This window comes from Cynocephalus volans, chromosome 11 (assembly GCF_027409185.1).
Source record: "Cynocephalus volans isolate mCynVol1 chromosome 11, mCynVol1.pri, whole genome shotgun sequence".
NCBI classification, from domain to species: domain Eukaryota; kingdom Metazoa; phylum Chordata; class Mammalia; order Dermoptera; family Cynocephalidae; genus Cynocephalus; species Cynocephalus volans.
Genome location: NC_084470.1, coordinates 80,730,334 through 80,867,841, shown reverse-complemented (window position 1 = coordinate 80,867,841; position 137,508 = coordinate 80,730,334). Strand labels below are relative to the sequence as shown.

The 137,508-nt window shown below is 38.0% G+C and overlaps 1 protein-coding gene and 1 pseudogene across 1 annotated transcript; one reads left to right on the top strand and one right to left on the bottom strand.

Moving 5' to 3' along the window:
- The first annotated feature begins 26,466 nt into the window (after positions 1-26,466).
- Positions 26,467-133,403, top strand: SHQ1 (SHQ1, H/ACA ribonucleoprotein assembly factor). Its single transcript, XM_063114575.1, has 11 exons — positions 26,467-26,698; positions 31,091-31,155; positions 32,694-32,816; positions 33,757-33,917; positions 40,199-40,311; positions 47,012-47,139; positions 56,582-56,736; positions 58,523-58,576; positions 60,597-60,720; positions 84,796-84,916; positions 130,811-133,403. The coding sequence occupies exons 1-11, from the start codon at positions 26,556-26,558 to the stop codon at positions 131,355-131,357; spliced, it is 1,734 nt and encodes a 577-aa protein (XP_062970645.1). The 5' UTR covers positions 26,467-26,555; the 3' UTR covers positions 131,358-133,403.
- Positions 106,213-106,364, bottom strand: LOC134391470 (U2 spliceosomal RNA; annotated as a pseudogene).
- Positions 133,404-137,508: the final 4,105 nt, after the last annotated feature.

Sequence of the window (137,508 nt, the reverse complement as noted above, 5' to 3'; positions counted from 1 at the left end):
AAATCTAGCCCACACGAAAGGGGAGGGAATTACACAAGGGTTTAAATACCAGGAGGTAGGGATTATTGAAAGCCATTTTAGAAGGCTGCTTGCCTCGCCTCCCATATCCAGCAAATGAGCAAGTTCTGTCAAATCTGCCTCCAAAACCTAACTGGCATCTGTCTGCTTCTCTTTTTCTGAGTTGCCAGTAGTAATAGTTTGACAAGGCCAAACCTTGCTCACTTCCCCTTATGACCTCATTACCATTGTATTCCATATAAATTGCCCCTTCTGCCCAGTTTATGACACGGCTGTTCTATGGCCTAGAAAGTACTGTGATTACCTTCTAATCAATCTCCTTGTTTCTTCCCATGCCTTCTTTCAATCCCTAAACCGGAATGATTTTTTAAAAGCAAATTAGATCCTATTTCTCTCCTGTTTACAACTCTTCAATGGTTGGTCATAGCTCTTTAAACAAATCTGAACTTCTTACGGCCTCTAAATCCAGCATGATCTGACCCCTGACCACAAATTGTATATCTGCATGTGTATATAGGCACACACACACATACACACACACTCCCCAAGTGTATCCGTCCTGGGCTCACTCCACTCTAGCCCTCTGGCCCCTAACAGTCCTAGTTCTTACTTGCCTCAGAGCCTTTGAACTTGTGGTTCCTTTTGCTGGATTCCAGGCTCTGCAAGATGCTTCAAGCTTTAGGTCTCAGCTTAAAATAACCTCCCTAAAAAGGTCTTTTCTGGTCACCCTCTCTAAGGAGATATTGCTCCTGCCGTTAATCTCTATTATTTACCTCTTTTATTTCCTGCACAACACTTACTACGAATTGTACACACATACACACACACGTCTATATTTTTTAAATTAGAATTACTTATATATAGGAAGGTATACAATTCTTAAGGGTATAGCTTATATACCACGAAGATCAAGAAATAGAACATTTTCAGCACCTCAAAAGACTCACTATTTCCCCTCCCAATGGTTATCTCCAAGGGTAACAATGCCTCTGTTAATAATCTAATAACCATAGATTAATTTTGCCTATTTTTGAAACTTCATATAAATAAAACCATGTAATATGTACTCTCACTCAACATTTTGTCTATGAGGTTCACTTATGTTTTTCCATGTATCAATAGGTTTATTTATTTATTATTTTGCTGGATAGTATTCTTACAGTAAGAATGTACCAAAGTTTATTATTTATTTATCCAATTTATTGTTCAGGATATTTAGATCCTTTCCAACTGTTATGAATATACTGCTATGAACATTCTCGTACAAATCTTTTGATGGATATAAGTACTTATCTCTTTTGAGTACACGTCCAAAAGTGAAATTTCTGGGTCATATGGTCAGCAGATGGTGAGTTTTTAATGACAAAGTTTTTGAAAATGGTTGTACCAATTTATACTCCTGCAGCAGTGTGCATGCACTCCAGTTTACTCCACATCTTTACCAATACTTAATTTTATGTGTTGATTTAATTCTACCCATTCTGGGGGATGTGTAGTGGTATTTTATTATGGTTTTAATTTTCTTTTCCCTGATGTTGAGCCTCTTGTATATATTTATTGACTGTTTGGATATCTCGTTTTATGAAGTGCCTTTTCATGTCTTTTGCCCATTTTGGGGATGAAGCATCTGTATTTTTCTTATTAATTTGTGGGAATTTCTTATATATCATGAATATAAGTATTTTGTCAGATATGTTTTGTAAATAGCTTCTCTCAATCTGCAGCTTATCTTTCCACTCCTTTAACGGTATCTTTTGAGGAACAGAAGTTCTTAATTTAATAAAGTACAACTTCTCAGTCTTTTCATTTCTGGTTAGTGTGTTTGGTGTTTTGACTAAGAAATCTTTCCCTACCTGTTGGTTACAGGAAATTCTTTTATTTTCTTTTAGAATAGAATTAAAAGAAAATAAAAGAACTTTAATGTCTCATAGAACTTTCTGTGATGATGGTAAAATGTTCCGTATCTGCATTGCCCAGTATGGTAGCCACTAATATGTGGCTACTGAGCACTTGAAATGTGGCTACTGTGACTGAGGAAAGAAATTTTAAATTTTATTTAATTTAAATAGTCACATGGGGCTAGTGGCTGATGTATTGGAAAGCACTGTTCTGGATAGATTATTGTTTTAGTTTTCACATATACATCTACAGCCCATCATGGATTATTTTTGCACGTAAAGTATAAAGTAGAGGTCAGGATTTATATTTTTATACATGGATATTTAATTGACTATTTGTTTAAAATTAATTTTAGTGTTATTTGTTACAAATCAGTAACCATCTAGGCTGTTGTGGAATATTATGCAGCATTTAAAAATAATATATTAGGAGGCAGACAAGTAGTTATAAGCTCATGTTCTAGAGTAAAATTTCTTAGGGTAAAATATTAGTTTCGTTATTTCCTAGCTGCACACTTTGGGGCAAGTTACTTTATCTTTCTAAGATTCATTTCCTCATCTATAAAATGAGGATTATAATAGCATTGATGTCATATATTTCTGATGAGGATTAAATGTAATAATTCCGTGGAAAACTAATTGGTTATCATAAAGCATTCAACACATATCAGCTATTAGCTGTTTTCTGTAGATACTGACCTGGACGAATCTGGAGCCCTATCCAGAAAATACAGGGGGATTTCAAAAAGTTTGTGAGAAATAGAATTAAAAGATAAAAATAATAAATATAAACTTTATTTCTCAACATAAGCTTCATTTAGTTTAAGAAACTTTTGTAAGTGATGATACCAGCTATTTAGTCCATCCCTAAATAGTTGAGAGGCCTGGGAAATTATGTTAATGCAGTCTTTTTTCTTTCTTTCTTTTTTTTTTTAAAGATGACCGGTAAGGGGATCTTAACCCTTGGCTTGGTGTTGTCAGCACCACACTCAACCAGTGAGCGACCGGCCATCCCTATATAGGATCCGAACCCGTGGCCTTGGTGTTATTAGCACCACAGTCTCCCGAGTGAGCCACGGGCTGGCCCAATGCAGTCTTTTTTCCTGAAGAAAAATGGGTGCCCTTTAAAGATTTTTTAAGATTAGGAAACAAGGGGGTGTTAGTCTCCAACTATAATAATGGACTTACCTATTTATAAATGCTGATTTCATACCAGCCAGTCACCAAAAACAAAACAAAACAACAAAGAAACTTTAAACTCCTGATTTCTTTGGGGTGTTTCCCCCTTAAAATTTTCATAAAGCATCATCAGTGATTTTATCATTCTTCCACCAAAGCCTCACCATAAATTTGATATTTATTCTTGCTATAATTTTAGCAGAATTCTTGTTGCTCTCATAGGGGCTTTTTAAAACTGATGTCTTGTCCTTCTTAGTGCCATAAACTAGATTCTGTTCAGACATGTTATAGGAAGTTAGTATGAGTTTACATAGGTGCAAAAAACATTTGCAATTCATGCATAATTTTTTCAAAATATGCATTATCCATGAACAGTTGGAGACCCCTCATATTGGTTCAATAAAGCAGCAATTGAGAAGTAATATATACTTATTGATATTTTAAAATATTTACTGTATCTGCATATACACCAAACACATATATTTCTATATTTGAAGATAAATCATAAATACACAAATCATAATAATAATAATAGCTAACATTCATTATGTCTTACTAAATGCTAGTTGGCATTCTAAAAGATTTATATGTGTTGAATCACTTAATCTTTATAATAGCCCTTAGTGGTAGATACTGTTATATCATTCTATTGATAAAGAAATGAAGGCACAAAAATGTTAAGTAATTTGCACAACTAAAAACAAAAAATATTTTGAACTAAGTGAAAATGAAAATACAACATCAAAATTTGTGGGGTGTAGGGCCAGCCCATGGCTCACTTGGGAGAGCGTGGTGCTGATAACACCAAGGCCATGGGTTTGGATCCCTATATAGGGATGGCCAGTTAGCTCACTTGGGAGAGCGTGGTGGTGACACCACCAAGTCAAGGGTTAAGATCCCCTTACCAGTCATCTTTTTAAAAAAATGTTGTGGGGTGTAGCAAAAACAGTGCCTGGAGGCAAATTTATAGCACTTAATGATATACTAGAAAGGAAGAAAGATTTAAAATCAATCATCTGAGCTTTCGCCTTAGGAAACTAGAAAAAAAAGGACCAAATTAAATCCACTGTGATCAGAAGAAAAGACATAATACAAATTAAAGCAGAAATCAATGAAATTGAAATCAGGAAATCAATAGAGAAAAATCAAGAGAAGCAGAAGTTTGTTCTTTCAAAAGATTAGTAAAATCGAAAAACCTCTAGCCAGGCTAAGAAAAAAAGAGACAAAATTACTAATATCAGAAATGAAAAATGAAATACTACAGATTTCATGGACATAAAAAGGATAATAAAGGAATACTGTGTACAATACTATGCCCGCAAATTTGATAACGTAGATGAAATGGACCAATTCCTCGAAAGATGCAATCTGCCAAAACTCACAAAAGAAATAGACAATATGAACAGGTCTATATTTATGAAAGACATTTAATCTATAAATAATAACTTTCCAAAACAAGAAGCACCAGGCTCAGATGGGTTTACTGGTGAATTCTACTCAAAATTTAAGAAAGAATTTATATCATTTCTCTACAATCTCTTTCAGGAGATAGACTCAGAAGGAATATTTTCTAAGTCATTCTTTGAGGCCAGCATTATTCTAAAAACCAAGACCAAACAAAGACATTACAAGAAAAAAACAAAAACAAACAAACAAAAACTACAGACCAATATCTCTCATGAACATAGATCTCGACAAAATATTAGGAAATTGAATCCAACAATGTATATGAAGAATTTTACACCATGACCAAGTGGGATTTATTCCAGTTATGCAAAGATGATTCAACATTTGAAAGTCAGTTAATGTGATTCATGACATCAATAAACTGGAGAAGAAAACTCACATGATCAGATTATTAGATGTAGAAAGAGCTTTTGACAAAATACAGCACCCATTCATGATAAAAACTCCCAGCAAACCAGTAATAGAGAGAACTTCCTCAACTTGATAAAGCACATCTGTAATAAACCTATAGCTAGGGCCGAGCCCGTGGCGCACTTGGTAGGGTGCTGAGCGCGGCGACGCTCCCGCCGCGGGTTCGGATCCTATATAGGACTGACCGGTGCACTCACTGGCTGAGTGCCGGTCACGAAAAAACGACAAAAAAAACAAACAAACAAAAAAAAAAACCTATAGCTAACATAATAATTAATAGAGAGAAATTAGAAGCTTTCTACTAAGATCAGGAACAAAGCAAAGATGTCCCCTCACCACTCCTTTCTCGCATCATACTTGAAGTTTTAACTAATGCAATAAGACAAGGAGAGGAAATAAAAGGTATACGGATTGGGAAAGAAGAAATAAAACTGTCTTTGTTCACAGATGATATGATTGACTGTGTAGAAGATCCAAAAAAATTTACACACACACATGCATTTGCACACATACAAATCCTGAAGCTAATAAGCAATTATAATAAGGCTATAGGGTATGAGGTTAATATTCAAAAGTCAATTGCTTTCCTACTTCCAGCAATGAACAAGTGGAATTTGAAATTAAAGACAATACATTAGCACCTCAAAAAATAAAATATTTAGGTATAATTTTAACAAAAAATGTACAAGATCTATATGAGGAATACTGTAAAACTTGGATGACAGTTTTCAAAGCAGAACTAAATAAGGACAAAGATATTCCATGTTCATAGATAGGATTACTCAATATTGTCAAGATGTCAGTTCTTCCCAACTAGATCTATAGATTTACACAATTCCAATCATAATCCAAGCAAATTATTTCAAGGATATGGACAAGCTGATTCTAAAGTTTATACGGAGAGGCAGAAGATCCAGAATCATCAACAGTATTGAAGGAGAATGAAGTTGGAGGATGACACTACCTGATTTCAAGACTTACTCTAAAGCTACAGTAATCAAGACGGTGTCGGGTACTGGTATAAGACTAGACAAATGGATCGATGGAACAGAGTCCAGAGTCCGGAAATAGACACACATAAATACCGTCAAATGATGTATGACAAAGGAGCAAAGGCAGGAACAAAAATGTCTTTTCAACAAATGGTGCTGAAACAACTGAACATCCACATGCAAGAAAAAAAAGAAAGAAAGAAAATCCAGATACAGATATTACACCTTCGCAAAAATTAACTCAAAATGGGTCATAGACTTAAATGTGAAGCACAAAACTATAAAACTTCTAGAAGATAGCATTGGATAAAATCCAGGTGACATTGGGTGTGGAGATGACTTTTTAGATATAACACCAAAGGCACAATCCATGAAATAAATTAAGTGATTAAGCTGAACTTCATTAAAATTAAAATAAAGAGACAGTGTCAAAAGAATGAAAGGACAAGCCACAGACTGGGGAACATATTTGCAAAAGACACATCCGATAAAAAGAACTCTTAAGACTCAACAACTCAGAAGTGAACAATCTGATTAAAAATAGGCCAAAGATCTGAACAGACACCTCACTAAGGAAGAAATACAGATGGCAAATAAGCATATGGAAAGACGCTCAACATCATATCTCATTAGGAAATTGCATGTTAAAACAACAACGAGATACCCCTACACACCTATTAAATCGGCTAAAATCCATAATACTGACAGCATCAAATATTGGTGAGGATGTGAAGCAACAGAAACTCTGCTGCTGGTGATGATGCAAAATGGTACAGCTATGTTGGAATACAGTTTGGCAGTTTTTTGGAAAGGTTAAATGTAGGCTTACCATATAATCTAGCAATTGCACTCCTAAGTATTTACTCAAATGAGTTGAAAACTTATGTTCACACAAAAACGCACACGCAAACATTTATGGCAGCTCTTCACAATATCCTCAAACTGGAACAGCCAAGATGTCCTCCAGCAGATCAATGGATAAATAAATTTTGACACATGAAGATAATGAAATAATGTTCAGTGATAAAAAGTTAATGAGGGCCGGCCCTGTGGCGCACTCGGGAGAGTGTGGCGCTTTGGAGCGCAGCAGCGCTCCCGCCACGGGTTCGGATCCTATATAGGAATGGCTGGTGCATTCACGGGCTGAGCGCGGTGTGGGCGACACCACGCCAAGTGTTGCGATCCCCTTACCGGTCACAAAAAGACAAAAAAAAAAAAACGTTAATGAGTTATCAGGCCACAAAAAATTATGTAGAAAGCTTAAGTGCATATTGTTAAGTGATAGGAGCCAGTCTGAGAATGCTATGCACTGTATGATTCCAACTATATGACATTCTGGAAAAGGCAAAACAATGGACACCGTAAATAGAACAGTAGTTGCAAGAGGTTAGGAGGAGAGATGGAGGGATGAATAGGCAGAGCACAGAGGATTTTTAGGGTGGTGAAACTATGCTGTATGATACTATAATGATGGATACATGTCATTATATACTTGTCCAAACCTATAGAATGTACAACACCAAAAGTGAACATTAATGTAAACTATGAACTTTGGGTGATAATGACATGTTGATGTAGATCCATCAAATGTAACAAATGTACCAGTCTGGTGCAGAATGTTAATAGTGGGTAATATAGTTTGAATGTCTTCTCCAAAATTCATGTTGGGATTTAATTGCCATTGTAATAGTATTAAGAGGTCATATTACTAAGAGGTAATTAGGCCATGAGGGCTGTGCCCTCATAAATGAATTAAGTACAATACTGCGGGAGTGGGTTAATTACCTTGGGAGTGGCTTCCTATAAAAGGATGAGTTTGACCCCCTTTCTCTCTCATGCACACACACTCTCTTGCCCTTCTGCCTTCTGCCATGAGATGACATAGCAAGAAGGTCCTTACTAGATGCTAGTCCCTTGACATTGGACTTCCCAGCCTTTGGAACTGTGAGAAATAAATTTCTATCCTTTATAAATTACTCGGTCTATAGTATTCTGTTATTCAGCACAAAACAGACTAAGACAGTGGAGAAGAGAGTATATGGGAGTGTACGGGAGAGTATATGTGCATGCATGGGGGGCAGAGAGTATATGGGAACTCTCTGTCCTTTCTACTAAATTTTGCTGTGAACCTAAAACTGCTCCAAAAAAATTAATTCTATTAAACAAATAAAGCAGATATGAAATTTTCATACGGGTACTCTGGCTCTGCTGTCTGTGTTCTTAACCATGCTCCCCAGGGTATGTATGTACAGTCGTGTGTTGCTTAACTCAGGGATAGATTCTGAGAAATTTATCATTAGGCATTTTTGTCATTGTGCAAATGTTGTACTGTACTTACATTAACCTAGATGATATAGCCTACTACACACTTAGGCTATGTAATACAGCCATTATAATCTCATGGGACCACTGTTGTATATGCAGTCCATTGTTGACTGAACTGTTGTTATGTGGCACATAGTGTTTGCTGAGCAAAGAGAAGGCTGTAAACTGACATATACAAGATAGTAGTCAATGAATAATGCAGGGAGTGGGAGGAGAGATTTTGGGTTATGTTTGTATGTTGGAATGTTTACAGCTGCACAGAAGAGAATGCCTGAGTAACTACAGGTTAAACTAGGGCTTTTCTAAATTTAATAGAAAAATTATCTGAGAATCTTATTAAGATGCAGATATTAATGTAATTAGTATATCTGGGCATGGTCTAAGATTACGCATTTCTGACAAGGTGTAAGCTGTTAGATGCTGCTGCTACTACTGGTCCAACACTTTGAGGAGCAAGGGTTTTAATAATAAAGACATTTTTATCTTATACAGTAAGAAGCCCTGAGCAGATGGAGGACAGGTGGAAGGAAATCTTTTCACTGTACACCTGCTGTGAATATCCTTGTATTTGTCTTTTGGTGAAAATATGAATACATTTCTGTCAGGCATATACCTAGGAAGGAAATTGCTGTGTCACAAAGTAGACATATGCTGAGCTTTAGTGCATGCTGCCCAACACCTTCCCAAGTGATTGTATCAATTTACATACCCATTGCAGTATATGAGAGTACTGGTTTCTACATATCCTTTCCAACACTTGGTATTTTTAGTTTTTTTCTTTTTAACCATTCTGGTGGGTATGTAGCAGTAATTCATTGTGAGTTTAACTTGCATTTTCCTGCTAGCTAATAAAGTTAAGCATTTTTTCATGTATTTATTGGCCAATTAGACATTGTATTTTATGATGTATTTGCTCAAGTCTTTTGCCCATTTTTCTATTGGGTTACTTGCCTTTCATTGATTTGTAGGATTATCCAGAACATGTGTTAAGAACCTTTATCAACAAATATTGTTTCATTTTAAAATTTAAATCTTTGATTCACTTAGAGTTTATCCTGGTTGAGATATGGGCCAAACTTTTTTTTCCAGGTGGTTACTTAGTTGTCTCAGCACCAACACTGCACAGTCCATCTTTCCCACATCAATTTGAGATGTCACCCTGGTCATATAATACATTCTCATGTGTATTTTGAAATATTTCTGGGCTTACTATTCCATTCTACTTGTCTGACTCCCATATGCAAATGCATTTTTATCTACTTAGCATTTATAATGTGTTAAATATCCAGTAGGATGAGTCCCATCATTTTAGAGCTTTCCAGGCTATTTTTACTTATTTTTCCATATGAACACAGAACTAGCTTGTCTCATTTCAAAATTTAAGAAAACTTTATTGGTATTGAGGCAAATTTATAAATTAACTTATGAGGAATTAATATCTTCCTGATGTTGAGTTTTTCTATCCAAAATGATTACATGTCTCTTATTTGTTCAAAGTTCATTTGGTGTCATTCAACGGTACATAAATGTCTTTGGTATGCATGACTGAGGTGGTAGAAAAGTGAAGAAAATTTCTGAGGCCAAAAACTTTAAGAAAGTTAGAAACCAGAAAGGTTATTCAGCATTGAAGCCAAACTTTTTTGGGATAGGAAACAGCCTACATCTCAAACAAGTTGTGACATTAGAGTTGGGACACTTAAATAAAACAGGGGCCTCCCAAAGAGTGGCATTTTGACTAGGAATCTAGAAAACAACCCTCCTTACAGAATATGAGAGAGATATTGCATATGTCAACTGCATTCCTCAGAGAAAGGAAGAGGAAAAAAAGGATCTGATGGTTCTTAACAACCACTCTCACATGGGTTTGTCCTCTGTGGGTTTTTAAAAAAAAATCCAAGAAGAAATTTTAGGTTAAAACAGTTTCAAATTGGTAGTTCCTGCAATTTCTAAAAGCAAAAACAAATTTTCATTGGGCAAACATATTTTAATCCTAGGAATAGTGAGTTAAATAATGTCTGCTTAAAATTTGTCTCTACCCAGAACCTCAGAACGTGACCCTGTTTGGAAATAGTATCTTTGCAGATGTAATTAAGGTTTTTAAGATGAAATTATCCTGGTTTCGAGCAGGCCCTAAATCCAATGACTGGTGTCCTTATCCTTTTAAGAAAAGGAGGGGACACAGAGAGGTGCACACATGTGGAAGAAAGTCAGATGAAGAGAGAGGCAGAGATTGGAGTCATACTGCCACAAACCAAAGAATGCCATGAGCCACCAGAAGCTGGAAGAGGCAAGAACGGATTCTCCCCTAGAGCTTTCAGATAAAGCATGCCCTGATGGCATTTTTATTTCAGAATTTTGGCCTCCTGTACCATGAGAAAATAAATTTTTATTGTTTAAGCCACCCAGGTGGTGGTAATTTGCTATGGCAGCCCCAGGAAACTAATACACTAGGTGTCAAGGACTTCATGCAGATAAAATTCCAAGGAACTTGATTTCATAATCCCAAACCATGAAGGACACGAGGAAATAAGCCATGATATGCAAGAGTAATCATGGATAACAAACTGCAGAGAACAACCTTCAAACTGTATAGGTATTAGAATGGCCAGCGTGGAATATGAAATAAGTATGCTCAATAGTTCTAAAGAAACGACAGGGGACTGAATGGTTAGCTCAGTTGGTTAGAGCATGGTGCTAATAATACCAAGGTCCAGGGTTCAATCCCTGTACTGGCCAGCTGCCAAAAAAAAAAAAAAAAAAAAAGAAAGAAAAAGAAAGAAAGAAAACTATGATGTAGATACAACAGACTATCAAAAGGGGCAGAGAAGATTTGGAAAAAAAATACAACTTCTAAATATATAGAATATGTAATGATTAAAACTACAAGCTCAACTTATGGGTTAAATAGTATATAAAATCTAGCTGAGGAGAAAACTAGAAAAACTGAAAGATAGATCTAAGGAAGTTACTGAAAGTGTAGCACTAAGAGATAAAGAAATGTAAAAAAAATAAGAGGTTAAAGACAAAGAGGACAGGATGAGAAGATTTAATATACTTCTAATTAGGGATCTGGAAGGAAAGACTGGGGCTGGGGAGGGCAACGTGAAAAATAAAAATGCTGAAGAGTTCTATGGAACTGAAAAAGACGTAAAACCTTAGACTGATAAAGCATAATGAATTTCAAATAGGATAGATGAAAAGAATTCCATGTCTAGACATATTTCAACAAAAATGCAGAACATAAAGGAAAAGAGAAAATCTTAAATTCACAGAAAGAAAAGCCTGTGTACCTAGAAGGAAATAAAAACCAGATTTCTCACCAGCAATAATATAGATAGAAGACAACGGAGTAACATCTTCAAGGTGCAAGGAAAATAGGCTTGTATTATGTAGAGTTCTGGAGAATAACCTGGAGAATTGTCATTCAGCTTAGAGGGTATACAGTTAATACACACCTGAGAATGTGGACTAGGTTTTGGAATTGGGTAATTGTTGAGGCTGGAAGAATTTTAAGGCATGTGATTGAAAAAGCTTAGATTTTCTTAAATAGAGGGTTGGTAGAAATACAGATTTCTGCCAGCTGGTGAGGGCTCAGAAGGAAGTGAGGAACATGGTAGAGAAAGTGTGTATCATGGTGGGGAATACCTAAATTGTCATAAACAGAATGTTGGTAGAATGTAAAGTAATCACAGAGGTCCTTATAAGAGAGAGGCAAGAAGGTCAAAGGAGGAAGGAGGAAAGATTGAAGTAAGAAGTTAGAGTGATCAAGGTAGAGGCCATAAAACCAAGAATGAAGGCAGCTTCCAGAAGCTAGAAAAGGCCAGGAAACAAATTCTCCCCTAGAGCCACCAAAAGGAACCAGCCCTACCAGCTCCTTGACTTTAACCCACTGAAACTAATTTCAGACTTCTGGCTTCCAGAACAGTAAGAATAAGTTTGCTGTTCTAATCCAATGTCTTTGTGGTAATTCTATTGCTGTTAGAGCAGCAACAGAAAACTAATACAGAGGGTAAAGTATACATTTGAAGATACACAAAGTCCAAAAGTTGTCTGCCAGTAGACTCTCAGTGAATGAATAATAAAGATATACTTTAACAAGCAGGAAATTGAACTCAAGAAGGAGTAGAATATAAGAAGCAGTGGTGAGTCAAGAAATTGGCAAAACATATTGATAAATCTAAAAACAACAAAAATTATTTTGGAGGAGTTTTATAATCAAGGTGTGACTAACATCTATAAACAGAAACATGGAAGATTTGTGGGGGATAGTTCAGAGGGAAATTAAAAGGTTAAGATCACTGTTTTGTTTAGAAGGAGGATGGAAATATTGGTTATATTTTTCCTAACAAAATCTAAAGTTAGAATTCTTTTTGTTTTGTTTTGTTTTGTTTTTTGGCAGCTGGCTGGTACAGGGATCCAAATCCTTGAGCTTGGTGTTATAAGGCTGTCTTCTAACCAACTGAGCTAACTGGCTAGCCCTGATTTTTTTGTTGTTTTGTTTGTTTGTTTTTTAAATAGAATCTAAATCTAAAGTTAAGTGGGAATATAAAAAATTTAAGGGTATAGTTTATACAGTATTCACTGTAACATTTCCTTAAACTGTTCTATATGCTTGAAAAATTTCTCAATAAAATATTTGTGAAATCCATGATGACGTATCTACCAGAATACCTAAAATGAAAAAGACTGATAACATCTAGCATTGACAAGATTGCAAAGTAACCAAAGTTCATTCTCTGCCAATAGGAATGCAAATTGGTCCAACCACTTTGGCAAACTTTTTGGCAGAATCTCTTAAAGCTAAATATGTGCATACTTTACGACCGGAAGTTTTGCTCCTAGGTATAATATATATTTAACAGAAATCATCCTCATGTGTACCAAAATATATGTAAAAGAAAGATCACAGCAGCTTTATTTATAACTAAAAACTAGAAATTATTCAAATGTCCAACAGAAGTAGAATGGATACATAGTAGTATATTCATGTTATGTAATACTATATGTCAACAAGGTTAAATAAACTACAGCTATATGCAGCTGTGAGTCAATCTCATTAACCTAATATTGAGAGAAAGAAGCCAGGCACAAAAGAATACAAATTGTATTATTTTATTTGTATAAAGTTGAAAAACAGGCCAAACTAATCTTTGATATTAGAAATCATGATATCGGTTTCCTCTGGGGAGGTGGGAGAGGTAGTGATTGGAAAGAGGATTAACGAGAGCTTCTGAAAGGTGGGTCATATTCTACTCCTTAATCTGAGTGGTGGGCAAAGGCATGTTCGCTTTGTGATAATTCATCACGCTGTACACTTGATATGCTTTTCTAACTCTAAAAAAGATTATTGTGTCAAAAATTTCAAGATAATTACTGAGTCAGTTAGCCCACGGTAATTTCAGAAGAGACACTAAGATTAACCCTAAGGTGGGATGAAAATCTTCCAGTTATTTGGGGAAACTGAGACCAAAGAACACTTGAATCTGCTTTACTACTGGGGCCCTGGGAGGTGGTGACCTCATAGGTGCTCCCTGGGCTCTGCAGAGCAAGAACAGTAAGTTGAAGTGGATCCCTGGGGAGGGTGTTGAGTTTGCTGAGTGACAGAGTTCCATCAGGCGCATACCTAGTATTCACAGAGTTTGGAGCAAGAGTACAAATGGAGACCACCCACCATGTGTTTAAATATTTAGAAGTTATAAGTCAAACTAACCACTGTCAAATAACATATATTCTATTCCTCTACTTGAAAAATATGTTTTTATATTGACCTTGAAGGCCAAGAAGAACTTAAAAGTTCCACATTTGTACATGGAGATGTGGAGAGCCAGTCCCCAGCCCCTAGCCTGTGGGCCCATCCTCTTCCCCTCCACCCATGGCATGTGCAGGGTCCTGCCTGCCCAAGCTTCATCCATGCCCTTGCAAACACTGCCCTTTGGCCCCCCTTCAGGCCTAAGGGTATGTACACCAAATAGGCAGAGTTTTCCTTCAGGAGGCCCACTTGGTAAAAGGGCTTACACCAACCCTGGAAGTAGGCTGAGGATCATTCGGATAGGGAATTATGGGGTCTTGGCCATCCAGAGTGTGTTCTAGAAGGGGGAGGGTCTTGGACTCTGGACAGGCACTACCTCAGGAGGGCCAGGATGGGAGGCTATAAATCATGGGGTCTAGTAGGGGCACCTCTAGTTAGGGTATAAGGATAGTATTTGTCCTTGTACCAATGAGGGAATGTCTAAGCAGAAATTGGAACAGACTGTATGGCTGTGAGATAAGACTTTGGATACCACAGTAGACGCCAGTATGGACAGATGATTATGCCTGAGGACCTCACAAGACTGGACATTCCTGTGCATGTCTGTGTAAGAGAGCTCTAAGGATCAGATGTCCTCTCAGGCCCACCCTGCTCCACTCAATGCTGTGATTTTTTGAAAATGTCCTAGAAATGACGTGACACATTGGGGAGAATTAAAGAGGAAGAGAAGAATCTGAACCTCTTGAATTTACCCCAAAGAGACTGAGAAAAAACTCTGAAAGTGACTGAGTTGCTCATAAATTGACTGGCAAACTGTAGCTAGAGAAAGAACTTAAGCTTGGATGTGGAAAATGAAACTTAATTTTTTTGCACACCTGGGTTTTGTGCATTAAAGTTCATATTGAATACACATTTTAATGGTTCTGCTTAGGTGCACTATGGTTTTAAGATCCATCTACTTTTTAGAACACCCTGACTCATTTAGTTCAGTTCCATCTTATCACAGGGACAGGGAAAGAAGTTCAACAGTCTTATCTGAATAGAAAGTGGTTGGCAGGTGTGGGACAGAAGAGGACGGAGAAAGAGGACAGGAGACCATGATTATGTGTATTACAAATAGGTCACCCAAGCGCTACTTCAACCAGAAGTTCTCTTGGTAAACTCAGAACATGATTTTGCTATTAAAATATATGAATTCTACTAAAAATATCCAGGACATACATACAGCTAAAGTTAGACATCCTGGGATTTTTTGGGGGAACTGGACAATATGAAACAAGATTGTGCTGAAGAAAGACCGACATTGCCATGTGCTAGTGATGTACTAGTCAGCTATAATAATTAAAACAGGACGCTACTGTCACATTGAAGTAGCTTGATGAAACAGTGTAAAACCTAGGAAAAGATTCTGGCCATTGTTAACCTGCGTGGTGCAGTAAAGGGTGTTTTTCAACTCAGTGTGGAAGGATAATGTTGGGATAAGTAAATGCCAAAGTTTGTTTTCAGGATGGAATAAAAAGTTGAATGTAAACAATAAACCACAAAAGAACTGGAAGAAAATAGAAGTAAATAGTTTCATGATTCTAGTTTGGAGATGGCTTTTGTGTGCATAGCAACAGTCTCAATGTTGTCTTTAGTGGCAAATAAATAAGATATAACTGAATTATCTAATAATTGGAATTGGATAAACAAATCATGGTACATCAATTCAATAAAATGTTACTGACACAGATTTTTCATGACATTCATTTGAAAATAAGCTAACAAGAAGTATGTATGATTTAGTCTTATACAGAAAAAAAGCACAGATGCTTAGAAGAAAAATGTAGAATGTTAACATTGTGGTTATCTCTTTATAGTGAATTTATTTTCTTCTTCATGCTTTTCTGTATTTTCTTATTTTAATAAGCAATACCCTCAGAAAACCCAAAATTTCTATAAGTGACTTTTCTTACTAAGCAATATTTAGCACTTGCAAAACTTAATGGGAGCAGCCTTATTCATAAAAGTGAAAAAGTGGAAATGAGCCAAATGTCCTTCAACTGGTAAATGCGTAAACAAGATATGGTACATCCATGCAAGGGAATACTATTCATTTATAAAAGGGAATGAATTATTGACACATGTTACAACATGGGTGAACCTCAAAAACATGCTATGTGAAAGCAGCCAGACAAAAAAATACCATATATTGTTGTATGGTTGCATTTATGTGGAATGTCCAAAAAAGGCAAATCTATAGAGATAGAAAGTAAAGTAGTAGCCTGTGGCTGAGGGTGGAAACAAGGGTGAACTGTAAATGGGCAGAGAGATTTTATTGGGGTGATGGAAATGTTCTAAAACTGGATTATGTTGATGATTGCACAAGTCAATACTAAAAAAAAAATCACTGAATAGTACATTTAAAACAGACTGAATGTTATGAAATATAAATTACACCTCAATAAAGTTGTTTTAAAAAACTTAATGGAGAATTTGGTGAAAGTTCAGAGACTAAAAGGTTTAGGGAGTTTGGTTTGCTTTGTTTTTAATATGAAGGGAAAAGACGAGGAAAGACTGATAGAGATTTTACATCTACAAAATCAGAGAACCTGCCTTTAGCTACTATAGTGTCTGTACAGATATTCAGGATGCATATAGCAGAGTATTTTTGATGCCAGGGGAGAAAGCCTAAATAGATTTCTACAAAGAACAGTGATCCTGTTTCCCTAACCAACTGTGGGTTACTGGAGGAAAGAAACCACGGCTTAGCCTTGAGTCTTAATGTCTCCCACCAACCAGCTGTGACACTCCCTGAGTCACTTTATTTCTCTCGGTTTCAGTTTCCTTATCTGTAAAAAAAGAAAGAGAAGAAAAGAAGAAAAAAGTGGGTTGTACTAGATGGGTTTTTAGAGTCCTGTTCAGTGGTAGAATTATTTTCCTTGGCATTGACCACCCTCAACAATTTGCCCTGGATTCCTTTCCAATCCTCTTGCTTGTTACTTCAGTTCCTGTATTCTTCACATCAGATTAGGTGACCTGGTTCTACCCCATTTATCTGCACTTTTTTCTCTTCAGAAGCTTTGCTAAGGCCCCAGTCTTTTTTTTTTTTTTTATCAGAAATGAGATTTTTCTAATTGTTCCAACTTCCAGGCATTTCTCTATCCCTGCCTCTCTCTGACATTAATTTGTATACTTTGTTGGTGGTGTTTTTTTTTTTTTTTTTAAACTGTTGTTCCATTTATCAATTGCTGCATTTTATTTTTTTTATTTTTTGGTTTTTGAAAAGAATGTTTAATTATTTAATTAATTAATTTTAAATTGTATTTTATTTTGTCAATATACAATGTGGTTGATTATTCTGGCCCATTACCGAAACCTCCCTCCCTCCTTCCTCTCCCCCTTCCCTCCCAACAACCTCATATCTGTTTGCTTGTCGTATCAACTTCAAGGAATTGTAATTGTTGTGTCTTCTTCCCCCCCCCACCAGTTTATTTGTGTATTTATTTATTTATTTTTAGCTCCCACAAATAAGTGAGAATATGTGATATTTCTTTCTGTGACTTGTTTCACTTAATATAATTCTCTCTAGGTCCATCCATGTTGTTGCAAATGGCAGTATTTCATTCTTTTTTACAGTAGAGTAGTATTCCATTGTGTAGATATACCACATTTTCCGTATCCACTCATCCGATGATGGACATTTGGGCTGATTCCAACTCTTAGCTATTGCAAATAGTGCTGCAATGAACATTGGAGAACAGGTATACCTTCGACTTGATTTCCATTCCTCTGGGTATATTCCCAGCAGTGGGATGCATTTTAAACCTCCTGCAAACCAACTGACTTAAAACAACAACCATTTTATTATGCTCACAATTTTGTGAATTAGAAATTGGGGCAGGCACAGTAGGGATGGCTTGTCTCTCATTTGATATAACTAGGACTTCTGCTGGGGTGGCTCAGATGACTGGAGGTAGCTGGGATGGGGCCATAAGCCTGGTGCCTTGTTTCTGGCTGTCAGCTAGATGCATCTGTTCTTCTCCATGTGGCATCTGCTGGACTTGAATGTCTAAAATGGTTTCTTCACTCACGTGAATGGTGCTTGAGCTGGGAGGCTGATTTAGCAGGAGTGGCCACATAGCCTTTCCACATGGCTAGGTTGGGCTTCCCCATAGCATGGTGGTCTTTGGATAGTCCAGAGTGGAAGTGGCAAGGCCTTTTTTGACCCAGCCTTTGGAAGTCATGTAGTATCACTTCTGCTGCATTCTGTTGGAGACACAGGGCCAATAGAGTTGGCCTATGCAAGGGTGTGATTATTGGGAGTAGTGGCTCATTGTGGGAGGGGGCATCTTTGGAAACTGGCTATCACAGCTGCTAATCCTTGTGTTTTATTTTCATAATTAAAGTCTAAATTATTTGAAGTTAGAAGTCAGTTCTTTCATCTTCTATTATCTTTACTCTCTTATCCTTCCTCTCCCAGAGCATCAAGAACAGAAACACATTTTATAGACAATGGGGTCCCAATCCTGGCTCTGTCACTTACTAGCCATGTGACGTGGGGCAATCACTCAACCTCTCTAAGTTTCCCCATCTATACTATGGTGGTAATATAATAGCACTTTCTTCATAGAATTGATGGGGCATGAAATAATGATATTGCTTGCAAATCACTTGGACAAATGACTAGCATATCAATAAATAAAAACCAATAAATACCAGCTATTCTTGTTGATTTAATTTACACCACCAGTTATCATGATTTGGGGGCAGTATCGCCCAGTTGAAAAGGAAAGACACAAGCATTATTTTCTGAAATGAAATATATATATATATATTCCATAAACTATGGTGATGGAGGCAATTGGCTCTACAATATCCCCTCAGGGTCTGCTCCATTGGCTGGAGACTTCTGAAGCCATGAAGACATAAGTTTAAATTTTCTTGCTTTTTCATGTCTTATCTAAAAAGATAAAATGCCTATTTGACTATGACTTATGATTTGGAAAAAAAATTATAACCAAAAGGATGTTAAATACTGAAATGACCATGAAAAACAAGTGTAAATAAAGAAAACTCATAAGGCAAGAAAAAAAATCATTAAAAAATTGCTGAGAAACAAAGAAAATGTCAATGTGGAAAAAGAAGTATAAATAGAAGGACGAATGAAGACTTGCAGAGAATATGCAAAAACCAGAGCGGAGAAGAGAGCAAAAAGCAAAAGAAGATTGGAAGGAGGATACAAAACTATGCTTTGATTATATACAACTGACAATAATATAATTACTACCTGTGTTTTAAACATTAGGACATCCTGTTGAAAGCCTTTGTCCTCACTTAGAAGAAAAGTTACTAATGTGAACTCTTCTGGGAAAACAATATAAAACAAGCCAGTTATGCTGTTTTTAACTTTACAGAGAAATGCTTGTAATGAGTTTACAATACATGTAATCAACAAAAAGAGTTTCAAATTGCAGGATTTTTCTCCTAGTTAGAGCTCATAGTTTTTTGTTGGTTTTTCTTTCCAAAAGATTGGTTTTCTTTGTGGTGGCTGCAATAATAAAAAGGCATTCTGGAAGATAGAGAGCCTTGGCAATGGGTTTTTTAAATATAGGCAAACTCATGGCTTAAAGACCCCTCGATGAAGAAATGCCAGGAAATGACACAGCAGGAAAATCAAGGAGGAGGCTATAGATTTTGATATTGAGAGGAAGGTCAGCATTCTAATCTATTTGGAAGGACTGACCAGTAGCATAGATGATGTCTTAGACTAGGACTCTGGAAACAGACTCTAAGAAGGCAAGTTGAGTACAGATGGTTTTGGGGGGATGCTCTTGAAGACACATCTATAAGAAGCAGGTAGGACTCAACTGTACAATTGCAACCGAGGCCTCTGCCAACTCTATAGGGAGCTCTGGAGCTGGAACAGCTTTCTTTTTTTCTCTCCAGTATTTAGTGGCCTTTTCAGAGTTGCCTCATATTGAGGCAAGGAGCTAGGCCTTTGTACACACATTAGCCCTGTGAAGGGGGGTAACTTTGAATACAGCAGTTCTCTGCAGCCAAGTGTGATGCCCCGTGAGGGACACAGCTGTGAACCAGCAGCAGCCTATCTTCCCAGCATCCAGAGTCTTCTGATTGTTGCCCAGGAATCCACAGATTCTCTCTCTCTCTTTTTTTTTTTAAAGATGACCAGTAAGGGGATCTTAACCCTTGACTTGGTGGTGTCAGCATCACGCTCTCTCAAGTGAACTAACGGGCCATCCCTATATAGGGATCTGAACCTGTGGCCTTGGTGTTATCAGCAGCACACTCTCCCAAGTGAGCCATGGGCCGGCCCTTACAGAGTCTCTTTTTTATCGAGATATTACACACAGTAAAGTGCACAAATCTTAAATATACAGCTGTATGATTTTTTACATAGCTATGCACCCATGTAATCCCCATCCAAATCAAGATATAGACCAAATTTTCAGCACCCCAGCAGGCTGCCTGATGCCCTCATCCAGTCAATAACCATTCTCACAAAGGTAATCACTATTCCTACATCTATGACCACGCACTGGTTTTGCCTGTTTTTCAATTCCATATAAATAGAAACATCTAGTTTTCACTCTCTTGGGTCTGGCCTTTTTGACTTAACATGCTTTTGTGATACGTGTGTTGTTGTATGTAGTAGTAGTTCATTCTTACTACCGTGTTGCAATATTGAGTAAATGTACCACAATTTCCCCATTCTGCTCTTGAATTTTAATTGTATCCAGTTCAGGCTATTATGAATAATCTAGCCATGAACATTCTTGTACATGTCTCTCGATGGACCATTACCATCTGTGTTAGTCTGTTTCTGCTGCTTATAACAAAATACCTGGAACTGGGTACTTTGTAAGAAAATGAAATTTATTGCTCACAGTTTTAAAGGCTGGGAAGTCCAAAGTCCAGGGAACACATGTGGTAAGGGTCTTGGTAGTGGAGAGAGTGACCCAGAGGTCTCACATGGCATAAATGGTGGAGCACAGAGAGAGATAGCTCCTCATGTACTCTCCTTTTAAAGCCCTCAGAACCACACCCACGACCACCATTAAACCATCAACTTCATCACCTCTCCAAGGCACCACCTTTCAGTTACCATAACAGGATTTCCCACCCTCAGCAGTTACAGTGGGAATTAAACTTCTAATATATGGACTTTGGGGGACACAATTCAATCAATTCACAGCACCACCAGTTTATGTTTTATACCAAGGAGAGGAGTTGTAGTGTGTTAGGGCATATGTTTGTTCAGTTTTAGTAGATACTGCCAAACAATTTTTCAAGGTAGTTGTACCAATTAACAATTCCACCACAGTCTTTGAAGCCAAAAGAGGTGCATTTAAGTCATTTCTACATGACAGACTGAAAACATGTTCTTTCTGAATCAAGGAAAAGATTAGTTAGGTTAAGGATAACTAAACTATAAGAACTTTTAAGAAAATAAGATAAAAACTTGAGTCACATATTCTATGTGGATATGGTAGATAGTTTTCTCCAGTAGTTTTGTAGGAATATAAAGAATGTTAAGGTCTTCCTCAAGATGTGGTCTTAGGTCAGGTTCTCTAAAAGCAGAACCTGAGACAGGATTTTGATGCATGTGATTTATTGAAGGAGGGTTCTCTGGAGAAACCTATTAGATAGGAAGTGAAGGAGGATAGGGAAAGGGGAAGAGAGCCAAACATAGATCTGTGCTCAGAGAAAATCCAGCCTTGATCTGATCCCATAAGGAACTTTGGAGCCACACCTCAGAGTTACCTTACCTTTTGAGGCAGTCTTCTGTACTCCATCAGTCCTCAGGGCTGTAGGCATTGGGTGGGGTGGTGGTGGTGGTGGTAATTACTTCCTGAAGGTTCCCATCAATGTAGAGCAGTTGTTCTCAACCATGGGCAATTTTGTTCCCTAGGGGACATTTGGCAAAGTCTGGAGATATCTGTGGTTGTCCCATGATGGGGATTGGGGAGAGAGATTAGAGGGCAGGGATGTTGCTAAATATCCTAAAATGCGTAGGACAGCCTCCTACAGCAAAGAATTATTCTGTCTAAACTACCGAGGTAGAGAAACCCTGGGCTAGGGCAATTCTTTAGAGAAGGAATCAGCAGCAAGCCATTAACATTCTTTGCTAATGATAGATGGGTGCTTTGGTTCCATAAAGGACATCTGCATAGGGCATCAAAATAGCACCTCTGCAGATGTCTTTTAGAAAGAGGATGTTAAGGGCCGACCCCATGGCTCACTCGGGAGAGTGTGGCGCTGGGAGCATCACCACGTGGGTGGGAGCGCTCCCACCGCGGGTTCGGATCCTATATAGAGGTGGCCGGTGCGCTCACTGGCTGAGCGCGGTGCGTGCGACCCCAAGTCAAGGGTTGCGATCCCCTTACCGGTCACAAAAAAAAAAAAAAAAAGAAAAAAAAAAAAGAAAAAAAAAAAAAAGAAGATGTTAAATAATGAAGGAAGCTGCAAATGCTATTCAGTTAGTATTCCTATATGATCCTGCATTTCATCTAAAGGGATAGGACTGGCATCTTGGAATATATGTTGCTAAGCCCTTCGGTACATTGCACAGAAATGTCAAAAAATGTACTGGTGTCAGCTGTAGGCATTTTGGATTTTCTCCAGAGCTTTATTGAGTTTGTGTAAAATTGGAATTGGACTAAATCTTACCTGAAATAGCATTACTGTGCTACATAGTGCTAACACTGTGCTCCTTAACAAGCTTAGTTCTGACAATTGCAACTGAATGTGCTGAAGGATTGGGGCAAGGAACAAAAATAACTGTGCTTAAATAAAAAGGGGTTTGAAAAACGTTGGAGATATCACCAGTGTCAAACTCATCGTCTGCCTACTCTATATTCTGTTAGGACCATCCCTTAAACCTCTTTTAGAGTCCCTTATTTATCTGTCAGTTAACTAGGAATTCATCCACCCCCTCTTATGAGCAGTTTATAGCTTGGAATTGCAAAACTCAGGGTACCTAGTCCTGTTGTATTTACTACTGTTACATAAAATTTTTTTTTCAAACTTCAAAATGTGTTATTTAATTCATATTCCAAGTTTTAAATTTTTATTCTAGGTTTGTGATCTGTGTTTATGATCCTAGTATTAATTTCATTTTTTTTCTCTCTCGAATCATCACCTTGTTCAGTTCTGTGTTTAGAGTTACAATACTAATACTAATAAGTAAGAAAGGTATGATTACGGTTAAACATATTCTTGACAAAATGTAGTCAAATGGAAATATCGTAATGCTACATTAAGTGAAAAAAGTAAAATATAGAATATGACACCATTTTTGTTTAAAAATCTTCCTAAACTTTTATAAATAGAGTAAGAGTCTAAAAAGATGTATACCAAAACAACAACAGTGGTTAAGGTGAAGTTTGCAAGTTCTGTGTAAGATTCTACCACCTCCCAAACACGGCTCAGAGAATAGAGTTATAAATGGTTCATTGGGGAAGCTATGTTCCAACACTGGTTATAACTGTTCTCTGAGAGGACATGGTTTCAATTGCCTATACACATGCCACCTTCTGGAAACAAGGAGTATTTCACCATTAAAAGACTACAACTTGGTAACAAAGCTGAATTTGGAATTGTTAATAAAAACTATTTTTTAAATTTAACATTTAATTTTAAACCTTATGGATCACAATCATGTTTGTTAGACCAGAAGAGGGGCTAGTTTGATGTAATCAAAGATAAAAGGTTATATACTTGTCCACAATTAGTTGGTCACGGAAAAAACTATTTTTAAAATAGTAAAAAGCCATCCAAAATAAGCCTTAAAGAAATTTAAAAAAAAAATGCCCTTTGAGTGGCTCAAAAAGTGATGAAAAATTTCATTTCTGTTTTTTCTCTCTAAACCAGAGTTAACATGAAATGTTGAAATAACGTATTTATTCTCAAATAATGTCTGTATCCACAAATAGGAACTCAATTGGCTCTATGAATCAATATAGCTATGTCTCAAAAAATACCAAAGTAAAAAAAAAGCATGTGTCAGAATTACACTTATAGTGTGACAATGCACCTACATAAGTGGGTCTAAACATAAAGTAACAGGGTACATAGAAATGTATGCAGAAATATAAAAAGATCGGCAGGGATAGCTTTGGGGTAGCACAAGAGAGAACCAAAGTTGGATAACAGTTAAAGGAAACTTCATGTTTTTTAAAGGAGAATGAATTTATAACTTGTATAATTTACCACTAATCAAAAATGCAAAAATAAAGAGAACTACTGCTTGCAAAACAAAAACAAATACCCCAAACAATGAAACTCTATTATATAGTTGCAACTATCAGTATTTTGTGATACAGCAGATGCAATATATATCTCTTATAAATAACAGCAGTACTGAATCATATTGTCTGTTTTTCTGTGTTATAATCTTGTGTCTGTGTGTTGCCAAACACAAAATACTCCAAAAAGGTGGAATTCTAGTTTGTAAAGTGCTTCCAATCACAGTTTCCTTGTGGATAACATAGCTTGTTTCAGCTAATTCCCTAGCATTAATAATTTTAAAGTAGTGATGCTTGTAACCTACAAAAATGAGGTCCAATGGTAGATGTGAAGGTTTTTTCTAGAGAAGCTAATTTGGAATAATTTAGTCAAAGGTCCATCTCAAGGGACATTTTGAGGTCTTTACTAATTCCAGGTTGGCATCAATTCATTGTCAATATTGAGTGCCTATTATTTGTAAGGCTAAATATGGCTTAAGCGGACAGGCTTGGCCTCAGAATGTGAAGCAAAAAGGGTAGGTGGCAATATGAGAAGGAGTCAACTCTGTAGTAGTTTAGAGCTTGGGCGGGGTAATCAGACTAACCTGGGTTTCAGTTCCCATTGCACCACTCACTAGCTGTGTAATCTTGTGCAAGCCAAGGGAACATATAATGCTTACTTCACAGAGCTGTCAGGAGGGGAAAATGAGATCATTATAAAGGGTTTGCTGCAGTGCAGGCACATAGTAAATATTCGATTAATCTCAGCTCCTGTTAATATTTTTTTCTGAGTCCTGATTAAGTTTCAAGACTCTTTCCTTAGAATCATAAAAAAAATCAGAGATTGAAAAGTTATTTAGGGGCCGGCCTGCGGCTCACTCGAGAGAGTGTGGTGCTGATAACATCAAGACCATGGGTTCGGATCCCATATAAGGATGGCCAGTGAGGTGCTGACAACACCAAGTCAAGGGTTAAGATCCCCTTACCGGTCATCTTTATTAAAAAAAAAAGAAAGAAAAAGAAAGAAAAGAAAAGTTATTTAGTTATCAACACTGTCCGAGGAGATGACTTTCATCCCTTTTCTACTGATATTAACCAGGGAATAAATACCATGATTGAACTATTCTAGTTACTGGTGGAATAACAGGAAATAAAATGAGAAGGAAGGAAGGCCAAAGGAAAAGGGAGACTACTGGGAAAGGCATTGGGAGCCTATGAAGAGCACGGCTAAAGAAAGAAAATACAGGGGAGACAAGTAAGTAAAAAAGAGACAGAAAAGATGGCCTTGGACAAGTGTCAGGAGAAAAGTGAGAAAAAGGAAAGGGAAGAAATACAAAGAGACTGAAATTCGTCAATGCAGGCACTGACACAGTTTAAGAACAAAACATTATGGGTTTTGTTCATTGTAAAATGCATGATTATATGATATATTGCTTAACCTCTCTGATCTCAGTTTTCTTTGGAGTATGTAGTGAAGATTAGATGACATTAGTGGGATGGAACCTCTGTTAATGAGAAAACTGTATTCAAAAAAGAGATTAAGAAGTGGAAAGAAAGCTGCAGAAAAAGACAAGCTGAAAGAGAGAAAAGTAAAAAGGTGGTTGGGGGGGAGAGTGAGAAGGGGAACTGTTGACAAGGTAGGTGAGAACTAAAGAAAACCACAGTAACGATGTCACTGTGGCTACTGCGGTGACTGCTCCAAGGAGTGCTGACAACTTGCCGGGTACGTTGTTAGAGCTCTACGTGCAACATTTCACGTTATCTTCACAGCATCTCTATGGGGCTAGGTTCTAGAATTATCCTCATTTTATAGAGGAAATATTTGAAGCATAAAGAGGTTTTGTAACTTTCCCAAGGTCTCACAGCTGGGGAGGGGCCGAGAATGGATTCAAATGCACGTCTACCTGCAAAGCCAATGATTTTAAGATTATCTCTAAGAACCTCGAAAGAGGCTTGGTGGGTCTAAGGTGGATTCTCGCTCTGGTTCTTCTATGTCATCCCCTCGGTTTAACTCCCGCGGCCAAGCACCTCTCGCTACGCCCTTTCTCTTCCCGGCTGTTTTAACAGCTCCACCTCTCCACTAACAGCGTCTCGTTTCCATGGAGATCGCCGTGGGGCGGGACTTTCTGCCTTACGCGCGAGCACTTCCGCCTCGATCCGGAAGCTCCGTTGCTTTCCGGAAGCTCTGTTAAACGGGTTGTTCTGGTGCGTGGGGACTTGGAGAGTTTGAGTGGCGGGTCCGCGGCGGCCGTGAGATTGACCGGCTCGGGCACCTGCGTCCGGCGCGACGATGCTGACCCCCGCGTTCGACCTTAGCCAGGACCCCGACTTCCTGACCATCGCCATCCGCGTGCCCTACGCCCGGGTCGCCGAGTTCGACGTCTACTTCGAGGGCGTCGACTTCAAGTTCTACGCCAAGCCGTACTTTCTCAGGCGAGTTCGGTGTCTGGCGGTGCACAGAGCGTATTTGGGGGATTCATTCATTAGATAACTGCTTGTTGAGGGAGCAGTGCCTGATTTAACGAGTGCCTTTTTCCGAGATTTCTGGAGCTTTCGGTGTGTTCTGGATGCTGCAGAAGTTCATTCCTTCTTAAATCTTCTTAAATCCCACATTAAAGAGATTTAGGTATCACTTTAAAACGTGGCGTTTGGACCGTGTCACTGTTTCGGTTTCTGTCCTGTCGCCCTCGTTCTCGTCCCTTCCTGACTTGTTCTGTTCTTTCCCTCTGCTCCGCGTTCGCTCTCCCAGCCTCTCCCCTGCCCGGGGTCCGCGCGCGCTGACATCCTCGGTGACTTCCCAGCTGATCGGTCCTTTCGGCTTTTCTCGGTCCTCTTGGTTGATCGCTCTCTACTTCCTGAAATTCTCACTTTCCTTGCCTCCCTTGACACCAGGTTAGCCTAGTTCTACCTCCTCGCCATCTGCTACTTCACTGTATGGTTTGGCCTAGGTTATGGTTGCCTCCTGCAGGTCTCAGCGAGGGGCCGTCGGCCCTTGTCTCTTTAGATTTTTCTTCTCGCAGAGCCATAACAGTAGCCACAGCTAACAGTGATCACCTTCAGCGTGTGGGGACAAGCAGTCTGTGCATTATCTTACTTTGACAGCGATCCTTGGAGATAGGCTCCATTCTCCAGGAGACACTGCCAGATTGTTCTTCCTAAAACATTGCCAATCACTTGTTCTGTTCTTTCGGACTAGGTAAAAATCCAGTCTCCTAGTATTTCTCAAGTGTGACTCCAGCCTACTTTTCCTGCCCAAGTACTTTTATAGTATAAACCTTCCCCTCCAGTCACTCCGGTTCGTTCACTGTGCATGAACCAGTTTTGCTCAAATTTCTATTAGACCCTAATTTAACCTACCTATTTGAGTATACTGTGCTTTCCTGTTTCTTTATTCATTTATTTCTTTAATTTATTTATTGGGCTTCGGTGTTGGGATTATAGTCCTGAAAAGACAAAGTCCTGCCCTCCTGTAGTTTACATGCTAGTGGGGAGAGAAAAACAATGAACTAAAAATTTAACTACACATTGTGGTAAGAGGTATGAAGAGAAAGAAGTGCACCGATAGAAAATAAAAAGGCACCCATATTTATACGAAGGAGGCAGAGACAGCCTTTCTGAAGAAAGAATATTTAAACCAAGACATGAAGAATAGGAAAAAGGTGATGGCGGTAGCAAACATTTATTGAATTTTTACTCGAGGCTAGTGCTTTATGTGGATTATATTTGATTTTAGGATAGTCCTCCAAACTAGGTTTTATTATTTACCCGTTGCTGTGGACTGAATATTTCTGTCCTCCCGAAATTCATATTGAAGCCCTAATTCCAATATGATGGTATTTGGAGATGGGGCCTTTGGGAAGTAATTAAGTTTAGATGGGGTCAAGAGGGCACAACCCTCGTGATGAGATTAGTGCCCTTATAAGAAGAGGAAGAGACCAGAGCCCCCTCTCTCTCTACCAAGTGATGATACAGCAAGAAGTTCTGCAAATCAGGAAGAGGGCACTCACCAGACACTGAATCTGCCAGCACCTTGATCTTGGACTTTCAGCCTGCAGAACTTTGAGAAATAAATGTTTGTTGTTTAAGCCACCCAGTCTGTGGTATTTTTATTATAGCAGCCCAAACTCACTAAGAAGCCCGTGTTACAAATGAGGGATCAGAGGCTCAGAGAGAAGTTCTTAAGAATAGCCTATTGTCTACTTTCCTTCTCACTATAAAATAAAAATGTAAAATGAAATAGGATTGTAAAGTAAAATAAATCCAGTAAAATAAAAGTTTTAAGGTGAAAACCACTTTGCTTAAGTCTGAATTGAAGAAGATAAAATAAGAGGATACTTGTAAAACAATTGAAGTACCGTTCGTAGGGTAGCAGAAGCTTGGGATTGAGCACTCAGCACACTTGCAGTTCTGTGACTTTGGGCGAGATGTCCAGTTTCAGTCATGTAATATGTAGAATGGGACTAATATTAATGAACTTAAAGAATGATGTGAGGATTGAGATAATGCATGCAAAGTGCTTATTACCATGCCTGATAATTATGTGTTCAATAAATGGTAGATGCTATGAGAGTGCTTCACAAAGTTCGTGGAAAAATGAAACTAAAAGGTATACAAATCTTTCCAAGAACTTTTTGAAGACGCCTTATATTATTTGAGGGCCCAAGGTGCCAGTTATCTAGTACTGGATATCCAGTGAAACATAATGGTGTAAAACAACAGTCATTTTATTTTCTGCCCTGGTTTCCGTGGATAAGGAATTCAGTAAGAGCTTGGCTGGGCTGTTCTGGCTTGGTCTTTAATGCCATTGTGGTCAGATGGTGGCTGGTCCTGGAATACAGAATAGTAAGGGCTGAAGCAGCTGGAGGCTGTGGGACATCTTTCTTCATGTAGTCTTAGGGCCTCTGTCCGTGGTCTCTTTACATGGTCTAGTTTGTTTCCTCAGGGGAGTTGGACCACTAATGTAGTGGCTGAAGTTTTCAAAACCAAGTATTCCAGCAAGCAAGTTAGAATCCATATCACCTCCCTCCCCTCTTAATTTCTTTAATATAAATATAAGTGTTTAAAGCCAGAATTATAACTGTGCATCATGGAGTTAATAATGTATATAGTTTTGTGTGTATATGTATATATATGACAACTTAGCATAAAGGCATATCACCTTTTCTGACCTACCTTCAGAAATCACATAGTGTCACTTCTGCTTTATTGTATTGATCAAAACAGCTTCAGGAAGCCTGCTGAATTTTAAGGGGAGGGGGCATAGACCCCATGGTTGGGAGGAGTGATGTGAGATGGGCAGTTTTTGAAAATGCAATTTGCTACAGTATATTAAAGATGAATAAAACCCGGTTCTTCTCCTTGAGGAATTGAGAGTCTAGCCAGGGAGATAGATCTGTAAACAAATATGATTTTACTCCTATGCAGTAAGAGCTTAACTCTACATCTATCAAGAGTTTAGGAGAAGAGAGTTGGTAGTAATCTCCTTTTCTGAATGTTCATCTATACTATGCCGGCCATTAAGCTCTTTGCATCACCATTTCGTTCTCACAGTAACCCTGGGATAGTAGTTATTTCCCTCGTTTTACAGACGAGGTATTATGTAATTCTTGAAGTTAATTAACTTGTCCAAAGAAGTTATATATCTGGTAAATGGCAGAGTTAGGACTTCATTCAGATTCTGACACAAAAGTTAGTGTTTGTAACCTTTATAACAAACTAATTAATCCATAAGCTGACTCCTTATTCTGTGCTTAGAAAGAATCTTGGTTCTGAAAATGCATTGTAGCTGGAGGAAACTTTGAGATCGGAGGCAACAAAATTGTGAAGCTCTGGGCCTTTTTGGGTCTGCCAAGTTTTATTTTATTTTTTTGTTTTTCATTGTATTTAGTAGGAAGCAAGGGGGAGGAGCATAGGAGGAAAGGAGGCTCAAATTTTATGTTTGAAGTGGTAGGAGTGGGTCTGACCAATGAGTTTAAACTATCTAGTAGGTGTCCGGTAGCCATCAAAGCTTTTTCAAATAGAAAAATGACAATCAGATTTCTGTTTTATTTTTTTATTTTTATTTTTTTAAAAGATGACCGGTAAGGGGATCTTAACCCTTGGCTTTGTGTTGTCAGCACCATGCTCAGCCAGTGAGCAAACCGGCCATCCCTATATGGGATCCAAACCTGTGGCCTTGGTGTTATCAGCACCGCACCCTCCCGAGTGAGCCACGGGCGAGCCCCAGATTTCTGTTTTAGAATAAATCTTTTGGGGCCTGATTGAACCAGGGTAAAATTGGAAACAGGGAAATTGTTCATTTTTTTAGTACAAAAGAGGGGGAAATCCCCATTTAGTAATAATGAGATTTGAGAAAAACACTTTTGCTTTCTGCTTTTTTTAAAGGTAATAATTGTCCTGATATTAACAATTGGTTGTTTTTCTTTCCCATTTTCTGGCTTTTTTTTTCTTTTTTTGGAAGCCAATTAGTGTAATTTTATTGAGCACCTGCCTGTGTCAGGCACCAGGTATATAAATAACTCTTATTCATTTAGAATGGGAAAGTACTGTAACGGTAATGATAACTAATATTTATTGTGGCCTTTCTTTTTCAGTATATTTTATTGGTGATGCATTCAAACAGGAAGATGAGTCATCTCTAATTTCTTCTTTCTTAGATGGGGAAGGAATCTAAGTCATTTAGCTTGTAAAATGTGAAAGAAATGCTGAGGAATTTCCTTTTAAAATGGTTAATAGATTTTGATGGATAAATGTACACCATTGTTGATGGCTAATTATGTTAGTTGTAATTTAAGGACTTCATGAGACCTTGTGTTAAATCTGCAGATTAACTCTTCCTGGAAGAATTGTAGAAAATGGAAATGAACAAGGGTCCTATGATGCAGATAAAGGTATTGCTTTTGGAATTTTTGCTAGTTTTTTTCTCTGGGTTCTTCATGTTAGAGTATCTACATAATAATCTTTTAAGATACTGTAGAGACCTTTAAATGTTTTGCACGTGCAATTGGTTCCTGTCACTCTTTCTTTTTTCTTAATGTTCAGTGCCTGTTATTTGTGGATTTTTTGAAAATTACAGTTTCCTCAGTCCTTTAAAGTATTTCACAATATTCTTCAAAGTGAAATTAAGTTAGTTAAATACTCTGGTTCTATTTTCTAGAGGCACATCCCCTATATTTAGTAGGTGTTTAAAAAGTAAAAATTAGCATGTGTGAAGCAATAGATTATAAAAGATGTGGATGATTTATAAGCTTTTGAATGGAATCTTTCTTGTAAAATTCTCAAATTTGAATTTTAATAAAAGTAGGTAGGTAATAGAGAAACTATCCATGGGTGGCATTTAAGGGCTAATTGAATTTTCTTCTCGTGATTGATAAGCCCCTTGTTTCAACTAGCCATGAAACCATTTATTTTCCTTTTATAGAAGCCACTGGTATTCCCTTTATCATTGCATCTGGAATAAGAATACCTTGTGTGCTCTCGTGTAATTTATTCAATGAATATTTATTGATCTCAGTGAACTAGGGTGAGGGAAGGGGGGTGAGATGAAGAGTTAAAGGACAAAGTTTTAACTCATAATGCAATGTAATTAATGTGATAATGAAGTATAATGAAACTGCCTTCCTAGGTAGTAACTCTGCTTTTAATTGCAGATAGGTTGCATATTGAAACAAAGTTATTAAATTTTAAAAGTGCACAGGAGTTTAGGAAGAGTGTGTATGGGGAAGTATTTGGGTTGAGTTGCATTTGATATACAGTTCAGTACACTTGAAAGAGGTAAAATGTTTTAAAATGTAAGAGTGGTAAATACTGTAATAAGTTCATAGGGGAGCCTAGATGAGGTTGATAAACTCAGTCAAGTAAAGAAAAGAAGTACATAGGTAGAATTTGAGTCTGTCCTAGACTTTGGGGATGTACATATCTCTTGCGATATCAAAGAAACCTTATTAAGCCATAATTGCTTTATTTAAGACTTTGCATATTTTTAAAACTGCTGCTATGCTCCACTGGATTAAGTATCCTGATTTTTTTTTTTTTCTAGTTGAGATATAGATAACTATCGGTTGATGCTAAGCTATTACCTTCTCAGGCAATTGAGTTTTAGAAGTTTTGATTTGGATTTTTAGTATTTTCAATAGGTTAAGGTGGTACTGTGTAAGATTAAAGCATTCTGTAGCTTTAACAGATTAATTTCTTATAGAAGTGACAACTTTTGAAAAACCCTGTATGAGCCTTTTTCTGTCTTGATAGTTTCTGAAAAACCTGTTTGAGCCTTTTTCTATCTTGACTTATATTCAATAAATCTATAAAAAGGGCATAATTTTGGAGCTCATATAGAGTTTTACCAAGACAAATATTTCTTAGATATATTTGTGAAGTCTTTGAATATTTTAATCTATCTCTCTAAACATAGAACAAATTTATCTTTAAGGAATTTTTACCATTCGATTGCCCAAAGAAACTCCTGGCCAGCATTTTGAAGGGCTGAACATGTTAACTGCTCTTCTGGCACCAAGAAAATCCAGGACAGCAAAACCACTTGTGGAAGAAATAGGTATGTATATTGCAGTTTGGAGGAAATAAAGGCAAACAGAAATATTGACTTGCTGTGTGTTTCTAGGGGAAATAGGATATAGGGAATAGGATACTGGAGAAAATACTTCAAGATAAGATGATCATGTGAAAACATGTAAAAATAGTTCATTTGGGAGCTGACCCCGTGGCTCACTCGGGAGAGTGCAGCGCCGGGAGCGCAGAGCGCAGTGGCGCTCGCGGCTATAGGGATAGCTGGTGCGCTCACTGGTTGAACGTGGTGCAGACGACACCAAGCCAAGGGTTGCGATCCCCTTACCGGTCTCAAAAAAAAAAAAAGTTCATTTGGTGATATAATTAAAAGACATAAAGAACCTGTAGATTAGTCATATTTTTAGACAATTGAAGCAGCATCTTCTCTTTGGCAAAATATTAGCCTCTTGAGCTAAGATCATAAGTGTACAGTTCAATGAGTTACATAAAGTGAACACCACCTGAGTCAAGAGTTGGAACATTTCCAGTGCCCTGGAATCCCACCCTGTGTCTCTTCCCAGTTATTTTGCCCTGTCTCCTCTTCAAGGTAACACTATCCTCCATTTTGCCTGTTTTTGAATTGCATATGTAATTCATACAGTGTGTGTTCTTTTTTGTCTGGCTTCTTTCACTTAAAAAAAGTTTTTTTGTAAGATTTATCTATATCGTAGCTGAGGTCCATTTACTTTCATTGCTATGTAATATGCCATTGTATGAATATACCACATTTATTTATAGCTCCTACTGCTGATGGACATTTGCATCGGTTCCTTATTGTTTTGGGCCATCATGAATAGTGGAGCTATGAATATTCATGCACATGTCTTTTGGTGCACACATGCAGGCAATTTTTTGTGTACTTTTTCTTCCCTTAATTTTACCTAGGAAATCTAATATCTTTTTAAAAAATTAATAATTAACACATTTAGGCACTTCTGAACTTTCTGAGGAGGTAGTAGAAGAAGACGATGAAGAGTTTGATTGGGAAATTGAACAGATCCCCTATGAAGAGTCATCAGAAAGTGCTTTGAATCCACAGTGCCACTATGGATTTGGAAACTTACGATCAGGAGTGGTTCAGCGGTTACAGGTATGTTGTCTTTCTGAAAGATCTTGGTATATAGGGTTTTCCCTTTTGGATATTTTAATTTCAGTTCTGCTTACACTTGGTGGTTTTTAATAAAGATTATAGAAGGTGATGTATTTAGAGCACATGGCATACCTCCTTGCACATAATCATCACACAGACGTTCATTCCCTTCCATTTTGCTGGCTGCTCTACCCAGTCTTACTGCTCTTACAGATGTCCCATTGTTTTATTTTTTCTCCCCTTCATCAGTATTCTAGACATGAAGTTTCCAGAATACAAAATGGAACCCCCCTCTCCTTGGAAAGTTTATGTTTTATACATACGACAAATGTAGATCATGTACTTATGGCATGATGTATCTTCTGTTTTACGTATAAATGAAACAAAATTTTCCTGGTGAGAATGAGATTGTATGTTTTGATCAGATTGCTTCCTGGTATACAATAGGCACTATTATCTGTTTTTTTCTTGATGGAGGTTAAGTGTAATCTCTCATTAAAACCTGATGATTTGTCAATTAGGCTAAAAAAGCATAATATTACTTTCTCTTCCTCAAACAACATAGGAAATTCTACATTTTAGGTAATGTGGGGAGATTGAAATGAGTGAAATGAGAAGAGAAATTTCAGATTATTTTGTACATAGGATGTTTTGTAGAGAACGTGTCACCTGGAATATTACATGATGTAAGGGTGAAGCACTGACTTGGATTCTTAAACTTTTTTTAGTGAAAGAAACAGGGATTAGCCCTTTCTTTTACTTTATCTGTGATTGAGTAGAGGATGTTAAACCTTTTTAAAATGTGATTTATTATAGTAAGACGTTTGAATTATACCAAGGAAAGGTGAAAGACCTAGGTTCTGGTCCCACTTCAACCTCCGTTTAGATTTGGGACACCAGGCCAATTATTCAACCACAAAATTTTGTCTTCTCTTTGTAAAGTTGAGATGTTTGCTCACCTACTTTATAATGCTATTTTGAAAATTTAAGGAGATATTGCATATGAAAACTCTTTGGAAAGTATAGAATGCTGTAAAAATCCTGCCCTTGAAAAATATAAAATATTCTCAGTATTCCTTAAAAAGAGCAAAACTGGGATTTACTTAGGAACAAATAATGCTGATGAAATATTTCCTTCTGAAAACTTAGATGTTTTTCTGCTGGATTATGGTCTGCCCATTTTCTCTCTGTCTAATCATATTCCCTGGTGATCTCTGAGGTAGTTAGAATAGAGTCAGTTTTGTCTACAGCTGGAATACAGTGAATGGACCTCAGTTGTTTGGCCAAGAGCTAGTTTGTGGTCAGTCTGTTTTGGGCTTGCCAGTCTAAAGCTATATAAGAATGGTGGTAAGTGTCACACAGGCTAAGTACAGATTGTACATTCAGACTAAAAGTGCTTCCTGAGGTCAGGGAACCTGATTCCTTAATTGCTGCTGCTGTTTAAGGAAGATCCTTTTGAGAGATGTGTGACAGGTTGCTGACATGATGCGGGAGTGCTGTAATGTGAGCCTAGGCCAAGTCCCTTTAGGTCAGAAATTCTTGTAATTCAATGAACATTGCTTTTTTAAACAATTTGAATGCATATTCCATCAAGAACAAATAAGCTGAACATGTGAGAAAACTCTAAGGGTTTTGTAATGTAAATAGTACACTACTAATAGTACAGTTTTATAACCCCATGTGTGCAATGCTGGGATCGCAAAAAGATCTAAAAACTAAAAGTTTTTTTAACTTTAATTTGGTGGCAAAATCTGATCTTAACTGATATGTTTTTAATAGTTATTTTTTAAATCCCCCTTAGTGTACACATTCAGAAATTTTGCTGTAGAGACAGTAATGCATTTCAATATGGGGTGCTACCGTATACTTCTTAGAGGGGGGTTAAATAAAATGCAGTGTGTGTACCATATTACCTTTCTAAACTCTGCAAGTGTCTGAATCTTCAAGCTCGGCTTGCTCCAGGGGATTTGAATAGCACTGTGCTGAGACCTTTGTGTGCATCACCTCAACATTACTGTTTCCTCATGGCATCATGACTATTGTATGTGCACGTTTTTCCAGTTGTCAAACAGCCCTGGCTGCTCAAAGTCGGCTTCACAACAAGCTTCTGGCAGCAGCGGTAGCTGCCGGCAGCAGCAATCCTAGAGTCTCTGGGCACCAACCCAACAAGCTCCTGGGACCACTGCTGCCAGCAGCCGCAGGACACCAGGCTTGTTGGCCTTCTCCTTCCCTTGGCTGCACCAGGGGACCTGCAGGAGACTCACTGGCCAGATGTGCACACCATGCTTCATTTTCTCTGTGGGTTGTCTCCGCCTTATCTATGCCTAAACTTATATAAGTCTGATTTAAATCCTACATGACCTTTTCTTGGCCATGCCATCTTTAAATAGCTCTAATAACTAGCAGCCATCATGAGTCTTTAAAAAAAAGAAAATACTTGTCTTCCTGCTGTAGTTTAACAATTCTCATCCTGTTTTCTTCCTTCCCTTTGGTTGATTGATGCCTTAGATTTCTATACCCCAGCTAACTTTGCTTTTTAGTTTGTTTCAGTTTCTCTTTAGGGTCCAGTGTGAACAGGGCCTCTGCGTGTGACTGTGCAAAGAAAAAGCCTGGGTGGGGTGTGTGCTGCTGTGTACATTCATTTTCTGCTGTGTGCATGTTGTGTGACTGTACATGGAGGTCCTCAGTCTGGAGGCCAAGGGGAAGAGGAGGGAGAAAGGAAAGAGGGCTGCTTTCTTGTTTGCCGGTTCTGATTCCCGTGAGAGCAGGAACCTTGTCTCTGTTTGTTACTGGATCTCTACTCTAGCACCCAGAACAGTGCCTATCCCATAGCAGGCCCTCAAGCACAATTTACTGAAGGAATGATTTGATACTGAATGCGAGGCACAGTGCTGGGGATGCAGTGAAGAAGAGGAAAGATGAGCCCTCTGCCCACATGGAACATTCTGGGGCGAAGGTAGTGATCATGTCAACAGCAAATAAACAAGATAATGACAGATAGTGGCAGCTGAAGGAAAAGGATGGGGTGATATGAGAGACTGGGTGATACTACATTGGCCAAGATGCCTGGAGAAGGCCCCTTTGAGGAGGTGATGTTTGCACTGAGTTCTGAATGATTAGAAGGGTACTGTAAATGCAAAGGCTCAGAGTTGGGACTGAATTGGCATGTTCCAGAAATGGAAAGAAGTCTAGTGTGTGGTGGTTTGAGCATATTCAAGCCAGAAGGGGAGGGTATACATGAGGCTGAAGAGCAGGACAGGCTGTTGTGCAGAGCTGTGGTAAGAGTCTGGGTTTATTCTCAGTCCAGTTAGTGTTTTGAAATGCCTGGGGTTATGTCAGTCTTTTTATCCTCCGAAATGTAGAGTTATCTACAAAGACCACAAATTATACTGCATTTATGACCTTATATCTGGTCCAGGCGAAATAATGAAGCAAAACATTTTACTCCTTCCCTTTTTTAAAATTGTGGCTAGCAAGTGAGGACACTGAAGCTGAGGGAGGATATGTACTCTCAGTAGGAGGTTAACCAGTGAGTAACAAGGACTGGCAGTGGAATAGGGAGATAGAGAGAAAGGAAGTCAACATTATTGAATGTGTTAAGCCCTGTGCTTGGCACTCGACTTGTATTATCTCATTTAATTCTCACAGCAGCCTGTGGCACAGAATGATGTTCCCTTCTACCCCTCAAAGATGTCCTCGTGCTTATCCAGAACCTGTGAATGTGTTACATTATATACAAAAGGTACTTTGCAAATGTAAGTTAAAGATCTTGAGATGGGGAAAGTAGCCTGGATTATCCAGGTGGGCCCAATCTAATCACGAGGTCCTTATAAGAGGGGGGGAAGTAAGAGGGTCGAAGTGAAAAAAAAGAAGGCCATGTGATGATAGAAGCTGAGGGAGAACAGCATTGTGATGTGGGGCTACAAGCCAAGGGATGAGGACAACCTCTGAAATGGAAAGGGCAAAGAAACAGATTCTTCCCTAGAACCTCTAGAAAGAAGCGCAGCCCAGCTGTCATTTTGATTTTAGCCCAGTGAGGCTGATTTGGGGCTTCTGACTTACAGAACTGTAAGATAATAAATTTGTGTCGTGTTAAGCCACCACGTTTGTGTTAACTTGTTACAGCAAAGGAACCAAGAGGAAACCCAGGGCTATGACTGAGGTGTCACTAGACTCATGTTACACTGAGGAAGCAGAGGTTCACAGGGGCTGCACAATTAGATCGTAGCTGGGATTTAGATCCTGGTTTGTCAAATTCCAAAGTTATTCATCGCACGGCTTTCAGAAGGTTTTTTGCGGGGTGGAGGGGAGTTGTGGAGTGTGCAGACTAGGGAGGAAAGAAAGGGGGTAACTCCAGGTTTCTGGGGAGAGGGAATTGGGGTCTCTTGTCAGGAAATGGCTCTCATAATATTCACTTAGCTGAGGCAAGTCCCGTGAATACATTACAATATGCCCCCACCCACGCCTGCCTGCATGAGAGTGCTTCCCAGCCCTGTGGCTGGAGGAGCTGATTTCAGGCAGGTGAGAAAGTGGAGGAAGAGAGGAAGGATTGAGGTCGCACTGCTCAGGAAGAGATGTTTCTGGTAGATTCAGTGGAACTCTGAAAGTATTTTCCCATGGAAACATTGCTGCCTGCTTGTTAAGCTCTTTGTATCATGAGTACTCTATTTCAAGTTTATAATGAATTGCTGAACTTGCATGCTGCCGTGAGAATCTACCTACTCTTTATAATAGTATTTTTATAGGAAAATAACATTCTAAGTCTCTAGAAAGTAAATTGCAAAGGAACTTTTGGAATGCAGATTTCTGTAGGTTTGGGGGCAGCCAGTAATTTGTTTTTTGCCCGGAATGTTTGTACTTGGAACTATTAAGATGTCCTGGATGTTCCAGTAACATCCAAAAAGGTCTCTGGACCCTTTCATTGTGCAGAATGTGCTTAGATTAAATATTGTTGATTTTGCTTGAACTAAATGAATTGTGGTAGGGATGAGTTTTGTTTTTTATTATGAGGAAATTTTGATTGTGTGGGGAGGCTGTATTTTAGTCTTTCCCTTACTAATTCAGCATAGCTCACTTTCACTGTAGTGATTTTGCATTACAGCCATTGACTTTTAAACCAGCCTGTTAGGCACTCACCAGTAATCTAGTAATCTATTTACATCTTGACTTAACGGTTTGCCTCTACAGCTCTCTACCAAGTTATTTCCCTTGATTTCTTGTCGGCTAATACTCTATAATCTTCTCTCAGTTTCTGTACTTCTCACTTGGGGTTGGTAGTAGGAGAGGGGAGGCTGAAAGAAAAAAGGCACAGTTTAAAGAATATTTTGTGTTGTATAAGGTTTCTTTACTTTACAATTCTGATGGAAAGGATAAAGACCATATACGGCACTATATGCCATATACTAGGCATATACATATATGCCATATACAAGGCAGTTTTACTAATACTGTACATCTGTTCTGTAGGATTCAGCTTGGGAAACATGCTACATACATATCAACATGTATACATCTAGGTAAATTCAATTACAGTAAAGTTGATTCTTACTTAGAATTAGATTTTAAAATTTTCAAATGGAAAGTCATATCCCTAATTGCCAGTAAAAATTCTTAAATCTCATAAAGTAGAATGTACAGAGTTTTGTGTATATAGTCTTATATGGTAATTCTTCTTTGAGACCTGCTGAGCCAGAATATAGGAAGAAAAGTCGATGTGTGGATGTCTGATATTCAAACCACTCTACTTTTAATAACTTTCAGATCTGTAAGTGCAAATGGATGGAGAATTAAATGTTTTGCTTACTTGCAGGGGTTTATTCCATTTTGGTTTTTTATGTTAAACTTTTATAGCCCTAATGTAAAATTGTAAGTTTGCTTGTTGTAAGGGTTAAATGAAATCATTTATATGAAAGATTTTAACAGGGCCTAGCAAGTAGTATATGCTTAACAAGCATTGCTGGATTCTAATCTAAATGTCACAGGTGCAGGCTGGCCCGTGGCTCACTCAGGAGAGTGCGGTGCTGATAACACCAAGGCCACGGGTTTGGATCCTATATAGGGATGGCCAGTTAGCTCACTGGTTGAGCGTGGTGCTGAAAACACCAAGCTAAGGGTTAAGGTCCCCTTACCGGTCCTCTTTTAAAAAACAAAAAGTCACAGGTGCTATCATAGTTTACGGATCAATTAGCTTCATTCCATGCTTTGGCATTTTGTGCAAAATTTGATTTTTAAATGCTAAAATAGGAGATAGCAATTATTCTTTCTTTTCTGAATGTTCTTAGGATGAATTGAGTGATGTTATTGATATTAAGGATCCAGATTTCACTCCTGCAGCTGAACGAAGGCAGAAACGCCTGGCTGCTGAGCTGGCCAAATTTGATCCTGATCATTATCTGTGAGTACTGAGTTTTTTGAGGATTAAATTATTTACTTGACATTTATTTTTAAAGTGCGTGTCTTTTTAACTGTGCTAGACATGCACATTTTGGATCCTAGAAATTAATGATGGCTCAAAACCTTAACTGACATTTGACTTAACTTGTAGATGTTGTACCTCTGTGACCTTTGAAGGATGTTGCATTTTAGCTGTTCATCCTAGTAACAGAGAACTCTTCCAACATACCTACTTTAATTTTTTCTTGCCAGGCTTAATAATGGAATGGTGAATTCATGAGAATATTTGCACTTCCTTCAAGTAGACTTTTTGTTGTTATTAATGGTATACATAAATAAAGATACGTTTCAGTTTCCTTAAGAATGTGAATCTATACATGCTGTATTTCTTGGCTGATCCAAGGTCTTCCTAACGCTTTCATCTGCTGGTACCTGTAATCAATGATCTGTTTCAAGTGAACGTGTAATTATTCTTTGTGGTAGAGTATAAATAGAATCTAATTTTAAGCTTTGCTGTATTTCCCACCAGCATTAATTGTGTCTTTAGCCATAATGTGTCTCTATCAGGCTTATATTCTTCTTTGCATAAGGAACTTATGTAATTAATGCATAGATAAATGATCACTTGAGGAGAGATTGTGATGGCTCTCGTTGGCTAGATAGCCAAGGATTGTCACCTGGACTCTGTGGATACTTGCCTCTCTTAGGATGGTGGTTATGTGGATGCAGAACTTAATTATTATTCTTCCTATGCTCTGAGACAACAATTTCTAAACTTACATATGCGACTATAATCATATCCACTTACATTTGTATTGTGCTTTCAGCTTACCAAGTGCTCTCATATGATTGTTTAATTCCGTTTTCACAACAAATGAGGAAAGGAGGTTAAGGGACTTGGCGAAGGTCACACTACTACTCAGTGGCTTGGCCAGGACTTGAAAAGTCTCTCCATTTGTCATTTTGTATTTTCTTTTCATGTACATTCTTTCAGTTTAACTGCTGTCGCTCTTGTGATTAACATTCTGTCTCCTGTGACATAGTAGGACACTAATTAGAATGGCAGAAATATATCTTGTAATGTGTAAATGGAATGAGTGATGGGTAATGATAAATGGTCGAACTATTCAACATCCTAAGGGAAACTGGGTAGGAGCAGGGTGTGTTATATTTTGGAGGACATCTGAGAGACTCAACTCCATTTACAATGCCATTTCTAATTTACCTTTATCTTTCCAATTGTGATTTTAAAGGTCCACTGAAGAGTAATTCGAAGAAACCCATTTAAAATCATGCTGAATATTTAAAGTGGAAGTTTCATTGTCAGCAAATTTCTCAGGCAAGCCTGAAAACAGAATGAGCTTTACAAGACTGAAATTTCAAGTGGGAGGGAGCTTAATTAGAACTGTCTGTCTCTTCTAAAACTAGAAGAATAACTCTATGGCCTGAGAGAATTAGGAAATTGGAATTTACAGTTAGCAGTGTAATATTATAAGCAGCCCTTATTTTTCTCCAACTTCTGTGTTTCTTTATCCAGAAGCTCATTTTCTTTGATAATATGCGTGGAATGTTCTTTTCATTTCTCAAGGAATAGTTGTTCTTACAGGAGAGGTTTAAATTTAGTTATGGGCTCAGTCAGGAGAGTGGCAGTCCTGAGGTAAAGGTTCTTTGTGACTTTTCTGATAGCAATAAGACTTTGGCTCATTATAATTTTTGTGTTACTCATTACTTGTTGTTTATATAAGCTGACTGACTCAAAAGTATTCATATTAACTACAACACAAGTAAAGTTGTTTTATTAAATTTTCTATTAAAATTTTTTTAGCACAGTGGTTTTTGTTAGTGGTAATTACATTGGAGAAGAAAGGCTCACTTTAAATTCTTTACTATGCAGATAATACATTGTATAATATTACATACTTACATATGTAAATGTAATATACACAAGTGATTATGTAATTATATAATATATATTACATTAGTGTAATGTATTACCTATTTTTAAGTTGTTTGGTTTGTCCTTTCAAGTAATGATGTTTCCTTATGTTGTCAGGTTTTTATATGGGCTGGAGAAAAGCTAATTTTAATTTCAACCTAAGCAGAACACAGTGAGGTTAATTGATTGTAAAGGAAAATTTATGCATTTCAAAGGCACATATAGGTGACTTTGGGTTATTATTATTATTTTAAAAATCCTTTGTTGTAAAATCTGGATTTCAGTGTGATGTAATTTATTTTGTTTTGGTATGTTTTTAGCCCTCTCAGTGCTGGATATATAATAGGTAATCCATAAACATTTACTGTTTTTGGTTATCCATTTTTTGCCATTTATAATTCCTTCTGGATATTTTTACATTAAAATATGTTGACGACATCTTGAAGCATTCCTTAATAGTCCTTCCTCTTTTGTCGTTATAGCCAAATTTTCATAGTTCTCTTGCTGAGGGTGTTGGTTTCTTTCCTTCCCTAATTGTATTTTAATTGTTGGCATATTTTTTTATCTTAACCAATTCGGAAAAACTCACCTATTTCTTTATTTGAGAGAAAACAGTGGAAGAATTTAGTCAACATTCTAAATTCCTGTGAGATAAGAAAAGGAACAAAAGTGATCTTATACCATTTGGGGTGCCATTTTAAATTGTAATTTTTTGTTTCTCTAAATTTGTTAAAGAAGATGGTATACTGATGAGGCTTTTGGATTTATTGAGTAGATCTCAAGACAGGTAGTAATTGGGAGTCTAGGACATGGATCCTGTGCTTCTAAGGTGGCTCTATATTCAAAACACCAAGCTTAGGAAAAACATTAGAGTAAAACTTTATGTATTTGTTCTTCCACTTATGTATTGTTCAACAAATATTTGTTTGAATAGACTGTGTGCCAGGCAGTGTTGCAGACACCAAGGATACCATGGTGAATACGGTAAGGTCTCTGCACTCATGGGGCTTACATTCTAGGGGGGGAGGTAGACACGTCTGTTGTGATAAATGACATGAAGAAAAAGCAGATTAAAGGTTTAATTAAGGAGTGACTGGGCTTCCCACTGACTCCTCTGTTTCAACATGTCCAAAATTGAACTCATCACTTTACCTGTAAAGTCTTCCTGAATTTTCTAACTTTGCCTGAGTGCTCCATTTTTTACTCCAGCCAGCCAGGTTAGAAACCTGGAATTCATCTTCCACTTCTTCACATTCTACACATTCAGTCAACCCTGAGGTTGTACCATTTATCTCTGTATTATTTCCCTCACTCCATCTACTTCTGGCCCTCATCTGTGTCTGGCTTACTGCAGCACTCACCTAAATGTGTAACTGGCGTTTCTACCGCCATTCTGGACTTCTTCAAATCCGTCAACCATAAAACCACCAGATGATGAAGTACTGAAAATGAAAATCTGCTTGAACCTGTACTTGGTGCTCCTTTGCCTAAAGCATAAGCTCCTAACTCCTTAGCATGTCATTGAAAGTTCTCTGTGACCTGGATCACGCCTACCTCTGTAGCTTCACTGTTGCCACTTCCTGCCATGTTTTACACTACAGCAGTAATGAATGTTTGCTTGTCCCTACCTGTACCTTTTACTCATGGTATCCCTTTGGTGGCTATTTTCTCTCCTGTCTGAATAACTTCATGTATCCTTTCAGACTGGGCTTGGTGGTCACTGCCACGCACCCTCCCTCTTAGACCTGTGTGGGAAGCACTCCTCACTGCTCCCCTATTGTAGCTCTTCTTGTTTTTACCGTTGTTTTATAATGTTTCATGTTTGTGTCCATGATGGCCATTAAATTGTGGAGTCGTTGAGGGCAGGGAGCGAGTCTTATTGATCTTCATCTCCTGATGTTGCACCTAGAGGGAATTCAGTGAATGCTTGTTGAATGCTTGCTAATGGCATTTAAAAACTGGGAAATAATTTATTCTGGGAAGTAGAACATTAGTCAGCCTCATATCTTCTTCATGAAGCTCTTAATTCACGGGCGATGTAAAGAAAAAACCATCATAGTGTAGATTACTGGGACTGTATTAGTGAAATTTTACTCAAAATAATCACTTAAACATTTTGTAGGGTTTTTTTTTTTTTTTTTTTGGTAGGAGGTTTAGAGGCATGGAGGTGGTAGAAATACCATTTTACCGAGCCAGGTTTTTTTTTTTTAATCATGGTCCTCCTGGGGGAAAAACCAACATCTTTTCAGATGGTCTCTTCTTCTATCCTTGACTTAAGTGTCCTCAGTGCTCCAATGTCCGAGGCCCTTTTCTCTCATTGTGCCAGTTCTTCCTGGGTGGTTCTGTCCTCTTCCTTGGTCTAAATGCTTATGACTCCCATTTCTCTTGAGCACGAGACTGGTATGTCCAACCACCTATTGGACAGGTCTCTGTTTGTATGTCCTAAAAGGGCACCTCAAACTCAACCTGTTCCAAAGGGAAGTCATTATCTCTCCCCTCATGTCTGTCAGCTTCTGTGTCTCTGTCTCAGCAAAGGGCTCTGTTGTCCACTGAGTTGTGGAGGCCAGAATTCTGGGCATCACACTTGACTCTTCTAGCTCCTCAACCTCTATATCCTGAGGATTCTTGCTTCTATAGATATAAGTCAGATCCATCCACTTTGCTTCATGTCCACTGTCACTATCCTATCCTAGGCCACCATTATTTATGCTTCTTCAGGTTTAACTCTTTAAGTCATTTTCCAGACTGTGGTATGAGTTTCTAAGACATACTGTTGCTGTTCCCCTACGTAAAGCTCTTAAGTGTTCATTGTTCTTAGGGACAAAAATCTTCCAGATTTTTTAACATGTAGCTTACACGGTTGTTACTGCAACATATTGTTTTCAGTTTCTCTTAACTTTTTTTTCTTAAATGTTCCTCATTTTCTAGCTTTAGCCAACTATTCTTTCTGTCCAGAACACTCTCTCACACCCCACTTAATCTGGTTAACTGTTAATTATCATTCAGCTGTTGGCTTATATATTATTTCTGCCAGTGTCCTTGCTTGTTATCCTAATTGTATTCTGCCATAGAATCTTGTACTTTTATGTCATAGCATTATGTTGTACTGTAATTTCTTAACTCTCCTGTGGGACTGTAAGTTCCATGAAGGCCAGGGTTGTCTGTGTTTTGTCAGCAGTGGAATCCCAGTGCCTAATACGGAACTTGGAACATGGCATAAAGTCAGTATTTTTGTGCATGAATGACTTATTTAGCATTTTAGCCATTTAATCTTATGACATCCTTTTTGAAATTCAGTTCTTAGAAAAAGCTCACATTCTGATTTGTGGATGTGTCTATAGTAGAACCTCAATTCAATTCAAAAGAGGTTTTCTTTAAGGAGAAAGATATGTAGCTAATAAGAAAATAGACTTGGCAGGATTAATTTATAAAGCAACTACTCCATCCTGGTCTCATGTGCCTTGTGCACCTGACAAAAACTGATATGAAGAATTCCCACTTCAAGATATTAGCTATTCAGTTTTGTCCAATATGTTCTTTATTTCTTCATGCATAAAATAGAATATTTGTGTTGGTTAAGAGCTTGGATTCTGGAGTAAGACTTAAGTGGGTTCACATCCTGGCCACACTTCTTACTGGCTCTCTGAGCTTGATGAAGATAGACAACTTTTCCTAGCCTCAGTTTCCACCCATGTGAAATGAGGGTATTAATAGTACCCCCTTGGCCATGGTGATGGTGTGACGATTGAAGGAAGAGATGGATAATCAGCTCTCACTGCAGTGCTGGAACATATGAAGAACTCAGTGAGTTATCTGTGACCTCTCTAATTTTAAAAAGATTTCAGTGTCTCAGTTGAAAGAAAAAAAGTGTTGAAGGTCATAAAACTATCAGCTAAAAAATTCAATTTATCAAAGAAACCAATTGAGTTTCTAGTTAACAGAAATATAAATGAAATTTTCAGCATGAGTTATACTCTGTCATGCTTTCCCCAAGAATACCAGTTTCCAACATTGAATGTGAGATAGCATACTTTCCAAAAAAGTGTCCTCCAGGCAGTGAGAGTTATATTTTGAATGTAGCTGTTATTTTTTTCAGTTAAAACTGAGAAAGTATAGTGTTGGGAAAATTAGTTTTATGTGCCCCACAAGGATTTCTTTTATCTTCTTCAATAGGTTAAAATCAAGAAACTGTTAAGATTAGCACAACTAAATAAAATAGATTACACCTTGGTAGAAAACGAGTGCGCCTGCTAAAAAAAAAAAAAAGATGTTTGTGTATGTATGTGTGTAGTCTCTTTAAGCCTCTTTGTGGAGATGCAGTATTTTGAATTTTCTACTCACCTGTTTTTCTTTGCTGATGGAGTTGAAAGATTCTTTCCTTTATTGTAACCTTACCAAAATCTATGGTATGTGCAAACCTAACACAAGTGCTAGGTTTCAGTCCAGGGTGTGTTCAGATACGCTTCATCCCACAGCACTGAATATGGTATGGGACTTCAGGGTAGGACTGGTCTTCTATGTACCTTCTATTTAAAGCGGTCAGAAATGTGAAATATCCCTTTAATCAGATGCTTACTTTTTGTTTTATGGTGATTAGTAACCACAAAGAAAGTAAATACAGATCAGTCTTTCCTCAAAATGTACTTTGAATTAACAATCTATATTTCTAGTGCAAATATAATGAGTTAAGATAAAATTTTTAAAAAATGAAAGCCAATCTAATCCTAATGTAACAGGCCAATTCATTTCTTTCCCCCTCCCTCAGAGCTGACTTTTTTGAAGATGAGGCAATTGAACAGGTTTTGAAGTATAATCCTTGGTGGATGGATACATATTCAAAAATGATAGCTTCTTTAGGAAAGAGTCAGGAGCAAGAAGATCATGCTGCATTAGGTAAGAAATTCAAAATTAGGCTCATTTGTTTAATTTTAAAATCTCACAGTGTATCAACTTTCCTGCCTTCCCTGTTATTAAGCATATAATTGTAATTACCTCATAATGTGAAAATATGATTTTTGGATTGCTAATTTTGGAAATGAGGTCTTTACCCTTGACTGGAAAATGCCACTAAATAATTAGACTCATTTATGTTAGAAAATTCTTTTGATGTATATTTTCCTTTAAATTGTTGGAGTCCTTTTAAAAATTTGTATTTTTTTTTAGTAAATTTAGGAATATTGACACACACATTTGTAGTTTCTGATCAACCTACTTGGGAGATATGAGCCTTCCTCTGTAGTAAGGTCATTTGAGAATTAGTAATGGTGGGAAAAGTCCCAGTTCTTACTCCCTTTTTCTGCTGAATGATTTTGATATGTCCTCCCCAGTTTTTTTTCCATGTGGTCTTATGAGGAAGCAGGAGTAGTTATCCTCATATCCATACCTTACAGAGAGCAGGTGGGCCAATTTTTACCAATGAAGGCTGAGCTGGGGGGTTTTCTGAGCCACAAGAGGTGGCTGTGCCATACTTAACATTAAGCCAGACGTTATCCACAGAGAGTTCTTTCTTAGACGGATATGTCATTACCGCTTTCTCTACGTACAATGTCAGTATATTAAGTCTGTAAATTAGAATTATAACAGTTTCGGATCAAGAATAGAAAGCCTACGTTTTCTGTCATACTGATTTGGCTTTTATTTAAATTTTAGTGTTTAAATGAAAGGACTACACACACATCTGTACATTCTTTATATTTTTTTATTTTATTTTATTTTATTTTTTTAAAAGATGACCAGTAAGGGCATCTTAACCTTTGACTTGGTGTTGTCAGCACCACGCTCTTCCAGGTGAGCTAAAGAGCCATCCCTGTATAGGGATCCGAACCCATGGCCTTGGTGTTATCAGCACCACACACTCCCAAGTGAGCCACGGGCCGGCCCTTATACATTCTGAAGAATATTAAGTGGAGTATTGACTTCCCACCCTAAGTTGCTCTTCCAAAAAGTAATCACTGTTAAAGGTATTGGGGGTATTTTTAAAATACATTTACTCACATCTGAATATTTGCTTTAAGAAATTTATGCACAAACTTGTGTACGCTCTTCTTACCTGACTTTTTTCAGTTTGTGGCATATGTTGCAGATCCTGCATATCAGCACTTACAGATCTATCTGAAACTTTTGGTGGCTGCCTAATATCCTGTTACATATTTGTATCATGACTGGTGGGCATTTGGGCTGTTCACAGTTTTCTGCTTTGCGAATAACACAGTGGCCTTCTTTGGTCACTCAGTGTGAAATAGCTGCAGGGTCTGTATTGTATCACAGTTTTTTGATTCTCTGCATAGCAATGCGATAGCCTGTTATGTGCTCCTTTTTCAGTGTCTAGTGTAGTGCCTGTTATGTAATAAGTACTCAATAAATATTTATAGAGTAAATATTATAAATATTTTTGTGGTTAGGTTTCTTAGGTGATTTCTACCAGATTGAGAAATTGCTACTGTAATCTTTTAGAAAATAGAGGATCGGCTTTATTGCATAACAGAAACTCATTTATAATGACTCCTGTTATATTTATTGTTTTCAACAAATCCTGGGTTTTATTTTTGTTTTGAGTTAAGCTTTTAGAGTCTTCCCACATGATGTAGACTAATTTTAGGGTATAGAATTGCTAACACAATTTAGCTAGTTAAAACTGTGTGTGCCATGTAGATCTACTCAGAAAGTTTGCTCAGACTTACATCATCAAGGATGTCAACTGGTCTGAATCAGTTTCCCCAGTTTTAGCACAACACTTGAATGAGGTGGTGTAGGAGGAAATTGGTGGCTGTGTAGTTGAGTTTTCTGTCCACCAGGGTGAGCTAGTTGCCCTAAAAATCAAGAGAAGACATTCCCTTTGATTTAAATTCTAACTTGCTCTACTTTGATAAATTGTAGCTTGTTCTCAGTCCAGTTTTCTGTGTCAGCAGAGCTTTGAGTTAGTTCTCTATGTGTAATTTTAACAGGAGATTAAGCCAGTCCATCCTTTTAACCACTGGCCTTCCTGATCCTTCATCTGACCCATGGCTTACAGCCAGGCTGGTGCTTCAGGAACAATCATAGTCTGTTAAGCCATTATGATGATTCATTCTAAAAAATCACCTTTAAAAATAGCAAGGGCATGCGATCTAAGGTAGGAGAACTTGAGCTCTGTGTTGAACAGAAAGTACCTCTTCTGATATGCCATTTATAAGGTTAAGTGTAGGATATAAGCTAAATATGAGGTTTGGGGTTTAACTCCTTGCTTCACCACATGCTAGCAGTGTGATCTTGCAACTTTGGGTTGCTGTGGAAATCCTATACCTACTTCAGAGCAGTCGTGAGGATTGAGTGAGATGATGTATTTAAAATCCTTAGTATATTGTAAATGTTAGAAATATTACTATAGAGGAACATCAGTGTTAGGAGAGCCAGGAATTGAGTGGTTTCTCTGTGAAATTATAATTTTTGCACATTTGCAAAGCTTTAAGGGAAAGTTCGTTGTTAGCAAGATTTTTTTTCTTGTTTAAATATTTGAGACACCCAGAATTGGAAGAATAAATTGAAGTGTTGTTGAACCTGGGTAAGATATGGGATGGAAGAAATAAACCAAAACGTAAACTTTAAAGTTTTCTGTTTACCTGTGGTGCATGGTGCTGCTGTAACTTTCCTCTCCTCTTCCTCTTTGTTCATCTTCGTTTCTCTGGCCCACTTCCTCTTTGTGTCATAGCAGTGGGCTGCAACCTCTAATGCTCCCTTATCAGATGTTGCCAGAAAGATATCAGGGTACTTCAGAAAGTTCGTGGAAAAATAGACTTAAAAGATAATACGAATCTTTCCACGAACTTTTTGAAGTACCCTTGTATAACAGTGCAGGTGAAGGGTACACATGTGATTCATCCTTCATCATAAAATATTAACTGGGATTGTTTTGAATTCCAGATAAGCTGTAGGCAGTGAACTTTGCTCCCTGTCTTTGCCTTCATTGTGATTCTTGTCATTTTCATTGTAGTCCTTAGTTACAACATGGAGACTTTTCTTCAGTTTTGAAATGATCCAGATTTTCCTCCCCAAAGACTTGTAAATGGAAGTGTTAAGTGCTGTGCTTCCCCTGAGCTCTGGTTTCATGAGGATGGACTTACCGCATTTCCCATGTTGTCTTTCAGTGGTTAATCTCAGCCCAAGAGTCTTGGCATATTATTGCTTGTTATGACACCACATAACATTTATAGTCAATGAATTTCCTAGCGGGGACATCCTGTTTGGCACCAATGAGCCCTTCAGTGTTTGTAGAGATAACTGTCAGTGTCAGCTTTGGAAGTTGTAGCACTGCAGGGCTACCCATTGAGGCTGAAGGTTTGAATGCAGCACATTTTCTTCTGGTTTCCTTGATCTGTTTCCAGTAAGTGCACAATGTAATAGGCAGATGTGCATTACTCTGAGGGGAGCCAAATCGTGGATGATATAATTGTTGACCCCGCCAAGACTGGAATGTTTGGGAGGGGGATTTAGAGAGGAAGGGAAGATTTAAAAGTAACAAAATTAGAAGGTGTTTGGGAGAAAAAGTGACCACCTCACTAATATCTGTTCATTTTGATGGGAGTCCCTTTGCAGTCCTCAAACATTTTGGTGGGGTTTTTAATGTTGGGAGGCAGTCCTGGGCCATTTGCTTCAGTGCTGGGGCATCAGTTTCTTCCCCAAACATATTGAGCTTTCAGCTCGCTTTTCTTTCACTGTAGATTATTTTTAGAAGTATAATTAACTGAAATGTTGTGAACTGTATAGCAAAGCTGCTTTGTAGTATAGCTAAGTCATACAAATGCTTGACAAATGTTACTCATGGTGGCAATCATCCAAGTACTGTTGGCACTGGATCTGTAGTTACTTCCAGTACTGCTACTAGGTCAGACCTGATTGTGTGCAAACCTCCACAAGTTCCCCTTTGGGTGATATGATTTACAGCTCTAATAAAAAAGGCCTTAGGGAGCTCACTCTTGTTTCTGTAGTGATTTCCTGTTTGTTGTTGTTATTTATCATCTCTGGTTTCTTTGCTTGGATTTCAGAATTTAAATGTGCTTGTATATTATTAATGAACTAAGCAGGCCAAAATGGAGCTTAAAAATTCTCAGAAAAAGGTGGTGGTGTTTTAAGGAAAAGCTAGGGGTGCCTAGCATCCAAGAATTCGGAAGAGTATATGCAAGTAGGCTTTTCTTATGCATACAGTCATTGAAAGTAATTTTTAATATGTAGCAGGATTTACATGTGTGTAATGTAACATCAGAACCTATAGTGCCCAGGTAAACCTTTACAGATGGTTAAATATATACAGGTATGATTATTTCACAATGAAGCCATAAACATGCAGAAGAGTTGATGTGTTGCTAAATGGTTCTGTGCATGCTTACTTTGTGATTCAAAATTATGTGGAAGCAGAGGTCTTTATTAGTCAAGTAGGATATAAAGGTTTTTTTCTCTAGTGAGATAATAGCATCATGAACCTCTGGCACTTTCCTATTAGCTAAAGTAATGGATGTTTCAAAAACTATACCTAAGGGAATACTGTCAGAAACCTTTTCCCTCAATACAAGGGATATAGAATACCTTGTCAGGTATTTTTTCTTCATGCAGTGATTATGTTCCTTCATGGAGTTTCCTTACATCAAACTGCTTAAAGTAAACTGAGAACTTCTATTTAAATTAAGAGATCAATCAACATACAGTTTATCTGTCTTATTAATTTCATTTTTAAATGTTAGTCACTAAAGAATGTTTCTCCTGACACCTACCTGCATTATTAAGTTTTAAAAAATACACAGTTCTTTACCTTGCTACTTAGCAAATTAAATACATAGTCATAGTTATTTGTTGTTTATATAAGCATTGCTTGTACAAATACGTTTTCTTCTTTTTTTTTAATGTAGGATTGCTAATGTGGTTGGAAAAATAATTATATAAATATATTTCAAAACCTGTTTTTTGTAGTAAGTACATTTTAATGGATGAAAAGAGTATTGCTTCTAGTAATTTAAAATAAGTATGTTTAAGATTTTTTCCCCCAGAGGATAGGCTGCAAAACTGCTGGAAGCCTTAAAATAAAAAGAAGCCATGTTGAACTTAATGCTCGTAAAATAGGACAGAAGTGAGTTTGGAAAATTATATGTGAAAAAGGTTCATCATGTGTGAGTAATCATATTCTCTTCCTTCAGGCTTTTGCCAAGTTGTGATGAGCAGAAAGGCAGTCTTTTGTTGAGCAGAGATGTAAGGGGACTGGGAAGCTAGCTATCAACAGAGTGGTTTGGGAATATCAAAAGGCAGTTTAATAATTTTTGGTGTCTGAAAAAGTGGCAGAGACAGCCAGGTATCTTTTCATAGTTCTTCTCCCCCTTTTTTAGGATGAAGCCTTCCTTCTTGAGTTATAGCTGAGCACATGACCACTCAGCTAGTGACTACTTTTCCTTTCCTTCCTTGAAACTGGGTGGGGTTGTGTGACTGAGTCCTGGAGAGTGGGAAATGAGTAGGAATGATCTTTGCACTTTCTGGATCGAGTCTTTAGAAAGAAAGTACTGGCCATCCTCTCTACTTTCTGCTTTCCCGTTAGTTAGGAAATGGTAAAAACCTGAAGGAGTTGTCTTGGACCCATAGATGGAAGTTATATGATGGGGATGCTGATGCCCAACAAGCCCTGAATCATTTACCCAGGATAGCAGCATGACAGAGAAACTTCTGTCTTATTTAAGCCACTGTCTTTCAGGGTCTCTTTGTTACAGCAGTTTAGCATGTCTTTACCTAAATATAGCGGGCATTTCTAAAACCTGTAGAAAAAGACCTGAAAGTTATTTTGACATTACTTGGATATGAAGCACCAGAAATAGAAGCAGAATGCTCCTCTTTACTGGGATGGAAAACATTTTAAGTGAATTTGAAAGTGATTGTCTGATAGGGGATAGAAGGAAAATTAAGAATTACTTTGTAAGATAAGAGACTGATAACACATTTATTTAGAGGTAACTAAATATCTAGATGCTTAGGTTTCTTTAAAAATTTCTCTAAGACAAGTGGTAGGCCATGTTTTACTTAGAATAGTTAGGAACTGAGCACAACTATATTTTTAGCTGTTACTCTTTCTATGTCTTGTTCTAAGACAAGATATATTTTACTTCATATGTATAGTAATGAGTGTAATAATACTTAGGTTTTGTTAATGTGAGAAGATACATAATTGAATAGAAAAGCATGTTATATGATCTCTTGTCTATAGGAAGACCTGATATTAGGACACTACCGTATGATAGTTTGCCTAAATTGTGGAAGGAAATACAGTCTTATACTCACTTGCCTTTATGTACACATAAAGTATTGTGTTTTATCATTAACATTTATTAAGTATTTCAGTTTGTTGTTTAGGTCTGTGTAGCCAACATTTGGTAAGATGACTGATATGTAAAAAGAAATAGCTTTTCTCTTTTATCAAGAAGTACTTAATAATAGAAATGGAAAGAAAAGTACTGTATTCACACAGACAAAAATAGAAAATACTTTGAAGTAATTTTTAACAAGAAAGTAACAGATCTCTATGACAAAGTTGGTGGTTCAATACGGTGGGCAAAGATGGACTACTGAACAAGCTGTGCTGGCACAATTAACTGTTCCTCTGGAATAAACTGAAATCTTAGAACATAAGAAAAATAACTTACAGATGGATTAAAGACCTGAATGTAAAAAATGAAACAGTAAATCTTAAAGCAACTTCATGTAGAGTTCAGGGGTTGGAGAAACCTTAACCAAGGCTATACATCCATATGTTTTTAAAAAAAAAAAAAAGATGGACATATTTGGCTATATAAATAAATAAATATTTCATTGTCAAGAGTTGCCATAAACAAAGTCAATAGAGATATAGTAGATTTGTAGAGATGATTAGGGTTTATGTCTCTAATATACAAAGAGTTCTTTAGAATTGGACAAGATAAGCCATCCAGTAGAAAAATTTAGGCAAAACACATTCAAATAGGTAATTCACAAGTGGGCAAATCCAGATTGCAAACAAACCTATGAAATAATGCTCCAAGTTTAGCAGTTAGAGAAATACTAAGTGAGGTGACAATGATGTAGCATCGTTTTAGTTTTTTCTTGCCGTATGACAAATTACCACGAGCTTCACACTGCATATATCCGTAATCTTTCAGTTGCCATTACTCAGGAGTCAGGCTTGGCTTAGCTGGGTCTTCTGCTCAGGGTCTTGCAAGGCTGTAAACAAATACGAGGCTACTCCAAAAAGTTCTTGGAAAAATAGAATTGAAAGATAATATGAATCTTTCCGTGAACTTTTTGAAATACTCTCTATTGTCCATCATTTTTTTTTTTTTTGTAAGTGTTGGTGGCTGCGTTCTTTTCTGAAGCTCAGGGTCCTCTTCCAAGCTCACACGATTGCTGACAGAATTTCATTCCTTGCACTGTAGAACTGAGGCCCCTGCTTTGTTGATGGCTGTCAGCTGGGGGCCACTGAGAGATCTTAGAGGCCCCCCAAGCCTTCTCCTCACAGGCTATGTCATCACATGACATCTTTTCTTTTTTTTAAAGATGACTGGTAAGGGTATCCCAACCCTTGACTTGGTGTTGTCAGCACCACGCTCTCCCAAGTGAACTAACTGGCCATCCCTATATAGGGATCCGACCTCGTGGCCTTGGTGTTATCAGCACCACACTCTCCCAAGTGAGCCATGGGCTGACCCCCACATGACATCTTTTCTTTTCAAAACCAGTTGGTGAGTCCCTGGCTCCAGCCTGCTAACAATGGAATGTAATCATCAACACGACTGTCCCATCACCTGTGCCATATTCTGTTGGCCAAAAGCAAGTCAAGAGCTCCATGTGATGTGATTCACTAAGGATTGTCTTAGATTTCTGCCTGCTACAGTCACTTTATATCTATTATACTGGAAACGATTGGAAAAAAGCTATTACATTTATTGCCAGGAGGAGGTGGGGTGTATGTGTAGGAAGGGGAACTTCTATCCATGAAGGATAGTTATTGTAACTAGGAGAGTTATTGTAACTTTTAAAAACAGATATACTTTTTGACCCAGTAAATCTCTTTTATTTATGGAAATAAAGCCTCCAATATCCAAGGGCATATGACAAGGACGTTTATTGCATCATTATTAGTGGCAGAAAACTAGAAGCAAAGTGAATACCCATCAGCAGGGGGAGTGGTTGGATAGAACATGGCACATCACGGAATATTAATCTCCTTTACAAAAATTAGCTACGTACCAGTTGACTTGGAGGAATGTGCCAAAGGTGTTGTTGAATGAGAGGGGCTAGATGGAGAAAAATGACCTAATTCTTTGGGGGAGGTATGAACTCCTTAGTATATGATTACATGGGAGCAGAGAGAACTATGGAATGATATACAGTAGATTTTTAATGTGGGGGAGGCTGTTGATGAAGATGAAGGTGAAGAGAAGGTACTAAGCAAAAGGCGAAAAGGACAAAGAAACTGTGTTAAAGAAACATCCACTTTCCATAAGTCTAGTATGTGTGATATGGTCACATTTGTGTATTTGTGCATGTTAAACTTTGTTTATATGGGTAACAAATAGTGAAAAAATAAATACTATGCCCTTAAAATTGATTAATATATGAGAATATTCCTATTTCTTTGTATAGAACTTTCGAAATGGGTGATGAGTATATTCAGTGTTCTATTTAGCTGTCATAGTTGACCCTTGAACAACACAGGGGTTGGGGCACCAACACCGCCCCCAGTCAAAATCCGCATATAATTTTTAACTCTCCCAAAACTTAACTGATAGCCTACTCTTGACCAGAAGCCTTACCGATGACATAGTCAGTTAACACATATTTTGTATATGTATTATGCTTACAGTAAAGTAAGCTAGAGAAAAGAAAATCATAAGAAAATACATTTCCAGTACTGTACATTTATTGGTAAAAAAAAAAATCCCATATAAGTGGACCTGTGCAATTCAAACCCATGTTGTTCAAGGGTCAACTGTTCATGTCTTCTGTTGTCAAAATGTATTATCTTAATTTTAAGGTCAGTAACTCTGGCATTTAGATGCCTCAAATACAGAACAATGTAGCAAAAAAGGGAGGAGGGGATCTAGAAATAACAAATTGATATTGTTTGGGAATGTCTCCTTTATTTAGCCCTTCTATGGCATGAGCAAATACATAGCCCTTAATAAAACTGAAGTCTACTTTTAAAATGTTGTTTATATATCCACAGTTAAGTAAAAATAGTTTTGCCTCAGTTTCTAGAATTAAAAGTTCTGATTCTGACAAATCTTCCACATTGAAGGTTTTACAGCACCGAATGGAACATCTGATTTTTAAATGCATTTTCTTCTTCTAGTGTCTTTTTCTGAGGAAGAGAAATACCAGCTACGAAAATTTGTCAATAAATCTTATCTTCTGGACAAGAGAGCCCATCGTCAAGTGTACTACAGTTTGATTGATATCCTTCTGGCATACTGCTACGAAACTTGTGTCACTGAAGGAGAGAAGAATGTAAGTGCTTGTGTGTTGGTGTAGATTACTGTGCTAAATAAACTGCCTGAAAAGCATCAGCTCTCTTGTCGAGAGTAGAACCTATTGTGAGTAGTTATTTAGGAGATGCCCCAAGGCAGAGGGGCATGTGTGTGGAGGTGGTGATGGGTACCAGTGTGCGAACATAGTACTTGGTCTTTTACTCTTCTCTTTTGGCATTAGTCTCTACCAGTAGTAGAGCAGGGAAGCTTCAGGAGAGAGAGGCTGTCCTGAACTCTTCTCTCTTTTAGGCCAAAGAAAACTGTCACATGACACTTGACAAGGGGGCAAACTGCCATAAACATTTATATTCTTTCTCTAAGCTATCAGTTAGCAGATACAAAGTATAGCATTTTGTTTAAAAAAAAAAAAAAAAAAAGAATCTTAGTATTTACCTGTAAGTGTTCAATTCATATAGTATGTGCATTTCTGAAAAATTGTATGTAAATCAGATTTTTAAAAACTCGAATCACACTTTTTTTTTTGCTATTTAAAGGAATCATATTGTAAAAGTAAATCCTTTTGTAAAGTAAATTATTTCTTATGTGATCTTTTTAAAAATATGGTAGACTTTATTATTTCTCTTCTTAAAACATATTTGATTTTGTAAATAGCTAAACTTTCTCACTTTTGTCACTGACCTATGTTTAAAAAGGCTGGAAAACCAAAAGTCTTTCTAGTTAGTGTGCTCCTACAGCTGTTTATAATTGTCCTTGTTGAAAGGGTTATTTTGACCTGAGCGTATGCTTTCCTTTTTTTGAATTACACAAATAATTCATATCGTTATAAAGGAAAATATGCACATGAAGAAAATAATTAAGACTTCCTGTAATTTCAGCCATCAGAAATAACCACCATTACAAGGTGAAGTATCTGTTTCCAGTCATCTTTCAATGTGCACATATTTACTTTGGGTCATAATGTATATACCATTATTTAATTTGCTTTTCTCAATGTTATAGCAGTAGCCTAGTATTGGAGTTAGAATTTGATATGTGCCAATTTTTTTGTTGTCACAATTCTGAAAATTTCTAAGGTGACTCTTGAGGTTTGTATATGACTCCAAAATGAATACTATTGAGTGAATCAAGAACATAATATTTCTGCAAATACTTTTTGTTTCCATTCATTTTTTAAAGATGCTATAATTGGAGAAAATGTTTTCTTTGACAAAAAAGTGCTTCATATTGTTGAATCTTGAAAAGATGAGTGAGAATGTTTAGTTATGCTTGATAAAATTTACCATTTTTAAAATACTTTTATTTGTATACTCGAAATCATGAAGTATTGCAACTTTTAGACCTCTAGAATGTACTTATTTTCACAAGCATTCTCAGAAAGGCCAGATTCTTGAGAAGCTTTTTAAGTGCCACAGATAGTACTTCAACATTATTTTTGATTCCTTTGATAGATTATTTATGGAATGTTTGGAAGGCAAATAACTCAATGAGAGAGACAGAAAATGAGCAAGCATCACTTTGCTTTAATTTTTAGTTTCAAAGCCCCTGCTTATTTGCTTTTGTTTTCTGGTACTTTTATCAGGAGAAAAGTTATATTTCATTAAATCTTAAGGAAAGTAAACAGAAACTTACCTCTGGTAGTCTCTGTGTCAGTAAAATAATTATTTTTCTACAGTTGTAAACACTTCTTAGTTCTTCAATAGGTGAGTATTTCTCAGATACTAGTCGAATAAATGGATATATTTGCTTTATCCTCAAATGACCTTACCTCTAATATGATGGTACTCTTTTCTCCAAAACAAATAAAGGTTGAATCTGCATGGAATATTAGAAAACTGAGTCCAACACTGTGCTGGTTTGAGGTATGATTTCTAGTTGTAAGTGTTTAAGTTTTGTTGTTCAGAAAGTTATTTTTCTGTTGTCATTACTTCATTTTAGGTAATTCAAGCAATTCTTTGACTTAAAGCATAGAAGTTTCTTTTCCATCTTTTTAATAAAATTCTGACAATGAAGCCAGGTAGGGTATTTTGGAAGCTGGGGGAGGGCAAATACACTTTGGAGAAAGAATGAGACATGGTTTATTGGGGTAGAATTTGGGGTAGAGCTGGAGGCCTGACTGTAAGTTGACATTTATCAGGGCTCCGAGCTCAAAGATGGGAAGCAAATGTAGGTGATAACTGACCACCAAACGCTTAGGGTCTGTGCTAAGCATTTTACATATTATTTCATCTATTCCTTTCAATAAGTCTGTAAGGTAAGTATTGCTGGTTTCACAGGTGAGGAAACTTAGATCATATAGCTTAAATAACTTATCCTAGGTCCTAAAATTAGTATGTTTAGGTTTAATAACTCTTAGTATAGTGATAATTGGTTTTTATATCAATTTTCTAGAAAATAGTGGTACAGGTCTCACCCAGAGTATCAAAGGATGATGATATCTTTAAATTTCCTAATTTTGAACAAACTGTTGCACATCAAAACTAATTAAAAGGAGAAATTATGAAAAAGTATGAATTTAAACAATTGATAATTGTATCATCAATTAAGACTGCTATTATTTTTTAAGTTGTAAAATCAAGATAGTTTCATGGCACCGCTTAGTTTCTATTATATCTTACCTATTATTTGAACAAAAACAGTTACTTCAGAGAATCGTAGTACTCCAAGAATGGTCCACTGACCAACAACTTGACCAGCAGCCTCAGCTGGGAGCTTGTTAGGAAGACAGAATCTCAGTCCTATGCCAGACCCACTGAATCAGAATCCGTAGCAGATCTCCAGGTGTTCGTATGCATGTTGAAGAGGGAGAAGTGCTGCTTTCTAGGCTTCTTTTGGGCTCCTCATATTGCTGTGATCAGCATAAAATAGAGGAATTGGTTTTTGTAATAATTATACTGCTCTTTTGTTGAAAGTAGTTGGTGACTGGGTAATTTCATAGTATAGTTACCAAAGTTTACATTAAGATTTACCTATTTATGATTTTATTTTGAAATCTTTATTGTTTTTGAGATAATTTAGAATTGCCAGACATATTAATAGCTCTGTTAAACTTTTATAAGTGTTTTCTTTTTTGCTAGAATTTTTTGAAAGTTCTTTTTAGATATTAGCTATTCTTTTTCACATACTCAGTTTTCTTAATTAGATGTCTCAGCGAAGGATTAATATACAGGAAATTATCTTGTTCTCAGTTTTATATTTTAAGTTTTTACATATGATTTACATTTTTATTCTTTTCTTATCAAAAAACAATTGAAAAACAATGTTGTAGAAAATTTCCTTTGTCTAGTACTTTTAATAAGTTTTGAATTGCTAATGGTATCAGTTTGTTATGGATAAAACACTTTTTTCCCCAGAAATCAGTAGTGCAATTTCTTGATCAGTGGAAGCAAATTACTCAAATAAATATCATGTATTACTCACGCTCAAAGCAAAAAAAAAAAAAAAAAGGGGGGGGGGACTGTGAATATACTTCGCTAAAGAGTTCTCTATCCTTTATCTGTGCTATCTTGAACGGCCTTAAAAGGCAAAAACATGAAACATCATTTAAAAACGTCCTTTTTGTGCATGTGTATTTTGTTAATGCCATGTGTTACAGAGTCTTATTTGTAATTCTTAAGACTTTTGAAAACCCTCCTGTTACATATGTGGTTTTTAAGGAGCACTTGTGATATGTTTATATAGTGTGGGAACTTACAAAGACTACGATTAAGTAATGTATTGTAAGGTATACAAAAATAATCTCATTTCATGGTTGCTACTTGGCTTCATGATGATCCAAACTTATTATAGGTTTTGATTGAGAATAGTTTCCCATTTCATTGTGTGCTTTTGTTTGTGTAAAATTTTATGGAAATGATTACTTATTAAAATGGTATTTCACAGACTTGGGCTAATGTTCATGAAATCCTGGTGTCTTTTGGAAGAAGAGTTTTGTGCTACCCACTTTACCGCCATTTCAAGCTGGTGATGAAGGCTTACAGAGACACTATAAAGATATTGCAACTAGGTAAGGTATTCTCATGCTGGCAAATTTGGGAGTGAAAAAGTTGTAGATTTTTAGTCTGTGAAGATGTAATAATGATTTTTGCTTTTTTTTCTATAAATAAATATTGGAAATCACCTAATCAACCCCCCCCCCACAGATTTATAAGGAAATAATCCCTCTGTATGGATATATAATCATACAGAGATGTGTGAGAGGAATGGCGAGGGTAAATAGAGAAGGTCCACACAGTATTCTAGACCGTTTTGTATTAGAGTAGACTGCCTGTAATTTTCTAGACCCTGTGGTAGGACTGTGGGTATAATAATAAATCAGATAGATAAATTCCTAACTCAGCGAAGATTACAGTTTTGTCAGAGAGGATAAATAAGTAAACAATTCCAGTGGAGAGTGAAAAGTGCTCTGCAGGAGGGGACATATAACCTAGACTTAGAATGTCAGCTTCCCAGTGAAAAGCGCAACTACTTTGAGGACTTTTGACTATTGGTAAATTCGTCCTGAAAAAACAAATACTTAGTAGCTTTAAGTATGTGGAAAATTCCAGGCTCTGAAACAAATTCCAAAGTGCTCATAACAGCATCATGAGAATAAGTATATAATTTCCAAGATAATGACTTTGAAGGGGGCAACATTCATTTGTATCAGTGCTGGCACATTTATTTAAAAGTCACTTTCAGTACTTTATGGTCATTTCTTATATTCTCCCCCTGGGGAGTCTCATCATTACTCTGACCTTAGGTAAAAGTGTTTGCGGGAGCTGACTTTTCAGGCTTCTGGATAAGAAAGGGAAAGAAAGGAAGTTCTTCCTTCTTCGTCCAGGTGCCTTCGTTGGCTTAAAGGGGAGAATCACATCTCCAATGTTTTGTCCCAGCTGAAGGTGTGCCTAGTTTTTTCTCTGCCTTCTGTGTAACCTAGAGTCATCTTGCCCTGGGGGAAAAAGGTCATGTTGGAAGTAGATTCTTTTAAAGTAGACAATAATTGCAAAAATGAATCATAGTTAAATGAAAGATGCCTTTTTATTCATCCAGTTGGTTTAGACTAGCTGTATTTTATTTTGAAGGATTGTTAATTATAGGATAAAAGAGTTACTATCATTGGGAAATCTGTCTTCTTTAACTTAAAGGTGGGAAACAAACTGCTTTGTTTTTTCCTATGTCATTTCTTTTTGTCTTCCATTCAAGATATTTCTTGAAAAATCAGCTTACTAAATGAGTAATCATTGAGCTTGAGGTGCTCATCACAATTAATTTCTTTTTTTAAGTCATGCTAGATTATCTGGGTATTATAAATAGATTTAAACAGTGAGAATGCAGTTTTTGATTATCCTGTTACATCATGGCTTTCAGATGGAAAATTGTGGCAAAATCCCCATGTGCATGTTTGCATGCATGTGTGCATGCACATGTTCACAGACATACACATTCTCACTCACTTTCACTCACTCTCACACGTATAAACTACTACTTATTACTTTTTATTCTGGGAAATAATCTAGTCCTCTGGATTTTTATTTGAAAAGTAATCAGTTCCGTGATTGCATGACCAAAAATAAATTTGATTGCCTTGACTTACACTGTAATCAATTACTCAAACAGTTTTAGTAGGTCAGAAATGAAACTGAGACTTAACTTTTCATCATCATTGTTCTGACAAGAGATAGTCTTATCAGCTGTGTTATGATAGCAACAGAAAACTTGAAGTAACACGCTGGGGCCTCTGCTAAAAATGAATCTGAACCCTCTATAAACCATACAGTGTGTTCCTTGACTAATTTGAGTGTGGTTGGTTAGTGCTGAAACAGAGGGCTGGACTATCTAGAATTTGTGCCGTAAGCCACAGGGATAACAAGCTCTGGACAACGATTGCACAGGTGGATGGCACAGGGATGCCATTATTGCCCCTGAAAAGTCTCGTTTGTTTGGACACCCCCTTATTTAAGTGATGGCAGCTCTGGTTTGCCATTTAATGTTTTCCAAGAATGAATTTGTGCCTACTTATAATTCAAAATGCAATCATAGCAGTCACACTTTTTCTTATAAAGGTCAGTATAGTGCTTTTGCTGTTGAAAGTAATGAATAACTCTTTTCCTCCAAAGAAATATTGATCTTAAATGGAATGAGCTTCCAAAACCAACGTAGGACTGCTTCAGAATCTACAAAATATTTCATTATAACTGATTGACTATGATCTGAGTTTTCAAAGAGCCTTGAATTTGCTTTATCTGGCTTCACAGTGGCCTTTATAAGAATTCTTTACTATGCCTTTGGCTTTTTTCAGTTTTGTAATTTTTCTCCCACTCCCTCCCCTTCTCCAGAAGATTGTGTGTTTCTCTCTCACTGTAGCTATGTGTTTAATCCAAACTCCTTTAATGGCAGGAAATCCTGTTTTGCCCCTTAAGTACTTTTTTAGTGCTTAACAGAGGACCGAACAACTCCATGGCTTCCCTGTTTTTTCCCTCTGTCCCTATCTCTTCAGCAACTTTCACCACCTCCTCCTTGTTCCATTCTTTTGGAAAGAATAGGTAGAATCCTTCATGGAAGCATCACTTAGCTGCTATTAGTTAATTGAAAATAAAAGTAAGAGGGATAAAGAGAGAGCAGCTTTCCTAATATATCTTCACAAGTTTTATTCTATTTAAAAGTGATAAGACTTATAGCTTAATACTTGATCTTATATTATTTACACGTTTTACTGAGTATTTGTAGTAACATCTGCACCTTATTAGTCTTTATAATTTATATATTTTTTATACTTTGTAATTTTTTTATAGTCTACTTCCACTGAAAGGGCTGAATGTGATGGGGTAGAAGGGAACAACAACTTAATTTTTTTCTTCCAGTTCCCCCTTTGAGCTCATTCTGTGGGTTCTTTATTTCCCTTTCTTCTTGGTTGGAATATATACTCTCTATATATCATATATGTGTCTTCTATAATATATACCCTATAACTTTTTCTATCACTTTAGGGTACAAAACAGTTCTCACTACTTCTAGTCACAAGAGCAGTCCAATTTCAGTGCTTCAAATGTCCACTTTGAACTTTATTAAAAAAGCAAACCTTCCCTTCCGCAGTTCGGGCCTGCCTCAGGTTAGAAGCCAGCAGAGGGGAGGGGGCCCCTTTTGCAGCTGTAGGAAGTACCCCTTGCTTCCAGAGCAGCTCTCTGCACTCAGCCACCACGGATGGCTTCTTGAGTTCCTGCTTCTTGAAGGGGGTTAGACACCAGTCTTCTTTGTACCCTACAATTACAGTTTCCAGGACAAGCAGGTTATATTCTCTTAGGGCCTCTCAAAACCCCCTTCCTCTTAGTTTAAAGCGCCAGAAAATCACCTCCTTCCCTCACTCATGGAGGGTGGTAGGAAATCCCACAGCACCCTACCAACTTTATCCAAAGAGATTTTTCTGGACGTCTTTACCCATAAGCTCCTGAAGGTGAATATTGGGCTAATGGGTTACAAATCTGTACAAGTTCAGTATAACATCTCTTTTTAAAATACAGAAATATTTGTTACCTATTTTGTCCTTTATAAGCTTCATTGGAAATGAGTCAGAAAGAGTTCCATCGTAATATGCTAGTACAGCAATCATTTATTAGTGCTAGTGCAAGGCTCAGTTCTTTATATACCTTATCGCATTTCACTCCCATCGCAATCCTGAGAAGCAGGGATGACTATCCCCATTTTGCAGATAGAAGACAGGCTCAAAGAAGTTAAGTCAGTAGCCCAGAGTCACACAGCTAGTAGATGGTAGAACCTGGATTTGTCTTTAGGTAGGTGTAACTAAACAGTTCTAAAGGAAATCATATGAAGCCAAGGATTTGCCTCAAAGTAGTCCAGAGTAGGTTGTGGGAAGGTGGGTAGGGTACTGCTGAAACCACGTTGGCCTCTTGTTGATAATCATTGACTGGGTGATGAGTACGTGGGAATCATGATGACTTCTCTATTTTTGTACTTGTGATTTTCCTTTATAAAATGTTTTTGTGTTTTTTTTGGTGTGGGCTCTTAACCACTGTACTACTGTGTTTCAAATTTAAGTTTATGCACCATTTTGTGGAAAACAACTTCTATTTAGAAAGTTGTATGAAAATTTTTTGGATTAAAAAACACATACAAAGTTAGGTGGTTTATGTTGTTGTTGTTCTGTTTTGTTTTTAAGGCTAATAGGAACCTACCTTTCTGTAAACATTTAAAGTGTGATGAATAGCAGCTACGTGGAAGGCTGTAACCCAAGAAACAGTCTTCAGGACTCTAGTTGATGTCACCACTTAAAAGCTGTTTTTACTTCACATAATTAATAGTCCTTACATATCAGTCATTAACTGGGCTCAATAATCAATTTTTCAGAAATTACTGCTTTACTAAAGTCTCCCATATATATAATAACACGATCAGTATGAAAGAAAAGAAGAGCTGTGGCACCAAGCACAGGGCTTGGGGATGATCTTTTTTTTAAGAAAAATGGATGTTCAAGAAATTGAGGTATGGCAAGTGTATTGTGTGAGCTCCGAGTTCTGATGAAACCTTGAAGGTGAATTTCTTTTTAATGCTTTAATTGTATTCCAGAGTCAATTTGGCAAATGCTTTTTAAAATTGAATTGTAGACTCAATTGAATTGGTAGATATCCCAAAACTTGAAAACCAAGATGAAATCACTAGAATTTTTCAATATTGACATTTATATATATTTAATTTTTATGAGTTCCTAATTCTGGACATCTTAAAGAATTGTTAGGTCTTTTAATTTTTACTTTTTAAATACATTATGTGAAACTTTTGAGATTTATTCAAATATTTGTTGAGTACCTGTTATGTCAAGGTGCTGAGCTGGGTCCTGGAGTTCTAATGAAGGAGAGGTGTACAGAACTGCATAGCTACCAGGTTTTTTAAAAAATTGCATTTGTGAAAAATAGCTCAAAAAGAGGGATATGGAGAGTGAAAATATAAAGCCAGGGAAACTGACCTACGTTATGTCATTTAAGATATGTAACCTTCTACAGGGGAGCCTCTGCTTTATTTGACTTTTGTTTCTCAGCTTTTTCAAGTTTCCTGGCACTCTCAAGTACTTGTCAATTGGTTGATGAGTTCATCTATTTTTTTTTTTTTTTTTTTTTTTGGCAGCTGGTCAGTAACAGGGATCGAACCCTGGACTTTGGTGTTATTAGTACCACTCTCAAACAACTGAGCTAACCAGCCAGCCCAAGTTCATCTGTTAATTAATTCATTCAACAGATATTTTGGATGAATACCTACTCAAAAGTTATTTTGTACAATGCACCCTGAAAATATAAAGAGCAGTAGAACAATGAATTAGACATGTATACTGTATTTGGGAAGCTTGTGCACTAGCAGGGAAGCTAAGATGTCGATCAATAACATGAAATTCATACTAGACACTGGTAAGTACCTTACAAGAAATGTGGATTAAGTAGTTCCAAAAAGGGAGAGTTGATGCTTCACTAGGGGTCAAGGAAAGCTTCATTGGGGGTGTGTGTGCGAGATTTGAACTGGGACTTGATGGGTGGGTAGTATTTGGACATAGAAGGATGGGGGACAGTGTTCTAAACACTGTGAATGAGTACCATGAGGAAGTTCATGGAATAGCATAACTTCCTCAATGAAAATTCATTTGTTGGAACCATATGATGGAAAGTTGATATGCTATCTGATCCTGAGATTTGTCCTACAGCTTTTAAAACTGGTTGATTGTTTCTTTCCTGTTTGAGTTGACTGGTCACTAGAATTTATGTCTCTCCCTCTTTAATATTATCGCTTTATTCCGTGCTCTTCATCTAGGACATGGTAATTCTTTCTGTTTTCTTCCTCATATTTTAAATTGTTCTTGAACTTTTTATCTCCTACTTAATTCCTCATTGCAAATAATGTTTCTAAGAATGGAACAATCATAATGCTTTCAGGAAATTTAAATAGCTTGGAATTAAAGTCAAATATTAAAGTAGTGTTTGTACCTGTTTTTCCTGACCATTTAAATACCAACTAATCCAAGAAAGGAGAGAGCTTCAGAGGACAGGAGGAGCTACTCCTGAAGAGTGTGACCTGCAATTGAGTGTTGGAAAGGGTGAGCAGGATTGTAGCCAAGCCAGTTCTCATCTTGCTCTCTCTGGATCCTTCTTCCACGAGGCACTGCAAATTCCTTTTACTCTTGTCTCTTCCTTAAAGTGAAAATATGCACTCCCAATCTCTTAAATTGGCACATTTTTCCCATTTGTATATATTATTTATCCTCAGCATTTGTTTACTTATGCATGTACTCCCTGTAGGACGATATTGTAAATGAATGTAAACATTAAAAGGCAGAAAATCAAATTCCAGTCGTCTCCATAGAATCCCTTTTTTCCTGATTATCCTGTTAACCACTAAGTATTGTTTCCCACTAAAAATATTTAGCTTGCTCTTGTGGTAATTTCTGGGTTACATTTATATAAAAAATTTTTCTTTTAAAATACAGTATAGGGGGCAGCATTTCCTATATGGTGTACAAATAATAAATTGCCTTTTAATTGCCACAAAGGATTAACAGGTTATGGTTATTCTGCTACAAAAATATCACTTAAGATATTTTTAAATGTAATGTTCTTTGAAAATTTGAGGTATATAGTAATGCTTGTTTACTGGTGATGATGGCTCGAAATTAGTTGATCTCTTAAATATTTACTTACATACAACTTAAGTCTATATTGTATTTCCTGTCCTATTTATTTAAGGTAGGTTTTGTTCGTTTCTGCAGTTTCTGAGCTGAGCAATATAGAAAACCCAGAAGGTTAGTTACATGGTTTGAATGTATGGCTTAAAAAATGACTTTTGTAATTAGTGTCTCCTTAAATAAATTTCAAGTCAGTTTTGAAATTATTTTTATGGATCTGAATTTTCATGGAAGTAAATTTAAGTCTACTTTTGGTAAGAAAATAAAGGCAATTGAGGCCTGCGCAGGCCCCAACCTATCTGTGGTTTGGGGCTGCTATCTGCCTCATAAAGCAAAGTGGAGGGTTTATCTTCTGGGAAGACAAAGTGGTCTTCTCCTCAGGAAAAGCCTCCTACATAGTTGTATTTGGCATTTGCCAGGAATAGTAAGACAGGGATTGAGGCCTCATGAGTCTGCGTTTTCAGTTGAAGTCAAGAGAGAAGACAGGGACGATAACCAGAAAATTCAGAGTGGAATGTAGATACCTCTAGAACTTGTCACTGTTAATTTAGCCTGGGCTTTATAATAGTCATGAAAGTGGATTCTTTAACAATAATAAAAAAGTGGTCCCTCCCACCCAAAAAAGAAGATAAAGGCAGAAAATTGTATATGTTTAAGACAAATTTGGGAGAAGAAAAAGAAAACATTTGACCCTAATGAATCAAGGTTCTGTTGCATATTAATATTGAAATTTAGAGGAAGTAAATTGAATAATACTTTGTGTGTTATCTGGAAAACATGTAAGAATGATATTTATGCAATTTAGAGTTTAAGAAAGAAGTTAAATGTCTACCACTTATTTTTCAATATTACTAATTAAACAGACAAGAGTCAAATTTATTCTCTGTGGAAGTCATTATCAGTGAAAATTTATAAGGGTACACATGACTTGGTCTTTGCTCTTTAGGAGTTTATCGTGTAACAGGAATCATAGGACAAAAGATAAGATATAAAATATGAGATATAAAGGAGAGAGTCTCTTAAGAAAATACCTTAACTGCCACCCCTTAGGCCAAATTCATCCTGTATGGTCCTTGAGCTTTTTACATTTTTAGTTTTTTTTTGGAAGCTGGCCTGTTCAGGGATGCAAACCCTTGACCTTGGTGTTATGACACCGTGCTCTAACCAACTGAACTGACCTGCCAGCCCACTTCTAATATTTTTTTCCAATCCTTTAAAAATGTAAAAGGAAAAATAGTGTTTCATGACACATGAAAATTATATGAAATTCAAATTTTATTGTCTATAAATAAAGTTTTATTGCAACACAGTTATGCTTATTTACATAAGTATTGTCTGTGGCTGCTTTTGTGATATAATGCCAGAATTGAGTAGCTGCAACAGAGATTGTATGGCTCACGAAGCCAAAATATTTACTTCCCAGCTGTTTACAGAAAAAAATGAGCCCTCTACCTTAAGTATGTACACAGAGGTTGAAGGGGAGACCTTTTGTAGTGAGCTGAGGTTCTTGGCTACCTTATGTTCTGAATAGTGCCCAGCATTAAGTGGATCATTTCAGCTGTTTTCTCTCCTCCCCACAGGATGAGATCTAGTTGATATAGCTGGTTCACATTTGAGTAGGCCCCTCTGCCTTAGAAGAAGCAAACTGAGATGCCTACTTGGCCACATGGGTAAATGAATGAGGGTGGCAGGGTTTAAGAAAATAGGGAATAATGAGGCCTCTGGGAACTGGAGAGATACATGGCCTATCTGTAGCCTACTGTTGCCATGTGAATATGATGTATTGCCAGTTTGGGGGACTTTTTAAAAGAAAGAGAAAGTAATGGTTTTTAATGTAAAATTTTTCAAAAGTATACATGAACAACGAAGTGGAAGATTTTAAATAACATTGTAAGAGCCATAGCATGTATGAGAGTTCAAGTCAGTTTTCAGTCTCTGCTATAAAGCCCGCTGAGTGCCAGCCTGTCTTTCTCACACTTTCTTGGGCCTGCCAGTTTCTAGCTGCAGTGAGGGCTTGCCCTGGGTCTCTCTTCCTTCAATCCAAGTTTGAGACTGAGTCTCAACCCTGTGCAGGTTTCAGGATTAGGTCAGGGGTAGATGTCCTGCAATCTCTTATGTCGCTTCCACCAGAAAGCCTGAAAAAAAGACAGATCCCTTACCTCTCGTTCAACCACTTTGTATTATTCTTTTCAGCCAGAGCCTGGTCAGAGAGGAGGGGATGAGTCACAGGATTCCAGTACCACACATCACTCTGACCATATAGGGTGCTTGTGAGTGGGGGGAGTAGGGAGGGAATTGATAAGGAAGAAGCAAACAGCATAGGCCTAATGAGTGAGGTGTAGTGGTTATTACGTAAAGAACGTGTGGGATTTAGAAAGGAAGATGTGGAGGAAAGATATTCCCTGAAAAAGTAGAAGGTAAAAAAAAAACTAGGGAGAAGAAAATAAGAGATCGATGTCTTAAGAAGTGGTAAATCCTCTAGGTTGTCTGGAGGCCTGGGGTGTGGAGGGGAATGGAAGGAAAAAGCTGGGAACGGTGTGTTGGCGCAGGGCTGAAGACGGCTTGCAGTGGCTTGCTAAAGAGATTGGGTCTTCTTCAGGGAAGAACCACTGAAGAGTGTGTTGTTGGGACCAGTGAGAGGCTCACGAAATCAGTTTCATCTGGCAGTAGCACTTAGGATAGAGTCACCAAAGGGGCCGAGGTTAGTGGTGCAGAGAAGAGAGGAGACACTTTTTCTTTCCTGGACACAGGCAGTGTGGTCTGAACTGAAGCACTAGCTGTGGTGTTAAAGGGGAAGGACTATGTGGGCACATACTTCACAGGTAGTGATGGGGGCAAGGGAAGGGAGTATGCGGACCCCTGATCTGTGTGACCTGTTGTCCTTCCCTTTTCACATGTAAAGACATGTTCGTTGTCTCTTTTAATTCTCGCAGCAGTTCTTAAGAATTTCCCTCTCAATTTACCCAGGAGAGAGCATTCATATTAAAGTATCAAATAGCTAAGAAATGACACCAGGGACAAGCAGACTCAGTGCTGCACAATTGGTCTACAGTGGAACAGTTAGAATCATTATCACATTTACTTTGTGGAGAAGTTAGCTAAGAGCTATGTAAGATTATTTATTTATGTATGGCTTTTCAATGATCTTTCCTGGGCCATTCAGAATTGGGGACCAGAATTCTAAGACCTTAATTTCATAGTCAAAATTTTCATGCAGCCTTTTAGTATAAATTAAATTGCATGTAGATCCATTTAATCATTTTTACTAAATTATATTTACTGTCCATTGATTAAAATATAAAGAAGCATAATTCAGTTAAGCAAATATTCTCACTGTAATACAGTGAGTGTTTCCAAAGGTTTGATTTCTCTCCCATTCCTTGACATACTCCTCACTATTTCATATAACCAAGAGGACTCGTAAGTGGTAGGACTGGGTTTGTTTTTTCTTTTTATGAACCATTTGAAGTATCCAGTTGTCTGTCTTTATATACTTGTATTTCTTCTTTCTGACTTCACGCACAGTTTAGTTTTCCCAATTTGAAACTAAATTAATTCCAAAGAATTAGTCAGAACTCTTAGTATGAAATAGTATCTATTGGAAAAATAGAGTATGATAACCTTAATTAAAACAATAAAAATAGTTTTAGTTGAGCATTGAGATGCATACTGTATTCTTCTTCTTCTTTTTTTTAAAGATGACTGGTAAGGGGATCTTAACCCTTGACTTGGTGTTGTCAGCACCACGCTCTTCCAACTGAGCTAACTGGCCATCCCTATATAGGGATCCGAACCCATGGCCTTGGTGTTATCAGGACCACACTCTCGCAAGTGAGCCATGGGCCAGCCCTACATACTGTATTCTTAAGGTGGAATAGTTGAATTAAAATTTTACTCACAAAATTATGAAGTTTTCAGTGCTTATGGGTTTAAAAAAAAAAATCCAGGTTTAGATTGTAATTCTTTTAAGACCTTTTCTTGAATGCATTTCCTTTTCATGCATCTTCAACTTCTTAACATTTCTGCTTTTCTACTTATTGTATAGATGGGAATTTTTTTTTTTAATGTTCTACCTTGTACTTGAATGCCTGACTTAACTGTCTGTAAAAGTTGGAATTAGTCATGCTGTCATTATGTAATTTCGATGACATCTAGCCATGTATTTCTAAACTGAGACAACCACTGCTTTGACAAGTGACTTAAGGAGGAGGATAGAGTTAATGTCAAGGTTGTCTTTCTAAACCAGCAAATCTTCCAGGAATTTATTAGAGCAGAAAAGCAAAAAGCAACCTTGGGTTAAATTCATTATTTGAACTTTTGATGGTATAGTGATGTAAGAAAGTTGGTATAGCTATATTCTTTTCTCATCAGGGAATAGATGTAATAAGGGAAGGAGTAAACAAATTGTATACTCCACATTTGTCATGATATAATAACTTAAAGTAAATCTGTAGACCAAAACGCTGTTATAGTTAGGACATGTTATCTGAGCAATTTAGCCAGGTATGTTTAAAGTTAGGTTCTGTGTACTCCAGACTGTAGATTAGCAACCAACCTTTATTGAACAGGATCATACAATTTGCTGGACATTGTTCTAGACCAGGGAAGAAAGATGAAAAGTCATGTCATTTCCCATCAAGGACTTCACTACACAAGAAGATAAATACTGACACTGTATTTATTTCCTAGTGGCTGAGAGTCAGACATACTTATTTTCAAATCCTGACTGTTGCTTCCCAGCTATGATCTTGGCCAGCTCCTTCATATCCTTAGGCCTCAATTTCCTCATTTATGAAACAAGGAAGAAAGTATCTAACTTGTAGGGTTAAATGATATATGTAAAGTACTTGGTGCAGAGCAAATAAATGGGTAGCTACTAACTACTTGTCTTAGTCTGTTTTTTCTGCTATAACAGAATATCACAGACTGGGTAATTTACAAAGAACAGAAATTTATTGGCTCAGGGTTCTAGAGACAGGGAAGTCCAAGTTGGACCCCTCTGGTGAGGATCTTCTTCTTCTTGCATCATAACATGGCAGAAGGCATTACATGGCGCAAGAGAGCAAGAGATGAATTCGCACCCGCAAGCCCTTTTATAATCAGCGTTAATCCACTCATGAAGGTGGAGCCGTCATACCAAGCACTTCCCATTAGGCCCCACCTCCCAACATTGGGATTAAGTAAGTTTTTAACGTATACTTTTTGGGGGACACATTCAAACCATAGCACTACTATAATAGAGGGGTGTGCCAGGAATTATGAGGGAAACTTAAGCCAGTTTGAGGGAGAGTCAGAACCTGTTCCCAGAAGAAGTAATGCCTAATTAAGATTTAGATGGTAAATGAGGGGTTAGATTGAGGGTTATGCATTTCAGGCAAAGGGAACATCTACAACATATATATTTGCTTCATGTTAATTTTGTCTGTGACTGTACAAACAGTCACATATATGAGGGTACTTCAAAAATTTTGTGGAAAAATAGAATTGAAAGATAATACAAATCTTTTCATGAACTTTTTGAAATACCCTCATAAATGTATATAATGGTATATAATTATATATGTAATTTTAATAGCAGAATACTTTTTAAATTGACGTAATAGTAACTCATTAGTTCAAGTGTGTGTTTATTTAATTTATTTATTTTGAATATTCATGAGATACAAAGCTGATTGTCCCCCCTCATGCCCATGATGTGGGGGCCAGATTCATATTGGGGGCATACCCACTACCAGAAATTACTTTTGTACCCTTTGTCCCCTTCCAATTATCCCCCAACCTCCCTCCTCTTCCGCCTCTCCCCTCAACTCCCAATTTGTAGCCCTAGGAATGTTCCCTCCCTCTGTTGGATCATGGGACTACTGTGGTCTTTCTTTCCTGCCTTCCTTTCTCTCTTAGCTCCCACATATGAGTGAGCACATGTGGTATTTATGCCACTGTGCTTTGCTTGTTTCACTCACCATAAGTTTCTCCAGGTTCATCCATGTTGTTGCAAATGGGAGTATTTCATTCTTTTCTATGGCAGAGTAGTGTTCTATAGTGTATATATACCACAGTTTCCTTATCCGATCATCTATTAATGGACATTTAGGTAGGTTCCATATCTTGGCTGTTGTAAACACAGCTGCAATAAACATGGGAGTGCAGGTATCTCTCTTCGACGTGATGATTTCTATTCCTCTGGATATATACCGAGAAGAGTGGGTGGATCATATGGTGGATCATATGGAAGATCTATCTGTAGTTGTTTGAGAAACTTCCAAATTGTTTCCCAAAGTGGTTGTACTAATTTACATTCCCATCAATAGTACAGTAGTGTTCCCTTCTCTCCAGACCCTTGTCAGCATTTGTTATTCACCATCTTTTTGATCATAGCCAGTCTAACTAGAGTGAGGTGGTATCTCATTGTGGTTTTAATTTTCATTTCCCTGATAACTAGTGATGTTGAGCATTTTATCACGTATCTGTTGGCCATTTGTATGTCATCCTTTGAAAAATGTCTATTCAGCTCCTTTGCCCATTTTTTAATTGGGTCGTTTACTTTTTTACTGTGTAATTGCTTGAGTTCTATGTATATTCTGGATATTAGTCCCTTGTTGGATGCATAGTTGGCAAAAATTTTCTCCCACTCTGCAGGTTGTCTTTTCACTCTGTTGATTGTTTCTTTTGCTGTGCAGAAACTTTTTAGTTTGATATAGTTCCCTTTATTTTTTCTTTTGCTGCTTGTGCTTTTGGGCTCATGTGCATAAAACCTGTGCCCCGACCTAACTGTTGAAGTGTTTCACCTATATTTTCACTTAGTAATTTTACAGTTTCAGGTCTTATACCTAGGTCTTTAATCCATTTTGAGTTGATTTTAGTGTATGGTGAGAGATGCATATCTAGTTTCATTCTTCTGCATGTGAATATCCAGTTTTCCCAGCACCACTTGTTGAAGAGGCAATCTTTTCCCCAATGTAGACTTTTGTTGCCTTTATCTAATATCAGATGGCTATAAGCCTGAGGAGTGATTTCTGGGTTCTCTATTCTACTCCACTGGTCTGAATGTCTATTTTTATACCAGTACCATGCTGTTTTGGTTACAACAGCTTTGTAGTATAATTTGAAGTCAGGCAGAGTTATGCCTCCAGCTTTGTTTTTTTTGCTCAAGATTGCTTTGGCTATTTGGGGTCTTTTGTTTTTCTATATGAAAGGTAAAATTGTTTTTTCCATTTCAGTGAAGAATGTCATTGGTATTTGGGTAGTATAGACATTTTCACAATGTTAATTCTTCCAATCCAAGAGCATGAAATATCTTTCCATCTTTTTGTGTCTTCTTTAATTTCTTTCAGAAGTGGTTTGTAATTCTCATTGTAGAGGTCTTTAACCTCCTTGGTTAAATTGATCCCTAGGTATTGTATTTTTTTGGTGGCAATTGTAAATGGCCTTACTTTCTTTATTTCTCTTTCTGATAATTCATTATTTGAGTATATAAATGCTGCTGATTTCTGGGCATTTATTTTGTATCCTGCAGTGTTACTGAAATTATTAACCAGCTCTCGGAGTTTTTTGATAGAGTCTGTAGATTTTTCTATATATAGTATCATGTCATCTGCAAATAGGGAAAGTTTGACTTTATCTTTCCCAATCTGGATTCCCTTTATTTCTTTCTCTTGCCTGATTGCTCTAGCTGGTACCTCCAGTACTATGTTGAATAGAAGTGGTGAGAGTGGACATCTTTGTCTTGTTCCTGTCCTTGTGGGGAAGGCCTTCAATTTTTACCCAGAGTAATACTGGTGGTGGGCTTGTCATAAATGGCTTTTGTTGTGTTAAGATAATTTCCTTCTATACCTAATTTGTTGAGAGTCTTTATCATGAAGGAATGTTGAGTTTTGTCAAATGCTTTTTTAGCGTCTATTGAGATAATCATGTGATCTTTGTCCTTGAGCTTGTTGATGTGATATATCACATTTATTGACTTTCATATGTTGAACCATCCTTGCATCCCTGGGATGAATTCCACTCGATCAGAGTGTATACTTTTTTTAATATGTTGCTGTATTTTTTTTTTTTTTTTTTTTTTTTTCGTGACCGGCACTCAGCCAGTGAGTGCACCGGTCATTCCTATATAGGATCCGAACCCGCGGCGGGAGCGTTGCCGCGCTCCCAGCGCAGCACTCTACCGAGTGCGCCACAGGCTCGGCCCGATGTTGCTGTATTCTAATTGCTAATATTTTGTTGAGGATTTTAGCGTCTAGGTTCGTCACGGATACTGGCCTGTAATTTTCTTTTTTTGTTGTGTCTTTATCTGGTTTTGGTATCAGAATTATGTTGGCCTCATAGAATGAGTTTGGGAGAGCAGAGTCTGTTTCAATCATTTGGAACAGTTTCATGGGAATTGGTATTAACTCCTTTTAAAAGTTTGATAGAATTCAGCTGTAAAGCCATCTGGACCCAGGTTTTTTTTTGTTGGAAGATTGCTAATTACCGCTTCAATCTCCTTGCTTGTTATTGGTCTGTTCAGGTTTCCTGTCTCTTCTTGGTTCAGTCTTAGTGATTTATATGTGTCTAGAAACTTATCCATATCGTCCATATTTTCAAATTTGTTGTCATACAGTTGTTTATAATAGTCTGTAATGATTCTTTGTATTTCTGTGGTATCAGTTGTAATGTCTCCTTTTTCATTTCTGATTTTTGTTATATGGGTCTTCTTTTTTTTGTTAATCTAGCTAATGGTGTGTCTATTTTGTTTATCTTCTCAAAAGACCAACTTTTAGTTTTGTTAATCTTTTCTACCGTTTTTTGGGGTCTCTGTATCATTCAGTTCTGCTCTGATCTTAATTATTTCTTTCCATCTACTTCCTTTAGGTGTGGATTGTTGTTGTTTTTCAAGTTCTTTGAGGCATAGTGTTAGGTTGTTTATTTTAAGTCTTTCCATTTTTTTTTTTTTTTTGTCTTTTCCGTGACCAGTACTCAGCCAGTGAGTGCACCGGCCATTCCTATATAGGATCCGAACCCGCGGCGGGAGCGTCGCTGCGCTCCCAGCGCCACACTCTCCCGAGTGCACCACGGGCTCGGCCCTCCATTTTTTTGATGTAAGCATTTACTGAAATAAATTTGCCTCTTAGTACTGCTTTTGCAGTATCCCACAAATGTTGGTATGATGTGTCTTTGTTTTCATTAGTTTCTAGAAATTTTTTGATTTCCTGTTTCATTTCTTCCTGGACCCATAGGTCATTCGGGAGCCTATTATTTATTTTCCATGTATTTGTATATCTTCTAGCATTTCGCTTATTGTTTATCTCCAGTTTTAGTCCTTTGTGGTCTGAAAAGATTGTTGGAATGATTTCAGTTTTTAAAAATTTGCTGAGACTAGATTTGTGGCCTAATATGTGGTCTATCCTGGAGAATGTACCATGAGCTGATGAGAAGAAAGTGTATTCTTTAGCTGTTGGGTGAAATGTTTTGTATATATCTGCCAAGTCCAGTTGGTCTAGGGTAGAGATTAAATCCTGTGTCTCTTTGTTGACTTGTTGCCTGGGAGACCTGTCCCATACAGAAAGAGGGGTGTTCAGATCACCTGCTATTAATGTATTAGATCCTATCTCCTTCTTTAGGTCTAAGAGTGTTTGCTTGATATATCTGGGTGCTCTGGTATTGGGTGCATACATGTTTATGATTGTTATGTCTTCTAGCTGGATAGTTCCCTTTATCATTATATAATGGCCTTCTTTGTCTTTCTTAATTTTTTTGGTTTAAAGCCTATTTTGTCCAATATAAGAATAGCTACTCCTGCTCATTTTTGGTTTCCATTTGCATCTTTTTCCATCCCTTCACTTTTAGTCTATGAGTGTCATTACAGGTAAGGTGGGTCTCTTGAAGACAGCATATACTTGGGTCTATCTTTTTAATCCAGTCAGTCTGTGTCTTTTGAATGGGGAGTTTAGTGCATTCACATTTAGAGTAGTTATTGAGAAGTGTTGTTTAATTCCTATCATTTAATTGCTATTTAGGTAGTTTAAATATCTTTTGATCATTATTTCCCCTTTTATTTCTCTTCTTCAATGTGAGTTGGGGATTTAAGGTGAAATGGTTTAGCTTTTTTCTTTCTTGCTGGCATTTTTGTTTTAACTGTGGGTTTTGCTCTTTCTTATGTATTTGTGATGATGGTCACCATTATTCAGATTCCAGATGAATGACTCTCTTGAGAATTTCTTGCAGGGCTGGTCGTGTGGTGGTGAACTCCCACAACTTTTTTTTGTCTGGGAAATATACTATTTGTCCCTCGTTTCTGAAGGAGAACCTTGCTGGGCAAAGAATTCTTGGCTGGCAGTTTTTTCTTTTAGTATTTTGAATGTATCATTCCACTTTCTTCTGGCCTGTAGGGTTTTGATTGAGAAGTCTTCTGCTAGTTTGATAGGGGTTCCCCTATAAGTGACCAGAGGCTTTTCTCTTGCTGCTTGTAGAATTCTCTCTTTGCCTTTGAGCTTTGCGAATTTAACTATAATATGTCTTGGGGAGGATCTTTTTGCATTGAATCTGTTTGGGGACCTTTGAGCTTCCTGGATCTGAAGGTCTGTATCTCGCCCTACACCTGGGAAGTTTTCTGTTACTATTTCCTTGAGTAGCTTTTCAATACTTTTTCCCTTCTCCTGCCCTTCAGGAATACCCACAATTTGGATTTTAGAGCACTTGAGATTGTCTGCTATCTCTCTTAGATTTTCCTCATTATTTTAAATTCTTTTTTCCTTTTTTTTTTGGTCTGCCTATTTCAAAAAGACCATCTTCAAGCTCTGAAATTCTTTCTTGTGCTTGCTTTACCCTGCTGCTCAAGCTCTCAGTCGTGTTTTTTATTTCGTTGAGTGAGTCTTTCATTTCTAGAAGGTCTGCTACACTTTTTTATGGTATTAATCTCTTTGTAGATTTTCTCCTTCATATTCTGGTTGTTTTTTCTTGTTTCATTGTGTTCTCTAGTTGAGTCTTCCTTTATTCAAGTTTTCTTAAGATCATTACTCAAAATTCTTATTCAGACATTTCAAGGATTCCCTGTTCCATGCAGTCTGACTTTGGGGCATTTCTGTATCCTTTTGGTGGTGTCATTTCTTCTTTATTGTTTGTACTTCTAGTGTTTTTTTGCTGATGCTTGGTCATTTGGTAGGGGGTTTGCTTCTTCTATTACACTGAGGTTGGCTGTGGAGTGGTCTTGGTTGCTACTGCGTGGGGTGAACTGTCTTACTTGACAGTAGGTGTGGTGGTGGTTATGTTAAACCAACTTGGTTTCTGTTCGAGACTCTGTGGTTGTAGAATGAGCCCCTAATGTGTGGAGTTCTGCTGAGTCAAACTTGGTGGGTCAGATCCATAGGCTGGTGATCCCCCCCTGGGTCTGAGGTGGGATGAGGGGTCACGTGGAGCCACGTGGGTCAGCTGGCTGGCTGGTGCTGGTGGGCTCACCTGCAGTGTGTTTCTTATTACAACCCAAAAATGTAAGAGGTTGAGTGACATCTGAGGAATTTGAGGGTTAAAAAAAATTACAAGGACTGAGAAGCTTTCTTAATGCTAAATTTAGTGTTATGTGTTTGTGTTAATTGTTAGGGACTCTATTCTACTTTCCAACATAGACTGTTATTTAAGCAAATTACTCCAATTTAGTTCTTTTAATTTTGATTAATTTGACAATTTTTCTGGCCACTTTTATGGTCAAATGACTTACAAAAATTAACATTAAGATAATTTGTAAAATATCCTTTTTGAGGGCTGAGCCCGTGGCGCACTCCGGAGAGTGCGGCGCTGGGAGCGCTGGGAGCGCTGCGACGCTCCTGCCCCTGCCGCGGGTTCGGATCCTATATGGGAATGGCCTGTGCACTCACTGGCTGAGTGCCGGTCACGAAAAAGACAAAAAAAAAAAAAAAAAGATATCCTTTTCGATAATATGGTATCATCAAAATCTCAGAATTCTAGCCAGGTACCTACTAAGTTATGTATTTTAAGATTATAGTAATGTTGGCATTTATATTGAGATGATTTTACAAATACAGACCAAGCAGTGCTTTCTTTCTGGTATTTTGAATAACCACCTCTTTTTTCCTTTTATTTATGTATTTATTTTTGCTTCTTGTCTTTGTGTAGCTCAAAACTTTAAAGGGCAGAACTAGATACCCAGAAAACCACAGCCACATAGCAGCTGTAATGCCCCAGTAGTTGAAAAGAAATTTGGCTCTTACTGTGTAGAGTTAGCAAGTTACCTTATTTTTCCTATGGTGGCAAAAACATCACTCCCTCATCATCCCCTAGAGATGGGAACCATTTCTTAAGTGCCTTCAAGCTGGTCTGTTATTGGAGATTATTGCCAAATCTGATCTGCTAATAGGAGGATTTCAGATAGCCAATGGATTCTAATTTACAACAGCTCAGTCTTGTCTTTGTTTTAAGATATATTAAGCTGAGATGCTACATCTGTCCAGATAGGAAAGCACATTGTTCTTAGTTTACCTTCCTTTCAAAGGAAAGCTGGAGAAACTTTCCATCAGAGGAAAGCTAGAAGATGTATTAAATCTTGTTTACTGCACACCTGCTTGTTACTGTTGTCCATATTTTCTTTATGTTGTCATTATGTTTCTCTGTGTTATTGGATAATCATTTCCCTGAAGTAAAACATTCATGCCCCTTGTCATTTATAATACCAGGATACTAGTATTAAAATGCCTTCATGAGTGAACAGATCTTTAGTCTCAGAGCCATTCTTCCATGAATAGGGTTGGCATATCCAACCAAGTCAATCTTAGAGAATCCCTAATTCTTGGGGGATTTAACATCCTGGAGAGAGCTTCCTGAAGTGGAAATAGTTACCGTGGTTACTGTGCAAGATACCTTCTTTTTTTCTGCTTTGGACCAGGCAGTGAGCTGCCTTAAAATGGTCACTTTCCTGCAGTGCCTTTGAGCAGAAATAATTCTCTTGGATTTAGGCCTTAGCAGTTTTTTATGCCCATATGATTTGTGATGAGCCCACAACTGGATAGAGCCCCACAGGAGCCAGGTACTTTGAGTCCCCTTAGGCTTCTGGCCATTGGCCATGTGACAGCCTGGAAGAAGGCCAGCTTTTTCCTTTGTTCATTGCTTCTAGATAAGTGGTTGAGGAACTGATAGAGCAGTCATACAAAAGAAACTTTAAAAAGAAACAACAACAAAAAAACCCCAGCCACATGCTTGTGAGTTTCCTGGCTGTGATGCTATAAAGATCTATGGTGACTTAGAACAAAAGAGATCAAGTATGACCTCAGGGTGCCAATATGTATTGTTGGGGGAGGGTGTTTATAATGTGCTTTTTGTTTAGATTGTCAACTTCCAGTAGCCTGGTTATCTTTTACCACATTTGTCACATAGCATACTGTGAAAATAGTTTGAGTAAGGCTTACAGTTAAAACACAGCTTTTGACGAGAGCACGTAACTCTCAGCACTGCCTTGCATGTGATTTTTTAAAAATTACCTGACCTAAATATTGCTTCTCAGCTGATTGAAAATATAATTTTATTTATTTATTTATTTATTTATTGTAAAAGATGACTGGTAAGGGGATCTCAACCCTTGACTTGGTGTTATCAGCAGGACGCTCTCCCAAGTGAGCCACAGGCTGGCCCTAAAAATATAATTTTAAATGTGAATTAAAATTTGTTGCATTCGTTTGTCAGTATTTCAGGGGTTGACTGTGTAGTCAAGTATGTCTAACATTTTGTTAATGTTTCTTGTGGACAATTTTGAAAATAAAGTGCGAAGAAACAATTGTACTCCCATATATAGAACAATGCTGAGCACATGACAGGCTCCTATGTATTTGTTCAATGAATGTAGAGACATACTATTAATATCATTTTGGTATATATTTATGTTTAGGATTTTTTTTATGTGTATTTGTCTTTTTTAAAAATAAAATAGAGATCAGAACATGCAAATGAAATGTGCAATTTCCTCTTTAAATTAAAAATATTTTTTGACATTTTTGTTATTACATTTCTTTTTATTCTGACATTTCTTTTTATTCATTTTTATTTTGACATTTCTTTTTATTATTCATTTTTATTTTGACTTTTTAAAAACTATTCATTTTATTTTGACATTTCTTTTCATGAGTATTCTTCTATTATTCTTTTGTGATAGCTAGAAGATTTGAATTTGCCTATGGCCCTTGGCAAGAGGGCAGCTTTACTGTAGTCATGTCTGCTAAATGAAGCTGCATAATTTTGTTTGGTAATTGCTGCTATGGATCCTCATTAAATATGTGACCTTAACTCTGTACTCTTCTTCATAAAAATCTCTGGAGTAGAGTCTTTTATCCCTGCTGCCCACCCTGGAGTTTAGGCCTTTTCACTCTGACTGCATTCATCTCTTCCTCCCTGTTATAGTGTGACTTCTACCAAATTCACCTGCTTACTCTATTTCCCTACATGAACCATCTGCTTTAGTCAAATGGTTTTCTCCATATACTGCATTTCCTGCTTGTATTAGTAAAGTCCTGGATCTTGACAGGCAGTATTCTGGGGGTGTTACACTGTAGGGAAACTTATTCAAGTTACAAGTGAAGTTTGTTTTTCTGGTGAAGACCTATGACTGACTTTTAAAACTTTTAATTAGTAGTTATCATAAACCTAAACTAACTCCTTTTCTCTGCTTGCAGTGACAGTTGTCTTCTCTGTGGCAACTAAAACTGTTCAAAAAAGTCTTACAAGTTAGTTAATTCTTTCTTGATTCTTTGAATAATGTGGATAAAATGGTTTCATCACATCTGTGAATTTTGATTATATTTTCTTCTCCTTTCATCAAACTCTACCAAACATTACGTACTTTGTAATTAAAATAGACCTGTGGTGGGGGGGATTCACACTAATCCTTTGACATAGTTAACCTGGGCCACTTAGATAAATCATAGCTATGACCTTGACTTAACTTAATGAACTTGACATCTTGTAGTTTTAGGCCTATTATTTATTTCTCTTAACCAGTCTAGTCTGTCTTTGTTGGCATTCTTCCCATCTGCACATGAGGGAGCCACATAAATAGTTAACATTTTTTAAAAAGGCATGGGCTCTGTTTTCAAGGACTTATTACCTGCTTAGCTCTTGAATATTGAAAATGCTCTGATATAGACTCAGTGAGCCAAGAACATACAGGTAGCATGGCATGGTGGATAGTCTCTGGAGCTAGTAAGATCAGGATTTTGATCCTGGTCCTTCAACTCAATGGCACTGTGAGTATCTTACCGTCCTGGAGCCTCAGGTTCTTCTTCTGTGAAGTGATGGGGGCGGGGGGGTTATGGGAAGGGACGACTGAATTTCTTTTTCATTTCTTTCCTTTGCAGGGTTTAGTAAAGGATCATAAGGACTAGGGAAGTCAGCCTGGAACTAAGACTTAAGCTACACTTTGCCAGAAGGCTAGGTTGAGTGGAGAAGAAAAGGGGAGCCATTTGACCAAAGGCATGTAAACAAGTCCATAGAGAGGCTTGAAAGCATCTGCAAGGAGGGGACTCAGTGAAAGCTATGCATTAAAAAAATGTGTGTTAGAAGGGTGAGGCAGGAATCTGAAAGACAGGGGAGAAGATTCTTAAAATCTAGGCACAAGATGGTGAGAGTGTGGATGAGGATAGTTGCTCAGGCAGTGGTGGAGAAAGGGCAGATATAAGGAGCCTTTCCAGGGAAAAATTATCAGGATTTTTGGGTGTGAGGCTGTGGGATGAAAGAAATTACAAGGGTCTAAGCTGGGCAATTACTGTGCCATTCATTCATTCATTCATTCATTCATTCAGAAAACACTTAAATTGAAAACCTGCTGCAAGATTCTGTTCTAGGTATTAGGGATTAACCACTAAATGAAACAGGAGTCCCTGATCTTTTCGAAATCTACTTTCTAGTGTTAATTATGTTTAAAAAACTTAGTGGCAAGAATTTTGGGATCTTGAGATGTCATCATATAGGTCATGATCTAAAAGTCAAATGGGAAGTGTTGAAAGCACATCCAATGTCTTCATGAAATCAATACAGTATTTTCTTGTTTCAGAACTGTAAAAACGAGTAAAACTGTTAAATTGAAAATGCTGTATTTCACAGGTCAAAGGAAGTGGTACTACTCTAGATTTAGTATTTTGCCTCATAGTTAATAAATTTCAGGGAATGTCATGAAGTTTAGAACACCTAGGAAATTGTTGAGTTGTAAAGGTTGTTTTTGTAGACTTTGGTTGGATTAATATTAGGTTCTTTTAACTACCCAGAGGAAGTAATTATGTTGAACAAGGCTTTTTTTGGGAGTGATTTTTGTCAATTTATTTCTGAAGTAGTACTATGATACTTTAATTTTCAATCTGAGTTTTCTTCATTTTAAGGTGAAAAAAATTTGTTAGTACAGGTTGAGTATCCCTTAGCTGGAAATCCGAATCTAAATGATCCAAAATCTGAAACTTTTCAAGTGCCAATGTGATGCTCAAAGGAAATGCTTGGAGCATTTTAGATTTCAGATTTTTGGATTAGGGATGCTCACCTGGTATGTGTTCTGCAAATATTCCGAAAAAATCTGAAATCCAAAACACTTCTGGTCCCAAGCATTTTGATAAGGAATACTGAGCATGTACTAGGTAATTCTCTGATGAAAAATATCTATGTAAGAAATAAAGAAGTTTGGAAATTAAAATATTTTTCATGTTTTTATTACTTTTTTATTGTACATGTTTCTGGAGTACAGTTTGTTTCAGTACATGCGTATATTGTATAATGATCCAATCGGAATAGTTAGCATATCAAGCACCTAAACATTTATCATTTCTTTGTGATTATAACATTGAAGATCCTCTTCTCTTGCTTTTTTGAAATACATAGTACAACGTTATTAGCTATTGTCCCTCTAGAGCACCAGAACTTATTCCTCCTATGTAACTGTAATGTTGTAACTTTGTACTGGTCTCTCTTCTCCACTCCCTTTCCCTGCCACTGGTAATCACTGTTCTACCTCTGTTTCTTTCTTTTTTTCTTTTTAATTTATTTTTTTTATTGACCCATGATATTTTGTATATATTTATGGAGTACAAGTCATGTTATTTTGAAAGCTTGAATTGGAAGAACATTATCGAATTAAAATTATGATGCATTTAAATATTCATTTAGTTTAGAAAACTTTCCTCCCAATCATTTAATTGATTTAGTAGTATTTCATAACATTTTTGTAATAACCACAATTATTCAGGTATAGCAATAGAGTATAAAGATTATTCATAATTCTTAAGGAAAGAAATAAAGGGATTTGAACCTAATAGGAGTGATAAGTTTTCATGTAGTAAAAGTATTAAATATTAAAGGATATTAAAAATATTCTTAAGAAATGATTAAAACTCTCAGTATCTGGATTTCTGTTAAAAAATTGGGGTTTTTTTAAAAGGATGATTGATGTTTTTAAAATTTCCTCAGGTAAAAGTGCAGTTTTAAAGTGTCTCCTGGATATTCACAAAATTTTTCAGGAAGATGACCCAGCCTACATCCTAAATGATCTCTATATCTCAGACTACTGTGTGTGGATTCAGAAAGCCAAGTAAGTTTTGAGTCACTTATAAATTTATAGATGCTTATATTTCTGAAACATCTTCTTATCCAGGAGGTAGAAAATTAAATAACCTGTAAAATATGTTTTAATGAGAGAGAAACCCATATAACTACCAAATACATGAGAAGTAACTGGATTCACATGGGGAGCTTGGTGAATTTACTTAGGAAGGGAGTGGCAGAGGGTGAAAAATTAATCTTATTATAAAAAATTGATATTGGCACAGCATGACAAATAAGATTTAAAACAGACAGTTTTGAGTATTCATTGTTATAGACTGTCCAATATGAACTATCAAAACTGGGTATCTGAACCTGTACCTATAATTTACTTAAAGTGGAGTGTGAGTATGTGTATATGTATATGTGCTCGTGTTTATATGTGTAGACATCACAGGATGCAAACCTAATCAAATCTAATCCAAACAAGAGCTGTTTATTCATTGACTGTCCACAGGGTTACAGAGTTTATATTTCAAAGTATAAAAAATATGGTCTTTAGAACCTAGTAGCATTATTCTTGATAACACATGTGTCAAAGAATCTGAATACTCACAAATGGGCTTCAGCACTTGGTATGTAAAATTCTCAAAAAGTGTTTATCATTGCTTCATTCAAGGAAACATAATAGCTTAACTATTAAGTTTAAAAATGCAGTGAATTTTTATTTTGTGAAGGAGTTCTGTAGATCTGATTCTTACTAGACATGGCCAAATTATCTATTTCAGTAGCAAGAGGCTATTAATTGAGAACATACAAAGAGCTTTTGTTTGGAATGATTCCTAGGTTTTATAGAGAATGATGGCACAATATCAATTGTAACTTAGAAGCAAAATAATCATATTTTTACTATTATGGCATTTTTACTGTGATTGTTAAATAAATGCTTTAGTGTGAGCCTCAATGCCTGTTTTGAACTAGTCATTATATAGAATTTATTTCTGATTTCTGTTCATGGTGAAGCAATCATATTGCAGAGTGAAATATGAAAAAAAACTTGGGGCTATACCTGTTGTATGGAAAATGCTTAGGAATTGCTCAAGATAACACCTAATAACATACGGCAGGTGGTGTCAGTGTTTGTGCTGGAGATCTAGATTTTGCCAGATGGAAAATTGAATCTTTAACCCCTGAGGTCATGATGGTATGTCATCACTTCATTTGATCCTCCTGCTAATTGAGCTTATCAAATACCCTGCTGCCATTTCCTGTTGTTACTTTAATTTTCATAATAAAATTAAATTGAAATACTCTATCTGTGTGAGTTTGGGGATTTTTGTTTTAAGGCTGAGGATTTTATAAACATGTAATATGTATTGAGGTTTCTGCCAAGATCCCATTTCTGCGAGTGCCTGTTTCTTTGTTTGTGACATTCCTTATCAACCAGAGGGAAGGTCGTATTTCATTAAAGTAGGAGGATGTAGGCCCTCAAGTTGATGTGGCGAGTGTCAGACTTAATTTCTCTTTAAAAAAATATTTTCTCTTGGTTTTAAATTATGGAAATGAAGCAGAATTCTTAGGTTCTTGGTAATTGTTATGATAATAGTTTTAAAGGGGTAATATATTGGGGAGTGAGGTAGGAAGAGAGAAACCAGCAGGACCTCCTCAAGTTACTTTGTAGAAGTTGTTTTTTTCAACTTTGCTGATTTGAACATAACTTTTCTTTCCCTAAATAAGCTGTATTGTTTTCACTTTATATATTAAATTTAACTCTAGCCCAGCTATATTTTTCCTCCCCCTTTGAAATAAAACATTTGTTCATTTATCTAATTTTATTAAAATTTCATCCTTAATTTTGCAAGTACAACATGATTGAGCTTTCTAGTATCATCTATATGTGAACTTTCTTGGCTCTAAATTAATTATTCTACATCGTATGTCCGTGATTTTCATAACTAATTTTTCTTCACCTTATACCTCCTGGATTTTTTTCCATATAGTTTATCAATGAAATCTAGCACCTTATTTTTATGTTTCAAATTAGTTCTGTAGTTTCCTTTGTCTATATGTGATGTTTTTGATTATAATGATAAAAACTGTGTAAAATTTTATTTGATAAAAACTGTGTAAAATTTTATTTCAAATGCCAGACAAGGGCTAAATTCAGACTAGCACAGAGAACAGTGTTTCATTTTTACAATCAGACATTTACTTTGCCAAAAACTAATTAGAATATAGGTAGCCAAATCATTCTTGTATCGAATTAATGAAGTTAGAGCAACAGTTATGATAAGTTCTGTTTTACTACTAGGTAATTATTTTTTCTTATGATATATCTGTCTTATAAAGCATATTTGCAGATCTTAAAAACTGAAGCTCCTGGATTCTTATTCTGAGTTACACACTCTGCAAATTACTTTTCTGAAAAAGAATGCTTTCAGCCATCCTTTACTTTAAGCCTCATTAGAAGTTTTGAGTGTATTGTCCACTGCAGCGAATGTTCCTTGGGTGGCAATATGAGGAAATGATTTGCTTGAGGTTATGGCTTATGAAAGATAGATCAGCAGTAGTGTCAGATCTGCTATTTCTAGATTTCATACTTTACCACATATGCTACCTACATAACCAGTTGTCTTCACCCATGGAGTATTGAAGAAAAACAAAACGTAAAAAGCTCTCTCTTCAGAGAGCCTTTCCCGTAGGAAAAGGAATTAATGAATTATTTGTCTTTCTCATGGATCTTACCATAGTATGTGAGAGATGTTTTGAGAGGTCATTGGGCACATCTTGAACCTGCCTTATATTGTTGTAATCTAGGTACATATCTCTTTCCCCTCTAAAATTTTAAGGTCCATGTGAATGAGCACACACAGTTCCTTGTGAGCATGGTAAATTTTAGTTGAATTGAATAGTAACTATAGAGATGATTAAAGGAGCATTTTTTATTACTTAAGAAAAATTGTAGCACTTTAAAAAATATGACTTGGCGCTAACTTATTTTTCTTCATAATTTTTAGCTACATTCAATATAAGATCTCCCCTGATTCTTTGCTTGTAGGCTTCCATCATCAATAGCAGTGATAGTTCTAACCCTCTGAAAGGTTAGCAGTTTACACCCTTCTGTATAGGCTGGGAGGGAAAAGAATGAACTGTAATATGTTCCAGCTCTACTTTTCATTAGCCGTATGACCTTAGCAAGTCACTTTGTCACTTCATCTAATGCAACCAGTGTGAGGGAACTTCAAAAAGTTCATGGAAAGATTCATAGTATCTTTCAATTTTCTTTTTCCACAAACTTTTTGAAGTACCCTCATATGAGTATTTTAATATTTTCTCTAGTTATTTCCCAGTGTATTTTATTTTATTTATTTATTTTTGTTTTTGTTTTTTATTGGTTTTGCTAATGTAAGAATAGAGCCATCACAGTGGCTGAGTTCTATGACTCATTCAGCCCAAGCTTATTCTAGTGGTAGGACCAAGAGTATACAGAGTTCTTTAAATCAGTGGAAATAATACTGCTCATATCATTTTGTAACCTTTTTATTTTTATGATAGTATCCTATAAGTCATTTTTCTTTATAATGTAATAGTTATTACATGGTATTTTTTAAAGTAACTAATTTATTCCTCATTATAAAAGGACTATATGCCCACTGAAGAAAATCTGACATTAAAACTGTATGTTTTTAATGCATGATGCATTTTAAAATGAGAAGAGATCAAGTAGGTTTTTTTTTTTTTTTTTTTTTTTTTTTTGCTGCTTTTTAGCGTACTTTACCTCCTAAATGAAATCTTATTTTATGACTTTTTGGACATTAATGTGGAAAGTTTGTAGAGGGAAATAATTATGTCTCTAAATAGTTATCTCTTATTTGATAAATCCTGAACCTCAGTTTCCTCAGTTGTAAGTGAATTTCAGCACTGAAATCTTAAAATTTTAGAAAACCTAAGACCCTATCATTGTTTTAGACTGCTTCAGTTGCTTTCTCTGTGTATGTGCTTTTGTAAGGGTGCACCTAAAAACAGCATAGATACATGTGTCACTTCCTTTTGGCTCTCTCTTGTTCCTGGTTTCTGTGGAGGAAGGAGTATACCTCACTGCAGAGGTACATCATCAGCATTGAATGTAAAAGTGGAATAATATATTTTTCAACCACTAATTACTGAGCCCTACTATGTGCCAGGTGCTGGGGATACTCTGGTGAACAAGAGAGAGACTCCATCTTGAAGCTGATTTTTTAGTGGGAAATACAGATGTAAGCAGAATATTATGCACTATCTCATTGCGGCTACTATGGGGAACTATGGGTTCTGTGGAAGCACCTAGGAGGACATGTAGCTGTGGAGAAAGCTCCCGGAGGAAGAGTTTAGGCTGAGAGCTAAAAGACCGGTAGGAGTTGGTCAGATGCATTTGGGGAAGGGGGGATAGAGAGTATTTCAGACAATGGGGACAAAAGAATGTGGCCCTTTTGAAGGGCTTGGAAGCTCAGGATGGATATATAATAATACCAAAACGCAGAGGAAAGAAATGAAGCTAGAGAGGTACATGTAGAGCCTTGGCTACCTGAAGATGTTTGGACTTTGTTCTGGGAAAGTGCGGAGCAACTGAAGAGTTTTAAGCTATGGAGTGTTTGAGTGATATGATGAGATTTGTGATCTGGGAAAATCCATCAGGTTACATTGTCGTGGATGAATTAGGGTGGAGACTGAAAGGCTGGTTAGGAGGCATAGTAATCCAACAAAAAGGCAATCATAGCGTGATCCAGGGTAGGGAGAGTGGGGAAGGAGACTAGTGGTCAGATTTGAGAGGTAGGTGAGACACACTTAGTAATTGATTGGATGTGCAGGGAGAGAGAGAAGGGGAGGAGTTAAAGGTTAGGTCCAGCATTTGACTTGGCCATCTAACTGGGCTATTTAAGGTGCATTTGCTAAGATTTTAAAATATCGGAGAGGCTGTAGGTTGGGAGAGAAGATGAGGAGATTGGTTTGGGAAATGTTGATTTGAGTCCTGTAAGGAATTTCCATAAAGAGGTGGCCAGGAACATTTGGGTCACAGATGGGAAAATGTATGGACAGTTTGGACAAAGAAGGGGTATGAATTAAATAGTAAAATGTAAAAAAAAAAAAAAAAAAAAAAGCTCTTTGGTTGCATAGTACTGTGTTACCCATATGAATATAATAATCAGGAGGGGATGCATTCCAGGCTAGGAAAATAGCATGTGGAGGAGTAGAAAAGGAAAACATGTATGCAACATGATGAACAGATTTCCTGGTTGTAGCTATGGTATATTGGAAGGGCAAGGATGGATGTGAGACTTTTTGCATTTAGGTCATTGTTTATCCTTCTAGTATTCCTTTATTGTTGAATAAGAAAATAAGAAGCCTGAGGTCACAATGTTTGAGTAACAGGGCCAGATAAGAAATTCTCATTTCTTCATTGTGTGTGCTGGAGACTGTCAGTAGAGTCAGTTGGTGTCTTTGTCCATTTTCTGTTGGTATAACAGAATACCTGAGACAGGGTAATTTGTAAGGTAAAGAGATTTATTTAGCTTGCAGTCTGGAGGCTGGGAGGTCCAAGATCAAGCGGCTGCATCTAGTCATCTAGTCAGTGTCTGGTGAGGGTCTCATGCTGTGTCATAACACAGAGGGGAAGGAGAAGCAGACATGCATGGGCAGAGAGGCAGAGGAGGCTGACCTGCTCTACAACAACCTGCTCTCAAAAGAACTAATCCAGTCTCCCAAGAACTAACCCAGTCTTGAGAGATAGACATTAATTTGTCTTAACTGCCTAATCACCTCTTAAAGGCCTTACCTCCTAACACTGTTACATTGGCAGTTGAATTTCATCATGAGTTTTGGCAGGGAAAAATCACATCAAACTGTAGCAGTTGGTTATATAAGGGAAACTCACTCAGAATTTTTACAGTAAAAGTAAGGGCCTTTGTTAGGCAACTACAGGTTATCTTCAGGAATCCATGTGCTAGAAGTACAGGAGGGTTCCAGGAGCTCAAGTTATGAGATAGTGAGGCAGTTGGCTTGCTGCCTGGCACATGATCTCCTGTGGTGATTCTTTCTGTGAGTCACTGCCAGTCTTCTCTCTCGATGCACATGGAGAAGGATGGCTACTTCACACCTCTGAGTTTATATGTCTTTACTTTCAGTACAGATGGACTAGAGTCCCTGTTTGTAATTTCAGGGAAGGGAGAATGTGATTGCCCCAGCATTGGTCAGTGTCTTTTCCTGCTCCAGTTGCCTTGGTCGCAGTGGGGTGACATAGTACCCCCTTAAACTGGAACGCATGTGACCCCAGGGCCCACTTTGTTGGTAGTGAGAGGCATTTCTCAGACAAGAGTGTGGGTGGGGCATGCAGCCACCTCATGAGGGCATTGCTGTAATTCCTTAACACCATTTTGAGATGTAGCTGGAGGAGAGCCATGATAGCTACCACCACCCATGTCACTGATATTCATAATCTGCAGTACTACTACAGGTGATTTCAGGGATCTGTTAATTTCAGGCATGCAAAGTGATTATCAGATACTCCATGTGGTTTTACTTTTGTATGGGAAGTTATTCCTCTACCAAATGGTAAAATGTTAAGGGTTACATAGGCTGCTAATGATTAGCATGTAGAAATTTCAAGAAACAATTGTATATAATTTCAAGCAAGTTAAACCTTCCTTGATTTGAAATCATTCTTGGTAAGGTGGTTATTCTGGCATCTGAAATTGCTCTTTAGTTTTACTGTTAATTAAATCCACAAATTCATCCTGGATGGAAGTGGGTTTTATCTCCATAAGAAAAGATTAGTACATGCCAATATCCATTCACTTGCATCCGTTTGGTATGGTTTCATATAGAAAGGATTTACTTAGTGGTTCTTTACCTTATCACCAGTAGTTCAGCCATGCCCACTGGGGACCGTTGCTCTTCATTAGACTTCTCTTACAAGAAATGTGCCAATAAATCGTAGGATTAAGAATGTTCCTGCAGATTGAAGAGTAAAATAACCTTTTGTAAAGATATGAATGCTCCCTGTAACTAGATATATTGAGAGAACTAATGAAAGAATTATATATCTAAAAGTTAAAGTTTTGTGGGGGTTTTTTGTTGTTATTTATTATGGGTTTTTTTAAGTTTTATTTTTAACTGACACATAATAATTGTACATATTTATAGGGTGTTTTATTTTAATTCGTAATTGCTTTCCTACTTGGTTTTTTTAGATAAACTTTACTTTAGAATAATTTTATATTTACAGAAAAGTTGCAAAGATAGTAGAGAGAATTTCCATAACACCCAGTTTCCCCTATAATTAACATCTTACATTGGAATGGCATATTTGTCACAATTGATGAATCAATATTAATACGTTATTATTAACTAAAGTTTAGATTTTCTTAATTTTTATTTATGTCCTTCTTCTATGCCAGTAGACCACATTTTGTTTTGCTTTTACTAAGAACTGAACACAAATCAGTAATGCTCAGTTTCCTGGACATTTGATTATCCAAAAGCTTAAAGGTTATTAAAAGGTAGTGACATATTATTAAGATATTCAGATACCAAGGAGCTTAGCACATACAAACATCCTAGTAATCATGAATCTAGACCTTGAAAAAAACAGGTTTGGAATATTCGAAAATTTTTAGAAATTTGGAAACATTCATTTATCATTTTTACTTATACATGTACTGTGGGAATCATGATTATGATATATTGATAAAAATAGAAAAAGTTTGTAAAAATTAATTGGTCAAGTCTTCATATTTTCATATTAATTTTCTTGAGGTGGAGGAGGTTAGAGGAAGTGAGAATAGGAGTTCTTGTTTTAAGAAAAAGAAAGGAAGAAAGAAAAGATAACCATTTCAGAGATGAGTAGGCACGGGAAGTACCCTGCCTTTATCTCAGGAATATTGTGTGTATCAAGCCCATTTTGTAGCTGTAGCTGGATTAGACTTTGTCTATTCTTTCTTATTTAGTCCCCGACACTTGGCTGCAGACTTCTCAGGTCCTTGGTTTTGGCTTACTGGAGCCACGACTTTTTACAGAGTGAGCAAATTGATATTTTCCTTCACCTCCCTGTTCTTGTATATTTTTGTACCTCAAAGCTCTTTGGAGGAGACCCACAGGATCAAGTGAGCTCGGGTGGTGATTGATTTTGTCAGATTTTAAAACCAGTGTTCTCTACTTCACGTAGAATTTTCACTGTGCTTGAATTGATTAATGTGGCTTATGTGTGGTTATCCTACTTAGAAATTGCTCTGTTTAAGGAGAGCTTTGTCAAGAATATCCTTTGAATGGAGTCACAAGAAAGCCTTTTTTAAAAAACTGACAACTTCAAGTACAATTTCCTTTTTCTTCTGCCTATTATGATTGAAACCCAATCCTTGTTATAACATAATTATCTCAACTCAAGCCAGCAGGGAGTTGCTGCCTTAATGTACGGGGTGTGAAGTCCCCTAAACAAATAGAGGATTAATTACATTCACAGCATGTTGTGAAGGTGACGAGATTGATTGTGATCATTTGACTTGTCCAATTTCCTGCTCTGATTGCTTTCTTGAATAAATAGAAGCTGGCAAAATAACAAATAGAGCTACAGATCGTATTGTTGGGTATGGGGTATTAGAAAAGGACCTCCTTGAGGTGTATTTCCAGATTTTAAGTGATTTATGTGGTATTTATTTTAGATAATTTTATTATTGATTATTTTTTTACTGTTCCCAGTTTAAACAGATTTCCAGAAAATAATTTTTATTTTAAAAATATAGATATTAGAGTATTATGAACTTGACAAATGGTATTTTAATGGATGGATATCTGCAGATTTCTGGTCCACTTTTAGATGTTTTTATTTAGTGTGGCCTTATGGAAGGTTTAAAGAAAATGTTAGCTATTATATGTGTCCATTGTCGACTTTGCATAGGAGCTTCATGCGTTTTTTTCAACTTAAAATGATAAATTAGTACTTTCATGAAGCAGATCATGTTTTCTGTTTTGTATTTGTCTTACCTTTTTTTCCTGGAGAGTTTTATAATATTCTAAAACAGTGATTTCAACTTATACATTTATTCTCCACATTTTCTATGGCTCTGCCTTCTTAAGTGAGGTCCACTTACCCCAGGGAGCACATAAAACAATCTTTTGGGGGTGCAGGAAGAAACTGTAATAGACTATAATAGACCTTCTATCTATTTTTTTTTTAAGAAAGAAATTAAGCTTCACTAATATTTAATATATGGGTTGATGGCAAAAATCATGTTTAGTGAGTATGTACCATTCATTTCTTTTAGTGCTGAGATACTTTATCAGAAGCTTAAAGTCCTCTGCTTTGTGGAACAACCATCCTTATTTACAAGGACAATCATATACATTTATTCTCAAAGTGTGACTTACGCCAGGGGAGGGCTAGGAAATTAGAGTTGGGGTTCAGGGACTCTCGTCAGTCTCTGACAATTGCTTAAACTAAGTGAAGACATAGAAACTCAACTGCTGGAGCGTGAGCTTTTATGCCAGATGTAAAATGTTCACTCCCTGCTTTTAGTTGTATGTTCTGTTGGCCTAGGGAAGAGAAAGAAAGAAGCCTTAACTTTTGAATGCAGAGCCTTTGCCATGATGGCAGTATGTGCGAGTATTTCTTAGGCACAAACAACTTGGCCTTATTTGATTGTTGCTTTTGGGATTCTCATATGTTATTCTTATATATTAATTTAAAATATTAAAGAACAAAAACCAACTATCATTTTGAGAAAAGAGTGAAATTTGAAATGGACAATCATATGTCTGGGGTGGGGTATGATATAAGTTTAATCTGAAGATGTATAATTCCGTAAGGAATGATTTTGTGATTTCATTGTTAATTACTGATCCAAGGAAAAAGGGTCCAAAGAAATCTGGACTGTGAATGCTGTAGAGGGCAAAGGCCTTATTCAACTTGGTACCCTAGCATCTAGCAAAATGCCTGACACTTATTAAAGATATTTAGTAAATACTCATTACATTGAAGATTTTCTTTTTTTCTTTTCTTTCTTTTTTTTTTTTTGTTGTTGTTTTTTGTTTGTTTGTTTGTTTGTTTTTAAAGATGGCCGGTAAGGGGATCTTAACCCTTGGCTTGGTGTTGTCAGCACCACGCTCACCCAGTGAGCTAACTGGCCATCCCTATATGGGATCCGAACCTGTGGCCTTGGTGTTATCAGCACCTCACTCTCCCGAGTGAGCGACAGGCCGGCCCTTGTTTGTTATTTTTTTGTTCTTTTTTGTTTTGGCTTGCTTTTTTTTTGAAAGTTTTCTTTCTAATTCAGTAAAAAACTTCAATGAAAAGAAGCAGTTTTATCCTCTTTTTATACAATACTAAACTCTTGTAGGACCTTCAGTATATGTTATTCTTCCTATCCTAGTCATAAAACAAGGACAAATGCACTTACCTACACAGATATTATATATTCAGGTAAGTGACAAAGGAAACATGTAACTTTCTGGGAATGCTCATTTACCTAGGTGTGAGAAAGTCAGAAAGTGTTGAAGATGGATAAGAGAGAGAGAGTATGTGGATGTTTGGATGGATGGATGGATGGATCACTTGCATGTTACCTACCTACTTATTGTTGTTGAGTAATATCAGCCCAGAGTATGGTGTTGGGGCTGCCAAGCAGCTTCCCTAAGCAGACTCAAGAATTGACCATCTCAGGGCCTGTACCTATGTGCTGTCACCAGGTCTAGAGACAAGAGAATGGTAGCCAGTTGAGAAGGAAAAATGCACTCCACCCTTCAATTCCAGGGTGTTCCCCTGGCCATCATCTTCTCCAAATTATATGCCTGAACAGGAGACAGATTGAGTGACCTGTGACATAACTGAAGGATATCATGTATTGCCATTCTATTTAATACTATTTCCCATGAGTAGATGCCTATGAATGACAGAGTTTCTTATATTAAACCATGTTACTCTGAGATATTTAAATTATAGATATTTCAGTTCTTTGTGTCTCATTCATTTACATGAGTGTAGAGTCTGATTGAATCCAAAATGTATTGAATACCTGCCACTGCAGGCATCACATTCAGTGCTGGAGATGGGATCAATGTCAAGTTTTCTGCATCAAGGAGCCCACTGTCTGGGAGGATAATTGGAAATTGTTTAGGAGGCAACAGTATTAGACTGTTATGAAAAACATAAATGGAAAGCTAAATGGAAAAAGCAGCATGTATGATGTCGTATATGCTGAACTGGCTTAATCACATTAAAAAAATATATTCACAGAACAAAATCCTAGAAGGAAGCATATGAATGTTAAAAGTTATCTCTGGTTTGTGGACTCATGGGTGACTTTTCTATTTTATACTTATTTTTTGGTATGTTTTACAGTGAACATATATTTCCCCCCAGATATGCATTTTAAGAATTTATAATATAATTTTTTTTTCAAATGTAACAGAATATTATGGAAGTGAATAAAGTATAAAGTGTGGTGGTCTGCACTCAAGGCCCAATTTGACAAATAAATGAATGAAAAAAAAAAAAAAAGCCCTTATGCCCTAAATGAAAAGAAATAAATATAACACAGTTGTACATTGCTTAATGACGGGTACGTTCTGAGAAACGCATCATTAGGCAATTTCATTGTGTGAACATCGTAGAATATACTTACACAAACCTAAACGGTATAGCCTACTACACACCTAGGTTATATAGTATAGCCTATTGCTCCTGCATGAGTAATACATTGCACTATGATGCTACAATGTCACTAGGCTGTAGCAGTTTTTCAGTTCCATTATAATCTTATGGGACCACTGTAGTATAAGCTGTTTGTCATTGACCAAAAAGTCATTATGTGATGTGTGACTGTGATTAGTTACTTCATCAGTGCTGGTTTGAGTTTTCTCAAATATGAACTTAGCACTTAAGTCACGTAGTAATTTGACATTACAAATGTGGAGTTTCAGGCCGACCCCGTGGCTCACTCGGGAGAGTGTGGCGCTGGGAGCGCAGTGATGCTCCCACCGCGGGTTCGGATCCTATATAGGGATGGCCAGTGCGCTCACTGGCTGAGCGCCGTGCGGGCGACCCCAAGCCAAGGGTTGCGATCCCCTTACCGGTCACAAAAAAAAAAAAAAAAATGTGGATTTTCTCTCATTGTTTTGGTGTACCATTTTATTATTTATATAAAATTACATAGCAGAAAAAGAGACCAGACCATTAGAAGTCTTTAATGTGCATCTGTCCTGAGTTTCACAACACATCAAGTGATAGAATACACCTCTAATATCATGGCATGTTTGCCCTTTGATTGGTTGGTCTGCTCTTAGCCTTATAATGGATGAGATATCACGTTTACACCACAGATTAATAATGGGTGGGGTGTACTTTAAATGACAGAGTGAAATGTGAAAAGTGACATCTCTTCTGAAGACCTTATTTCCTCCTGACTCTTTTTTTCCCTAAAAACCCAGGGCACATACATACCCAGAGTTGTTCTTTGGGGATGTCATTTTTGATACCTTAATAAAACCCAAAGACACTTTCTTTGAGCAAAGAATAAAACACCTTCTCGTGTATAGTGGTAAGTATCCTTGTGCCATTCCAAATAAGCTTGCCAACCATTTAGGTTTTATTCCTGTCCTTAGAATATTCTAATGCTTCAGGAAAATAAGGGTTTGGTTCTTACTGGAAGAAATTGACTTCACTTTCAACTTGATTTTTAAAATTACAGCTGTCAGGATATGTTCTACCTGTTTCAATGGACCCAACAATAAAAGGACTTCACTTACACTGTGTAAGCTAAAGTGATCTGAATAAAACCATCAGCAAAAGATCTCCACTCTATTAAATACTGGATTAATCATAAAACCCACGCTTTCAAAACTCAGGTTGTAAAGCTTGTATGCTGAACACAGCAGCACTATACATCTTTGTATTTCAGAAGCTTTATTGTAATCCCTGATTTCAGACGTAAATTTTAAATCTAAAATTTTCACTTGGTAAGTCCTAGGCTTTTACCCATTGTATCAGAAAGATCCAGCCTTGCTCTAGGTTTGCATGTGAACAGTTTTGTTTCTGTTTTTGTTTTTAAACAAAAGCCACACAGATCTTCCCCTCATCTGTATAGGTCAATGTAACATGTTTCCATTAATCATATTTTTTCGAAGATCACCTGCCAGTATAAGATGGGCTCTCCTCTTGGGGCTTGGGAATAGGATTTACACCAGATAATAACTTTTTTCATACCTTTGGTGATATTGTTATCCTAAATACTGTAGTGGTAATGATGGTGTTAAAATTGTGACCACTTTTAGATTTGAGTATTTGTTTATCAACCCATTCATTAACAAATAGTTAGGAGTTGCTACTGTGTACAAGGTTCTGTGCTAAGGTGCTGGGCCTGCCATCATAAACAAAAACCAGACATGGCCCCCGCCCTCATGGAACTTATAGTCTAATGGGGAAGAAGATGTTAGACAAATAATCACATACACAAAAAGTAAAGCTAAAACTTAGGAAAGTGCCACAAAAGAAAAGATTAATATTGCCATGAGAGCATGCGATAGCTGACCTAGTCTGGTGGAGGGATAGGAGGAGGTATGTCGGGAGGATTCCCTGGGGAAATGTTTGCTTTACTTCAAATAGGAGTTAACTTGAGAAGGGTGGTGGACTTCAGAAAGAAGTAGTAGATGCACCATGTGCAAAAGCCCTTTGGCAGGAGGCAGTTTTGTATGTGTTCAAGAAATTGAAAGAAGGCCAGGGTGGCTGAAACACAGAGAAAGGGAATTTGTGTGTGGGGAGGGGTGAAGATGAGCCAGGTTAGATTTAGTCAGAGCCCAGACTCTACAACACCTTCTAAATAATGTTAAGAATTTTTATCCTTATTCTAAGAGCAGTGGGGAGCTAGTGAAGGATTTTAAGCATGTGATGGGAGAAGATCAATGGGCTTGTAGCATGAAGAGCTTTTCAGGCCAGTTTAAAGGCTATATTAATTGTGTCTTTGTGAAGGATGAGTGGAGCCTGACTAGGGAAGTAGGATTTAGGAACTGAAATGGATTTGGGGAATGAGGGAGAAGGCAGCATGGAGGGTTCGCCTGGGTTTGTGGCTTGCACAGCTGAATGAGAGATGAAACCCAACTTTGGAAAAATAATTCTCAGGGGATTCATTTTTGTTAGAGAAATTCTTCTGTCTACAGAATTTATGGGATGATCCGTACTTTAGTTCATAATTCTGGGTAATAGCTAATTTTTTTCTTTGCCTCTGTTATTCCCATTTTTATTTAAAGAAACTATTGGGCTCAGTTATCTACTGAAAGTTGCCTTTTGTGTGCCTTTTTTGTATGTTTCTACAGATTATTCTCTTAAAATATTCTATGAAATGCAAAATATAATATATAAAGAGCACATGTGCAGATTAAATAATAATAATAAACAGAATGCATGTTCCTACCACCAGTTTCCTAGAGGCTCCCTATGGGACCAATCACAGTTATATTTCCCACCCCCTGCTCTGATAACCACAGCCTTGAATTTTGTGTTATTACTTTGTCTTCCCTTATGGTTTTACCAATTATGTATGTATCCCAAGTTTAGTTTTTAGTTTTACTTGCTTTCAAACCTTATGTAAGTGGAATCATATTGTATGTGTTCTTCTATTACTTGCTTTTTTCTCTTGATTTTTTTTCTTTAGATTTATTTATGATGATGCATAGACTTGTGATTTGTTCTTTTCCTGGTGTATACTATTCTGTTGTCTGAATATACTGCAGTCTGTTCATCTATTTTTCTATTAATTATACTGTTTAGAATGATTTCCATTTTGGGTTGTGTATTAGTCTGTTTTTGTTGCTTATAACAAAATACTTGAAACTGGGTGATTTATAATGAAAACGAAATTTATTGCTTACAGTTTGTGAGGCTGGAAAGTCCAAAGTCCAAGGAACACATATGGTAGTGACAACAGTGACCCAGGGGTCTCACATTGCAAGATGGTGGAAGCAGAGAGAGCAGAGAGAGACAGACTCTCCTGTCTCTTAAAGCCCTCAGAACCACGCCCCTGACCACCATTATTAATCCACTCACCACAGCATGGTCCTACAATCTAATCACCTCTTCATGGCTCCACTTTTCAATTACCATAGTAGGATTTCACACCCTCTTAACAGTCACAGTGGGGGCCAAGTTTCTAATACATAGAACTTGGGGACACAATTCAAGCTTTATTGAGTTTTGGGTAAACATAATTCAATCTACTACAGGTTATTAGGAAAATGTTGCTCTGAACATCACTGTACTTTCATGGTAGAGTTGTGCAACTTTTTGGGTAAGCTCTATATACATAGAAATGGAATTGCTGGCATTTATGGATGGTTGTAGGTAAACAATTTTCTGAAGTGGTTGCACCAACTTATTTCAATTTATACTCCCACCAGCAATGTATAAAAATTTTGCTGGTTTCACCTTCATGCCAACATTTATATTGTTCAAATTTTAAGAGTTGATAATCTGAAGGGGTATGAAATAGTTTTTCTTATAATTTTAATTGTGTTTTCCAGATTACTAATGAAGCTGAGCATCTTTTCATGTATTTATGAGGCAATAGTGTTTCCTCTCCTGTGAAATATCTATCTGCTGTATTTCCCATTTTTCAATAGGGCTCTCTCTCTTTAGTCTTTTATTGGCTAAATATGTTGCAAACATTTTTCTCTCAGTTTATAGTTTATCTTTCAGTCTCCTTGTAGTGTCTTCATAAACAGAAGTTTTAATTTTAATGTTGTAGAATTTATCAATATGTTCCTTTATAGATGTACTTTTGTTTATTGTTTAAAAAGTTTTTGTAATTGGATATCATAAATACATTCTTTCATAAAGTATCTTCTAGAATCTTTATCCTTTTCCATTTAGCATTTAAGTCCTTAATCCACCTGGAATTGATTTTTTATATATTATGAGATAGGGGATCTAGTTTCATTTTTTCCCATATGGATAATCTTATCCCAGCTTCATTTATTAAATAGTCTGTCCTTTTCTCATATGTCCTGCAGTGCTCACTGCCATAAATCAAGTTTATGTGTATATGTGGATCTGTTTCTGGGTTGTCTGTTCAGTTCCGCTGGTTTACTTGCCTATCATGTGCCAATACCATACTTTCTTAATTACCGTTGCTTTTTATCTTAGAGTCATCTTGTCAAGTACCATGAAAAACATTTTGGTTGGAATTGCTTTGAGTCTATTAATCAGTTTTGGGAGACTAAAACATTTAATCTCTCTTTTCAATAATATGGTATGACTCTCTAAGTTTTCTTTAAATGTCTTTCAATAAAATTCTATACTTTTTTCCATAAAAGGCTTGAACATCTTTTGTTAGATTTATTGTTTTGTAGTTTGGTTGCTATTGTAAATGGTATCTTTTTAAAAAAATTACTTTCAAACTGTGTGTTTCAAGTAATAGAAATGCAATTCATTTTTTATATTGATTTTGTATCTAGCTACTTTGCTAAACTCTACTATTGACTCTTATGTATACTTTCTCTTCAGTTTTATGTATAGGCAATAGTAACGCAAATAATGACAGTTTGGTTTCTTCTTTTCCAATCTTTTTATCCTTTATTTCCTTTTCCTGTTTTTTCTTCTTTACCTTATTTCACTGGCCTAGGCCTTCCAGTACAGTGTGGAATAGATATGGTAGTAATACGTTTCCCTGTCTTGTTCTCTATCTTTAAGAAAATGCTTTCAACTGTTCATTGTTAAATATGATGTTTGCAGCAAGCTTTTGTAGGTAGCCTTTATCAAGTTGAGAAAGGTTCCTGTTATTCTTAGTTTGCAAAGTTTTTGATCCCAAATGGTTTATTGAATTTTATTGTGTGTTTTTCTTCATCTTTTTAGATAATCTTAAAGTTCTTCTCCTTTAATCTGTTATTGTAATTAATGGAATTTATAAGATTTCTAACTTAAATTAGACCTTGAATTACTAGGATAAACTCATCTTGATTATGATGTATTATTTAAATATGATGGTAGATTTGGCTTGTTGTGTGTGTGTGTGTGTGTGTGTGTGTGTGTGTGTGTGTGTGTGTGTGCGCGCGCGCGCTGCTGGGGGTGAGGGGATTTGCCTAAAACTTTCCGTTCTTGTACTGTCCTTTTCTGGATTTGTTATCAAGGTTATGGCAGCCTAATAAAATGAGTTGGGGAGTATTGCTTTTTTGGTTCTTTGAAATAGTTTATGTAAGATTGAAATGATCTGTTCCTGGAATCTTCAGTAGAGTTCATCAAAAAGCCATCTTGGCTTTCTGATTGTTATAGGACTATGCTGGTTATTTATTTTTCTATGAGTCAGTTTTGATAGGTTATGTTTTTCTAGAAATTTGTCCACCTAAATTTTCAAGCTTTCTGGCATAAAGTTGTTTTTATTTACTCTTACCTGTTTTCCTCTCCACAGCATCTGTAATTGTCTTATTTTATATTCCCAATGTTTGTGCTTTTTCTCTTTTTGTTTTAAAATTAATTTTACAAGAGAGTATGTTTGATTAGTTTATCAAAGAACCGATATTTTGCTCTTTTGATCCTCTCTATTTTTGTTTATCATCTTTTTCATTACTTTTTGCTTTTATCTGTATCATTTTATCTCATCTACCTTTTGGGGATTTGTTAGGCTTTTTCTTCTGACTGTTCATGTGGATGCTTAACTCATTAACACTGAGCCTTTCTTCATTTAAGACTGTAAATTTTCCTTCAATTCCTGCTTTGTATGCATCTCACAAGTTTTGAAATGTACTGAATTTTCATTACTATTCCACTCCAGATATTTTCTGATTTTTTTCATGAAATGCTTGGAAGTATGTTTCTTTTCTTCCAAGTATATGGATTTTTATAGTAATATTTTGGTAGTTGATTTCCAACTTAATTGCATTTCTGTCAGAGAATTACACCATTCTTTTGATATTTGTTGAGATTAATTTTGTGCCTAGCATGTAGTAGTCAGTTTTTATAGATTTTCAATTTTACTCTTGAAAGTAATGTTTATTTTCTAATTGTTAGCTGCTGTGCTCTCCATTGGATGAAACTTGTAAGTTTGGCTGTTTTAAGTCTTTTATGTCCTTACTGATTTATTTTGTGTATTTCATCTGTCAATTTTTGAATTGAAAGATTGTGAAAATTTCCTATGTTGGCAGTCTTGTCAATTTCTTCCTGTAGGCTTGTCAGTTTATACTTACATATATATATATATATATATATATATATATTTTTGGATCGGTAAGGCGATCGCAACCCTCGGCACCACGCTCAGCCACTGAGTGCACTGGCCATCCCTATATAGGATCCGAACCCTTGGTCTCAGCGCTATCAGCGCCACACTCTACCGAGTGAGCCACGGGCCGGCCCTATACTTTATGTTTTTAAGCATGTTATTCAGTGTTACTAATTGTTGTATCTTGCTGGTGAATGAAAATTTTTATTATGTAGTGATTATCACTAATAATGCTTTTTGCCTTACTGTCTATTTTGTCAGATATTAACATGGTTAGTTCAGCTCTCTTTTGATTAGTATTTCCTTTTGTCCTTGGAGGATTTAATTTTTGTGAACATTGTTTCAGTAAATTTTTGATGACTGGTTTCCAGGAAATTCAGATATAATTACAGAATCTTATATTTCGTGTGTGAAAAATCTACGATGAACATATGCTGTAAAGCTGTGATAAATTAGAATATTGAGGACCAGTTATGACTTTAGATGTTTTAGGGTCTTTGGTCATTTTTTTGCAGATTGACATGTTTGCATTCCCTGAGTCATGTGTTTCTGCTTTGATTCCCTGCTCCACACTGAATCAATCACCAAGTCCTTTTCATTCTTCCTATACAATCTCTTTCATATAAATCCTTCTTTTGGTCTCACTACCTCTCCTTTTAGGTCCACATTTCCTCATTTCCTGCCAGAATACCGTCTGTTTTCCTTCCCACCACAGTCTCACTCCGCCTCTTGCTTTTTCCTACAGTAATCCCAGTCTGACTGTTCTGAAATGCTATTTTGATTATGGCTGTCCCTCTCAAAAGTTCTTGATGATTCCCCCTTTCCCACGGGATAAAAGCCTAAATACTTGAGCTGGGTTCAAGACCCTCTGCATCTCTTCCTCATCTCCTAAGCTTTATCCCTCATTCCTGCTGATTGGGCACCCATTCTCTCTCTCCTGCCAAGTAGATTATATTCACCATTTCCCAAATTTGCCATAAACTTCAGCTTTTCCTGGCCTTTGTGCATTCCATTTTCTCTACCCAAAATGTTACATTTGCTCTAAGCTTTCTCTAATGACCCCAACAAAGGCATCTCTCCATTATAAGACTTAAAGCTAACACTGACACCACTTTTCTTGGTGATAACCATCTGTAATGCACCAGTCATAGAACTGAAACATCTGGCAAAATCTTCTCCTTCGTAAGCCTTTATTTTGTGGATCAACTACCTCTGCACTGTCACCACTATGTGGTTGCGTAGCCTTGGCATGAATGACTCCAGTGCCTGGAAATTCACTAATGAGAAAACACTCCTACTCTGAAGCAGCTTAGATTGTTTTAAAGTTCTCATTTAAAATGAACTGAAATCGGGCCAGCCTGTGGCTCACTTGGGAGAGTGTGGTGCTCATAACACTAAGGCCACGGGTTCAAATCCCTCCTCTGTAGGGATGGCAGGTTAGCTCACTTGGGAGAGCGTGATACTGACAACACCAAGTCAAGGGTTAAGATCCCCTTACCGGTCACCTTTTTTTAAAAAAAATAGTAATAAAATGAACTGAAATCTACTTTCTTCACATTAGTTTTAATTCTGGACCTATATAGAACAAGTCAATTCTTCCTTCAAATGTTTGTCTTTAGCTTTCTGGAGGATTACTGTCATCTCCCTTCTAAATCTTCCAGATCAACCTCTTCTGCCTTTAAATTATTCTTACAGGTTCAAAATTTCCAACCCTTTGCCTATCCTCTTTTTAGTGCCTACTTTTTAGTGTTCTACTTTGTTAGTGCCCCCATCTTTTTAATTTTTTTTTGTCATTGGCCTTTTAAACATATCCTCCAGGTGAAATATAATATTCCAGGTTTGGCCACAGGGTAGAGAGGAGCTCTGTTTTAGTTTTTTGTGAACATTACTTTGTCAGTGTAGTCTAGGAACTCATCTATCCTTGGAAACCTTAACATACTACTTATTCTTAGTCTGCAGTTAGCCAGAATTACAATCTTTATCTCAGACATTTAGGTTTAACTATAATTCCTCTTCTGTACTAGATGTTGAAGATCTTCACATTTGTCCCTGTTCAGTTTCACCTTGTTGTATTTGGTATATCCTGTCTACCTGTTATAATCTTTCAGGAACTAGAATGTGTCATTTGGGTTATTTCCTGATCTTTTCACCTTTGTAAGGTTGTTTGTAAACATAACTACTGAAATCCAATCAGTAGTCATTTTTGGAGCCATGCATAAGGCCAGGCACTGGGGAGCTGAAGAAGAATTAGATATGGTTTCTGGCCTCAAGGAATTAGAATGAGCATTCTGTGCTCTAACCTACAAGAGTGAATAGAATGTTGAATGAGGAAGGCTGAGGTCAGAACTTTGCATCTTCCACTGAGGTCAAATAGAAGTCCAGTCATCTTTCTAATCACACACCCTATGCTCTGTATTTTGCCCCTAAAGAGACCACAGGAGACTGGCATATGCCTTGTTAAAACCCAGACACATCAAGGAAGGGGTTACTCTGGGGTTAGGGGTATTGATGGGAAGGAAAAATCAGCAGGGCTTTTAGGGAGCTAGTGGGTCTGATTCTTGATTTAGGTGCTTGCTACACAGGCATCTCAGTTTGAGAAAATTCAACGAGCTGTACAGTTATGATATGGTGCAGTTTTCTGTATGGATGTTGTATTTCAATAAAAAGTTTTTTTTAAATGAAAACAAAACAAAAACCCAGACACAGTCTTTGCTCAGGCTAATCCAAGGGGTAGCATCAGTTTCTTGAACCCACACTAGCTCCTGGGGATCTCCCACTTTTTCTCTTATCTGCCTACGGTCATGGATTTTTAGTTCATGTTGTATAATTTCATCACTTTCCTTCTTCACCTTATCGAAAGTTAAGTGGGACATATTTACCTCTTTCCTGTCTTTTACGTGGATGTTGGAGGCTAGAAACATTGTTCTGATTCCCTTTTCAGTTATTTTTCTGCTATCAGCAAAACACCTTTGCTGTTAGTAATAGTCTATATTACAGTTTTTGCCTTCCATAATAATAGCTATAATTTATGGTACTTGCTGGGCATTTTTCTTGTTTCCTCATCATTCTTAGTTTATTGAACAAACTGACAGCCCTTGGTCAAACTCACAGAGAAGTGAACTCCTTCCTGGAATGTCTGAGAAATAGTCTGGCCCAAGCCAGGCCCTGATCATTCTGTTATCTTAAGCCATGGTCCGCAAAGCCAAATCCTATTTTTGATTTGGAGAACTACACTTGATCTTAGCCAAAAGGCCGAGAAGCGATGGAGAACTGAGGTCAGAAAGTTGTTCCCTGCTATTGGTAATGTAGCAAAGCTGTATAGTATCATGGTTAGGACTATGGGCTCTGGAGCCAGCTGGCAGCTTCAGATCTCTGCTCTGTCTGTATGGCTTTGGATAAGCCATTTAAACTCCCCGTGCTTCAGCTATCCATAAAATGGGGAAGAATCAGGAAAATTAGATGAACTAACACATGCAATATGTTTAGAACATGTTAACACAGTGTAAGTGGTCAATAAAATGTTTGCTAAGAACAAAGCTCCATTGATATGATGCTGGTTTAATAATACCATTGGCTGAATCAGGCAATCAGTTCATAATAATAATAGTTAGCATTTATCAAGTGCTCACTGCCTGCCAGGCCTTGTACAAAGTGCTTTATATACATTATCTTTCTTGATCTCACAAGTTCCATATGAATTTGGGCTATGTCCCCATTTTATTATAGCCCAAGGTTACAAATATGGAAACTGAGGTTCAGATAGATTAAATAACTCAGGCCTGTTTGAGTTCAGAGCCTGAGCTCCTAAGTACCTTGCTGTGGTTGGTCAGTCCCCTCTTGTCTTCCAGAGCACGTGACCCCTGATTATCACTGCACATTCTGTTGGTGAAGTATCTGTCATGGTCTATGTTTTTTGTTTTTTGTTTTTAAAAAGATAACTGGTAAGGAGATCTTAACCCTTGACTTGTTGTCAGCACCATGCTCTCCCAAGTGAGCTAACTGGCCATCCCTATATAGGGATCTAAACCCATAGCCTTGGTGTTATTAGCACCACACTCTCCCAAGTAAGCCACGGGCTGGCCCTGGTCTGTTATTGATCATTTAACCTGGCTGGCGAGACAAGACAAGATATGCAGAGGGCAGAATTAGAGGATTGCTGAGTGAATGCCTGCGCGTTGCTAGTGATGCAGTTATAAGATGGGGAGTGATTCAGACAGGGGAACTCAGGCTGGTCTTCAAGGCTTAGTGGAGTAGGGATCTTGAACTTTAGGGCACTAAAGATGGGTGGGACCTGACAAGGCATGGAAAGAAAGGAGGGAGATGTACTAGGCAGGGACACAACTTGAGGCAGATTCCCAAAGTTAAGACAGTTGTGCTGGATGTGGGAGCAGTGATATACTGGTCACGCTGGTATAGCAGGTGTGTGTTGGGGTATATAGGATATGTTAGGGAATTGGGGAGGTGGAACTAAGTCTGAAGAATGTAAAAGTTTCAAGCCAGTGGCCCTTGGGTCACATTTGGCTCTCAGTGAGTTTTTTAAAACTTTAAATGGTTGTCAACACTTAAAAATTGGAAGATTTTATGGAAGAGTCTGGATTTATGGTTGCTCTCGAAATAACGGAAGTTCTGGCAGTTGCTGGGCCTGCATCCCCACATGGTAACAATTGGCTAGATTTGGGGCCAGCTGTCTCCTTTATTCAGGACAAGTGCTCTCCATTCTGCCACAGATCACACCTGGCCTTTAGACTCCATCTGTCTGGCTTCCAAGGGCTGCAGAGTTTGTGGCCTTGGCCTTACGGATAAGGGCTGTGATACTGGATCAGAGAATCCTGTACTTTCTTCCTGCCAGACTGCAGGCCCTATGAGAACAGGAGCCACGTTTTTCTTGTGTGCTGCTGTGTTGCTAGGACCTAGCAAAATGCCCAACTAATAAATGTGGCACCTGGGTGGCAACAGTGACCGACCGCATCATAGTGAAACCAATTTTGGAACCTGCAGCAGGGCTCTAGAATGCTGAGGGGAAAACAGACTGAGGTACACACTTGTTGACCTGCGGCTCATTTTGAACCTTGTTCTAAAGGTACACTGTGGCTAACCAGTAAGCACAAATAGGCTGCTTATAAAGCAGAGAACAACCTGTGTGTGTCGGTGTGGAGGAAAGAACTGCTGGGCACGCATCACCCGGTTTCCAGCTCCCCTCACGGACATGGACAGCAACCCTGTTGTTTTCTTCTTAGGACACCCACTACACAATAGGAATGGAAAATGCATAAGGAAGGCAGAGGACTATACTTAACTTGCCTCCCTCAGCAGAACAAAGATCATAGCCAGAGCTCCAGGCTCTGTTTTTAGCAAAAACCTGTAAAACCTGGTTGCTTTTGACTAGGGATATGATTTTTCTTCCTGGCTGCTGATGGCAGCTCTCCTCCCCATGTAGCCTGTGTTCTTGTTTTGTTTATTTCTTTCTTCTGCACTAGGTATTCCTCCAGGCTCAGTCTGAATGTGCCTTGCCATGGGGAGCACTAGGAAAGAAGAAAGTCAGACTGCCTCTCCCTCAGGCACAGGCTTTGGAAAATCAAAGCTGAGCAGAGGCAGCTCTTCTGTGCCCACAGCAGGGTCAGCGATTTGTGTAATGTTTTCCTCGTCAGCTTATCTCTGCTGATTTCTTGTGTTTTTGAGCAGGGGAATGAAGAGCTGTATAGTTGCTGCTGCCTTTTTAAGCAGGTGGGATCTGCAGCTGTGATCAAAGCCGAGCTCTGTGCTCCTGCCAACAGCATTCCCTGCTTTTTTGTAAACTGCTCCTTGTGGGGTTGGATTTGTTTCTGTGGAGTGAGGTGGTTTGAAGAAAAAAAAAAAAAAACGACCCACACTCCCTGACTAGGAATGAAAGGAGGAAAGCACTTATATCTCTTGCCTCATGCAGGAAGCGTTTTGATAACATCGTTTGAATCAAACCATAATTAGGCTTTTGCATCCAGTTCTTGCAGGAACATGAAATGCTAGGCAGCCAACAGGTTTGGGTCTAACAGCCGTCTAACTGTGGAGGTTTAGGTTGTGCTGTGCATTCCTATATTTAGTAAAATAATATCTTTGAACCACTTTTTCATTCTTATTTATAGTAGTCAGTGATTTTTGTAGGCAGCAATTTGGGTGTGATTGGGACATGTTGGCAACTCTTTAGTTCTAATTATAGAAGAGTGTTTGCCTGAAAGTTGAGGGCAAAGTGAACATGGGATTTTAAAAACATTTCCAGTAAACTAGCTTAGTCCTAATTGCTGAGGGTCATGATCACTGTAATAAAATATGGAATAGATAAATTGCAGCTCCCAACCTGATAAAACTATCCCAGGAGACTTAATTTGCATAAATGTTTTGTCAAGGACTGAATCCTATGACATAGGACAGATTCTTCAGTGGCCCTTTTGGCAAGTGTCATCTTCCAGCATCTTGTTCAACTTCTGTGCAGTTAATAAACTTGTGAGTTACCTGGATGGTGTCACTGCTTCAGAATGTGAGCCAGCATGGCATAGTCAGTCTGCACATCAGAAGCTCTGGTTTACCAGGGAGTAACCCTGTAGTACTGGGCAAGTGTTGGCCTCTGAGCATCTGTGGAATATGGAGAGTTGTACCTACTCATGTGAATGATGACAGGATCAGATGGGCTGATGCATATGAAAACAATTTGAAAACCCTCAAGTCTGATGCCAATGCGGAGTATTAGTACTTGGAGTCTGTGGCAAGCCCTATGGTCTTACCCATGTCCCTTAAGTTCTCTAGGTCTTATCTTTGTAAAATAAATAAATAAATAAAATAAAATAAAATAAATATATATATATATATATTAGGGCTGTGGATTAGATCTGTGTGATCCAACTTGGTATTCATTGCCACATGTGGCTAGTTTCACTTAAGTAAAATTTAAGGTTCAGTTCCTGAGTCATGCTGGCGACATTTAAAATGCTCAATAATGGGTGTGGGAAAAGGGGAGAGGGAGTGGGGAAGGGGAGGAATTGGTAAAGGGCCATGAAAATCATCTACATTGTATAATGATAAATAAAAAAGGAAACAATAAAGCCCAAATGCTCATAGCCACATGTAGTTAGTGGCTACCATATTGGATAGTGCAGGTATATAATGTTTCCACCATGATGTAAAACTCTACCAGACAACCCTGGACTCAATCATCTATCGGGTTTCTTCCAATTGTATAGACTTCAACAATCTACATCAAGTGTGTGTGTGGCTCACCCAAGTCCTTAACAGAGAGTTATGCCTTTAATGCCCCTGGCAGCCCTTACAGATGCTGAAATCTGTACTCCTTGTTTCCCTGGTAGATCAGCATGAGGCCTTCCTATCATATCTTTTACAACCAGTTTCTTAGAAGAGATAAGTTATTTGTAGAGCGACACATTTCTAAGCCTTCAAATAGTTTTATCTTATTTATATTTATAATGTAAAAAAATACAGAATTCTAACTTGGACAGAATTTTTCTCCTCCTTTACTAAACCTCCAGGTCTTCCTTTTGAGAAACAAGATAACTGTTGTCATTTTCCATGAGCATGGGACAGTGTAGGCTGGGTATCAGTCTCAGGTATTGATGATGTATAAACTTGGGCAGATGAGATTTGGAGGCTCAGATTGGCTCACAGATGTAACTAGAAGGTATGGGAAGTAGTTGTCCAGGGAGCAAGAGGTGGGCATGAGTGTCACACACTAAGGTTACTAGATCAGAGGTTCAAGCTAGGAAGAAATGGAATAGCTAAAAGCAAAAATAAGCTATGTCCCACAGTTTAGGCTATTCAGTGTGTATAGTCCATAGTCACTTTTCAGTGAGACCTTTCCTAAACACCGTAATAAATTGAACATCCTCTGCCCAAAGCACTCCCCTGGTCATCTTTTTGACTCCGTTTTTTTTCATGGCACTTACACCATCTAACACACACTATATTTTACTTAGTTTTGTTTATTTAGTCTATCTTTTCCTACAAAAAAGTATAAGCTCCATGAGCACAGGATTCTTGTATGTTTGGTTCAGTGCCTGGGCATGTAGAACTTTCAATAAATATTTAATGAATGAGTAAAAAATGCAGACCTGCTGCACTGTTTCAGTGAAATCTGGAGGTAGAGGCTACTCATGGGAGGCCAGTGACATCGAAGGAGACAGGGAAGTAATGGGTAGAAGTCGCGGGGGCAGGCAAGTGGAGGCATCTAAATAGACAGGAAAGGGGTCAGGCACAGGCATCTGGACCCTGGTCTCAGAAGAGGTCCTTAAGGAAGTTGAAGATATTGCACAAGAAGGCAGCTAATGGGCAGAAACCCCAGCTTTGCAGAGTCAGGGTCGCAAAACACAATGTTTCTTAGACTGGGCTTTGGGATCAGTCTGGCCTAGAAAAGGGGCCAGGGAGACAACCCTTGAGCCAGGGACCCATCAGAGTAGCACTCCTTGCATCTTTTTACCTAGTACCAAGACTGGTGAGTGAATGGGGTGAAGGTTCATATTCTGCCCTGAGTGAGAGAGGGATGGGGAGTGTAAAGTCATAGCAAATGCTTCTCCTTCACACTTGACCCAGAGATGGGGGAACCTGACACCACTCCCATCCCTCTGGGTGTTAGGTTAGATCTGAGAGTCCACAATGTTGAATGTTGAATCAACAAAGTGTAAGGTGGTAATAGTCACTTCAGCATAGTCACAACTCTCTGGAGCAGTACTTTTCGAGCATCATTGTGCATGTGATGTTAAAATGATTCTGATTCAGAGGTGTGGGGTGGGGCCTGAGATTCTACATTTTTAACAAGTGCCAGGGTGATGCTGCTGGGGCTAATCTAGGGATTACACTTCAAGTAGCAAGGCTTTCTCAAGTAGATAAATGAAATATTAGTCATTAAAATCAATTGGCCTTATTAAAAATATTTTTAATGTCCCTTGGATAGGTTAGGGGCTGTTAATTTAAGGATTTTCTGGTAGACAAGTACTTTTCACTTCAGTTTAAATAGTTTTTGAGACAACATAAGCATTAAGAAAAGCAGCCTTTCCCTGTTTTGATTTCCTGTAGAAGAGCACGTGTCAGAACTGTCCTCAGAACTGCCTAAGGCAGTCATTGAATACTTCAGCCTTAGGGGCCTGCATGTGACAGCTGACTGTGCATAGGAGGGTATGGTATGTAGGTGCTCAACCACAGATCAAGTTAGGCCTGTAAGAGACCTGGATCAGGGTTAGAAGTCTGTTTTTGTCGTGTAGACAAGGTGATAGTGTCTCACTTGCTCTGAAGGCTCACCATGCTTTTATAAAAATTACTATTCTGGAAGTTTTAATGGGAAAATAAAAAGACCCCAAACCATGGACATTTTGGAGTTTGTGTTCTGATAGAGTCCCTTGTAAATAGTTGATCTTACATGTATCTCTTCATCCTGCCATATTCCAAGACTGAATATTTATTTATTTATTTACTTACTTACTTATCTATCTATCTATCTATCTATCTATCTATTTATTTATTTATATTTATGTTTAAGGTCACTTCTTGTGGCCTGGACTTCCTCACAATGTTGGGCTTTTTAAAAAAAATTGAATCATAATTGATTATACATATTTTTGGGATTCAATGTTGACATATATTGATCAAATCAATATTACTAGTATATATATTGTTACAAATTGTACTTATTCTTTATGCCCCTATCCCCCTCTCCCTCCCCCCTCCCACCCTTGATAACCCTAGATTTCTTCTCTCCCTCTGAAATAATAATGGTTACTCTGCTGATTTGTTGCCTAGGTGATCTGTCCAATGCTGAGAGGTGTGTTCAGGTACCCCAATATTATCATAGAACAGTTGCTTCTTCTTTCACTCTGGAATGGGCTTTGTGGAGAGAGACATCCTTTTCTTTGGTTTCTGCTGGACAGTCTCCTGTTAGTGCACTCCAGTGGCTGGTGGACCATCTGCGTGGTGGCTGTGATGTCTAGGCACTTTCACGGCAGTCTGGTTACTCTGGTGGCTGTGGTGGGCCAACCACATGGAAATGATGTTTTGGGCATGCTCCTTGGCGCTAGTGGTGTGCCTGGTTGTAGGGGGGTCTGGTCTCCAGATCCATGCCTCGAGACCCCGGGTGGGCCCGAGGCACTGGCACTGTGCCTGGTTGTGGGGGGCTGGGGTCTGGTCCTCAGCTCCATGCCTTGGGATCCTGGTCACACCCTAAGGTGCTGGCAGTGTGCCTGGTTGTGGGCGAGGGCCAAGACCAAATATTTAGTGCTTATGGAATGCCGTCAGCATGTCCTGGAGTCTTAGGATGTGGCTGGAGGCCCAATGCTGCCATTCCATAGTTCCCATGTCACTAAAACCTTCTTTCTACCTTGCTCCCCTGGCCAGCTCCTCATGTTCCTTAAGAAAGTTTCAGTTTAGTTTACTCCTATTTGAGAATCTTCTTTGCCTCTTCTCCTTTCTCTCTTCCTCTTTCCTCCATTTCAAGCCTGAAATGACTGCTCCTTCCCTGTGGTCTCACGGCCAGTACTGACTTACACTTGATTCTTGCTATTTGAGGTAGTTGTAGTCTATAAATTAGTGAATAATGAACTTTTGCTCCTAGGCAGAAGTACAGATTAGGTTCCTGAGAGTCTCTGGTCACAACACTTTTGCCAGCTGATCAATATATAACCTTGTTTTATGTGTGCTTCTGTTTAAAGACAGTGTTTAATATATATTGTTCATTCATCTTCATGGAAGTCACGGCCAGCAGCACTGTGATCTGTGCCTGAATGAAGCTTGTCTCCGTAAAGCACATCCCAGCCGCCTTCCACTTAAGAACTCTATACAGCACTTCAGCATTGTGCTTGGGGCCGTTTTAAACAGCAAAATCACCAACAAAAAGCATGAAAATGCAAAAAGCATGGCACTAAATAGACCATGAAAAGGACACTTGTTTAGAGTGTGAGAGCTGAAATAAGAAGGCAGAGTGTCATTCTTGTATGACCTCAGCTGGGAACATGTGCATTGGGGAACTTAACGTTTTCACCATTCTGCATTTGTCCTTGAATGACCACAAAAGTGCAAATAAACTTAAAATAAAGTTACAAATAAATTTAAGCGAGCAGACAAATTCACAAGTATAGAATTTGTGAATAATGAGGACTGACTCTATCTCACAGGCAGCTTGACATTGGTGTAGGGACCACCACAACAGGGGCAAAAGAGAAATAAGTGCTCTTTTTTCCCTCAAAGAATTCTATATTTGAAATTTTAAAAAAGCAGTAAAGTAGGCAGCTGAGAAGGATTAGGACTTTGGTGGACTTCATCCCCTTCATTTTAGATATGAAGTGGTTTTTTTATTTAGAATCACATGTGAGAGGAGACTCTCTTCTCAGTGCCCAGGGCACCCTGTGTTTATGCACCTATCCTCATAGATGTGTTGCACTGTGGTGTCATGGCTTGTCCTTTGTCCATCACACACTGGGAACACATGATCTCTTAGGTAAGAAACTGTGCTTTGTATTCACTATTATATCCATCAAACCTAGAACCTAGTAGGTGGTCAAAAAATATTTGTTGAAAGACTCACTAACCTTGGACCTCAGGCATTTGAGCTGAAAAGCTGCAGTTCAATCTGATTGCTTCTGGTCTTGGTCTACAACCTCTTCCCCAAAGTTCTGAAATCCAGAAGGTTCTGAAAACAAATGTGTTTTCAGGGCAACTGGTGTCAAAACCTGGCTGACATGAACTCGTTTGGTGACATGATGCTGTTTAAAATCTTGGAGTGACTAACTATACATTTTGCTTCAGAAATATTATTGTATTTGATTACAGGATACTGCTGTTTTGTATAAAATTTATCATTAATTACTACCTTTCTAGAAGTGAGGGGAAAAAATTGGAATTTTGAAACTCAGCTAAAACATTGTCGACCTATAATGAAATTTAGGGATTTTCTATAGAAATTTTATTTGAGGAAATTGAGTGTTTAAAAGAGAATTAGCAAGAGGCATTAAATGGTTGTAGTCTTTGACTGATGAAAGTAAAATTAAGTGACATAATCTGAAGACATAACTCCTGAGGAGACAGCATATAGAGTAAAAAGCCCCAGGGTAAGTATGGAGAGTACTAAGAAGAATTCTCTTCATATGAATAGGAAGTTTGAATGATGAAAGCAAATGATTTGATTAATCTCAAGATTTCATTATAAATATTAAAAAAATATCTGTACTGTATCTACATATGCATGTGTCAACGGGAATGTGGGTAGAGTTTATTAGAAAAAGTGACCCCTTGAATTTCAGAATTTATTAGAAAAGAAGAATCTGATAGTAATGTTCAAGTATTGCTTCACAGAGAAATGTGTTAGTAAAACAGGCTCTTCTGTTTAAAAAAAAAAAAGTGCCAAAAATTGAAGCAAAACAATACCAAGATGCTGAAGTCTATCGAAACAATTTTTTTCTGTCTTGCTCCTTACAACAGCATTAATAACAATGAATGAAGTGCCTGAAAACTTGACATAGTTGTCTCCCCAACCTCCAGGGGGAATGTTTTCTTTTTTTATTGTGTACATTTAATTTTTTTTTTTTTTAATTTTATTTTGTCGATATACATTGTAGCTGATTAATGTTCCCCATCACCAAAACCTCCCTCCCTTCTCCCTCCCCCCCTCCCCCCCAACAATGTCCTTTCTGTTTGTTTGTTGTATCAACTTCAAATAATTGTGGTTGTTATATCTTCTTCCCCCCCCCCCCCCCCCGGTTTGTGTGTGTGTGTGTGTATGTGTGTGTGTGAATTTATATATTAATTTTTAGCTCCCTCCAATAAGTGAGAACATGTGGTATTTCTCTTTCTGTGCCTGACTTGTTTCACTTAATATAATTCTCTCAAGGTCCATCCATGTTGTTGCAAATGGCAGTATTTCATTCGTTTTTATAGCTGAGTAGTATTCCATTGTGTAGATGTACCACATTTTCCGTATCCACTCATCTGATGATGGGCATTTGGGCTGGTTCCAACTCTTGGCTATTGTAAAGAGTATTGTGTACATTTAAATTGTGAATGTAGACATAGAACAGAGACTTATAAACTTATGCCTCATTGTTTTGGGTTTTTTTTTTTTTTTTTTTTTTTTAACTGTTTTGAGAAAGTAAGCTTTATTTACTCTGTAGTCCACAAATTAGATAACATTGCTCACTTTGAGTAAAATATTTATACAAGTGGCATGAAGATTCCTGGTGGTTCATGTTCAGATTTTTGTTAGATAATATAAAGTGTTAAAGGCTTGGAAACAGTATTAAGGTAAATATAATAGAAATTCTTATTTTATCCGTAGTTCAGAAAGTACTAAGGTTGGTCTGTAGGTCAGAAGGCTTGGGGGGAAAATGCCTTTAAAATAATATTTGAAATGATCCATAGACAGTACTTTAATACCTTAGGAATAACCTGGATAGCTGTGAACTATGTACTCATACAAAGAAAAACTCTGTAGAGTCTGCACATTGAAAGAGATGGCTAATGGATCTTTCTCTAGGCATATTTTTTGAGATTCTTTTTGTGTTTGGTAGAATGAGCCATGCCTTTTAAAAAGAAGTTTGAGATGAGAGAGTAGTATTAGAAGACCTGACAGTTTGCGAGGGGAAATGGGAGCTGTCCCTGTGGTCCCATCCACCCTTAGGACTCTCCTCCTCTATCTGGCTTTCTCCCCTTTTCCAGAGCAAGCCTTCAGAAGCCTGAGATTTGTTTTCCAGGACTTGTGGGCTTGTTTGGCTTTTTAAAGTTAATTTTTGTTGAAGTATACACAGATTATAAGCACATAAATAATGAATTCTCATAAACACCATGTAACCACCACCCCAATTAAGAATTGTGCCTTAGAAACACCCCACAGACCCCTCGGGTACACTTTCAGCCACCACCCCCCACGTTGTGACCACCAGCCTGACTTCTGTCACTAGTCATTGGCTTTGCCTGTTTTTGAACATTGTATAACTGAGATAATTAATGTAGTGTGTATTTTTTTGTGCGAGGCTTTGTTCATTCAACATTCTTTTTGGGATATTTTGACTCTCAATGGTAATGCTTAAGATCTCTTTAGGGCACCTTAGAAAAAAATCTCCGGTGAATTGGCACGAGAGCATTAAGCCCTAAAAAGGAACACAGTAATGGAGCTGTGTAAGGGATGGTGGGAAGGGTTGGATGCTGAATAGATCACAGGTGGGCATATTTTCTAAGTACTTTGCTCTTGGTCTTTGCTGATGAGTCCTAAGGTGCAGCCATCAGGACTCCCTTGCCACCTTTGGCACATCCCTTCCCATTTTAACAAGGACTGAACCCTGTGGGTCTGCATTCAGGAGGGATCTCCTGAGCACTGAGTGCTGCAGCTCCTAGGCTCAGTCTCCTGCAGAGGGGAGTCCTTATTACATCAGTGAGCTATACTGACTGGCACAGCATGGGGTGTTTCGTATAGGACTGTGGGATGGGACAGCGGGTCTGCCCGGGAGATGGCCACTCAGCAGTGTGGCTGGCCCTGGTGAGGAGCTCTCTGTGTCCTTGTCAGGTTGTCCCTATTTTCTCCTTAGAAAACAAAGGTTCCAGACTTTATTTAGAGAGCATATCCACCGAGGTTCAGAGTGAGTGGGAGAGGCAGGGCTTATGTGACATGTCAGCCGTTTAATAATTCCAGAAAACTCCAGCTGAGCAAATGGGCAGTGCATTGCTTTTGTTCATTTTGTAGAACAGGATTGCATTAAGAAATCACAGAATGGTTCTGGTTTAACTAACTCATCCCATTGTGGTATGCATCTAAAAAGACATTTCATTGTTCATGATAACAATAACTGCATTAATATTCTGAATTTTCAAGGTTTTTCCTCCCATCATAATATGGAGAACTGCAGCCTGTGCATATCTCAACATGGTAAACATACCAACACTTGAACATTTTCCTGTCTTGGTATTGAGAAAGCAACATAGAATACACAATATTTTGTCACTTAGGAAAAATTTAGTATTTAGAACAAGCATACAAAGTAATTAACACATGAAGTCACTTGATCTAGTCCTTCTTTTTCAGAGTGTGCCAGGAAATTTGGAAGCAGTCATTCTCATTTTGCTTTCAAAATAGGAAAGTGGAGACAAGAAGGAAATATTGAAAATTTAGCCAGACTTTCAGTTCTATAGACCTCAACTTTCCTCATACACCAAGTTCGTAACAGTGAATCTTGTTGTGAGAGTTTGGAGGGCAAGGGGCAGAGTGTCCCAGCTGGCAGTCCATGGCACCACCAATAGATCTCAGATGAACAGAGATATTGACCCCTCAGCCTTTGGGGTGACAGATAGGATGTGGGGCAGCCTGGTTGGTTAACCCCATGAGTCGTGCCAGGAATGTACTGTTTTCTGTGTGTTCCTTGACATGAAACAACTTGGGAAGCGCTGCTTTAACTGGAGTGCTCCTGCACGGCTCCCTAAGGTAGCATTTTAGTGAGGTCTGAATGAGCAGGAGCCAGCATGGGAAGACTTGAACAGCAGAAGAGTGTTCCAGAAAGAGGGAACAAGTGCAGAGGCCTCAAGGTAAGACTTCATCAGGGTGTCCCCGGGACAGAGAGAGGGCAATGAGTGGAGTTGGAACTCAGTGATCTAGACAGGAATGGTGGTGATCCCACTGAGAGGTGGGCAGGGCCAGGTCTTACAGGGCCTTGTCCCCAGCGGGGAGTTTGAATTTTGTTCTGAGTGTTTGGGAAGCCAATGCAGGTTTTTAAACAGGAACATCGTGATCATGATGTAGAAGTGTAAGACCATAGCATTTTAGACTCAGAGGGAAATTAGAAACAAACTAATTCATTCCCCTTCTTTTATTTTTTGTGCCCTGCTATTATTTTTAGTGGCGGTGTTTGTTCCTTTTTTAACTCAGGAACTTAAATACTTTCTTATTTCTTTTCAGCTCTACAGATCTTGATTACTGAATACCCTTCTGTACTAGTTTCCTTGGGCTGCTGTGACAAATTACCACAGACTGTGTGGCTTAAAACCACAGAAGTATGGGCCGGCCCATGGCTCACTTGGGAGAGTGCGGTGCTGATAACACCAAGGCCCCGGGTTCGGATCCCATATACGGATGGCCGGTTCGCTCACTGGCTGAGCGTGGTGCTGACAACACCAAGTCAAGGGTTAAGATCCCCTTACCAGTCATCTTTTAAAAAAAAAAAAAAACCACAGAAGTATATCCTTTCACAGTTTTGGAGTATAGAATGCCAAAATCAAGGTTTAACAGGGTTAGTTCCTTCTGGAGGCTCTGAGGGAGAATCTGTTCCATGCCTCCCTCCTGACTTCTGGCAGTTGCTGGCAATGCTTGACATTCCTTGGCTTATAGACACATCACTCCAATCTCTTCCGCCTTTGTCACATGGCATTCTCTGTCTTTTTGTCCCTGTTCTTCACATGGTGTTTTTATAAGGACATCAATCATTGGATGAGGGCCCACCCTAATCCTGTATGACCTCATCTTAATTTGATTACATCTGCAAAGACCCTATTTCCAAATAAGGTCAAATTCATAGGTTCTGGGGGTTAGGATGTCAACATTTCTTTGTGGGGGACACAATTCAACTCACAGTATCTTCCTTCCGCTACCACCTGGTAGTAATGCCTTCTCCATCTCGTTGATTAACCTCCACTTATTTTAACTGAATCTAGATAGCCATTTCATCTGAACAGTTAATAGGTCAAAATACCACATTAAACAACGCTGTTTGCCCTTTTCACATAGATGAAATGTGGAAATGTTGTCAGAACTGTTGAAGTCTGATGTACCCAAGTACTGTGCTACATGGAATAATTATAAGAAGAAAATGGATTGAAGAGCTCTGTCTCAGCCTTAGACTTGTACCCATTTTCTCATATCCTTTTCTGTCCTAGAAAGGTGTTTTTGTTTTACTTAACCAGCTATTTGGTTTCGCTCATTATTTATTCCCTGCCTTGTACCAGAAATTATTTCAAACATTTCTGTGTGTATGTGTAAAACAAGATGGCATAATTAAAGGTGGGGATAGAAGAAGAGAAAAAAAGGTAGAAACAAAATGAAAATAGAGGCAAGAAGGAGCCACAGGTATGTCCCATCATGCTGGGTGGTCACAGATTTGGATTTCCTAACAGCCGGTATGGAAAGGAAGACTTTGTGAGTTGCACAGTTCCAAGAGTTTCATGGGCCTGTTTTTAAAATCAGCCCTCAGTGCCAGCCTTGGGATCACAGTGAGGCACATTTCAGGGAAAGATGTTCTGCGCAGTGTGGGGGGGGTAGAGGGAAATGTGGCAATTTTATGAGTTGCATGTTTCCATCTCTGCTAATTTTATCTGGTCTGGCGTAAATGTAAAACAATGCCAAAGACAGGATGGATTGCATTTTCTTCAAACAGTTCTTTACGAACATTGTACCTTTCTTAACCTATTTATCGTCCTTACCCTTCCATTTCTTAGGTGTATGTTGGTGATAAGACAAATGATAGTTTTTCTTTCACTTTCTAGAAACATTCTCTTTAGTATTTAGCACTGCCATAGCAATTTATTTTACATAAAGTCATTTATTTTTCCCTAAAAATGGGTGTGTGTGTGTGTATGTGTATGCATTAAAGGATGTGTATGGGTACACATATGTGTGTACGTGTTTGCATATGTGTGTACGTGTTTGCATATGTGTGTATGTGTATGGGTACATATGTGTGTACGTGTTTGCAGACTGTTAGAAAAAACTGCTGGAGCCCGTCTCCTTGCCCTGAGCTCACCTGCTGTCACTCTGCTGTAGAGGGAAGGAGCTCTGATGTATGACTTTTTGAACGTGTGGCCTAGCCATTAATCATTTGAAGGTTAAAATAAACGATTCTTTATATAATTGTAAGGCAAGAGAAAACTGTGAGTTTGCAAACAACGTACAAAAAAGTAAGAAGTGTTCTGCTTGGGACATTTCGAGTTGTCTTTCTGTGATAATGTGACAACTTCTTTGTGCCTCCATGGCTAGGTTTTCTCATTTTACCAGTAGGGATAATAATAGTACCTGTCTCATAGGGTTGTTCTAAGTGCTGAATGGGCTAACCATGTAAAATACTTAGAACCGAGCATGTTGCAGAGTCAGGGTACTCAGGAAGCGCACGCCGTTTCTGTTAACTAATGCTGATGAAGAACATTTGTCTCTTTACATAGCAGCCAGGAGGTGTTTGAGTCTTTATCATAGCTGTTTGCCTAATGATTTGATGTGCTGTTCAAAGACATTTAAAGGTTTTATCCCCCCTCCCCACCTTTTTTTGGATCGGTAGTCCAATGTGTTAGATGTATATTAACGAGCTAATGAACATTTATTTTTATTCTCTACTTAAGGATTAGAGCCTGTAAACTTAAAAAAAAAAAAAAGCAGCAGCATAACTGTTGAATTGTTGGAATTGTCCTTCTGAGGGCTTTTATTAATCTAATTATATAATATCTATAATATCTGTTTTCATAAAAGGGCATTTCCAGCTCTTCCAATTTAAGGCATACAAACTTTCAAGCTACATCAAAGCAGCCAGTCATGCCAACTTCATTTATAAAGTGGAAGAATTGAAAAAAATCATTTCTGTACTCCCTGCAAGAATAAACTTTGAGTGGCCCTAACTAGTACAGCTACCTATATGTGCCAGGCAAGAAATCCTTCTTTCCAAATACTCATTATTCAAATTTCTGTACTCAGAAAGTTACAAAGGGAAGTGATGGTAGTTAAAACACAAAAATATTCACTAGTGAACAAGCCACTTAGTAAGTTTAGTCCCCATGCTAGCATATCATTTCTTTCCTAGCATCTTTCCCACCCATCTTGCCATTATTTTTGTTGTCTGAACTCTTATTGTAAAGTGCAGATAAATTGCAAATCGAGGAAAAGATCAAGGACTTCAGGAAGACAGTGGAGGTAATATGGGAGCTGTGCTCAAACCACACGCAGGACCACCAAATGTAAGGCTTGGGAATGTGGGATTAGTTAACAATTGAAGAAGAGAACTACAGTAATAGTGAAATTGGTGGAAAGTCCTTATTTTGAATGTCAAAGGATCACATGATTGAGAGGCTCTTGAGAAAACATGATGCCCTTGATTATTTTCTGTAGAAATTACCCTTTATGATTCTGCCACAAATGGTGTTATAATGTGGTTTTGTCAGAACAGTTACAAATACAGTGAATATTTGGTTCGTTCTTTATTTTGAGAATTAGTATGTGGTTGTAGTTATAACATATTATTGACATAGACATTTTATCAACTTATTTTTGTAGTTTGTAGTTATTTCAAAGTGAAGGTTTTTTCTTCTTTTTTTGTGACCGGTAAGGGGATCGCAACCCTTGGCTTGGTGTCCTCCCCCCCACCACACTCAGCCAGTGAGTGCACCGGCCATCCCTATATAGGATCCAAACCCGCGGCGGGAGCGCCACTGCGCTCCCAGTGCTGCACTCTCCCAAGTGAGCCACAGGGTCGGCCCTCAAGGTGAAGTTTTAACCTTAAATTTTGGTTTCCAATTTAAGTTGATGTACTTTTATTTTATTTTTTATTTTTATTGGATCAAAATTGATTATACAAATTTTGGGGGTTCAACATTGAGATATGTTGATCAAATCATTATTACTAGCATACATATATTATTACAAATTGTAATTATTCTTTATGCCCCTTGTCCAATCGCTCCCCATCTCCCTCTCCCTCCCCCCTCTAATTACCCTAGATTTCTTCTCTCCTTCTGAAAGAATAATGGTTACTCTGTTGATATGTTGCCTAGATGATCTGTCCAATGCTGAGAGGTGTGATCAGGTCCCCCAATATTATCATAGAGCAGATGCTTCTTCTGTCACTCTGAAATGGGCTTTGTGGAGAGAGATGTCTTCTTCTTTCCTTTATCTCTGCTGGTGACTCTCCTTGTGTCAGTGCACTCCAGTGGTTGGCAGACCATCTGCATGGTGGTTGTGGCATCTAGCCACAGTGGTGGCTGTGGTGGGCCACCCACATGGAAATGATGTTTATGGCATGTTCCTTTGTGTTGGCAATGTGCCTGGTTGTGGGGAGTGTCTGGTCCCTGGCTTCCATGCCTCAGGTCCCCAAGTGGGCCCCAAGGTGCTGGCGTGGTGTGCCTGGTTGTGGGAGGGGGTCCAGTCCCCTTCTCCATGACTCGGGTCCCCCGGTGGACCCCGAGGTGCTGGTATGGTGTGCCTTATTGTGGAAGGGGGTTCCGGTCCACTTCTCCACCACTCGGGTCCCTGGGTGGGCCCTGAGGCACTGACATGGTGTGCCTGGTTTAGGAGGGGAGTCTGGTCCCTGGCTCCATGCCTCAGGTCACCAAGTGGGCCCTGAGGCCCTGGCATTGTGCCTGGTTGGGGGTGGTCTGGTCCCTGGCTGTATGTCCTGGGCCCCTGGGCAGGCCCCGAGGCACTGGCAGTATGCATGGATGTGGGAGTAGGGTCCACTCCCTGTCTCCAAGCCTTGTTTTCCCAGGCAGACCCTGAGGTGCTGGCAGTGTGAGTGGTTGAGGGCAGGGGTCTGGTCCCTGGCTCCATGCCTCATGTCCCCTGGCAGGCCCCAAGGTGCTGGGGGTGTGCCTGGGCCGGAACTAAGTTTTTGTCCTTTGCTTATTTCTAAAATGGGGGAACTTCCTGTGTTAACCAGTACTTGAGCAGTGTGGTTGAGCTAAATTGCTGCTTTGTTGCTGTTTCCCTAGGGAAGGCTTTTTGTGCCGCTCAGGGTTTAATGGTTGACCTTATAGGTACTTACAGCTCTCCAGAGACCCGGTGCACCTGGGTTGTGTAGAAACTCTGATCTGGGCCTGAGTTTTTTAATCAAACTGCACCCCATGCAATTCTTCATTCCCAACCATTCTCTTCTGAGTGGTTCTGCACTGATTGGGGACAGGGTCAGCTGTCCTTGATGTGTCCCAGTGTTCTCTGGGTGGGACTGTCTCCCCTACCACCCGTACTCCAAACACTTCCCATGGGACAGGCCCTGTGCTGTTCCCTTGCGATGACCCACCAGCATCTGAGTGGCTCCCCTTTTTCAGCTGTTCTGGCTACTTGCTCCTGCGTGGTTCCAGGGGAACCCTATTAGTGGTCTTGCTGTCCTGGGGGCCACCAAGGCCCTCTTCTCCCTTGCTGCCTCCAAGTAACTCCATCTGAAGGGCACAGCTGCAGCTTCTGCCTGCTCCTGCCCCATGCGCTCAGCAGTTATAGCCTTAAAGCGGCTGTGGCACAAAACGCTCCCAGCAGTTTTTTCTTTCTCTTATCGTAGTTTCTCCGGCCTTCATGAACTCCGTAGGTCTCTCCTCCTCTTCCCCTGAGCTCCAGCAGCCCGAGATTGGCTGATGTTACATTTTTATAGTTGTAAATTGGTTGATTTGTGGGAGAGGGTGGTGCTGCATATTGTCTATTCCGCCATCTTGACTGGATGATCAACTTCTCTAAGTTGATATACTTTAAGTGATCTTCTTTATGGCCTTAATTATCCTCCACTAATGAGCATCTCCACTATCTGTTTCATCAGAAGTGACACCCCCACCACCACCAAAATTCATGTCCTTCCTAGAACCTCAGAATGTGACCTCATTTGGAAATAAGAGTCATCGCAGATGTAATTAGTTAAGATGAGGTCATGCAGGACTACGGTGGGCCCTTAATCCAATATGGCTGGTGTCCTTAGAAGAAGAGAAGAGACAGATACATCGAGGGAAGATGGCCATGTGATATCACAGACACAGAGGAAGATAACCCTGTGGTGATGGAGTCAGAGCTTGGAGTGATGCATTTACATTTACAAGCCAAGGAACACCGAGGAGTGCCAGCAACACCAGAAGCTAAGAGAAGGCATGTTTTCCTCAGAAGGAACCAACCCTGCCCAAATCCTGATTTTGGACTTGTAGTCTCAGGAACCGTGAAAGAATAAATTTCTCTTGTTTTAAGCCACCAGTTTGTGGTAGTTTGTTACAGCAGCCCTAGGAAACTAATACAGGGGGTTTTCAGAAAATTATTCTACTGATCTGTGGACTAAATGTTGTTTCTCTTAGCCCAGGTCCACAAAATGGTATAAAAGGCCAGTTGGAAATTGGATGAAAAGTTATTTCACTGGCCCACACTGCATATGGCTTTAATAACTTTTATCTTGCAACCTTGTCTGTATTAAATTAGCAGTTTCTTGTTCAAAGAGATTGAGTATCTCTGTTAATGACTGAGCTGGAAATGTTTTTCATGTAGAATATCAGCAGACAATTCTGTGTTCATCTGTGCATCAGTTGGTATTGGTTTTTCATGGCAACTGAGATTCAGGATAGGAATTTCACTAGCACCTTCTATCTAAAGCCAATGCATTACTGTTTAGATCAGACTATATAAATGTGTTTTGGGCAGAGGATCCTGAAATTTAGAATTGGTTCTTCTTTTCAACAGTGAGGAATGATGATATGTCATTATCATCAATGTCCTTTAAAAAGAAAGCTGATGTACTGCTTGGTACCAGATAGAACTGAGAGTGTGTGTGCACGTGCATATGTGTGTGTAGTATCCTATGAGATTAAAAGGCCAAGCTAGCCAGTAAACTGTGTCAACCAGTATGAAATGTCTTGAATTTCCTCACTAGAGTCTTGTCCTATATTATCAGTTGTTGGCTGTAGTCTCAGTATGTTATGCCTGGCAGGCTGCTAGGTTTGGGCAGAGGAAATGAAACCTAGTCAGTCACTATGAGATTTATAGTAGACCTGCTATTGCAGGAAGTGGTGAAAAGTTGATTGATAGTTTGAGACAAAACTCTACAGCAAGAAACAGGATATATGCTTTCCATTTATACTCAATTTTCCCCCCTACTTTTCAGGGATCTTTTTGCACTTTGTTTTGGCTGTTTCATAATGCTGTGGGTCCTTTTTTTTTTTCCCCCTAAACTCAGTCAGCAAATGTAAAATAATTGAGGAAATTTTATATAAGCATAACCATGGTAAAGGCATGCACTTTCAGCTGTTACTATTACTCTTTCATGGTAGTTTTGTTTATTGTAACTTGCTAGCAATCTTTAATTTTTAAAAATATCCTACAAATAGGATATTATTTCATATATGTAAAAAAAAATGAAAGTTTTTTTTTTTTTTTCTTTAAGTTACATGGTAGGATTACATTTTCAATAACTTTTCTAAAGAAAACCTGTTTAGGTGTAATTTTATTAAAATATGATGTTAGTATGATCTGATTGTCAGGTCTCTTAAATGCTGAGTCTCTTCACTATTTTTAATAGGTAGGTGATCTTCACTTAGATATAAAATATATACTGTAAGTACAACTAGTCACTCAGCATATGTGTTTGTCAAGTATATCATGACACACCTGGCATTTGTAAGAGTCTGGCTATCTAATAATGCCATTTGGCAAAGCTTTTTGACATAACTAGCCTGGTGTGTTTTGAGTGTGACAGAGAAAAACCACTAACTACCTGAAATGAGCTGCTTTCTGAAATGGTCAGGTCATTACAGATGTACATTCTATAATTTACAAGGAGTGGCAGATTAGAACCAACTCTGATTTTAACCAGTGGTTACAAGAACAAAACAGCTACTTTTTCATGGCTTAATTTTTTTTTTTTTTTGACCAGTAAGGGGATCGCAATCCTCGGCACGGTGTGGTCTGCACCATGCTCAGCCAGTGAGCACACCGGCCATCCCTATATAGGATCTGAACCTGTGGCCTTGGCGCTCCCAGCGCCGCACTCTCCCGAGTGAGCCACGGGGCCAGCCCCATGGCTTAATTTTTTCCCCAAAGAAATAATTTCCTTTTTTGTGAATAGTAACTGCTAAATTATCTAAAAACAAACTCAACTTTCATTCCTCAGATTGTTGGGTCACATTCTACACCAGTGCTATTTTGAAATTTTAATCACTTTTTATCATAGCATCCTTTAGGGGGGAGAGTTCAGAATGCTTCTTCTAGAAATTTAAAGTTTCTATCAGAACTTTAGTATTAATTTAGAAAACTAGCTAGCTTGAGGCAGTAGAAGTGGGATAAGAAACAGAAATGAATCAGCTTGGTTAAGGATCAAAAATGAACATTTAATTCATTTCAATAATGAACATATAAATTTACTCAATTTTTTTTACGTTTCTTATATAAACTAGTCACTTTAAACATAATGTAATGCTAAAAGTTTGAAACAAACTTTCCTGAAGGATGAAAACTCCCATCCCCTGGTTATAGGCAGGAGTTCCTGTTTGAGTCACACAGCCCATCCTCACGACTTTCCTGCCTTTTAAAGTTGACACTTGTAGTTTCAGTTTGTGGGATACGCTTTCTTAAAAGAACCAGGAGAACAGGTGAGAAACTTCGAAATTCCACATTTATACTGTTATAAAAGACAGGATATAATATTTGTATAGTAGACAATAACAAAATTCCGAATAGTTTCAACTTGAGAATCGATATATCTAATGTATTCAGTAATATTCACAAAAATAATTCACGTTCTTCTCTCCTTTTCTAAACCTCTGTAGTAAAAGCTGAGATGTATGCTTCAGTTAACGTTGCTAAGCTAAAGCTGTTAGTCACAGTTGCTTTGGGGAATTCTGGACCTTGTGCAAGTCAGAACCTGCTCATTTGGAAGATGCTGAGCAGAGCTCAAATTGGGAAGAAGTGAAGAATGTGGTCCTAGGAAATGAAACTTTTCAGAGCATTGGTATTCCCCGGGAGGCTGTGGTGGAGACGGAAGAGTGCTGGGGTTCTAGTCTTAACTGTCCCGCGTTAGCCGGGTATACTCCAGCGGCTCTTTCGACCCCTCCAAGCTTCTGGTTCCTCGTCTGTAACTCAGAGATGATAGGGAAACTGATTGACAGGCTGGTGTTAGGAGCAAGTGCAGTGATGTGTATGGAACAGCATCCTGTGTCTATTGTGTAAGGTGTTTGCCAAGACTACTAAAAATGAGATATGTGGTCATTGAAGTAAAAGCTTTTATTTTAACTTTTTATTTCTAATATTATAGTTTCATAGGAGGCACTGTCCTCTTTCCCAAGCATATCTCTCTTTATACCTTATAGCTGTGTGTCACTACCTAGCAAGAACTTCCCTTCATTGAGAAATATGGCGATGAACTAGTGTCTAGGCTGACTGGGCCTTGGGCCAGAGACGTTTTAAACTGGTCCACCAGCTCTGACCGAATTGTTTACCAGTGGTAGTCAGACATTGTCTACAACTATCTCGGACATGGGTGCAAATTATATTGCAGCCATCTTATTCTATAACTATGCTTTTAAAAATGTCTCAAACTGATGAAAGTTCAAGCAGGGTTTGTAACCCTTTGGTGAATTCTTTACCTAACTCCACATGGTCTTACTTGGGTTTTCCTCTTTACTCTTAGCCACCTCCCCTTTTCTAGGCTCTCTGGAAATTCTTGCACTGAAAAACCCAGGACTTTTCTTGCTTAAGAAAAAGTTACCCATCAGTGATAGATGAGGCTCTTGTCCTGATCACCCCACTGTGTGCCTCCCACCCACCACTGGACACACAGTGGTAACTCTGTGTTCTGATTAAATGTGTGAAGGGACATCGGGGGAAAAGGAGACACATCCCTGCACAAACTCATTATTACGCTAAATATTTTGAGAAAAAAAGGGTCTCAGATACACGTAGGCTCTTAGGTGAAAAATACCATCTTGGTTCAGTATTTCCCATTGTACCATCCATTCACGTAAGCTCTACTAAAATGAAGCCTCAAATGAGTTTAGCTTGTAGACACACACTCATCCAGTTGGTCTCAGGCCACTGAATGTTTTGTACAGTCATCTGGTCTTTGGAAATAGGGAAACAGAAGCCATGTCTGTGTGCTTACCGTTTTCACTCGCTGCCACCTTTTTCAGCAGCCACACAGATTCTCCCCTTCAGAATAGTGAAGAGGTGGTCTTCGGAGAACTGTGATTTGCGTTGTGTTGGTTCTTTTACAAACAAAACAACTGAATGCATCCAAGTTAATAATGGAGAAATTTACCTATCCAATACAATGTAATGTTATAAATCTAGCCGGTAATTTAGAAAAAAGAATCCTCTGAAGTAATATGAAATAATTTTCTGATGAAAAGGCACCCCATGCTGCTCTCTGATACTCCCCCCCCCCCACTTTTTTGTACATTTTAGGATTGTGAACAAGCATTACATTCACACAGGTTTAAAAATAAAACAATATGCAGTGAAAAGTTTTCTTCTCCCCATCCTCTCTATCATCCCTCATCTTTCCAGCCCCCCCAATAAGTTATTGTTTTCTGTCACTTTCCAGAGTTTATTAATAAGATACAAACAATACAAATATGTATATCTTTCCTGTTTTTTCCTTTTTTATATAAAAGGTAGCATATATATGCGGTGTGCCTTTTGTTGTTGTTAAACAGTATATTTGGATTTTCCCATGAAGAGAGCATCATTCCTTGTACAGCTGTAGGCTATTTCTTTGTATGGATATACCATAACTTATTTAGACAGTCTCATATCAAGGACATCTGATCGTTTCCTATTTTGGGGTATTTAAAAACCAATGTTGTAAATAATCTCAGACCTATATGGTGTAGCATATGGGCTGCATATGTTTAGTTTCCAGACATGGACTTGCTCGGTCATGGTATGTACATTTTCAATTTTGAGAGTTATTGCCAAGTTCTCTTTCATGGGGGTTATAGCTATTTAATCTCACTCCAATAGTGCATGAAAGTGCCTTTTCTCCCACAGCCTTGCTAACGGAATGTTATCAAATGTTTGGATTTTTGCCAATCTGATAGATGAAAAATATATCTCAATATGACTTTAATTTGTATTTCTCCTATTTGACTGAAGTTGAGCATCTTTTTATGTATTTGAGTTATTTGTATTTACTTTTCTGAGCATTTTCTGCTTGTATATTTTGTGTATTTTTCTGTTGGATTGTTAGATCCATTTTTAGGAATTTTGTTAGGACTTAGGCCTTGGTCTATGAAATTCATTGCAAATTTTTTCCAATTTTGCATTAGTCCTTGACCCCCCTGCCCCCAACAGAAGTTGTTGTTTTTTATTTAGTTATCAGTCTTTTCTTTTGTGGCTTTTGAATGTTGAGTCATACTTAGAAAGGCCTTCCTCATTCTAGGGTCATAAAGGAAATCTCCAATGTTTTCTCACAGGACTTTAATACTGTTTTAGTCCATTTTGTGTTGCTATAACAGAAATACCTGAGACTGGGTAATTTATAAGGAAAAGAGGTTTATTTGGCTTATGATTCTGGGACAGCTGCATTTGGCGCAGGCCTCAGGCTGCCTCTACTCATGGCAGAAAGTGGCAGGCAGCCAGCGGGTACAAGCAGATCACATGGCCAGAGGAAGCAAGAGAGAGAGAGAAGGTGCCAGGGTCCTTTAAATAATCAGCTCTAGGGGGAACTAATAGAGCGAGAACTCACTCATTACTTCCCCCTCTCCTAGGGAGAGCATTAATCCATTCATGAGGGATCTGCGCCCATGACTCAATCAGTTTCCAACAGTAACACATTGGGGATCAAATTTCCACGAGTTTTGGAAGGGACAACACATCCAAACTCCATGAAATACCTTTATTTTTTACCTATATATCTGTGATCTGTGTAGGGACTTACCCTGGTATGCCATGTGAAGTAGGTATTCAGCTTTGCTTTATTATTTTTTGATGCTACATACTCCGTTGTCCCCAGGCCAATGAGTGACTAGCCCTAATATTTCTTCTTAAAATGTTTTTCAAGGTCCAAAAAGTTGGCAGCTCTTGCAGAAGCCTTAAAGGAGGTCTCCCTTACAAAGGCCCAGCTGGGACTAGAACTGGAAGAACTGGAAGAAGCGGCACTTCTTGTCCAGGAGGAGGAAACTGCGTCACAAGCAGCCCCTTCCCTTTCCCGGCAGCAGACAGTTTGCTCCGGTTCCGAGGCGAGTGATTCGGAGGAATCGGACAGCACCGCATCATCTGGAACCGGGGATTCCGATTCGGAACAAGAGGAGCTCGAAGACCGTCACCCTGAGACAGACAGTTCTTTGCGAGGTCCCTTTCTCGAAGAAAGCAGTGCCCCGCTTATTGACGGAGGTGGGAGGTGCAGAAGCTGGGCCTTGCAGGGGTGTGGTGGTGGACGGGGAGGGCCGCCCGCTTCCTCCCGGGCTCCTGGAGCGCCAGGGCCTCTGATAGAGGAGCTGGGGGAGAGCCTGCAGAGCTCACTGCAGGTCTCCGAGCCCAAGGGCGTCGCAGCTGCAAACCACAGCCATGTGCAGGAGGGAGGCAGCCAGCAGACACCGAGTAGTTGACTCCGTTTTATTCTTTGTCGAGAATTAGGTCACATTTGGCTTCATTCACCGAGTTAGAATTCCTCATTTTCACTCTGTACTTTTTCTTGGTATATACAACATTGTTTTTCAGTGAGCCGATATTTACACCATTTGCTTTCCTTGGTGCAACTTTATTTTTAAAGTTCTAAAGTATTTTTTACCAAAGTGTAGCTAATATTTAAAGATGAACACAATAGTTCTAATGCCAGAGTCTCTAGAACGTAGAGCCCATTAATATTTTTATTTTAGTTTTACTGACGAATCCTTGACAAACAATAAACTGCACACATTTGAGTGTACAGCGTAGTGAGTGTTGGCACACACATACACCAAGTAGACCGTCACCACAGTCAAAGTGAGGAACTTAGCTGTCACCCTATGTGTCCTCGTGCCCTTTTGTGACCCTCCCCGTCCTTGCATGCCACCCACCCCCATCCCCCAGGCAGCCACTCATCTGCTTTCTGTCATACATTAATTTGCATTTCCTAGAATTTTAGAGAAATTGAATCATGCAATATGTATGCCTTTTTTGTCAGGCTTAATTCACTTGGTATAATTATTTTGAGACTCACCCACATGGTAACCTGTGTCAGAGTTGTGATTTGTCCATTCTCCTGTTGATGGACATTTCCAGTTTTTGGCAGTTACAAGTAAAGCTGTTGTGAACATTTGTGTACAAGTCTTTGTGTGGACATATGCTTTCAGTTCTCTTAGGTAAATAGCTGGGAGTGGAATGACTGAGCCGTATGGTAGGTATATGTTTAATGTTGTAAGAAAACATCGAACTGTTCTCCAACGTGGCTGTACCATTTTACATTCCTACCAGTAGCATATGAGAGTGCCAGTTCTTCCACGTGCTTGTCATCACTTGGTGTGGTCAGTCTTTAAGTTTTCACCATTCTAAAAGATGTGTAGAGGTATCTCATTGTGGTTTTACTTTGTGTTCCTAACACTTAAGGTGTTGAATACTTTTTAATATGCTTATTTGACATCCACATATCTTTTTTGAATTGTCTGTTCAAATCTACCAACTTTGTTTTTAAAAGCTGGTTTTGTTTTCTTATTTTTGAGAGTTCTTTATAAATTCTGGATACAAGCCCTCATTTTGAGTCATGTTTTTCTGCTGCTTTGCATGCCTTGTAATCTTTGATCAGATGTCAGACTTGTTATTTTACCTTGTTGGGTGATGGAGATGTATTCTTAGATATTTTTTAGCTGTGTTTTGGGATGTAGTTTAGTGACTTGGAAATTGATTGATCCTTGTGGGTCGCCTTTGTAATTTGATAGGCAGGTCTGGAGCAGTTTATTCCTCATTGCTGATTTCCCTGAGTACTCTATCCATGCCCCATGAATTATGAATTTTTCCAGTCCAGCTGATTGAAGAAGGCACTGTATCCTCTAGTCCTTTCAGATGGTTCTTTCCCGGCCCTTATGGCTAAGTACTCTCCTGAATGTTAGAGGGGAACTCTCTCCAGATATCTGGGGTTCTCTTTGCAGCTGTCTCCTCTCTGGAATCCTATACTACAAACACTAGCTGCCTTGGTCTCCCTAAGCCCTCAGCTCTCTCTCTTGAACTCCGGAGTCCACTGGGTTCTGCATGGGTTGCCCCTCCCTGCATGTCCAAGAAAGTCTTCGGAGGCATTAGGTGGGGCAATCCTAGGGTTTACCTTGCTTGTTCCCTTTCCCTTGGGATCACTGTCTTTCATTGCCTGATGTTCAGTGTCTTGAAAAACATTGTTTCATGTATTCTTCCTGTTTTTTAGTTATGTGAGGTGGGAGAGTAGATTTGGTCCCTGTTAGTCCATCTTGAATGGAAGTGTAAGTTTCCCTTAATATTTTAAATGTGAATTTTCGCACTGGAATGTAAGCTGCAGGGGGAGGTGGGGCTTGTGTCGTGTCTTGTTACTACTCAGTCATCAGCACCCATATTTTTAGTGCTCCATAAATATTTGTGGAATGAATGACCAAGTGAAATAAACCAATTTGCTTTGGAGAGGAGATGAAATAAAATCTGATATGTATTAATCTCAGTAGCGTTTTTTTATTCCAAGAAAGGGTATGATCCCTTTTACTTTGGGGTTTATAAATGTTGCGAGTATCTGTATTTCTGATGTAAAAAAAAAAGTTCCAGTTTGTATTAACGTGATAGCTGGGGTGACTATGCCACCTGAAATCATGTCAACACCTGAACACTATAACAGCTTTGTCAGAATATGTTCAAGACTTTTCTCAGGCTCCCTGGAGAGCTTCAGAATCCCTGTGACCACTGCAAACACATCTGTCCTCAGTAAGACATTACGGCTATTCAAAGCCAGTATGAAAAAGCATTATTCTATACTCCCCTTGTTTACTTCCAGTAAAGTCAAGCAAGTTAAGCAAATCCACTCTTGTCTAAAAGTTTAAAGCCATGGAAGTTTTCTTCCTTCCATCAGTTTCTGTCCTTACTTAGGAATCTTGACAGGATCTACTTCAGTGAGAACTTGTCTTGGGTGGAGAAACCTGTTACTCCCTTCCTCAAAGAAGGAGCAAACATGATCCTTCTCAGCCATCCTCAAAGCCAAGGAGCTCCTCGAGCAGCTCGTGAGTATTACAGACAGTGTGAGTGAGATCCTTAATTTCACACTCCACGTCTGCAGCATTTCTTTTACCCTCTCTTTGTTCACAGGGGTTAACGCTTTGTTATATATCACATTACTCTGCCTTTGTTATATCACATTACTCTGTCTTTGTTTAAGAGAGGCTAAGAACTCTATACCACACTACATATGTAACCCCAAACATGCCCAAAGGTGCAGCCTTTTTTTTTTTTTTAAACTACACAACCTGCCAAGCAACTTTAGGGATCTCCTCTAACCAGATGAGTTTCTCAGGAACCCTGGGTGATGGGAGAAAAAGATAAGTTGGGGGAAGAACAGGAAAGAGGCCTCTGGGACTGCCTAGTTGCAGCTCAGTGGGGTTAAGACGTGGAGTCCCAGAGCCACAGCTCAGGTGGGATCGATCCACAGTGGGGTACTCCAAACTCCGAATCTTTCCCTTCATCTTGAAAATGGGAGAACTCCTTTTATCACTTATCTTACAGGACTATGAGAATATATGCTCAAAACACTTTACAAAAACTGGAAAGTATTCGACCAACATAGGAGTTTATTGTTCTTGTCTGACTTTGCAGAGCTGAACAGGACTCCAGTTAGTTAGCTACCTACCAACAGGCGGCTGGGGGAGCCAGCCCTGGGAAGATGAGTGAGCCCTGTGATCGCTTCAGAGGCATGCTCGTGGTAAAAGTCTACACGGTTCAGATTAGATAGAAATATTATATCAGTGAATCACAGCACTGCCTCATCCAGGCTTGCATTATCATTGACCTACTTTTCTATGTTCTGTCTCTCCTCTCGCATTATCTTTGAAGTATAATGCGGGGAGTGCTGTGGGCATGGTCAGTTTTAGGTGCCAGTAACTCAGCTGGTGTCATCTTTCACTGGCACAAGATTAAGTTACAATGAGACAGAGCTGCTCCCTACTACATTCTAAATTGGTTGACAGCTGGGGGGCGGTTTTCACACCTGCTAATGAAAAATCCACTTTGGTTGTGTGGATCAAATTCTGTCACCAAGAATTGAGGAAGAGTAGATAGAGGGTCAAGTTTTCTTAGTTCTAAGACTTTATAAAATTATTATTTTAAAACAGGGGCTCCTGGATGTCTATTTTGTTATAAAGATATTTTTATTATTTTATATGTTGTAACTAGAAATTGACCTATGGAATCAATGGTGACAAAAGAGATGCCTTTAAAAGAAATAGAAATGAGTTAATGACTTCATATAAGAATGAAACTATAAAAAATACACCAAATCCTCAGACTGTATTAATTATAAGATATTTAAAGATGCAGAAATTCCCCTGTATAAAATGATCTGTCATGTAGTGTCATTGCATGTCAGGTAAATTCAAGTTAAGCTTCATAAATGCAAGCCTCTGTGATTCTTTGGTCAGGGGTCTCCATTAAAGCAAATCAAAGTTTGCAAATGTTTCCTTAACGTCATTCTATCTAAATCCCCAGTGGAATTTTTGTGCTCTGCTCCTTTTCCCGCCTGTTTTCTGAGTGTGTTATATATAGTTTCAATCCATACCAAATGAAGGAAGCATTGATTAGACTTGATTTAAGGCAGCAAGTGATAAATGCAGCTGGGAAATTGATTCATGTCTCTCAAGTGACTGGGGCACAGCCATCCACAGTTGACTTGTCTCAAGGCTGGAGAAAACAAACAGGCAAACACATGTCAAACAGATAAATGGCTTTGCTGTTTTGAGCTCTCGGTGGAGGCCATTTGTTTCCTAGATAAGGAAGACTGCTCTCCAAAGTCAGGAAAAGATAAGCTAGAGGAAAAGGATGAATGTGGATTGGATGCCCAAGCACTTGGAAAAAAACAACAGCAGCAGAAAGGATTTACCTCTGGGAAGGATCTTGCTTCTTTCCCCTGAAACATGCAGGGAGCAGCACTCTGAACGCTCTGTCTCTGTTGTTTTCAGAGTCCCCAGTGGTATACTGCTGTCCAAGGAGACACTTCTTGACTGCTCTTGTTGGAGTGGATATTCAAGGGGAGAATCAGCAGGCATGGATGAGTGACTTGAGAGCCTGGCTCATGGTCACCTTGGCCAGAGCCAGGTGGCCTGATATATTGATAGTTCCAGCAGTTTGACCACCAGCTCAGAAGCCCCCCTGAAAACAACAGCTCCATTGCAACCCAGTGCCTCTTGTACAGCTCCGCCCATGATAGTTAATATTTACTGTTATTTGTTGTCCCTCCATGCTGTGTGTTGTCACGCTTGATATGTTTGTTATTACATTGCTCTCTCTTTTCCCTTCCTGTTCGTGTGATAACATTTCATCCACCCTTTAAGGACCCGTTCAAATGCCACTTTCTCTAGGAGGTCACACTTCATTCCTCTGGGCTGGAAATATTTCCCCTCCTCTAAACTCCTAGAACAATTTCTAACAGTCTTAGAGTACTTATTGCTCTGTGCTGGGCACACATGAGGCTAAGAACTCTATACCATACTAGAGTTGGTATAGAGCACAAACTCCATCTGTTCAACTTTGGATCCCACATGACACTTACTACAATGCTCTATCCATAGAACACTTTCAGATGACATTTGTTGAAAGAACCAAACAAATTAGACAACTAAATGGCCTAAATGAAAAAGTGGCTTCAAACCCTTGATAACTCTTAACTATCTAGTAATCTCCACCTAGCATAACAAGGCCACGTTTGTTTTCTTTTGTTTCACAGTGCTTGTTTCTCTTATTATTTTGAATGTGACTTCTGCCACCATTCTAATCAGGAAGATCAAGAGTGTCTCTTCTCCTCCTCCTCCTCCTCCTCCCAGTCTGGGATCCTCATCTCCTGGCCTAAATCTTTTCCTGTTTCCCTCCCTCCCCAACCCTGAATTCCCAATGTTCTCCACTCACTGCTCCCTAGGCTGGCAGGTTAGCCAGGTGGAAGGTTAGTTGGTGGAGAACCTGCAAAGTCCCCACTTGGGGCAGTGTCTCCTGACATGGTGGGCAGCATCCCAGTGAATCAGGGCTGGATCTTGCAGGAAGAATCCTTGAATCCAGGAAAGCTGGAGGGATCGAAGCAGGAAAGAGATTCCTACCAGACTATGGTCTAGAGCAGTGGGTTCCAGAGTTCTATATCCAGACTTATGCGAAATTAAAATTAGAAACAAAACAAAACAGGGTGGGGTGGAGAGAGTGCTGACATAAGGCTGTGAATTTTTCACTTTGCATATGCATCTGTACCCAAGCCAGTTGGTATTCTACTGAAACCATTCTCTCATAAAAGCATGTTAACATCAAAAAAGCAGTAACATTATTTCAGGATAAAGATCAGTCCTCTAAATTGAACATATTTAGCCTCAAGAAAAACTCTGCCAGAGAGCCACAGTTACCTTTTCAGTATCTCTAGTTCCTGCCTTTTTTCTGTACAGTCATACACACATACATACTTATATATATTTAAAACAAAATTGGAACCATGCACTACCTAAATTTTATATCCCTTCTTCCCTTAACATGAGGTCATGAGTATTATTCCCATATCACTAAATAACCTTCGAAAATGCAACTTTT

Excerpts from the sequence above, each read along its gene's own strand:
- SHQ1 (XM_063114575.1), top strand. The coding sequence starts at position 26,556 with ATGCTGACCCCCGCGTTCGACCTTAGCCAGGACCCCGACTTCCTGACC. Across the intron at positions 31,156-32,693 it reads GTCCTATGATGCAGATAAAG|GAATTTTTACCATTCGATTG; the intron begins GTATTGCTTTTG and ends TTTATCTTTAAG. Across the intron at positions 40,312-47,011 it reads TTTGATCCTGATCATTATCT|AGCTGACTTTTTTGAAGATG; the intron begins GTGAGTACTGAG and ends CCCCTCCCTCAG.